At 41.6% G+C, this 120,844-nt stretch overlaps 4 protein-coding genes across 4 annotated transcripts; 1 reads left to right on the top strand and 3 right to left on the bottom strand.

Moving 5' to 3' along the window:
- Nucleotides 1–2,805: 2,805 nt before the first annotated feature.
- LOC124290561 (RNA-binding protein 28-like) lies at nt 2,806–79,028 on the bottom strand. Its single transcript, XM_046727308.1, has 23 exons — nt 78,891–79,028; nt 78,041–78,086; nt 77,270–77,436; nt 76,806–76,938; nt 74,068–74,198; nt 73,724–73,824; nt 72,506–72,581; nt 71,709–71,801; nt 69,964–70,020; nt 68,937–69,089; nt 68,031–68,102; nt 66,959–67,020; nt 64,886–64,947; nt 64,545–64,654; nt 64,309–64,382; nt 63,453–63,594; nt 60,439–60,503; nt 59,090–59,245; nt 56,556–56,696; nt 56,002–56,076; nt 49,046–49,360; nt 4,657–4,824; nt 2,806–4,593 (listed from the first exon to the last, which is right to left on the bottom strand). Exons 1-22 carry the CDS (start codon nt 79,021–79,023, stop codon nt 4,684–4,686), a joined length of 2,505 nt encoding a protein of 834 aa, XP_046583264.1. The 5' UTR covers nt 79,024–79,028; the 3' UTR covers nt 2,806–4,593; nt 4,657–4,683.
- Nucleotides 79,029–84,574: 5,546 nt separating this feature from the next.
- LOC124290558 (trafficking protein particle complex subunit 3-like) lies at nt 84,575–89,821 on the bottom strand. The gene is made up of 5 exons (XM_046727305.1): nt 89,687–89,821; nt 88,949–89,046; nt 88,231–88,330; nt 86,396–86,578; nt 84,575–85,510 (listed from the first exon to the last, which is right to left on the bottom strand). The coding sequence occupies exons 1-5, from the start codon at nt 89,726–89,728 to the stop codon at nt 85,391–85,393; spliced, it is 543 nt and encodes a 180-aa protein (XP_046583261.1). The 5' UTR covers nt 89,729–89,821; the 3' UTR covers nt 84,575–85,390.
- Nucleotides 89,822–89,911: 90 nt separating this feature from the next.
- On the top strand, nt 89,912–98,506 carry LOC124290556 (RWD domain-containing protein 1-like). The gene is made up of 7 exons (XM_046727304.1): nt 89,912–90,067; nt 92,082–92,150; nt 93,464–93,600; nt 94,591–94,734; nt 95,866–95,992; nt 97,434–97,496; nt 98,364–98,506. Exons 1-7 carry the CDS (start codon nt 89,995–89,997, stop codon nt 98,441–98,443), a joined length of 693 nt encoding a protein of 230 aa, XP_046583260.1. The 5' UTR covers nt 89,912–89,994; the 3' UTR covers nt 98,444–98,506.
- Nucleotides 98,507–116,566: 18,060 nt separating this feature from the next.
- On the bottom strand, nt 116,567–120,113 carry LOC124290560 (achaete-scute complex protein T4-like). Its single transcript, XM_046727307.1, has 2 exons — nt 119,586–120,113; nt 116,567–117,085 (listed from the first exon to the last, which is right to left on the bottom strand). The coding sequence occupies exons 1-2, from the start codon at nt 120,111–120,113 to the stop codon at nt 116,972–116,974; spliced, it is 642 nt and encodes a 213-aa protein (XP_046583263.1). The 3' UTR covers nt 116,567–116,971.
- Between the last annotated feature and the right edge of the window lie 731 nt (nt 120,114–120,844).

Raw genomic sequence — 120,844 nt, 5'->3', positions numbered from 1 at the left:
ACTGAGATACCATGCCGCAGTGAAGCATGAATACCCCACTCAGACACATTATACTGACTCCAAGCCGACCAGTCTTTGTCGTACCAATTGATGCGGTCGTGTATGACGCGGTCGGGGATCGAACCCACGACCATCCACTCTCCGGGCGGACGCTCTAACCACTACACCACGGAGGCGGTAGCTTACAGAGAGGACAGGGACTTGTGGTGAATGTTGTTTTGGAAATTTTCTTTGCTGAAACAAAAATCAAGAAATGTGACCAGAAGAGGTACTTTGGGAAAATTTTAAATGTCCATTTTATTACTTTTTTTATCAGTTAGCGTGAGTGAGTGAGTATGGTTTTACGCTGCTTTTAGCAATATTCCAGCAATATCACGGCGGGGAAACCAGAAATGGGTTATCAGAGTAAAAGTGTGAAATAATGAAAAATATTGAGAAAAGACCTTTCTTCACCTGCAGAAGCCTCAAACATACGAAGTTCGGAAACTATTTTGAGAAGTCCTTCCTGCAAATATCTGACAAGATCTTCAGAACTAAAATGGACTTTGAAAGTAGTTGACTGCTTAACACCTCTGTTTACCCTACTGACTGCCAAATGTTACAAATAGTTTGGAAAAATGCTTTACAAAAATAAAGTTTTTGTTCACACATGGACAACCAACACTGTTCATCGGGAATCATAATCTGAAAATCAAGCTGTTAAATCTAAGAGGCTGAAGTTGTTTCCTGAATCAAAAGTGAGCACCTGTACGTCACTGTATGATGGGCCGGAATGCTTCTTCCAGACAAGCTGTAACTCTGACACTATGACTACAGCATCACCCGGGCCGTTCCACAAGGCGATCTCAGAGCTACGACTAGACTTGCAAAAGTCTCTAAGATAAGGTAATAATTAATAGTTTAAATGAAAATTTTTAAAAAAATATAAATAACAGACAAGCGTCCTTAGACTTTCAAAAAGTCTCTAAGATAAGGTAATAATTAATAGTTTAAATGAAATTTTTATAAATATATAAACAACAGACAAACGTCCTGTCCGCTTATCTAGACTTGCCTCTTTAAAGGATAGAATCACTACAAATCCACAGCATTCAGTACAGCCTTGGAGCAAGGCTATTCTACGACTATCTTTAGCCGATGTCACAGTATTGGTGTTACCTTTGCTCTGAGATCACTTAAAGAGCTGAATCCTGGTCAGCTGGAACACAGGCACAGGGATTAGTTCAGTAGTGTAACCAGTCCTGACTGCATTCAGAAACTACATTCTTACAAACTAGGATCCAGATAACTGTCAGCCATTGTAGGTAGTTTTGGGAGGTTGGGACGCGTGGGTTCAATATAGTTTACTTTACTCAGTATTAACATCGACGAGAAGACATATCTATAGAGAATCAATCTGCGCAGTTGGGATACGACTGGTGTCAACCAAGCCAGTGAGCCTGAGAACCCCGATCCCGTTAGTCGTCTCTTATGACAAGCATGGACTACTCGGATCTTCACGGGTGTTTTCTGACACGAAGTTACACATGCTAAACTTGTATCTGTTCGTGTGCAGCCTCAACAGTGATGTGCATGTCTAATGTACAAAAAGCGAGATGAATAAACGTTGCATTTGAGTTCACGTAAGTGTGATGTCTACCATGGATTGGTAAAGTTCTGTTTGAAAAGACCCGCGAAGATCCGGGTTAAAATTGGTCTTCAGTAGCCCATGCATGTCGAAAGAGGCGACTATTGCCATCCCAATTGCGTAGATCGATGCTCATGCTGTTGATCACTGGATTGTCTGCTCCAGACTCGATTATTTACAGACCGCCGCCATATAGCTGGAATATTGCTGAGTGCGGCATAAAACTAAACTCACTCACTCACTGTTTAAAGAAATACATGTACACAAGGTGAAAATACCACACTGCACAATTACGACTTTGTTATACTAGTGTTCAGTATGAAGAATTCAAACGTATTTCTTCGCTTGTTGCAATTTAATTTGTGATGGTGATTTATTTTGGGTATTTATGCAAAATTGCTGCTTATCATAAGCCTTGTACAAAGCTTTACGGTCATTTCTAAGCTTTCACATTACCAGCCACCCATTAAATGAGTTTAGTTTAAACATACATTTCTTCAGACTATGACCCCAGGAATGACTGACTGAGTATGGCTTTACACCGGTTTTAGCAATATTCCAGCAACATCACGGCGGGGACACCAGAAATGGGCTTCACACATTGTACCCATGTGGGGATTCGAACCAGGGTCTTCAGCGTGGCGAGCCAAAGCTTTAACCACTAGGCTACCCCACAGCCCCTGACCCCAGGAATGACCTGGACATATCAATGTGTCCAACATGTATACATCAGTATAAGATTATGAGACATACATCAAATGATGTATTAATTTATTATCCATGGTTTGACGTAAAGGACAAATTAAGTTATAAAAGAATATGCAGGGACCAAGCTTTCCTTCAAGACAGCGTTTGATATGTCAGTGTTTGACAGTGTATGTCAGGACATGGAAGGATAACCAAAGTGATGCTGGTCTCCGATGTTTACTACCTTCTCAAACTCAAGTGAAGGATAAGCTCCAGACAAACCCCACAACATACCAATCCAGGCAAACCAGGATTTGAACCATGATCACAGTTCTAGCATGTCCAAGGGACACAACTCTGCACAGTACAACTCGAGGATGTCATGACCCCCCACACAATTGAAACAGTCAGGAGCTATGTTGCCTTGGGACTAATTTATGATGCCAGTTTTTCCATCACCATCTGTTGAAGAACAAAGAAACACCCACAATAAGGCATATGCTTTATTCAAGACCACAGAATGTCTACCATACCTGACAAGCACCTGTTTTATTCAACAAGAATGTAGAGCAATTACATTTGTATGAGACAACTCACCTCTAATGTAACGACCTTCCAGCTCAGTACATACAGGACTCTTCCTCCCGGAATAGCTGTCATCCTTTTTCTACTGTCAGTTTAATGTATTTCTCATAGGATAGGCACCATCTATTGTGTAAACACTCACAAAAACACCAGCAGACCTATTTCTTGATATTTCTTTAACAACCTACTTCTGTATGGAGCTCTACGTCGGCCTTGTGCCATTCCACACATACCTGGAACCTCTCCACGGAGTGCTGTTCCAAGTGATCACAGGATACAACTGTCATAAAACCCATTCTTTTCATAGACTTGCTTCAGCCCTAAACCTTTGTTTTAACATCTAAATACCATAGTTTTACATCCTGTACATCAAACTGACTTTTGGCTTCCTAATGAATGCTATGTGGTATTTAACAAACAAGGTCTCACTGCCTCAGTGGTCTAGTGGGGAGAGGTTCGATCTCTGGAAGCATTATACCAAAGAAACTGTTTCTTGTCATCCTGTTTGGTGATTGACACTGAGGAGTTAAACAAGTGAGTGAGTGAGTGAATTAAGTTTTAAGTCACTTTAACAGTATTCCAGCAATATCACGGCAGGGGACACCAGAAATGGGCTTCATACTTGTACCCATGTTGGGAATCGAACCCTGGTGTTTCCGACTGAGGAGCAAATGCTTTAACCACTTGACGACCACACTGCCCCTTGAGTTAAACAATGGAGGGTTGGCTCAGAGTCGGTATACAGTGTTTGAGAGGCGGTGCTTTGTCAGACTATGCCATGGTTTCTGAATGGGCTAGCACTTTAGCACAAACATTTATCCTGTTACGCACACACACACACACACACACACACACACATGCAAGTCACTATTTAACTTCAATAATCTTGAAGCCACATTAAACCCATTTCACATAGTACTGACATGAACTTTGAAATTATCATATTTACCTAAAGTCCTTAACATCAACCCGATGATATCAAATCAAGATTTTCATTATCTTGCTTCCTCCCATTTCAGTTTATGACGTTCAATAGCTCATATAGTGTCATATCAATTTACAATAGTAATAAATCTGCTACTGTCATATCAACTTACGATGGTCAATTACCTCCAATACTGCAACTACATTTATGAGAGTCATTAAATGAAATATTCTAATCATGGGGAGTTATGTTCTTCTCTTCGTCTAGTTTTCAACAATAGCTAGGGGTGGTGGGGTAAACCTAATGCTTAAAGGGTTCGCTGGTCATGTCAAAGACCCGGGTTTGATTCCCCACATGGGTACAATGTATGAAGCCCATTTCGCAACACATCATTATCATGATATCTGATGACACTGTCTGCCATGATCAGATAAACCAGGGTCAGCCGATATCAGGCTAAACAGAGTCAGCTGAGACCAGCCGAAACAGGGTCAGCCAAGATCAGATAAACCAGAGTCAGCCGATATCAGCCTGAACAGGGTCAGCTGAGATCAGTGAAGATCAGCCAAAACAGGATCAGCTGATATCCAGCCTGAGATCAGGGTCAGCTGAGATCAGATGAAACAGGGTCAGCCAAGATCAGATGAAACAGGGTCAGCCAAGATTAGATGAAACAGGGTCAGCCAAGTTCAGCCCAAACAGATGATCAGCTGAACCAGGGTCAGCTGAGATCAGCTGAACCAGGGTCAGCCAAGATCAGCCAAAACAGGATCAGCTGAACCAGGGTCAGCTGAGATCAGATGAAACAGGATCAGCTGAACCAGGGTCAGCTGACATCATGAAGCAGGATCAGCCGAGATCAGCTGAACCACTTCTGTCTGACTTGCGGCCCTGCCGCAGTCATCTTGCTCTTGTAGGACTGGACGAGCCGGTCAAAGTTGTCACTGCTGGGCCCTTTAGGTCCTTTCCTTGACTTCTTTTTCTTCTTCTTTGCTGGCTCCTGGGGAAAAAATTGTCATGACTGTAGGTTAAATTGTATCTTGATGAAGGCGTACTAAAGAGCATCATCAAATGCTTGAACATTGCTTTGAATCAAAATACAATCAAATAATAGCCTGCTTACGTAGGTTTGATCTAACTAATTTTTCAAACATAGTTTCTATTAAAACACAAGACACAAGAGGGGTAAGCTCCTGTTAAACAAGAACTTATGCTCAACCTGATTACCTGCTGAGACAAAATGTAGCCTCTGGTAGTATGAAAAGAATGAGTGAGTGAGTAAGTGGTTTTAAGCCGCATTTAGCAATATTCCAGCAATATCATGGCAGGGGACACCAGAAATGGGCTTCACACATATTACCCATGAAGGGAATCGAACCCAGGTCTTCAGCGTGATGAGAAGATGCTTTACCCATTAGGCTACCCAACCCCTGAAAAGAGTGAAGGTAGCTTGTGGTGACTTGTGAGGACACAATTTATGACATAAAATAGATAATAGTTATTGTGATTCATTCCATTATACACTTTGGTAACCTTTACAGGGACGGGTTAGAATTTAGCATCAGCACCTGATGCGCATCATCAGAGGCAACCAGCCTGATCTGATGGTCAGGGGACTTGGTCCGTGGTTGTCATGATATCCCAATTGCATTAGATAGATGCTCATGATGTCATGGATTGTCTGGTCCAGACTTGGTTATTAAGAAGCATCAAATAAAACAACACCCTCACACCCATTTTCTTTGTGAGGGTAATAAACTACAGAAGGTTTTTATATTTGGGAATGTGACCATTCCTGCATATCATATACCAGTACTCTACTGCAATGTTTGTTTGGTCCAGACTCGATTATTTACAGACCGCTGCCAAATAGCTGGAATATTGCTGAGTGCGGCGTAAAACTAAACTCACTCACTCACTACTGCAATGTACAGCTTGTTCAGCTTGACCTGATCAAGTGAATACAAATGAACTGCGTGACCGTGTCACAACTGGTTGGGTCTATTATTGTGAAGGGGTGCACCTTTGTCAGATGATTGGTGTAACCGACTGGACTGATTGCTGTGCCCATGTTAAAAATTTGGAAAGTGACAACTGGGACAGAAATATTGCAGTTGAACATGAAATAGAAAAAGTGATAATTGAACTGGGTGAAGAGAGTGATATCGAGAGTGAATCGGATTGAGAAAGTAACTGACGTCTGTACGTTGTAAAGTTAGTAAACCCAACTAGATAGCATATGACTGTATAAACAATGACATGATTGTTTTTTCAGAAGTGTTGTTTTCGGGGACAAGTTCTGTAACGAATCTATGTATGCATGCTTCGCACGAACGCAACATTAATAACATTCTCTGCTCCCCTATTTAATGAAGATAACCCGATCTGCCGTTTGTGCCGGGTCATGCATATGTAGAGTAGCTTAGGCAAGCTCTAGGTACAATTCCTGCAATAGATTTGGAACCAAATGCCTCTCTAACTGACATGACAGACCGAACACATCCACCAGCACTCAACAACATGGTGATAATGTCTCTTTGGACCATTTATGAGTGAGAGAGTTTACTTTAGTTTTATGCTACTTTTAGAAATATTCCAACAATATCATGAGCAGATGCTTTAACCACTAGACTACCGCACCGCCCTGGACCATTTACAAATCAGAACCTAATCCGGCTCTTCAAGTTCTACTGTTTGGTAAAAATAAATGATTCATGTTCTGGGTGAAGCAAACCAGGTGTAGATATCCTGAGCAATACTCCATGCCATCAAATTCTACACAATCAGGCCTCTCTGTAATCACCATATCCCCGGGTACTACTCAATAGTATTAGCAGTTCAATAGTATCCTGACGGTGAACCCGACAGGGAATGGCTGGAACCAGCTCCCCTGGTACCATGTTTTTAATCCAAGAGAACTGAACCATGCAGTCTATGAAAGCAGCCGATCCCCAGCAGTTCACGCTTGACTTCCATCTATGTGCGGCGTGCCTTTTCATGACCACCGGAACACCTTTGCAACAAGGTCCAGGTGGGGAAAACTTCACACATCCTGGCCAAACGTAGGAGGAGGATGGGGAAGGGGATGGGGGAGAAGAGTATGATAAGGAAGGGGGAGTTAGTTCCAGCAAGTGATGGCGCTGCTGCTGCTGCTGCTGCTATTTGCTATCTTATCGGCCTGACATTCGTGGTGCCATAACCTTGAACTACATATGGATTATTGCTCTGGTACTGAAAACACATTTCAAGTGCAGCAACTTGTTGAAGCAAATATAGGTCACAGACGTGAGACTCATCTGTTTCGAAATGCTTGCATGATAACAGAGCTTGGGAAACATCCAGAAGTATCTCTGATAACAAACTAGAACCACTGTCCATTATATTGTAGCAACAAAAGCCAGAGTATTAAGTCAACTCTGAAATACGTGCTAGTATCTGATAACAAGATGAACCACAAACACAAACCACTAGCTAGTACAAAGCAGTAGCAACAACAACAACAACAACAACAACAACAACAACAACAAACAGTAGCCAAGATATAGTACTGCCATAAACCAATAGTAAAGATGCTTACAGAAACCAGTAGCCAGGATATAAGAACACAAACCAGTAGCCAGAAAATAACAGAGAACCAGTAGCCAGGATATAACAACAGAAACCAGTAACCAGGATATAACAACAGAAACCAGTAGCCAGGAAATAACAACAGAAACCAGTAGCCAGGATATAACAACAGAAACCAGTAGCCAGGATATAACAACAGAAACCTGTAGCCAGGATATAACAACAGAAACCAGTAGCCAGGATATAACAACAGAAACCAGTAGCCAGGATATAACAACAGAAACCTGTAGCCAGGAAATAACAACAGAAACCTGTAGCCAGGATATAACAACAGAAACCAGTAGCCAGGATATAACAACAGAAACCAGTAGCCAGGAAATAACAACAGAAACCAGTAGCCAGGATATAACAGAAACCAGTAGCCAGGATATAACAACACAAAACCTGTAGCCAGGATATAACAACAGAAACCACAGGAACCCAGTAGCCAGGATATAACAACAGAAACCAGTAGCCAGGATATAACAACAGAAACCAGTAGCCAGGATATAACAACAGAAACCAGTAGCCAGGATATAACAACAGAAACCATTAGCCAGGATATAACAACAGAAACCAGTAGCCAGGATATAACAACAGAAACCAGTAGCCAGGATATAACAACAGAAACCATTAGCCAGGATATAACAACAGAAACCAGTAGCCAGGATATAACAACAGAAACCAGTAGCCAGGATATAACAACAGAAACCAGTAGCCAGGATATAACAGAAACCAGTAGCCAGGAACCAAACCAGTAGCCAGGATATAACAACAGAAACCAGTAGCCAGGATATAACAACAGAAACCAGTAGCCAGGATATAACAACAGAAACCAGTAGCCAGGATATAACAACAGAAACCTGTAGCCAGGATATAACAACAGAAACCTGTAGCCAGGATATAACAACAGAAACCAGTAGCCAGGATATAACAACAGAAACCAGTAGCCAGGATATAACAACAGAAACCAGTAGCCAGGATATAACAACAGAAACCAGTAGCCAGGATATAACAACAGAAACCAGTAGCCAGGATATAACAACAGAAACCAGTAGCCAGGATATAACAACAGAAACCAGTAGCCAGGATATAACAACAGAAACCAGTAGCCAGGATATAACAACAGAAACCAGTAGCCAGGATATAACAACAGAAACCAGTAGCCAGGATATAACAGAAACCAGTAGCCAGGATATAACAACAGAAACCAGTAGCCAGGATATAATAACAGAAACCAGTAGCCAGGATATAACAACAGAAACCAGTAGCCAGGATATAACAACAGAAACCAGTAGCCAGGAAATAACAACAGAAACCAGTAGCCAGGATATAACAACAGAAACCAGTAGCCAGGATATAACAACAGAAACCAGTAGCCAGGATATAACAACAGAAACCAGTAGCCAGGAAATAACAACAGAAACCAGTAGCCAGGAAATAACAACAGAAACCAGTAGCCAGGATATAACAGAAACCTGTAGCCAGGAATAACAACAGAAACCAGTAGCCAGGATATAACAACAGAAACCAGTAGCCAGGATATAACAACAGAAACCAGTAGCCAGGATATAACAACAGAAACCAGTAGCCAGGATATAACAACAGAAACCAGTAGCCAGGATATAACAACAGAAACCAGTAGCCAGGATATAACAACAGAAACCAGTAGCCAGGATATATAACAAGAAACCAGTAGCCAGGATATAACAACAGAAACCAGTAGCCAGGATATAACAACAGAAACCAGTAGCCAGGATATAACAACAGAAACCAGTAGCCAGGATATAACAACAGAAACCTGTAGCCAGGATATAACAACAGAAACCTGTAGCCAGGATATAACAACAGAAACCAGTAGCCAGGAAATAACAACAGAAACCAGTAGCCAGGATATAACAACAGAAACCAGTAGCCAGGATATAACAACAGAAACCAGTAGCCAGGAAATAACAACAGAAACCAGTAGCCAGGAAATAACAACAGAAACCAGTAGCCAGGATATAACAACAGAAACCAGTAGCCAGGATATAACAACAGAAACCAGTAGCCAGGATATAACAACAGAAACCAGTAGCCAGGATATAACAACAGAAACCAGTAGCCAGGATATAACAACAGAAACCAGTAGCCAGGATATAACAACAGAAACCAGTAGCCACCAGAAACCTGTAGCAGGAAATAACAACAGAAACCAGTAGCCAGGATATAACAACAGAAACCAGTAGCCAGGATATAACAACAGAAACCAGTAGCCAGGATATAACAACAGAAACCAGTAGCCAGGATATAACAACAGAAACCAGTAGCCAGGATATAACAACAGAAACCAGTAGCCAGGATATAACAACAGAAACCAGTAGCCAGGATAACAACAGAAACCAGTAGCCAGGATATAACAACAGAAACCAGTAGCCAGGATATAACAACAGAAACCAGTAGCCAGGATATAACAACAGAAACCAGTAGCCAGGATATAACAACAGAAACCAGTAGCCAGGATATAACAACAGAAACCAGTAGCCAGGATATAACAACAGAAACCTGTAGCCAGGATACAGCAACAGAAAGCAGTAGCCAGGATATAACAGAAACCAGTAGCCTGTGTAAAAACAACATAAACCAGTAGCCTGTGTAACAACATACAGAAACCAGTAGCCAGCCTGTAACAACATAAACCAGTAGCCTGTGTAACAACATAAACCAGTAGCCTGTGTAAAACAACATAAACCAGTAGCCTGTAACAACAACATAAACCAGTAGCCTGTGTAACAACATAAAACCAGTAGCCTGTGTAACAACATAAACCAGTAGCCTGTGTGTAAAAAACAACATAAACCAGTAGCCTGTGTAACAACATAAACCAGTAGCCTGTGTAACAACAGAAACCAGTAGCCTGTGTAAAAACAACATAAACCAGTAGCCTGTGTAACAACATAAACCAGTAGCCTGTGTAAACACAACATAAACCAGTAGCCTGTAAACACAACATAAAACCAGTAGCCTGTGTAACAACATAAACCAGTAGCCTGTGTAACAACAGAAACCAGTAGCCAGGAAATAACAACAGAAACCAGTAGCCAGGAAATAACAGAAACCTGTAGCCAGGAAATAACAACAGAAACATGTAGCCAGGACATAATAACAGAAACCTGTAGCCAGGAAATAACAACAGAAACCAGTAGCCAAGAAATAACAACAGAAACCAGTAGCCAGGAAATAACAACACAAACCTGTAGCCAGGAAATAACAACAGAAACCAGTATCCAGGATATAACAGAAACCTGTAGCCAGGAAATAACAACAGAAACCAGTATCCAGATATAATAACAGAAACCAGTAGCCAGGGAAATAACAACAGAAACCTGTAGCCAGGAAATAACAACAGAAACCAGTAGCCAGGAAATAACAACAGAAACCTGTAGCCAGGATATAACAACAGAAACCTGTAGCCAGGAAATAACAACAGAAACCAGTAGCCAGGAAATAACAACAGAAACCTGTAGCCAGGAAATAACATAATAACAGAAACCAGTAGCCAGGAAATAACAACAGAAACCAGTAGCCAGGAAATAACAACAGAAACCAGTAGCCAGGAAATAACAACAGAAACCTGTAGCCAGGATATAACAACAGAAACCAGTATCCAGGATATAACAGAAACCTGTAGCCAGGAAATAACAACAGAAACCTGTAGCCAGGATATAACAACAGAAACCTGTAGCCAGGAAATAACAACAGAAACCAGTAGCCAGGATATAACAACAGAAACCTGTAGCCAGGAAATAACAACAGAAACCAGTAGCCAGGAAATAACAACAGAAACCAGTATAACAACAGAAACCTGTAGCCAGGATATAAGGAAATAACAGAAACCTGTAGCCAGGAAATAACAACAGAAACCAGTAGCCAGGAAATAACAACAGAAACCTGTAGCCAGGAAATAACAACAGAAACCAGTAACAGCCAGGATATAATAAACAGAAACCTGTAGCCAGGAAATAACAACAGAAACCTGTAGCCAGGATATAACAACAGAAACCTGTAGCCAGGAAATAACAAACAGAAACAGTAACCAGGATATAATAACAGAAACCTGTAGCCAGGAAATAACAACAGAAACCAGTAGCCAAAATAACAACAGAAACCTGTAGCCAGGATATAATAACCTGTAGGGAAATAACAACAGAAACCAGTAGCCAGGAAATAACAACAGAAACCTGTAGCCAGGAAATAACAAACAGAAACCAGTATCCAGGATATAACAGAAACCTGTAGCCAGGAAATAACAACAGAAACATGTAGCCAGGACATAACAACAGAAACCAGTAGCCAGGAAATAACAACAGAAACCAGTAGCCAGGAAATAACAACAGAAACCTGTAGCCAGGAAATAACAACAGAAACCAGTATCCAGGATATAACAGAAACCTGTAGCCAGGAAATAACAACAGAAACCTGTAGCCAGGATAAAATAACAGAAACCTGTAGCCAGGAAATAACAACAGAAACCAGTATCCAGGATATAATAACAGAAACCTGTAGCCAGGATATAATAACAGAAACCTGTAGCCAGGAAATAACAACAGAAACCAGTAGCCAGGAAATAACAACAGAAACCTGTAGCCAGGATATAATATCAGAAACCTGTAGCCAGGAAATAACAACAGAAACCTGTAGCCAGGATACAGCAACAGAAACCAGTAGCCAGGATATAATAACAGAAACCAGTAGCCAGGAAATAACAACAGAAACCAGTAGCCAGGAAATAACAGAAACCTGTAGCCAGGAAATAACAACAGAAACATGTAGCCAGGACATAATAACAGAAACCTGTAGCCAGGGAAATAACAACATAAACCAGTAGCCAGGAAATAACAATAGAAACCTGTAGCCAGGAAATAACAACAGAAACCAGTAGCCAGGATATAACAACAGAAACCAGTAGCCAGGAAATAACAACAGAAACCAGTAGCCAGGATATAACAACAGAAACCTGTAGCCAGGAAATAACAACAGAAACCTGTAGCCAGGATACAGCAATAGAAATCAGTAGCCAGGATATAACATAAACCAGTAGCCTGTGTAAAAACAACATAAACCAGTAGCCTGTGTAACAACATAAACCAGTAGCCTGTGTAAAAACAACATAAACCAGTAGCCTGTGTAACAACATAAACCAGTAGCCTGTGTAAAAACAACATAAACCAGTAGCCTGTGTAACAACATAAACCAGTAGCCTGTGTAACAACATAAACCAGTAGCCTGTGTAACAACATAAACCAGTAGCCTGTGTAAAAACAACATAAACCAGTAGCCTGTGTAACAACATAAACCAGTAGCCTGTGTAACAACATAAACCAGTAGCCTGTGTAAAAACAACATAAACCAGTAGCCTGTGTAACAACATAAACCAGTAGCCTGTGTAAACACAACATAAACCAGTAGCCTGTGTAAACACAACATAAACCAGTAGCCTGTGTAACAACATAAACCAGTAGCCTGTGTAACAACATAAACCAGTAGCCTGTGTAACAACATAAACCAGTAGCCTGTGTAAAAACAACATAAACCAGTAGCCTGTGTAAACACAACATAAACCAGTAGCCTGTGTAACAACATAAACCAGTAGCCTGTGTAACAACATAAACCAGTAGCCTGTGTAACAACATAAACCAGTAGCCTGTGTAAAAACAACATAAACCAGTAGTCAGCAAACAGTAGCAACTTAAAACAGAAGGCAGATTTAGTAGCGACTTAAAAATGAATGGACCTAGTCTACTGATGTAGGTCTCAATGAGTCAGCAAATGTTATTTAACTCTGGTGTTGGTAATATTACACTTTCACCAGGAAGATTTTGTGAACTTGGTCACAGAAATGATGACACATCATTGAAATCAGATCTCAGTGCTCACTATCGCTACACAAACATCTGAGGACATCCCATTACAAATCAGATCAGAACTAGGGCTTCCACGGGTACTTTCGAAAGTACTCGAGGACGAGTCGAGGTTTAGCTGGACTCGAGAGTCCATTTTCAAGGACTCGAGGACTCGAAAAAGGGCGATAACTCGATTATTGACGTTGACGGACTGTCTGCCGTGGTGCTAAGCATGAACGGCCGTTAACGTCTAATATTAAGAAAAGATATAACTTTATTATCCCGAGGAAATTCTCATACAACTTAAAACTGTCTTAAAATGAATATATACACAGTTCACAAAATATACACAATAATTACATGCTTCAAAACGAATGCTATTTACAAATAAAACTGACATGATATAATTCAATTAACCATATAGGTAAAGAGGCTGAATAATTCTTGTTCTAATCACATGATAATGATTCAAAATATTTGTTGCATTCACGAATACTTGATGGTATGAAAGACTGTCGAGCTCTGTTTTGAGGGAAGGTAATCGACAGCGTCGATCAGAAGGAAGTAGTTCAAAATGGTGAGATGAAATATGTCAACTATCAAATCTAATTTTAGCTGCCTTTTTGACTATATTCAAATACACTCAGAAATTTTGCGAGCAGTATTAACAATTTTAAAAGTCTGTTTTGTTGCGATGAGACAGATCTCCATACCAACATAGAAAAATTGTAGGTCAACACACTTTGAATAAAGATTTGATAAAAACTGTCATTACGGTTTTGTCAATGCCTTGACGATAATAATGTTCAGAATCAGAAACTAGGCCAGTAACAGTGGCGTCATCTGCAAATTTCACAGTAAACAAGTCATATATTGACAAGTAACAGTCACTGGTATACAAAACGAAGCGCACGGATGAAGGAACACAGCCATGTGGATCTCCAGTAGAGGTTGAGAGAAAGGAAGATTGATAGCCATTTACACTGACATACTGAGTTCTATGTACCCCTGAATTCTTTTAACCCATCTGATAATGTTTGTATTAACACCTAGATTAAATAGTTTACTCCTCACACGGTGTGGCTGTATGGTATTAGTTGTTACAAGTCTGCAGATGAGAGTAAATATTATACATCGATTGAGATTTCACTTCTTAAAATGATTAGGTAACTATCTTGACAATTGATCGTTGCTTGAAAGGTATGAATTTCGAGTACTCGGGTCCGAGTCGAGTCTCATCCCTCGAGTACTCGAGTCCCAAATATGGACTCGTTGAAGCCCTAATCAGAACAACGTTTCCTGAAATTTGCTGAACAATGAAATCACAAACAGGAAGTTGACCTCAAATAGTCACCGAGCAGTTTCTCAAATTTACAGCACAAGTTACAAACAGTGAGTTCCATTCCAGATTACAATATGAAATATCCTTGTCAAGATTCTGTATTCAAACATGAAAAACTGAACAAACTCAAATTTTGCACTGTCTAATAGAAATGAAGCTTAGCTAACACAAGCTAAGAGATATGTATTAGTTCAAACCATCCAGGTTTGAAACAAAAAGCCAGGATCTATTTATGAAGTCCTACATGTTAGTTACAGTAAACCAGGAGCTATTCAGCAAGCCCTCCAGGTTAGCTACAGTAAGCCCAGAGATATCTATCAAGCCCTCCAGGTTAGCTACAGTAATAGTAATAGTGGAACAACATGGGTCACCTATAGTGGGGGTACCCAAACCAGCATAACCACATTTTCTCTTTTGGTAAAATTTAAAGCCCTGTTATAAATGATTCAGAAAATCCATGATGACATTCTGTGAAATGATGTCATTCTGAAAAAAATGAGGGTCTTTCACCTCTGCCCTCTAGATACTTATTGATCCCAATGTCTGTGGTTTAGATGAGCATATCAGTTGGGTACATTTCTCTACATCAGTTACTGGGTTTACTCCTGACAAGGCAGTGGAAGATAAAATTATCAGTTCATATACAGATCAGAAAGCAATAAATATATTTTTACTGGACCAAAATAGCAAATAAACTGTGTTTCCCGTCAGTGACAACCTGTCTGGAAGATTACCTCATGTACTTTGATTTCTGGTCTATTTCTGGTCTAAGCACCAACTATTGTGTGTTTTGTCCTTGTATTAGGACACAGGTCTACATTAGTGCAGAAAAACGCTAAGCACCATAAACAACTTTCAAACAGCAGCTACTGCAGACCGCAACATAAAAACGAAGAGCCCGCAATTTCGATTTGTCCTTGTATCCAGTTTCTTCCTGTATTTCTGTTAGAGATACTTGTGTGAACTTGTTTAGTTTATGTTTCAGTCAACCTCCATGCTTACACCATCTGTGAAATTTGGAAAGATAAAGATTTGACATCCACTGCTAAAAATGTTGCAGTTTCATGGTGACACTGTTTCAGTAGCGAGGTAACATTTTTATGTTGCTCCGCCAGTAATGCTCTGGAACCTGTTCTATCAAACACTGTACACCATCTGTAGTAAAGATTTGACATCCTGTGACAAACATGCCTTCCGCCAGTAGTAGCTTGACCCTTATCAAACACTCACTAGTAGTACTGTGAAAGAGGCCTTTGTTTGACCCTTAGTAGGAAACATTTCAAGTTATGAAGAGCCACATCTGCTTTCACATGGTAGAGATGGCCTTGGTCTTCACCCATCTTTGAATGGGACTGACCTTTGATGCTGTCATCCATATAATTATCAAGGACACTGTGTATCTGCTGGACATCATCCACTAGAAGTGTGGTGCAGTTGTAAACTGCATGTCCCAAAACACTTTACCATGTCTCTGGAAGATATCCAGTCTGTGTTGATAGATAGGTGTACACATCATCCAGGTTAGCTACAGCAAGCCAAAAGCTATCTATCAAGCCCTCCAGGTTAGCTACAGCAAGCCAAGAGCTATCTATCAAGCCCTCCAGGTTAGCTACAGCAAGCCAAGAGCTATCTATCAAGCCCTCCAGGTTAGCTACAGCTAGCCAAGAGCTATCTATCAAGCCCTCCAGGTTAGCTACAGCAAGCCAAGAGCTATCTATCAAGCCCTCCAGGTTAGCTACAGCAAGCCAAGAGCTATCTATCAAGCCTTCCAGGTTAGCTACAGCAAGCCAAGAGCTATTTATCAAGCCCTCCAGGTTAGCTACAGCAAGCCAAGAGCTATCTATCAAGCCCTCCAGGTTAGCTACAGCTAGCCAAGAGCTATTTATCAAGCCCTCCAGGTTAGCTACAGCTAGCCAAGAGCTATCTATCAAGCCCTCCAGGTTAGCTACAGCAAGCCAAGAGCTATCTATCAAGCCCTCCAGGTTAGCTACAGCAAGCCAAGAGCTATTTATCAAGCCCTCCAGGTTAGCTACAGCAAGCCAAGAGCTATCTATCAAGCCCTCCAGGTTAGCTACAGCAAGCCAAGAGCTATCTATCAAGGCCTCCAGGTTAGCTACAGCTAGCCAAGAGCTATTATCAAGCCCTCCAGGTTAGCTACAGCAAGCCAAGAGCTATCTATCAAGCCTTCCAGGTAAGCTACAGCAAGCCAAGAGCTATTTATCAAGCCCTCCAGGTTAGCTACAACAAGCCAAGAGCTATCTATCAAGCCTTCTAGGTTAGCTACAGCATGCCAAGAGCTATCTATCAAGCACTCCAGGTTAGCTACAGTAAGCCAGAGCTATGTGTAAGTAGGGCCAGCGAGCTCCAGCAGAGATGAGTCACACCAAAGTGTTTATCAACACTGGACACATGTAGCATTCAGTCACACCTCAGTGCGATGATGGCTGTCATCCTCAACATGTGCCAAGTGATAAAACATCACAATTACCTTCTTCACTCCAGCATCTCTCTGATACAACTCCATCACACACAAAACACATCCAACTGTCCCCAGGAAAATAGCTCATTATCACCTAGTTCCCAGCAGCCCAGTCCATTATCCAACTGCCACTGTGATAAACACCCTATCTAGGTTAATCATGCTGAAATCTACTGCTGAGATTACCTCTGTATCACAAGACTGTCGCTGAACATCAAAGATTGTTGGTAAAACCTATCAGTAGCAGCACCACCCACCTCTCACACACACCGGGAGTTTTCACATTTTTTTTCCATATTAAAATATCACTTGCATAACTTGCATAATGGTAAACATCTTACTGTGTCACTTTGAATTTAATCAGACTTTGATGAGTTTCCAGGTTTTAATTACCTAAGCTGACAGATTACATAACTCAAACACTTTGCCACGGGCAAATCATGTCAAAGCAGCCCTATCATAAATGTCCTTTTATGAACCTGTGCAACATATACTCTACAAAAAACAAATTGCAAGAGCATTAAAATTGGAAACATAAGACAGAGTTTTGCTGAAATTTATACCAAATTGAATACCAAATATGAATTTCTTATGTCTGCATGCATCAATAGCAATTTGTATGGGTGGCATAAAGTAGAGCTAAGAAATACCTAAAAAAGGCAACGATTTACGAGCATGACAGCCAAACATGAATTGTTGGGCTACGAAAATGATGGTTTTTATTTGTCTGTCATCACAAATGTACAACAGGTTAAAAACGGAAACTTGCCATGACTAACAGAAGTTTAACACAACACCGCTATTGGCCAAATGCAGACAGGCCACTTGGTTTCGGGAACAGGCAGGTTTTCCATGTATTACCGAGTACCATTACAAGACTATGGAACTGTTATCAGACGAAGGGGTCAACATGTGACCTACCAGTTGTACCACAACTGCGGTGCAGGACAAGGTCACGCGGTTTTATCATTAGCCCGTTAGAATTATCATAGCCACCTCTACAACAACAGCAATACCAGGAGTGTGTAGGACTTCAGCCCAGACAGTGAGGAACTGTCTACGTGATGTCGATATTCACACGAGACGACCAGTGTCGAGGCGTCAATCTGACTGTGACATCTAGGGTGTTAACGACACAGAGTATGGCCACAACAGCGAAGGAGATTGGTTTCATTTGGTTTCATAACAAGTCACTGTGTTTGCTTTTCCATACAGGCAGAAGACATGTTTACAGATGTTGTGGGGAACGTTATGTGTGAAACTGCATGCAGGAAGTGTCGAGTAATGATGTGGGCCGCCATCTCCCATAATGATAGAACAGACTTAGTGCACACCCAGGGCCCTGTTCCACAAAACGATCGTAGCGCTAAGGTGATCGTAACTCCAATACTTTAACATTGACTTACGACTGTCGTAGCGCTACGATCGCTTTGAGGAACGGGGCCCAGGGAATTTTAACAGCACAACGTTACACGGCCACACATCCTTCCCATCATGCAATGCTTAACCTTGCACAGCAAGACTGACAAGGGTGTATTTGAGGAACAACGTGGAACCACAACATCAAAGTGTTGCCATGGTGATCAAGGTCTCCAGATCAAACATTTATGGGATGCCCTTGTTAAACGTCTGCAATCACGTCAGCATAAGCTACAGAACCTCCAAATGTTGGCACAAGCATTGTCTTGAACAAGTCTCTAAGGTAAAAATAAATAGTTTAAATGATAATTCTAAAAAAAAAATAATAAATAACAGACTGGGGTCTCTTAGACTTGCCTCTTCGAAGGATAAAATTATTATACATCCATGGGCTCAGCATTCAGTACAGCCTTGGAGCATCCTGGCACAAGCACTGCAGGAGGAGTGGCCAGTAACAATTGCCAGGCCACAAATCGTAATCTGATGTTTTTGTTTGGGGCAATGGTGCCAGGTAGTTTGATTGTTTCACGCGTGCCATGATGAACCTGGGTCAGTAACAATGACCAAATTGTATGAATTTATTATGATCTGTTGATTATTTACATTATACATATAATATACATATAAAAACACTTTTGCGTTTTTTTTTGACATAGTATTTTATTATCAAATCTTTGAACATTCAACTTGTTGAACAAAAACCCATATAATTATCTGTTCCTGATACTTGGTTGTTGGTGGTGTAACACCTGTGTCACATATTTACAGCACAACAAAATTCAAGAGGTATGGCCAAGAAGTCAGTGATCCTCAGACATATAAGTTTCAAAAATATAAAGTAATTGAAATGGCAGAAGGATTTACAGGCATACTAAATGTTTTCTGAAATATTCACAAAGGCTATTTAAAAGACACAATAAACTGTACACCACACTCATAACACTCAACACACTCACAACGCAATGCTACACACCATACTCACAACGCAAGCTTACACACACCACACTCACAACACACAACGCAATGCTACACACCACACTCACAACACACAACGCAATGCTACACACCACACTCACAACACACAACGCAATGCTACACACCACACTCACACTCACAATGCTACACACCACACTTACAACGCACAATGCTACACACACCATACTCACAACGCACACTACACACCACACTTCACAACACACAACGCAATGCTACACACACCACACTACAACACTCACAATGCTACACACCACACTTCACAAACGCACATGCTACACACCACACTGCCACACAATGCACGCTACACACCACACTCACAACACAATGCTACAACGCTGATAACACTACACACTGCTACACAACACACTGCACTCACACAACGCAATGCTACACACCACACTGCACACACAACACAACACACTGATGCACAACGCAATGCTACACACCACACTGCTACAACACACAACACAATGCTACACCACCACATACACAACACACACAATGCTACACACCACACTTTACAACAACACACAATGCTACACACCACACTGCTACAACGCAATGCTACACACCACACTACAACAACACACAACGCTCATAATGCTACACACCACACACACTCACAACACACACACACAACGCCAATGCTACACACCACACTCACAACGCAATGCTACACACCACACTCACAACACACAACGCAATGCTACACACCATACACACAACACACAACGCAATGCTACACACCACACACAACACACAACACAATGCTACACACCACACTCACAACGCACAACGCTACACACCACACTCACACTGTTACACACACGCAATGCTACACACCAACACACACAACACACAACGCAATGCTACACAACCACACTCACAACACACAACGCACAATGCACACACACAACACACAACACTTCACAATGCTACACACCACACTCAGCAACACACAACGCAATGCTACACACTACACTCACAACACACAACACAATGCTACACACCACACTCACAACTCACAACACAATGCTACACACCATGCTACAACACCACACACCATACACACAATGCTAATGCTACCACATTTACACACACACACAAACACAATGCTACACACCACACAACGCATGCAATGCTACACACACACTGCTACACAACACACTCACAACAACACACACAACGCAATGCTACACACCACACTTCACAACACACAACGCAATGCTACACACCACACTCACAACACACAACGCAATGCTACACACACACACACTTACAACGCACTACACACACCACACTGCTAACACAACACATGCACACACCATACTACACAACGCAATGCTACACTGCAATGCTACAACACCACACCAACACAACAACACACACTACACTAATACACAACACAATGCTACACACCACACTTCAACAATAACACACAATGCTACACACCATACGTCATAACACACACGCACGCTACATTCACACACTAAGCAAACTGCTACACAACACAACGCAATGCTACACACCACACTCACACAACTACACAACGCAATGCTACACACCACACTCACAACACACAACACAATGCTACACACACCACACTCACAACAACACACAATGTTACATGCTACACAACACACATACTACACACCACACTAACACACAACGCAATGCTACACAACCACACTGCTCACAACACACACAAACGCAATGCTACACACCACACTCACAACACACAACGCAATGCTACACACCACACTCACAACACACAACGCAATGCTACACACCACACTCACAACTACACAACGCAATGCTACACACCACACTCACAACACACAACGCAATGCTACACCACACAGTCACAACACACAACGCAATGCTACACACCACAGTCACAACACAACGCAATGCTACACACCACAGTCACAACACACAATGCAATGCTACACACCACACTCACACCACACAACGCAATGCTACACACCACTTTACAACACACAACACAATGCTACACACCACACTGCTACAACGCAATGCTACACACCACACACAACACACGCTATGCTACAAATCACACTTCACAAAACGCAATGCTACACACACACACTCTACACAACACAACACATGCAATGCTACACACTATACAATACAACGCAATGCTACACAACACACTCACAACACAACGCTAATGCTACACACACACTTCACAACACACAACGCAATGCTACACACCATACTCACAACACAAAACACAATGCTACACACCACACTCACAACACACAACGCAATGCTACACACCACACTCCCACAACAACACACACCATAATGCTACACACACACACTTCACACACACAACGCAATGCTACACACCACACTCTACAACACAACGCACACACACAACAACACACAACGCAATGCTACACACTACACTCACAACACACAACACAATGCTACACACCACACTTACACAACACAACGCAATGCTACACACTACACTCACAACACACAACACAATGCTACACACCACACTCACAACACAATGCTACACACCACACTCCACAACACAATGCTACACACACACTACACTACACAACACAATGCTACACACCACACTCACACACACACAATGCTACACACCACACTCTACAATACAACACAATGCTACACACCACACTCACAACACACAACACAATGCTACACACACTCACACACGTCACACCACACAACACAATGCTACACACCACACTCACAACGCAATGCTACACACCACACTCACAACACAATGCTACACACCACACTCACAACACAGAATGCAATGCTACACACACACACTGCATACACAACAACACACACACACACACTGCTACACACCACACTCACAACACAACGCCACGCTACACACACACACTGCTACACAACACACACGCATGCTACACAACACACTGCTACACAACACACTGCTACACACACACTGCTACACAACACGGCTACACACACTGCTACACAACACACACACTGCTACACAACACACTGCTACACACACACTGCTACACAACAACACTGCTACACACCACACTCACACAACACAACACACTGCTACACAACACACTGCTACACACACTGCTACACAACAACACACTGTTACACAACACACTGCTACACAACACACTGCTACACAACAACACACTGTTACACAACACACTGCTACACAACACACTGCTACACAACAACACACTGTTACACAACACACTGCTACACAACACACTGCTACACAACAACACACTGTTACACACCACACTCATTACAACGCACTGCTACACACCACACTGCACACAAACACAATGCTACACACCACACTCACAACACAATGCTACACACCACACTCACAACGCTACACAACAACACATGTACACACACACACCCTGTTACTGCTACACAACACACACACTGTTACACAACACACTGCTACACAACACACTGCTACACAACCACACTCACAACACTACACAGCACACTGCTACACAACAACACACACACACACAGCACACTGCTACACAACAACACACTACACGAACACACTGCTACACACACTCACAAACACACTGCTACTGTTACACAACACACTGCACACAACACACTGCACAACACACTGCTACACAACACACTGCTACACAACACACTGCTACACAACACACTGCTACACAACACACTGCTACACAACAACACACTGTTACACAACACACTGCTACACAACACACTGCTACACAACACACACTGCTACACAACACACTGCTACACAACACACTGCTACACAACACACTGCTACACAACACACTGCTACACAACACACTGCTACACAACACACTGCTACACAACACACTACACAACAACACACTGCTACACAACACACACAACACACTGCTACACAACACACACACTGCTACACAACTACACAACACACTGCTACACAACACACTGCTACACAACACACTGCTACACAACACACTGCACAACACACAACACACTACACAACACACGGCTACACAACACACTGCTACACAACACACACTGTGCTACACAACACACAACATTACACAACACACGGCTACTAACACACTGCTACACACACAACACACTGCTACACAACACACACACACACTGCTACACAACACACTACTACACAACACACTGCTACACAACACACTGCTACACAACACACACACACAACACACTGCTACACAACACACTGCTACACAACACTGTTACACAACACGGCTACACAACACACTGCTACACAACACACTGCTACACAACACACTGCTACACAACACACTGCTACACAACACACTGCTACACAACACACTGCTACACAACACACTGCTACACAACACACTGCTACACAACACACTCACTACATACAACACACAACTTCAAGCTTTATTTGGTGGAGAAGACCACAAGCACAACAATGCCAAATCTGGAAACATAATCAGGGGAAGTCTTGGATTCAAAGCCACCTTGGCTGTTTCTGTCCCACCCCAACTGTGAACCCCAGGTCTTTAGATAAAGGACATTTTCACGAATCATTACCTGTGAGAGAGCCAGTTTACATCCCAGGGTAGCCTTGCTCCAAGGCTGTACTAAATGCTAAGCCCATGTATGTATAGTAATTCTACCCTTTAAAGAGGCAAGTCTAGATAAGGGAAGTCCGCCAGTCTGTTAGAGGTATATTATATATTATTTTAGAAATTATCATTTAAACTATTAATTATTACCTTAGAGACTTGTGCAAGCCTAATCCCAGGGATGTGGTACAACGTGCAGAGGAAGGCCAGACATTTATCTTGTTTTTGTCACCAAATAATCAGTTAACTGTATAAATGTTACAATTTAATTACTATTTTGATGAAAGATACTGGATATAGGCTTACCTCCTTATTTGTCCACCTTCTACAAACTAACAGAACATTCCATACTTTCAGCAGGTGAAACATTCTATTTTGTTTTTCACCTTTCCGTTGAGATGACAGGTAAATAACACTTTGGTCCCAACAATGCCTGCATTCAGTTCTTGATTAACCACCCAAATTGTCTACATTCAATTCTTTTCTGACCACCCAGATTGCCAGCATTTAATTCAACACACATTCAACACACTGTATGGAACCCACAGACTCTACCTTGCAGTCCTTCCACAAGGAATCAACCTGTTTTATCTTCACTTGTTCATTAGCTGTCGACCACCATGAAACTATTTTGAATAGATCTTAAGAATATATTAATATCTATCTTCCTGTGCACAGCCGGCCACTTATTAAGGTTTAGTCTGGTACCCAAAGAACAGTCTGCTTGATCCCATACCTTCACACACTACACTCTCTCGCAACCTTCAGAGCTTCTGAAGCAGGTCATATCACAGCGGGAACCAACAATTCATCTTCACTCTATGATGTTATATGTAATTTGAATATCTGCAACCAATTTGAGAATCTGATTTTAGAATTCTCAGTGTTTTTTCGCATTGTGTGATGGCAAGCAGTGACTCAAGGTGCATATCAAAGGTGAAGGTCAGAATGACCCAGAATTGTTCCATGCTCACAGATACTTGTAACACAAGATGCTGATGCACTGGTTTGATGTGATAAGTCAAGGAGGCAAAGGATTCAACTCTCGGCATATTGGCTTTCCACTCCGGGGGCTTATAAACCTGGTGAATCTTCTTGGGGATAGGTTATCAAATAAATATTGCCAGTTTACGGGAATACTGCCAAAAATCAACAGGAGTTGAGATAATTATAATGTAAATAACGCTGAAAGTGCATCAGAAATTGATTTTACCATGTTTATTGAAGAAAACATTTTTGATGGTTTATGTTTGCTTGTTGCTGACCACCATACACAGCAATATTCCAGCTGTATGACAGATGCCTGTAAGTAACAAAATCTACACTCCATTATTAGTATTAGGAGTGAGTTAGTGAGTGAATGGGTTTAATTTTACACTGCTTTTGGCAATATTCCAGCAATATAATGGCAAGGGGCACCAGAAATGGACTCACACATTGTACCCATGCGGGGGATTGAACCCGGGTCTTTGGCGTGATTAGTGAACGCTTTAACCACTAGGCTACCCCACTGCCCCTCAATATTACGAGCAAGTATCACTGGCTATTGGTGCTGATGTCGGGGTGCCTGACCACCCCATGTACATGTATTTGTTCACCTCCAGCACATTCCAAACAAAGGCGCCAGTTCTTCTTGTCATGTGCGGTCAGTTATCTGATACACGTTAATAACATGTTCCTTTCTTTTGATACTCAGTAAAGTTCAAACTGGTTCTTGAGCCTTCGGCTGGTTCATGTGTATTAACGGTACCCTCACAATTACCTGGCTACGGGCCTGTTTGAACATTTGTTAACAGATGATAGTAAATAGTGTAAGAGTCTTGTGTAACACTGCTGTAAACTAAACTCTTTCAACTACATCATGGCGGGTCTGGTTAAAGTGGGAGCAAAGCCTGAAGTGATGCTGGTTTCACACATTTGCCACTTAGAGAAACATATGGTGAAGAGGACGGACTGACAAATCAAGGATTGAACCCAGGATGATGGGTTTGTGGTGCTCCACTGGGAGACAAGCCTGTGCAGAGAATTATAGTGCCAACATAGTCTGTCCTACAGACCCTGAAGCAAATATATCCAAGAAAGCCCATGCAAGTCTAGAAAATGTGGGAAGTTTAGATTTTCATAGCTTTTCAAGGCTCCTTTGCATTATATATTTTTTTTTTTGCGATGAACTTTTTTCTTTAAAATATGTTCATTTCAGAGACTAGTTGTTAGTCTAGTGCCAAGACAGCTGAGCCACTGATGTCTCCTATTTAAGTGAGCGCTCATGAGAAGCTTGAGATACAAGGGACCCATCCTGATACAGAATCCCCAGGGGAGAAGGTGACAGATGACATTCCATAATTCTTGAGCCTGTCTGTCATAAATGGAGATAAGTATAAAACCAGATCTGTTTACATCAGCACCACAAGATATTCCAACATCATCGTATTTCTGTCTGGACTTTCTGACCTTTCCTAGAATGATAGCTGACATTGACAGCTGTGACACTGAAGCAGCCATTTTCTAGATAAAACCTTGATGATTATTTTGTGGCCTTTTTGCCGCCTGAGTAAATGTATTTCATCATCATCAAAATTCATAAAGAGGGTACAATTCTTCCCAATATTTCAGATTTATTATGGAAGGTCAACAATGAGTGAGTGAGTTTAGTTTTACGCCGCACTCAGCAATATTCCAGCTGTATGAACTCCTTCTACGTCTTCAGAGTACCTCGGATCAATTGTGTTGCCAAGTTTTAACGGTTCCAGTACTTTGATGAATTTAAAATGTATCCATATTTACCTGGTATCATATTTCTCTTTTATTGACTTATATATGTGTATTAACATGATATTCACATAGTACCTGTACATCACCTATCTGTCAGTACATCACTTTTGTACATCTTGTAATGTTGGGAACCACTAAAAAAATTAAAAAAACAAAACAAAAAGTTTAAACGGTTAGATAATTTAAGAAGCGAAAGTGAGTTGTGATTGGTTCTCTCAACTTCCCAGCGTAGACACCTGATTGGATAAAAAGCCAGCCAAGGGAGGTAATAAAATCATTGGGTCAAGCCGTGGATGCATCCAGGGAATAGTGGAGAGTGATCGTAACGTATACCTTGGAGATTATCGAGGATGCAGTGAGATGGGAGATTCAGAAACTGTGGAAATCTAGACTTGCTTCAATTATAGCTTTATCATTGCAGGGAGGGCTGGGCAGTAGGGAAAATAATGCGGTTGAGGGACTGTGAGACTGGCTAGTCCTGTCACCATTGACACAACAGTGTTTGACTGACCACTGTAAAACAACCTTTCCCTTTTCATTATTAACATAATGACCTTGACCTTTGCGTAGTTTCTAGAAAACAAACTACTAATTTTGTGCCACTGCCAACAAAATATTAATTTGGGGCAACATTTCAGAACAACCTATTCCTTTAACAAAATCCCTATCCCCACAAAACTTAAATGGATGCTCCCAAAGTGCTATCAGACATTCTCAAAGTGTCTTTTTCCATGTTCTGAATAAAGTCCACAGTGTTATCTGCAGTTTCCAATGCCTGATACACCCAGTAAGCATTACCCAAGTCAAGGTTACTTCACAGGTCAGATAAAACTGAACATATTAGAGATCTGCCTTTGCAAAGGGATTGTGATTAACCGCAGCTGCTGTTTATGACTTTCCAATGCACTCTCTCCAAACAGCACCAGTACTGAGTAGAGCAGCTAATTAGGCAAGAAATTTTCTTTCCATTGGTTCATTGGTAAAGAAACGTTGGACCTTTCATACATTCAGATAATTCTCTGAAGAACAACTTTGTTTTTATATATTTTCCCAATACTGAGTTTCACACCAAATTCTCTAAACATGCTCATTCTGCGATTGCACACTTAATACATTAAAAAAACTGTCTGAAGAACAATGTTCTTATTTTATTTTTTCACGAATACTGAATTTCACACCAAAGTCTCTAAACAGGCTCATTCTAGGGTTGCACACTTAATACATTCAGAAAAAATGTCCGAAGAACAACTTTCTTATTTGATTTTTCCCTAATACTGAATTTCACACCAAATTCTCTAAACACGCTCATTCTGCGGTTGCACACTTAATACATTAAAAACAAATGTCTGAAGAACAACTTTCTTATTTGATTTTTTCCTGAATACTGATTGTCATACAAACATCTCTAAACCAACTCAGAGTTGGGAAGGAGGGCTATATAGAAGCTCATGATGCTCTTGTTCTTAATACCACTGTTTTTATGATAAACTATCTTGTTTTGTTCATTACAGCCAAACTAATGGGGAAAACTAAATTCATGACTATATTCAACTTATTAATGCTTCTTCATTTCACTGAAAGCTAACTTCCATCAATTACTTCAATGTGTGCCCTGAATCTTGTGATCGTGGTTTGAGCCATGATTTTGGTTTGTAAACACAAAACATCCTGCGTTCATGGGTTTCAACCAAAATTGTAAACATCGAAAACATGAAGCTGAAATTAACTGAAATATCATTCAAAGCAGTGTTAACTCATTCACCCACTCTTTCCAGAAAATGTCAAGTCCCTTGATAGCATAAATCTGTATAATTAAACCTTGCACATCTCCTTTACAGATATCCGACTGTGTTATGTAAGAAAATGTAAAGTGACTATCCTAATATAAATAGTTGGATCTTGCAAGTTCAGGGAGGTGAATGTTCACGATGTTATTGTCTGTTAACATAGTTAAGTACAGGAAACGCAGGTATATCTGACACTGCAGCATGCTCACAATCAGTTAGTGAGCGTACCTGTCCAAGCGAATAACAAGCTCTGTTGTGACTATCTTCCGGAACAGCACGACATATACCCCGTTGTAGATACAATTATTATAAGTACACAGCACATAAGTGCAAGCACTTTCTGTTTTATACCTGACAAGCCTGTTTAAGATAATTATCTGCAAGAAAGGAGAGGGAGAGTGGGTGGGAGAGTGAGAGGCATTGGGGCAGATTAGATAGCGAGTGAGAGAGAAAGAGAGATAGAGAGGGAAAGATAGAGAGAAGATGGACAGAGAGAGAAAGAAAGACTGACTAACTGAGTTTGGTTTTATGCCGCTTTTAGCAATATTCCAGCAACATCACGGCGGGGGACACCAGAAATGGGCTTCACACATTGCACCCATGTGGGGATTCGAACCCGACACTTTAACCACTACCCCACCGCCCCGAGAAAGAAAGAGAGTGAATGAGCGAGTGAGTATGGTTTTCACTGCTTTTAGCAACATTCCAGCAATATCACCAGAAATGGACTTCACACGTACCCATGTGGGGAAATCGAACCCAGTCTTTGGTGGGACAAGTGAACGGTTTAACCATTAGGCTAACCCACTGCTTCAGAGAGAGAGAGGTGGACAGAGATATTAACAGAAAGAGAAACAAAACTGTAAATATTGTCTATATTCATAATGATGCATCAACTGAGTGATTGAAGTGCACAGACTTGTTTAACTTTGAAACTCACATTTTGTTTTTACTAATGTCAATATTTATAATTATGTGGACATCCGGAGGAACACATAGTTAAATGAACTCTTTCAATAGTATTGAAGAAGTAGGTGAGGTGAGGTGAAATTGGCTTTAACCCCGTGCTTGAGAATATTTCACTCATATGACGACGTACATGCGTGTGTATGTGGATGTGCGGCTGCTTGTACTAGCCCAGACTAAAGCTGGTTTTATAGTGCCAACCCACTGAGATACCATGCCGCAGTGAAGCATGAATACCCCACTCAGACACATTATACTGACTCCGAACCGACCAGTCCTTGTTGTACCCATTAATGCCGAGCGCCAGGCAAGGGACCAACAAGTACCATATTTTAACGTCTTTTGTTATGACGCGGTCGGGGATCGAACCCGCAACGTTCCTCTCTCTGGGCGGACGCTCTAACCACTACACCACGGAGGCGGTCGGGATCGAACCCGCGACCTTCCTCTCTTCCGGCGGACGCTTAACCACTACACCACGGAGGGCGGTCAGGATCGAACCCGACCTTCCTCTCCGGCCAATGGAGGCGTCAGGATCGAACCCGCGACCTTCCTCTCTCCGGGCGGACGCTCTAACCACTACACCACGGAGGCGGTCAGGGATCGAACCCGAGACCTTCCTCTCTCCGGGCGGACGCTCTAACCACTACACCACGGAGGCGGTCGGGGATCGAACCTGCGACCTTCCTCTCCCGGCGACGCCTACCACTACACCACGGACGGCGGCGGTCGGGATCGAACCTGCGACCTTCCTCTCTCCGGGCGGACGCTCTAACCACTACACCACGGAGGCGGTCGGGGATCGAACCCGCGACCTTCCTCTCTCCGGGCGGACGCTCTAACCACTACACCACGGAGGCGGTCAGGGATCAACCCGCGACCTTCCTCTCCCGGCGGACGCTCTAACCACTACACCACGGAGGCGGTCAGGGATCGAACCCGCGACCTTCCTCTCTCCGGGCGGACGCTCTAACCACTACACCACGGAGGCGGTCGGGGATCGAACCTGCGACTTTCCTCTCTCCGGGCGGACGCTCTAACCACTACACCACGGAGGTGGTCGGGGATCGAACCTGTGACCTTCCTCTCTCCGGGCGGACGCTCTAACCACTACACCACGGAGGCGGTCAGTGAGTGAGTGAGTGAGTGAGGTCTATTAAAGAAGTAAGACTATACTCCAAAACATCTTATTCCTCATAATATAGAAGTTGACAATTAATAAATTTGCATATTTCATTAGTTAAATGGTTGTTGGAAATACAAAATGGCCTTCCAGTAGCCATATTGGAAACAAGACTAACACCATGAACAAACTAAGGAATCTAAAGGTAATTTACAAAATAAGGACAGGCTTATTTTCAGATGTGAAAGAAACATTGGCAGGACAAACGTTTTGAGAACGTCTGGCATTTTGTCTTCTAGTCGGAGTCCATGTTACATCATATTCCAAGATCTCAGTGTTTGTGGAAATTGCCCCAAGGGAAATATCTGGAGGAAACTAAGAAGAGCAAATGGTATTTATCAGTCATGAGAACGTGTAACAAGACCCTCCCTTTAAAGGTCAATGACCTCTAACAGAGGGCAGTTACTGAAAACTATGGATGTTAGCTGCAGTCAAAATATTTCTGCCAGTTTGAGAGGTGATGAGAGACATAATCAGCCACATGTATGTCTGACGGAACACACACCTCTTGTTTGGACAGTGAGAGATAGCAGCAGACAAGGATATGGAACATTGGTGCTGTGTCTGCGGGAAGTAGGACCCTGGAGGAGAGTGCAGCTGTACCCAACGGGTGGGGGGTGGGGGTGGGGGTGGGGAGAGTGAGTGACTGGTGCTGTGTCTGCTGGACAGTAGGACCCTGGAGGAGAGTGAGTGACTGGCTCTGTGTCTGCTGGACCCTAGTGTGTGGACAAGGGTGAGGGGAGCGGTGGGGCAGAGGAGTGACTGGCTGTGTCTGCTGGACCGCAGTGTGGGACAAGGGGGAGGGGTGGGGGGAGGGGGGCGAGAGTGAGAGTGACTGGCGCTAGTGTCTGCTGGACCCTAGTGTGTGTGGACAAGGGGGGGGGTCGGGGTGGGGGGAAAAAGAGTGAGTGACTGGCGCTGTGTCTGCTGGACCCCAGTGTGTGGACAAGGGGGAGGGGTCGGGGTGGGGAAAAAGAGTGAGTGACTGGCGCTGTGTCTGCTGGACCCCAGTGTGTGGACAAGGGGGGGGGGGTGGGGAGAGTGAGTGACTGGCGCTGTGTCTGCTGGACCCCAGTGTGTGGGACAAGGGGGAGGGGTGGGGAGAGTGAGTGAGTGACTGGCGCTGTGTCTGCTGGACCCCAGTGTGTGGACAAGGGGGAGGGGTGGGGAGAGTGAGTGACTGGCTGTGCCAGTGTCTGCTGGACCCCAGTGTGTGGGACAAGGGGGAGGGGGTGGGGAGAGTGAGTGACTGGCTGTGTCTGCTGGACCCCAGTGTGTGGACAAGGGGGGGGGTGGGGAGAGAGTGAGTGACTGGCACTGTGTCTGCTGGACCCCAGTGTGTGGACAAGGGGGAGGGGTGGGGAGAGAGAGTGACTGGCGCTGTGTCTGCTGGACCCAGTGTGTGTGACAAGGGGGAGGGGTGGGGAGAGTGAGTGACTGGCGCTGTGTCTGCTGGACCGCAGTGTGTGGACAAGGGGGAGGGGGTGGGAGAGAGTGAGTGACTGGCCTGTGTCTGCTGGACCGCAGTGTGTAGACATGGGGGAGGGGTGGGGGAGAGTGAGTGACTGGCAGCTGTGTCAGGTCTGCTGGACCCGCAGTGTGTAGACATGGGGAGGGGGTGGGGAGAGTGAGTGACTGGCGCTGTGGTCTGCTGGACCGCAGTGTGTGGACAAGGGGGAGGGGGTGGGGAGAGTGAGTGACTGGCGCTGTGTCTGCTGGACCCCAGTGTGTAGACAAGGGGGAGGGGGTGGGAGAGTGAGTGACTGGCGCCAGTGTCTGCTGGACCCCAGTGTGTGGACAAGGGGGTGGGGTGGGGAGAGAGTGAGTGACTGGCGCCAGTGTCTGCTGGACCCCAGTGTGTGGACATGGGGGGGGGGGGTGGGGAGAGGAGTGATCATGCTGGTGTCTGCTGGACCCCAGTGTGTAGACAAGGGGGGGGGGGTGGGGAGAGTGAGTGACTGGCGCTGTGTGTTCAAGCTGGACCCCAGTGTGTGGACATGGGGAGGGGTGGGGAAGTGAGGACTGGAGTGTTCAGCTGGACCCAGTGTGTGTGGGACAAGGGGGAGGGGTGGGAGAGTGAGTGACTGGCTGCCAGTCTGCTGGACCAGTGTGTGTGGACAAGGGGGAGGGGTGGGGAGAGGAGGACTGGCTGTGTCTGCTGGACCCCAGTGTGTGGAAGGGGGGAGGGGTGGGGGTGGGGAGAGTGAGCGACTGGCGCCAGGTCTGCTGGACCCCAGTGTGTGGACAAGGGGGGAGGGGGTGGGGAGAGTGAGTGACTGGCGCCAGTGTCTGCTGGACCCCAGTGTGTGGACAAGGGGAGGGGGGGGGATGGGAGAGTGAGTGACTGGCCAAGGTCTGCTGGACCCCAGTGTGTGGACAAGGGGAAGGTGGTGGGGAGAGAGTGAGTGACTGGCGCTGTCTGCTGGACCCCAGTGTGTGGACAAGGGGGAGGGGGTGGGGAGAGTGAGTGACTGGCGCTGTGTCTGCTGGACCCCAGTGTGTGGACAAGGGGAGGGGGTGGGGATGGGGAGAGTGAGTGACTGGCGCCCGTGTTCTGCTGGACCCCAGTGTGTGGACAAGGGGGAGGGGGGGGGAGGGGAGTGAGTGGACTGGCCGCAGGTCTGCTGGACCCCAGTGTGTGGACAAGGGGGAGGGGGTGGGGGTGGGGAGAGTGAGTGACTGGCGCCGTGTCTGCTGGACCATAGTGTGTGGACAAGGGGAAGGTAGGAAGTGTCTGGAAGTAGCACTGTAGAGCCTACGTTTAGTAATATTCCAGTACCTGGTAGCAGAACCCATCCCAGACCTACCAATGTCTTAGACGATGAGCAACACCATATAATATCATGTACCAAATATAGCAAAGAAAGGGAATCACTTCTACACACAATGCTTTATTAAGACCAAGAATTTGCTACACTCTCTAAAAAAGAACAATTCCTAATAATTTTCACAAACAGAAGTCCTGACACAATTTCAAAAATATGTCACCATCTTTACAACTTTAAATGAATTCTGTATATTACCATAGTCTCCACATATATTATTTCCATGTCATTATACCACATGATTTGTAAAAGTTGTTATAATGTACATCATTTATGTGTGAAATATATCTGTATTTCTTGTACCTGCTTTATATTTGTAGTTTATAGAATATTGCCACTGTTTCTTCATGGAATGCTTTGCAATAAATATCTGATGTTATCCTATATAAATACTCCCTGCTGCCACCCTTCATCTGTTCCACTAATATCATATCAGGGAACAATGGCAGCAAAACTAGGAAATCAAGGAATGGAGTGGCAGGGTGAGGTTATGGGGAGAACAGATTATGTAGAGTGGAGGGTCAAACTAAGGTTTAGGGAAGAAGGATAGCTTCAATGCTATATTGAAAAGTATTGCACTGTAGTGAGTGAGTGAGTGAGTGAGTGACAGAGAGAGAAAAGAGAGAGAGAGTGAGTGAGTGAGTGAGGTGAGGTGAAATTGGGTTTAACGTCGTGCTTGAGAATATTTCGCTCATATGACGATGTGCATGCGTGTTTATGTGCATGCGTGTTTATGTGTATGTGCGTCTGCTTGTACTAGCCCAGACTGAAGCTGGTTTTATAGTGCTAGCCCACTGAGATACCACGCCGCAGTGCAGCATGAATACCCCACTCAGACACATTATACTGACTCGAGACCCGACCAGTCATTGTTGTACCCATTAATGCCGAGCACCAGGCAGGGAGTGATTGAGTGAGCGAGTATGATTTTATGCCACTTTTAGCAATATTCCAGCAATATCACTGCGGGGTACACCAGATATGGGCTTCACACATTGTACCCATGGTGGGAATCAAACCCGGGTCTTCAGTGTGACAAGCCATGCATTAACCACTAGGCCACCCCACCGCCCCTGCACTGTAGGTTAACTGGAGGATAAGAGACAGCTACATGTATGGTGCCAATCAACCAAATACAGCTATCATGTCTGTCAGGTCTCAGATTCGAACCCACGGTCAGTAGATCACTAACTAAGCACTAGACTGACAGGTGAAGCTCTTGGCCTACCCTCCACTTCCCCTCAGCACCAACACACCTGTGAACCTCCTGCCAACAAGTGTTTCCTTTGGCACAGAAACAATTAGGACACAGAAATTTGGAGAATCAAGATGAGGCAGCTGATACGAGTGACTTCAATTTCCTTTCACAACAAACCTTCGGGCCCTGCCTGCTACAGCATCTGCCGATGTTATACCTGTTCCTCATCCTTCCTCCCCAACATACACGCTCATCCCGTAACAACGATAGCATCAAAACACAACTTGATAGTGGACTAAATTTTACGTTCTCCCAAAATAAAATAAGTGAACAAGTCATACAGCTGGTTAAATAGTCAAAAGAAAAAAGTACACAAAATATTTTTGATCTACTGTTCAAATATTTTTACAATCCAAAAAATACAGATCTCCTACCACTGAAGTTTACTGACAAGTCTCCAAACAATGCAGTTAGAAGGTTTACTTGGGGTAGAATGTCAAAATGGGTGAACATTTTGTACAGCTGGTTCAATAGTTAACAGGAAGAAAAGAGCACTTTGTTTTCATTTTCTGTTAAAATATTGCAACAAGAATCCTGATATATACAAATAGCCCACAGTAGTTAACTGACAAGTTTCCAAACTGTGCAGTGTGAAGAAGGGTCACCTGTTATTATGATTAAATAGTCTTACGCCGCTTTTAGCAATCTTCCAGCAATATCACGGCGGGGGACGCCAGAAATGGGCTTCACAAATGTACCCATGTGGGGTATCGAACCTGGGTCTTCGGCGTGACGAGCAAACACTTTAGCCACTAGACTGCATGTCTCATTTACCACAGTTTCTGACAATGAAGAACGTCTCCTTCTTACTGTATTTTATCAACATAATTTACAAACTGTTTTTTTCTGTAAAATATGTTGTGATTTCAGAGACTAATTGTGAATCTAATGCAAGTCCTGTTTGACATGAACCAACAGGAAAGTCAGTTGTCATACAAATGTACACTGACATTTCACTTGCCAAAATTTTATGACTTCTAAGGTTTTTGATCCCTCTAAACATATATTACAAGACATATTTCTATAAATGCAGTCAACCACCACAATCACTGGAACACTCGATCAGGTTCCAGTGATGATGTAACTGTTCAATATCAATGTAGTGGAAACCCCACGGAGACCACAAGACTAGGATACTGATTCAGGCCTACCAAAGAAAACTTTGCTACTGTGAAAAAAAAGCAGAAAAGCCCACATTAATCGTGGAAATAGCAACATAAACATAATACCTTGCTACTGAAACAGTAAAAATGACAACTTTAAATTGCTAAAACTGCATAAAAAAATGAAGAGCCTGCAACTTTGATTTTGTGCAAACGCACATGGAAAAGGAAGTCCCGACCGCATGTTGACATTTTTCAGGTTGGACAAAAGTTACATTCCCTTTTTAAGTATTTGTTGTGTTATTTGACATTTATCATCATGATACTTGTGTTCACACTTGTTTAGGTTACTTTCCATTCATATGAAATGATTGGCAACTATTATTTCAACATATTTGATACTTTTTCTACGCGAGGCAATACACGTTTGCTCGGAAAATGGAAAGAAGTGCGGATCGTAATGCACATGCGCAGTAGAGGTCAAAGATCGCTGATATAAAACTGTTGCCGTTTCATAGTCTTTTGTTGCCGTTTTTACTAATTCGGTAGCAAGGTATTATGTTTATGTTGCTATTTCCACGATTAATGTGGGCATTCCTGCATTTTTCAGCACAGTGGGGAAAGTTTTCTTTGTAAGGCCTGTGATTTATCCCCGGCAACCCATGGGACGACTACATAGACTAGGTGACCAGACTCATTGACCTGTTTTTCAAAGCGGTCACTGCTCTACGGAAGTCATAAGTCCATGTTAAAGTATGGTGTTACGACAACTGTATCACAGTGGTGGCTTCGTGAAATGAGCTCTAAATGAAGCAAGTCTAGACTTCCTCAGGTTCTTTGTTATCATACCGTAATGACAGCATATTGCTCATAATATCCAACATTAAACTGTTTAATCCAGGCTGGATTCTCTACAAGCTGCTATCTGAATAATAAACACCTCAAGCACATTTGGTACACCTGTGAATGGATCCCGCAGTGTTTTATTACATGAGCTTCATTGTATATGACAGCACTAATATAGATATTCCATGTAGAACGTTTGAATAACTAACCAGCTGCTAGCACATTATTCGTTATCCGAAAGACGAATAACGAAACACGAACCCTCTGCAAATACGTATGACAGAATTGTTGATAGAATGGATGGGCATACATTGAATAATGAACCCAGTGCTGGTTAGTATTTTGTTTTTCAGAGGTTCTGTATAATAAAACATCTCATGCTCATTTGGTACACCTGTGAATGGATCCCACAATCTTTTATTTCATGAGTTTATGTGTGTATGACAGCACTATTATAGATATTCTGTGTAGAGCGTTTGAATAACGAACCCGCCGCTAGCACGTTAATCGTTATTCGAAAGACGAATAACGAAACACGAACCCGCTGCAAACTTCAGGCTGCTAACAAAATACTGCCTATGTCAAAAGCACTACAGGAAGGTTTTCTAGTGTTGACTAATGGTTCTGTCTTGTACCCAAATAAAACTGTCTGAGTATGAGTGATGGCCCCTCTCCTCTCACCTGTGCCTCGATCAGAGCAGTGGTGTAACGTTACACGCGGACCAGCTGTAACCGATCACACAGTTGACTCCACATTGTTACAGCACACACACACAAATACCCCCTGACCTTCAGCACAGTGCCGCAAACAATCTCACTGCATGCAACTCAGGAACTTGAAGGCAGATGCTGGATGCATTAAGCTAAGGGGTCGCATGTTTCCAAAAGCTGAGTTAAATCAACAATCCTATCGACATCCGCCAGAAACTTAAGAACACTGACATGGTTAGAACTGCACTGGAATGACGTTAACTGTTGTAGCTAGTTCTTGCTGTCAGAAACGGTTTCTAAATATCTTCATAGTTTCAGGAATTTAGGTACTTGAAGGGTTTTACACAACCCAAAATGTGGGTCGAGTACTCATAAATGTAATAAACGGACACCGAAAAAAATGTCTTGCATCCCAAAGGATGCACCTGAATATTGATTGGACAAATAATACAGAGTGGATCTGTAATATATATGTCCAGTAATTAAAGTAATTCTCCAATGGTACAGTACAGTGAACCATTTCTATACTTATACATCATGTTAGACTAACAACTAGTCTCTGAAATGAACATATTTTACTGAAAAAAGTTCATAGTAAACAAACAAAAAATATAATGAAAAGGAGCCCTGAGAGGAAATCTAGACTTGCCACATTTTCTAGACTTGCGTGGGCTTTCTTGGATATATTTGCTTCAGGGTCTGTACGACAGACTAACATCATGTAAGCATTGTAAGGATTCTTGAAATAATAATTAGGGTACCTTGTCGGTCATACAGATTCTGCAACAAATATATCTTATGTCGTCCATACAAGTCTAAAATACACTAAACTGTAGTAAACAACCTCCAGGGTCCACTGATTTTAGTTCCTTATGACTGTATCTCATTATACACATTTGGAATAGAACATACAGCAAGTGGCTGTACCACTTGGTTATCTGTACCACTTTGTTATCTGTATCACTTTGTTATCTGTACCACTTTGTTATCTGTACCACTTGGTTATCTGTATCACTTTGTTATCTGTACCACTTTGTTATCTGTACCACTTGGTTATCTGTACCACTTTGTTATCTGTATCACTTTGTTATCTGTATCACTCGGTTATCTGTATCACTTTGTTATCTGTACCACACTTTGGTTATCTGTACCCACTTTGTTATCTGTACCACTTGGTTATCTGTACCACTTTGTTATCTGTACCACTTTGTTATCTGTATCACTTTGTTATCTGTACCACTTTGTTATCTGTACCACTTTGTTATCTGTATCACTTTGTTATCTGTACCACTTGGTTATCTGTACCACTTGGTTATCTGTATCACTTTGTTATCTGTATCACTTTGTTATCTGTATCACTTTGTTATCTGTACCACTTTGTTATCTGTACCACTTTGTTATCTGTACCACTTTGTTATCTGTAATCACTTTGTTATCTGTATCACTATCTGTATCACTTATCTGTACCACTTGGTTATCTGTACCACTTTGTTATCTGTACCACTTTGTTATCTGTACCACTTGGTTATCTGTACCACTTGGTTATCTGTACCACTTTGTTATCTGTATCACTTTGTTATCTGTACCACTTTGTTATCTGTATCACTTGGTTATCTGTATCACTTTGTTATCTGTACCACTTTGTTATCTGTATCACTTGGTTATCTGTATCACTTGGTTATCTGTATCACTTTGTTATCTGTATCACTTTGTTATCTGTATCACTTGGTTATCTGTATCACTTTGTTATCTGTACCACTTGGTTATCTGTATCACTTTGTTATCTGTATCACTTTGTTATCTGTATCACTTTGTTATCTGTACCACTTTGTTATCTGTATCACTTTGTTATCTGTACCACTTTGTTATCTGTATCACTTTGTTATCTGTATCACTTTGTTATCTGTATCACTTGGTTATCTGTACCACTTTGTTATCTGTACCACTTTGTTATCTGTACCACTTTGTTATCTGTACCACTTTGTTATCTGTATCACTTGGTTATCTGTACCACTTGGTTATCTGTATCACTTTGTTATCTGTATCACTTTGTTATCTGTACCACTTTGTTATCTGTATCACTTGGTTATCTGTATCACTTTTGTTATCTGTATCACTTTTTGTTATCTGTATCACTTTGTTATCTGTACCACTTTGTTATCTGTATCACTTGGTTATCTGTACCACTTTGTTATCTGTATCACTTTGTTATCTGTATCACTTTGGTTATCTGTACCACTTTGTTATCTGTATCACTTTGTTATCTGTATCACTTGGTTATCTGTATCACTTTGTTATCTGTATCACTTTGTTATCTGTATCACTTTGTTATCTGTATCACTTGGTTATCTGTACCACTTTGTTATCTGTATCACTTGGTTATCTGTATCACTTTGTTATCTGTACCACTTTGTTATCTGTATCACTTTGTTCTCTGTACCACTTTGTTATCTGTATCCTGAACATAGTTTATTGTATCTGGTAAGTCCAGATTACTGCAGTTTCAGAAATTGATTTAAGTCTCTGGACTCCTTGGCCTAGATTTTCAAGCTCTCTTAACGCTAAGATAGTCGTAAGTTAATATTAATGTATGGCACTTACGACAATCTTAGCGCTAAGAGAATTTCGAAAATCTAGGCCCTGATTTCTATATCATATATATGTTCATTTCAACATTTAACCACTACTTGGGCAGGCACGTCGTCATATGAGCGAAATATTCTCAAGCACGACTTTAAACCCAATTTCACCTCACCTCACTTGGGCAGGTTGAGGTAATACGCTGACGAGCATCTTATGTCTTAGGTTAACAAGAAGACAAAGTCATCAATATCCCCCGCAATGGCAAAATACTCTTCATGATTATGTCTATGAGTTATGATTATGTCAAATATTTAGGTGTGTACATAGAAAAGTGGAAGGAGAGTATTGAGAGGGTTTAAAAGTTCTGCTCCTGAAAGGAGCACTATCACCAATTTCAGTGTAAGTCAAACTTGTTGCCAAGGAAATGCCAAAAATATTTTATTCAGAATTCCAAAACTACCAAAAGGCACCAGTACACCACCAGATCTATCTATGTGCCATGTTTGGTGACGACATATTGAACGGTTTTAGAGTTCTGCTCCAGAAAAGAGCACTACCACCAATTTCAGTCTAAGTCGAACTTGTGCCATGGAAACGCCAAAAATATTTGATTCAGAATTCCAAAACTACCAAAAGGCACCAGTACACCACCAGATCAATCTATGTGCCATGTTTGGCGTCGACATATTGAACGGTTTTACAGTTCTGCTCCGGAAAAGAGCACTACCACCAATTTCAGGCTAAGTCGAACTTGTTGCCATGGAAACGCCAAAAATATTTTAATTCAGAATTCCAAAACTACCAAAAGGCACCACTACACCACCAGATCTATCTATGTGCCAAGTTTGGTGAAGACATATTGAACGGTTTTAGAGTTCTGCTCCGGAAAAGACAAATGTGCACGGACGGACGGACGGACGGACGGACAGACGGACGGACGGACGGAAGGAGTCCATTTTAATACCCCCCGCAAAACGCGTTGCGGGGGATAAAAAGGAATCATTGTGTAGATCAGCATATTTTCAGATTACCTGACACCCCCCATGAACAGTGTATAGTCTTGTATGTAATCATGATAATGGAGACTTGAATACAAAGCACATCCCATCTTCGTGTCCAAGATTCAGTTCAACAGGCAACAATGGTACTGCACGAATAATTCAACTGTTTATAATGTCCATTAACTCTGCATGGTCAAACAAATCCAACAGTCTCATTTCACCAACTGTTATGATCTTTTTGAAAATTATTTATTATTTTGTTCACATTTGCACAATAAATGTACTGAAATGGTTTATAATTTACCATTGAGCTGTTTGAATGGAAAAAACAACAACACTTAAACAGTCATACTTTACATACTGGTTACAGATTGGTTATCATCATTAGATTACTGAGAGCACCAGTATAACACATGGTAGAGCCGTATAACACAAGGTAGAGCCGTGTATAACACAAGGTAGAGCACCTGTATAACACAAGGTAGAGCCGTATAACACAAGGTAGAGCACCTGTATAACACAAGGTAGAGCCACCTGTATAACACAAGGTAGAGCACCTGTATATAACACAAGGTAGAGCACCCACAAAGGTAGAGCCATAACACCTGTATAACACAAGGTAGACCCAGATAACACAAGGTAGAGCACCTGTATAACACAAGGTAGACCTGTATAACACAAGGAGCACCTGTAGAACACAAGGTAGAACATAACACAAGGGTGGGGGCAGAAACACAAGGGTGAGCACCTATATATAACACAAGGTAGAGCACCCTGTATAACACAAGGTAGAGCCACCTGTATAACACATAACACAAGGTAGAACACCTGTATAACACAAGGTAGAGCACCCTGTATAACACAAGGTAGAACACCTGTATAACACAAGGTAGACACGATAACACAAGGTAGAACACCTGTATAACACAAGGTAGAGCACCCTGTATAACACAAGGTAGAGCATAACCTGTATAACACAAGGTAGAGGTAGAGGCACCTGTATAACACAAGGTAGATCAGCCTGTATAACACAAGGTAGAGCACCCTGTATAACACAAGGTAGAGCACCCTGTATAACACAAGGTAGAGCACCCTGTATAACACAAGGTAGAGCACCTGTATAACACAAGGTAGAGCACCTGTATAACACAAGGTGCTACAGCAATCCTGAAGCTAACCTGACATCATGGGACATTGTTCTTGCAGGTATCACCTGTACCGGAATTTCACCCAATGTAGTGGTATATGGAGAATGTGGCCGATATACTTTATATATGAATGCAGCCTGTAGCTGTATAAAACACTGACTTAAACCTATTGGTAGCCTAGTGGTTAAACGTTCGCTCGTCACGCCACGCCTAAGACCTGGGTTAGAGTCCCCACATGGATACGATGTGTGAAGCCATTTCTGGTGTCCCCCGCCGTGATATTGCTGGAATATTGCTAAAAACGATGTAAAACCAAACTCACTCACTCACTATTGAAATGCACAGTGATAGAATCCCAAAGAAAGCCTATGATATGCTTATGTACTATGATAACTGTGGATACAAAACCTATGCATCTGTTGTATGCATTTTATTGTTCTCCCAAGGATCTGGAATTGTACAGATCCCACAGTGTGTTGGCGATAAAACTGTTTAAACAAGTTGCAATTGATATGTATCATCTATCTTGGAACTGTACTACATAGCTTGAGATGCAACATATATAGATAGTTTAAAAGCCTAATTGAAGCTGAGATGTACATGTATCTCATCCTCCTAACAGTGAGTGAGTGAGTTTAGTTTTACGCCGCACTCAGCAATATTCCAGCTATATGGCGGCGGTCTGTAATTATCGAGTCTGGACCAGACAATCCAGTGATCAACAGCATGAGCATCAATCTGCGCAATTGGAAACCGATGACATGCGTCAACCAAGTCAGCGAGCCTGACCACCTGATCTCGTTAGTCGCCTCTACTTCTAACAGTGAAAACAGCACAACATGTTAAGACTGAGAACAGGGTTATTAAGGTTGAAAATCAACGAAAGAAGATGGCTGAGGTTAGATTTAAGTTTATGTTTATGTCCCATTTGTAATTTGAGGATTGAAGGTGAATATCATTTTATTCAAATATGTATTTCCTATAAGAACAAAAGACGCCTCTGTCTCCCAAATCTGTACTGTCACAATCCGAGGATGTATAAATTTAGAATGCTTCTCTCTTCGACGGATGCGAGGTCAGTGAGAAAACAATGTAAATATATATTTCAAAGTTATGAAACAGGCACAGTTTTATTAACACTGGAAAAAAGTCCTGTAAATTAAGTGCTAAGTTATGTACCACTCTAATATGCACATATATATTGGGTTCTGTATATGGGTCAGTGATCTTCATGCTAATACAAGATTTCCCATAGTCATTGTCACTAATTACATGATAGTGTATTCTGTAGACTAATGCTTAGTTCCTGAATATATATAATTTTGATGGTAACAAATAAACCAAATAAATTGAAAAGGAGCCCCCGTGAGACCAGAGATTCAGAACCTAAGGAAATCTAGACTTGCTTCATTTAGGGCTTTAGCATTGCAGGCAGGGCTAGGCAGGAGGGAAAATAATTTGGTTCAGGGGCTGCGAGACAGACTAGGTATTCTGCAATGCTTGTGTTGAATACTGAAGGCAGGTGAATTATTGAAATCAGTTGATAAATATTTAACAATTCAAACATCTTCCAAGCTAACGGACAGATGAAACACATAAAATGTCTTATGTTAGATAATAGTAAAAACAACTACTCCTAGATTTTCACCAATCTCTGACAGACAAGTGGTTGTATGTTTCCCTGAAATGTCAGGATTCCTTTGCTGTTAAAAGTATATATTTGTGCCAAAAATACATGTCCAAAATATTGGTTACTTTGTACCTCAATCGTTTGCAATCACCTACCATGCATGAATAATTCAGAAGTGTGGTAGAAGTTCTACAGGCTAAATGTGGACACTACTTAGGTCTCTGGCAGCATTAAACCACCTCAGGAAGACTTGTTTAGTTCTGAAAGTATGTCAGTCCAACATGAGGTTGATGTGTGTTACGAGATATTGAATTCATGTTTATTAAAAATATTCAAACTAACAAGCAACAGATGTTGCTGTTTTCAAGGCTCATGTGATTCAACACTACTTCAATTCTGCTCCAGCAAGACAAATTATTGCAGAATCGAAAACCCCCAAAAGCTATCTCTTCAAAACTAGTTACAAGGTAGTATTCATTCAACACATTTTGTGTAGAGCGGAGTGGGTGAGAGGTCAAAGGCGCCAGACCAGCAAGCACCAGGTGCTGAGATTGTATCCTGCCAGAGACTGGGCTGTTAGTCAGCCTATGGATCAACAGTGTGTACAGGCCTTCGTCACTCTTCCTAGTGTACAGTACATTCACAATATCCACTCAAAACAATGCTCTCATCAACTGTACAGGGACGGATTGTTGAAACATGAATACATAGATACCCCTGAAATACTAGAGTCACCCTTTGGATACATGTGCCTGTGTTCCCACAGCAGGGAAAATGGTGTCTGATATGTGAGATGGATGTAAACACCCTTTTGAGTCTGTTGGCAGCATAGGTCGTATACTCCCCATGGAGTTGAGAATGTTAACTGGAATGCTTACAGATCCACTGATCAGGGAATTTATAGACCACATTTAGTGAGTGAGTGAGTGAGTGAGTTTAGTTTACTCCGCATTCAGCAATATTCGAGCTATATGGCGGCGGTCTGTAAATAATCAAATCTGGACCAGACAATCCAGTGATCAACCGCATGAGTATCGATCTGCACAATTGGGAACCGATGATGTGTCAACCAAGTCAGCGAGCCTGACCACCTGATCCCGTTAGTCGTCTCTTAAGACAAGCATGAGTTACTGAAGATCAATATTCTAACCCGGACCTTCACGGGTAAGACCACATTTAGATGAGTGTGGCTGCCAGGTAAGCACTTGCACACACATGATCACAAATATATTAGAAAAAATATTTCAACAAAATGATTACAAAAGAGCACATATAACAAAACACCCTCAACAATATGACAAACCCAGACATTCCATTTAAGACTGTTGCACCTTTTAATCAAATCAAATGAGGACCTGCAAAGCTGATGGAATTACATTATCATCTATTTTTTATTTGATGATAGTTACTCTGACAGGACATATAACCTATAGTCATATGTAACAATAAGGTGTTTTTTTTACTTCTCAGGTAGTACATAACACAGCAGCCTGTAGATAATCAAATCTGGATCAGATAAACCAGTGACAGCTATTGTCAGCAATCTCCCCATCGTCAAGGTGGGATGATACACAATTAACCATGACATCCATTTAGTCTCCTGTACCAGGCTCTAAGCAGAGGTTACCAGAGAGCTACCTATTTTAACCTAAAATCCAAACAAGCCTCTATACATCTAGTAATATGAAGTTCAACTTTAAACACATAGATACACAAAAATACACAGATGCAGTGAAAGATTACATAACAACTCGTAACCAATTGGATTATTTATAGGAATTACTGCCAATCTATTCATACTGCTTTGCTTATTTTGTTCAAGAGAAACTGATAAGGCAGCAGTAGTTATGTTGATCCCTAACTATGGCTCATGATAAGCAGTGAATAGAAAACTCATAATAAACCTTGCCGGAACAAGGTAGCATTGAATTAAACACATAATCAGTGTCTGAAGTGTGCTCTGCAATGTGATCTGTCTGATGTGTGACCTGAGTCTGCAATGTGACCTGTGTCTGCAATGTGACCTGTGTCTGAAGTGTGACCTGTGTCTGAATTGTGACCTGTGTCTGAAGTGTGACCTGTGTCCTGAAGTGTGACCTGTGTCTGAAGTGTGACCTGTGTCTGCAATATGACCTTTCTGAAGTGTGACCTGTCTGAAGTGTGACCTGTGTCTGAAGTGTGACCTGTGTCTGCAATGTGACCTTTCTGAAGTGTGACCTGTGTCTGAAGTGTGACCTGTGTCTGAAGTGTGACCTGTGTCTGAAGTGTGACCTGTGTCTGAAGTGTGACCTGTGTCTGAAGTGTGACCTGTGTCTGCAATATGACCTTTCTGAAGTGTGACCTGTGTCTGAAGTGTGACCTGTGTCTGAAGTGTGACCTGTGTCTGCAATGTGACCTGTGTCTGAAGTGTGACCTGTGACCTGTCTGAAGTGTGACCTGTGTCTGAAGTGTGACCTGTGTCTGAAGTGTGACCTGTGTCTGAAGTGTGACCTGTGTCCGAAGTGTGACCTGTGTCTGAAGTGTGACCTGTGTCTGCAATGTGACCTGTGTCTGAAGTGTGACCTGTCTGAAGTGTGACCTGTGTCTGAAGTGTGACCTGTGTCTGCACATGACCTTGTCTGAAGTGTGACCTGTGTCTGTGTCTGAAGTGTGACCTGTGTCTGAAGTGTGACCTGTGTCTGTGTCTGCAAGTGTGACCTATGTCCGAAGTGTGACCTGTGTCCGAAGTGTGACCTGTGTCTGAAGTGTGACCTGTGTCTGAAGTGTGACCTGTGTCTGAAGTGTGCTCTGCAATATGACCTTTCTGAAGTGTGACCTGTCTGAAGTGTGACCTGTCTGAAGTGTGACCTGTGTCCGAAGTGTGACCTGTGTCTGAAGTGTGACCTGTGTCTGAAGTGTGACCTGTGTCTGAAGTGTGACCTGTGTCCGAACTGTGACCTGTGTCTGAAGTGTGACCTGTGTCTGAAGTGTGACCTGTGTCTGAAGTGTGACCTGTCTGAAGTGTGACCTGTGTCTGAAGTGTGACCTGTGTCTGAAGTGTGACCTGTGTCTGAAGTGTGACCTGTGTCTGAAGTGTGACCTGTGTCTGAATGTGACCTGTGTCTGAAGTGTGACCTGTGTCTGCAATATGACCTTTCTGAAGTGTGACCTGTGTCTGAAGTGAGTGAGTGAGTGAGTGTAATTTTACGCCGCTTTTAGCAATATCCTAGCAATATCACGGCAGGGGACACCAGAAATGGGTTTCACACATTGTACCCATGTTGGGATCGAACCCAGATCTTCGGCGTGACGAGCGCACGCTTTAACCACTAGGCTGCACCCCACCATTTAAAGTGTGACTAGTCTGTAATGTGATCCTTTGTCTGAAGCTTGACCTGTGTCTGTAATGTGACCTGTGTGTGAAGCTTGACCTGTGTCTGTAATGTGACCTGTGTCTAAAGCTTGACCTGTGTCTGTAATGTGACCTGTGTGTGAAGCTTGACCTCTGTCTGTAATGTGATCTGTCTGAGGTGTGACTTCTGTCTGAAGTCTGACCTATTTTTGAAATATGATCTTTGGCTGAATTATCAGTTGTGTCTGAGCAGTGACCTGTGGCTAAAATATAAGCAATCTAAAGTGTGACCTGTGTCTGATGTGTAAGTAGAATCTGAAGTATAAGCCTTGTCTGCCTGAGCAATTGTCAACAAATAACTAGTGCTGGAATTGGTTGAAATCTCACAATTGATGATTGCTTCATTACCAACGAACAATCACTGAAAAAAATTGGTTAGCGTCATTTTTCAGATTTTCCTATCCAGGTTGTTATTGCAGATATGTATAACATGATGCAACTCGCTTCTTAAAGTGATGGCTAATATATCATGAACATAAACTTCCTGGAGTCATATTCAGTCATGACTTTTCAGTTAGTGAAGTGAGTTTTCTAAGAATTAAAGAAGTTTTCAGGTCCTGACTTCGAAGATATGTTCCATCGTCAAGTGTTTCAAAGACTAAAACAGCAGTTCCAAAATTGTATGTGTTTGATTATGAGAAAATGTGATCAATTGCTTGGTCGTTTGGTCACTTCAATCAATCTTCGATTATTTCAATTAATCGGAACACCACTACAAATAACTGTCACTGAAACCAGATAAAAAACATCTCTGTCTGCCAAATGTTAATGCCATGGCCCAAGTCCCATGCATCCAGCCACAATGTCCCCCAATAAACCAAGTCGCCACACCTGGCCACCTGATCCATTTAAGACTGACTGACTGACTGAGTTCGGTTTTACGCCGCTTTTAGCAATATTCCAGCAACATCACGGCAGGGGACACCAGAAATGGGCTTCACAAATTGTACCCATGTGGGGAATCGAACCCCCGGGCCTTCGACGTGATGAGCGAACGCTTTAACCACTAGACTACCCCACCGTCCCGATCCATCTAAGAGGCATCTTACAAATCAAAGTTACGTTGGATCAGCTAGATCCTGGATTTTCAAAGTGGTTCTACAATAACTTACAAACTAGCAATCTTCAACACTTCAGAGGCAATGGTCATGATTTTGTACTATACTGAATATGGTAATCAGGTTGAGAAGCATCGAGGAAAGAGACCTCCTTCACTCTTGTATGACTGATGAAAGTATATCATATCAAACTCCATGGAGTGTGTGAGGGTGTTGAGTTTAACCCAACTGTTGACAGTATTCTAATTATATGACCCAGTGTCAGCTTATAGCTGTAAGAACAGATGCATGCTTTAGGTGTTCATCACATGAGCATGGGTCAGGTACTGACAACCTGGAAACAATCAGGGAAAACCTGGATTTGAACCCATGACAACATGTTTCTGGCATGCTCAAGGGAAGCAACTCTGCACTGATAAAAGCAATTCCTAAGACTGCTGAGCCCCCAGTGCCCCACATCTGTATTATGGTTTCTTCCCTTGTCTGTTTCACTATGTTTGGTCAACAATACCAGAGCTTCCCCTGTGGGCCACTGCTTAGTGAGATCCAAACTAACCCTAATGGTGCTTTATTGATTTTAAACAACGTTTAGAAATAATATGATTACCTTTTCAGAAGCATTTGATGCTGGCCTCTTCTGACCTTTGACGATGTGATCCTTCTTCTCTTTCTTTCCCTGACCTTGACCTTGACCCTGACCCTGCCTGGGCTTGTGCCTGACTTTAGCCCCTGAATGAGTTGGCATTCCTTTTGGCCCTGTCCACAGTTTCCTAGCAACCTGATCCTGCTCACTCTTCCTCCTGGCGCTGGCCTTCACCTGACCCAGTTTCACTGACACAGACTTCGCAGACTTCTCGGCGTTGCTCTCCACTTTTGGTTTTTCTTCTGAGGTATCCTTCTTCATCACAGCAGCTTTACGAGCCTAGGAACGAAACACAGGAGAATATGAAAAAATGTAATTTTTTGAGTAAAATTGATATTTTATACTTATCCTGACTCATGCTCTTTTGCTTGTCTCCTTCCTCTTGCGGTGAACATAGTGGAACACTTGTATCTCCCTAATTGAAGTTCCCTTCAATGTAAAATCACTAATTAGTACACCACGAGTTACCTCCCTTCCACAAGCGCGGGAACGAGGGCGCCACCTCTACCCATGTGCCTCACTCTCTCCTCATATACTGAGCCCAACATTTGAATTTACAGGAAATCCAAAGTGTTATTTGGGGAGGATGGGAGGGCTGACCTCATGAGTCAGGATAAGTATAAAATATCAATTTTACTCAAAAATTACATATTTGTCCTTATCCTGACTCATGCTCTTTTGTTTGTAGAATCCTACTGGATTGAGGTGGGAATATATAATACTTTGGATTTTAATAATTAGTGATTTGAACTGTGATGATTGTAATAACCCTATGGGAACTTCATAAAGGCACTGAACTGATGAATTCCTGCTGCTAACTTATCAGCTGCCATATAAAGGTTATTACAATGTACTTATTATGATAAAGTATATATAACATTAATACAATGCTTAAGACTAATAGACTTAAGCTTGTTAATATGCTAGTATAAACTCCTTAGAGTTTGTTAGCTAAATTACTTTAAAATATAAACATAGTACTAAGCTTAAGATATGATTAAACTTAAGCTAATTATATAATAGCAAAACTCTTTTAGAGTTTGTTAGTTCATGTACTTATATGATATAGACATAGTGCTGAGCTTAAGATATGAATAAGCTTTAGCTACCTATATAATAGCAAAACTCTGTAGAGTTTGTTAGCTAATATATTTTTACAATATGAGTATAGTACTGTGCTTAAGATATAATTAACTTAAGCTACATATATAATAGCCAAAACTCTGTAGAATTTATTAGCTTATATATTAATAATGTAACCATAGTACTAAGCTTAAGGTAAGATTAGACTTAAGCTAAATGTATATAGCAAAAAAAAACTCCTTAGAGTTTATTAACTAATATACTTTTATGTTATAACCATAGTACTGAGCTTAAGATATAATTAAACTTAAGCTATATATATAATAGCAAAAAACCCTTTAGAGTTTGTTAGCTAAAATACTTATATGATATAAACCTAGTATTGAGTTTATGAAGGAAACCTTAAGCTACATATATAATAGCAAAAACTCAGTCGAGTTTGTTAGCTAATATACTTATATGATATAAACATAGCATTGAGCTTTGAAGGAAACCTTAAGCTACATATATAATAGCAAAACTCCGTAGAGTTTGTTAGCTAATATACTTATATGATATAAACATAGTATTGAGCTTAAGATTTGAAGGAAAACTTAAGCTACATATATAATAGCAAAAACCTCCGTGAGTTTGTTAGCTAATACAAGTTATAATGTAACCATAAAGCTTAAATTATGATGAAACTTAAGCCAAATATATAATACAGCAAAAACTCTTTTAGAGTTTTGATAGCTAATATACCTATATGATATAAACATAGTACTGCTTAAGATATGAATAAGCTTAAGTTACATATATAATAGCAAAAACCCGTGAGAGTTTGTTAGCTAATACATGTTATAATGTAACCATATTGCTTAAGATATGATGAGACTTAAGCCAAATAGCAAAAACTCTTTAGAGTTTGTTAGCTAATATACTTATATGATATAAACATAGTACTGAGCTTAAGATATGAATAAGCTTTAAGCTACCTATATAATAGCCCAAACTCTGTAGAGTTTGTTAGCTTATATATATTTTTACAATCTGAGTATAGTACTATGCTTAAGATATAATTAAGTTAAGGTAAATATATAATAACCAACTCTGTAGAGTTGTTAACTTACATATTGTATGATGTAATAATCATAGTACTGTGATGATTAAAAGAACTTAAGCAAATTATATATAGCATGTAGCTATTTAGTACTGTTATAAGATAAGTAGAAATCTGTAAGATTGACTTATCTTCTCCGAGGAACTGTCAACTGTTGTGCGAGGACCATGGGATCAATTGGTGGATACCTGAGACGCCCTCGGTGATGATATCTCTCAGATAATGGTTGGCAACCACCATATCGGATCTCCAGAAAATAAACCCTCCATTATTTCAAATAACATTGTGTAGATCAATTGTAGAAGTTAGCTTCTAATATCATGAGTATTAAAAGCTCATGGAGGGTCGGATTGGGTCCATCCGCCTTGTATGCACGTAGTATGACAGTTCTGATCCAAACGGAGATATAGTACGCGAGAGATTTCATTCCTGCGAAGTTGATGATAGAGGAAATAATCTGTTGCATTATTCCTTCTGTTTGGTTCGGTGGAGATAAATTTACAGTGCTCTTGCTGGCCATCGTGATAGAATCATCGTATCATGAAGTCCAAGTATGTCATCCAGGCGTGTTCATAAACCTCACTTGTGAGGTGTTGGAGCACTATATTCAGATCCCCGAAGTTGGAGGGTGAAACTTCCGCTTTAATTCTCCAATCAGAAAGTTTAAGTAGGTTTACTAACCATCTAGTTGTGTTAGTAGCTTGATTATGAAATTCAGCTGTAGTCTGAGACGCTGTGGATTTAGATCCACTTGTATCCCGCCGTCTAGGTTATTCGCTGTAAGTCCTTGACGATGTAGGTGCACAACCAGGTGTGTCTGTCCTCGCTGAACTTTATGTAAAATTGCCTGACTGCCGCCCCTCGCCCTAACTTGACAGGGAGGTCTCTAACCTGAAGAAAGCAGCCCAATCATGAAGGTTCAGATTAACTGGACTGTAAGGAGGCTTGCTCGCTCACTGATATATAGTTGTCACTTGTAACGTAAGTCTTGAACTGTGAACTAAGATCGACCTCGCGTGAGTCGATTGTCCAACGCCGTCCAATCAGAACAAGGCATTTTGATTCTGTAGAATACCCGCCAGTGATGTCACCGGGTGTAGCAGGAAAAACTTTGTATAAAATCTTGCTGCCGCTGATATTAGCATAATCGCCGGTCTTCACTGTAGCTTCCCGGGTTACCCGAGTGACCACGTGTTTCGCGAGGTTAAAAGGTAAACGCTTAAACCTCCGCGCCAAATACCCTCAGCTTCTGTAATATTAATGCTGGGTAGGTTATTTTCCTGGCTGTCGGAAAAGTAACTTCAGTTTTGAATATAATCCACTTCCTTATATAAAGGTACAATAAACTTGCAAGTTGTCAGCTGTATACATGAATGTATCGCCATAATTGTAGAATTAAAGCTGAACTTGTTGTACATATTTCTTCTCAGAAACTTTGGACGATTATGAGTTATACTCACTGTAACAAGGCTGCTGTTCAATTTCGATATTGAATTGTCTGCAGATTCATGCGAATGGTCACGCATGTAGATAATCGTGATCGTAGTCCGGGATTGCATATTCTAGCAATCTATACACGAAAGGTTGATTTCTGTGAAGATCTATGAAACGCCGCTGACTAATTAATATAGCGACGCTCTGTGTTGTAAATAGCCTGTGCAATTGTTCGCCAGTAGGCTTATAGGACGGCATATGGCATACAGTTGATAGACAACTTATGCGATGTCTTGAACGGACTGACGAAGTAGCTATATATGACGAAAGTGGCTAATATATGGAGATTCCTTGAGGAGATTTCTCGGTGGACGCCGGAGACTTCAGCGAAGCTCTCGGCATCCATTCTAGATTTTCTGTGTGAGGTAGACTTGAGCCACTTAGCCTTCATGACCTTCAAGGAAGGTATCGAGTCAGAGCCCCGATCAGTATATATATATAATATATGAGCGCTTGCTTCATGTAATCCACCTCTGTGTTCAACAGGAGGAGTGAGTGAGTGTTTTGTTTTACGCCCGCGACTCAGCAATATGTGGGTCAGAAGCGCCACTCCTCGACGCCCCTTGTAACTGGTGAGGCTCTAGCTCCTTCGCAGAGGTGGCCTGGGACTTCCTTAGCCGAAGCGTCTAGAATCCGATCAATATATGAGCGCTAGCTTCATACAGGTGTGGTTCTTGCTGGTTCTGCATAAGTAGAGCCGAGTAGATCATCCTATCATCTTCAGAAGTCGTGGTCACGAAATCTGGTCATAAGAATCTCATTGATCGCTCTAGATCTATTAAGGCCAAGAACATAATGCCTCTGGCGCTTGAACTGTTATGGCTTTATGGTAGGCTGTGTCCACATACTGTGGCACCGCGAGCAATCGAAGTCGATCGGAGGTAAGGCGCCTGCCTCGCCTTCCTTTATCAGGTATGTCTGCGCCGAAAGTTGCCACTCTTGGAAGGTGAAGAGAGATCTAGGTTGTTTACCATCCAATATCGTGATCTCAGCCGCCTGAGAAAATGATGCCTCCATCATTTTCTATCCCAGCATCGCTGATGAGAGGTTGATGCTCTTCTGATGGTGGACTGTGTATTTCTATCTCTATGTCGGGTGACGCCGGTGAGACCTGACTGTAGACTTGTGTGCAGACTTGTGTGGTGACCTGTGAGACGATCGACGTGGGTGATGTACGAGGAGATCGGCACGGTGAACGGGCGCGGAGATCGTGTTGGTGATCTGGCGCCTATCGGTTGACCTTCTCGGAGACCTGTGAGGAGAATGTTGATAGCTTCAAGCTCTTGTGTAGTCAGGTGTCCTTCGCTGCGGCTTCCTCTGGCGTCCGTCCTGGGGACGGCGATTTGACCTTCGAAGGCTTCCGTGAGGTCTGATGGTCTGAGTCCGCGATCTAAGGATGAAGCCAAGGAAGGTGATGATCTATCCCGCCGCTGAAGGCCTTCGGCTGTACATCTGGGTCCTTCGAGGTGGTCTGCGACTTCCTTCGAAGGTGGCTTCGCCGTGGTTGCTACGCTGATGGGGGTGCCTCTGGGGTGTCGCCTGCGTTGGAACCTTCGCGTGAAGGCTCAGGCCTTGGGCTGGCTGCTTCACCAGTCTGTAGTGGCCCTCCATCATGATCATGATTTGCCGCAACAGTTCATCTGGGATGGTCTGCGACGGGTAGTCGGTGCCCTCTCTGCGATGTTAGCGGCGGGTTCCCTCAGGACGCCGCCTGACGCCAGTGTAGAGACCTCGCCTGCATGGCGATCTCTGCTGTTGTCACTGTAGCTGTCTCCGGCAGCTTCTTGTGGCACGACGCCGGGGATGATGATCGCTGATCATCGTAGAGGCCCAGTTCAGCTGCTGGAACAATCTCGCTTGAGAAAGTCCTAGTAGACTTCGCTGATTTCCCCTCAGAGGTCGACGCCGCCCTGGGGTGCTAAGTCTGCGCTGGAGTGTTGGTAGCGACGGGACCCTCAGGAAGATCATAGAATATCAGCGCTTGTACATCAGGCTGCATGTTGATCTCGCGCTGACATCACTGTTGTCGACATCGGTCATTCTTTTGATGTAATATCAGGTATGATGATCGGCTGATCATCATACAGGCCCAAATCTGGCGACGGGAACAATCTCGGCGGAGAAAGTTCAAGTAGACTTCGCTGATTCCCCTCAGAGGTCGCTAAGTTGAGATGCAGTAGACACCCTCTAGTCTTCGGGCTGCTTAATGATGGGATGTCTGGGGAAGCAGGACGCTTCTTGAGGCGGCGGACTACGCCCCACGCTTCTCCACCACTCTAGCGGAACACCAGACGGAGGGGGTCGACCAACAGCAGTAGACTGGCTTAGGGTTCAGGTGTATCAGTCATGGCTAGACTCTGCATACGCCGACCTATCTGCTCGCGCTGCCTCAAACGCAAAGTAATATTTATTAAAGGCAGAATTGATAAATTAGTACCGCAACTGCAATGTGAATAACATGAAACATGGCGCAGTACAGCTAGGGCATATTAAATGCGATCAGCAGCAGAATAAAAACGTAATGTGCAACAGTACAGAATTTTATCAACGTAATCCACTGAAACAACACGGCGTCCCCGTGAATAAACAGTAGAAACACTCCACTAAATATCAATATATAATTGTTGAAGATACTAGCTAAACCTCTATAGATGTCTATATACGAGGTAACTAACTAAATATAATCAAAGGATATAGTGTGTCGGGAGACACAGGCGCTCTCACGTCCAGCTCACTGGGCGAAGAAGGAGAGAGTGAGGCACATGGGTAGAGGTGGCGCCCTCGTTCCCGCGCAGCTCTTGTGGAAGGGAGATAACTCGTGGTGTACTAATTAGTGATTTTACATTGAAGGGAACTTCAATTAGGGAGATACAAGTGTTCCACTATGTTCGCAAGAGGAAGGAGACAAGCAAAAGAGCATGAGTCAGGATAAGGAAAAATTTGTTTGTTTTTCTTCCAACTAAATATGCAATACATCAGCTACAGGCTACAGGCTACAGCTACCATGTCTGTAGAGTCAACTGTCAGAAATGAAATCCACAGGACACAAAGAGTGAGTGAGTGAGTGAGTGCGTGCGTATTATTGGCAGTATCGTTAAGGTCCAGTCATGCACCCAGAATGCTGAAACCTGGTGTGATGAATCACAAGGAAGATTCAGATACAAGGAATAATTACGCCTTAAAACATTGGGGTTTAACTCTACTGTATGCTACTGGAAGAAGCCACATGAAGAAACCAACATACCTTCATCTTCTCCAGCTTCTTCTGGCGGATCAGCAGCATCCTCTGGTCCTCCAGGGAGAAGTGGATGATCAGCCTCTGGAGCATCACAAACAGGACATAATCATGTCTGGCAACAAGTTGAGAGGACATTTGATTATTTCTATAAACACTGCTCTTCTATTATACTTCCTCTGAATTTGTATTGAATTGATACCTTCGTACTGAACTTGAATTGATTTGTGAACTTAATTTTAGAATACATTTGTTAATGACAGAATATTTTTGCTGTGTGTTGGTTCACACCTAGTTCTCTTACAGACTGATTCCCAGTTAACTTGTTAGTTTCAACTTTGGAATGAAAACTTAACATAGCAAATAAGACATATATAATAAATGTTGTCTTTAAATTGAACATCAGAATGACAAGAGTAAACACAAATAAAGGCAGTGACAGGAGAGAAGACCTAACTGATTGCTAGTCTACCTGACTTTCTTGGACAGGCAGCCATTTTAAACAGGTTTGTAAAGTGGTTTCACTGGTACAATAGACATGATAATTGAGAGTCCTGTCTAACCTTGCCACCATGAACAGCATTGTTCAATGACTTCAGGGTTTCCAGAGCATGTTTGTGTTCCGAGAATTCCACAAATGCATATCCCCGAGACTTGCCCTTGCTCTTGTTGGTCACCCTGGTGACATCTCGCATGATCCGACACTACACAAACAAGAAGACAAAGTCATCAATATCCCCCGCAATGGCAAAATACTCTTCATGATTATGTCTACGAGTTATGATTATGTAAAATATTTAGGTGTATATATAGAAAAGTGGAATGGAGTATTGAAAGGTTTTTAAAGTTCTGCTCCAGAAGGGAGCACTATTACCAATTTCAGTCTAAGTCAAACTTGTTGCCATGGAAACGCCAAAAATATTTTATTCAGAATTCCAAAACTACCAAAAGGCACAAGTACACCACCAGATCTATGTATGTGCCAAGTTTGGTGAAGAAACACTGAACGGTTTTAGAGTTCTGCTCCAGAAAAGAGCACAACCACTAATTTCAGTCAAAGTCAAACTTGTTGCCATGGAAACGCAAAAATATTTTATTCAGAATTCCAAAACTACCAAAAGGCACAAGTACACCACCAAATCTATCTATGTGCCAAGTTTGGTGAAGAAATAGTGAACAGTTTTAGAGTTCAGCTCCGGAAAAGAGCACAACCACCAATTTCAGGCTAAGTAAAACTTGTTGCCATGGAAATGCCAAAATATTTTATTCAGAATTGCAAAACTACCAAAAGGCACCAGTACACCACCAGATCCATGTATGTGCCAAGTTTGGTGAAGAAATATTGAACGGACAGGCGGACGCATTGACGGACGCAACCACGCATTTCGGAGTCCATTTTTATTCAGAATTGCAATACCCCACCAAAATGTATGTGCCATGGGGAAATATTGAACGGACAGACGGAACAATACCCCCATAAAATGCGTTGGGGGGTAACAATACAGATCAATTAGCATAACAGAATATTCATAGGTATCAAAACAAGAAGATGAGTAAATGAACCCAAACGAACACGTCAAGACTATGAAGGAAAGCTACACTGTCAAAAGGACAGCTATGTCCTCACAAGGCTGCCTACAGATGCACAAGAACAGCTACAGATTCTACAGGAGAGCTACAGACTATTGCACAATTCAAGATTCAAAAGAATAGCTAAAGTCTCAAAGGAACAACTATTGATTCAAAAGAACAGCTACAGACTCCAAATGACAGCTCATCTGAACAACTGAAGGTTCAAAGGAACAGTAACAGACTTAGAAGGACAACTGTAAACACAGAAAGGACAGCTACAAAACATGCTGTAGATCCATTTATTGTTTCAAACAACAGAGGACACAGAGCCAGTGGATGTAACTCAATCCCTGTTTTTGTTGCTCCAGTAAATGAGCTTGCAGCTTCCAGGTACATGTGTAATTTCTTTGTTTTGTATTGAGTCATATAGCACTCAGAAATATTCCTGCTATGTGGCAGAAGCCTGTAATTAATCAAGTTTGGACCAGGGAATCCCATGATCCACCTCATGATCTGAACATCCAATATGGCTGCTTCCTACGACCAGCATTGTTTGCTGGAATCTATTCTAAACCAGAGTCACCAGTCATTGTGATATCACAACGTTGTAACCTCCAAAAGACAAAGGTTCTGATGAACAGAGATATATCAACAATGGTCACAAGGAACCCAAAGTCCTGACTGCTGATACCTTAGAATCATTTACAACCAATATGGCCATGATTTGAATACCAGAAGGAATCCAAAATGAGACATGTTTTCATATGTAACAAACCATGGTTTAACAAATGTTGGAGATCAACCAAGTTTTACTTAACTACAACCTTGTGCTTAGGGATGATGACAGCCATATTATCGTATCCAGTCACTCTCAAAACATCAGATACTATCTTCCTATGAATCCCATGACATCATGATACTACTCATTCTCTTCCCACAGAGGTTACTCCTGTCATATCTTCCTACGTAACCTCTGTTCTAATACGGCGTCCCTTTCATGGTGTGAGCGTTCAAGACTCGTGATTGGAGACAATCAGATTTAGTTGTGCAATCAGCGACGTTGTTTCAAAAGTGACCATTCGCATGGCCTCAGTAATTTCCGTATACTTCGAGAAAACTAAACCTCTTCCTCTGCGCGATGCGCAAACGTTTCTTCTAGACAGAACTCAGTCATGTTATGGCGGATCAGTGGCGTCTCCATCGCCCTCGTTGACAACGGACAAGCTAGCCATTAAACGTCTTGTGTGTAACATCAACACAAGTCCCCGGCAGATGGGGGATATTTGTGGCCTCACATTTGCTTGTGTTAGTCAAGTTGAATCTAAGTCGATGTAACACGTGTTCTGATTGGATAGAAAGAAGGGAGATAATTCGTGTTGCGATCGTTTGCCGCTAGGGGATTTTACGAGAAACGGGAAATATGGCCGTATTAGAACAGAGGTTAGGCAGGAATATATGACAGGAGTAACCTCTGTGGGAAGAGAATGGATACTACTGCCCTTCCACTACTGTGCACTAGACTTGCCTCTGTTATATGTTTAGTTTTAACTTCTGTTGCCGCCAGTATTTTCTGTTTGAGCACTCCATCCTCCATGGAGACAGGCAGGTTCTGGATGCAGAGGCGGGTGGAGGAGACAAAGATGTTTGCATTCTTCAGCTTCTGACGCATCTGGGATTCGATCTATGGAACATAAAGGGTATAGTATGTGTTAGTGTGTTGTTTGATGCTGCTCCCAACAATATTGTTTGGGGGGACTTCTAACCCTGGATCCCTATGTGTTAACATATTCACACATCATTTGTTTATTCCTACCAGTCAATCAAAGAAATAATTCAGATTATAGAACAATGTCGACGTTGTGACATTATAGTCAACCAGTGTGGACTGCTACTCATGTTCCCAAACACTAGTTTGTCAGCCCCAGTCACTAACAGACAGTCATGGTATTATTATACGATATTTATATAGCGCACATATCCAGGCAGCTAGTGCCTGCTCAAGGCGCTGGTATTTTTTCCCTCGATCATTGGATGTCAATCTCAACGGCACATCGTGTTATCAATCTCAACTCCCAGGGGTGGGTATAACCCATTGCCTGACGTCTGAGTCCAGTGTTTTTTTCTGTCGGGCAAGCAAATTTGTATATCACGCTGTACTGGTGTCCAGTTGACTTTCCAATGTTAATAATGTTGTTTATTTAAAAAATCAACAAGAAAACGGCTGGTACAGTGGAAAAATGATCAGGGCAAGTGATTTTACATGTGCCACTGTACCAGAGTACACTAGCAATTTTAAAGTTATTTCCACCCCTGACTCCCTGGATAGTATACAACTCTTGCAGCCACTAGGCCCACCAAGTTATTGTGGCTTTCTCATCCTAATGAGGTACCCATTCACAGTTGGGTGAACTGGGACAAATAGTCACAGTACTTTGTCTAAGTTCAATGCACGTTGCTGTACCCGCAACTTGGTGTTTGCACGTATTCATGTGGCCACCATCTGGTCATATACCAACGGATTCGTGGGTTCTTTTAAGTGCACAGGGTTGTGTACTGTACACTAGGGGTTGTGACAACACTGAAAGAATCTGCTCACAGAGTTGACTCCAAGGTTTCTACACCCAGTCACAGGTGGGCTCGATCCCGACATCTCAACCTCGCTGGATCACTAGCCTGGTGCCTTAGCCAGCTCGTCCAACGTATCATTGTTATGATCCTGTCACAATGAGAGCTCGAAATTTAAATCAAAGTGTAGTGCTCTCAGGAACAGTGCAATCATAATAGTTCAGTTTACTTCATAGGGGCTATCTTATTACTTGACCAGACTTGTAGGACCTGTTAGTGAAGTCACGCATGAACACTAGAGTTATCTACCTTGGCTCGTTTGTCAAGATCTGCCTTGGAGAGACCTTCAGCTGCCTGAGTTCCAGGCCGGATCACTGCAACATACAGTCAAACAGTCAGTAAACAATGACAGCTGCAACATACAGTCAAACAGTCAGTAAACAATGACAGCTGCAACATGCAGTCAAACAGTCAGTAAACAATGACAGCTGTAACAGCTGCAACATACAGTCAAACAGTCAGTAAACAATGACAGCTGCAACATAGTCAAACAGTCAGTAAACAATGACAGCTGCAACATGCAGTCAAACAGTCAGTAAACAATGACAGCTGCAACATGCAGTCAAACAGTCAGTAAACAATGACAGCTGCAACATGCAGTCAAACAGTCAGTAAACAATGACAGCTGCAACATGCAGTCAAACAGTCAGTAAACAATGACAGCTGCAACATGCAGTCAAACAGTCAGTAAACAATGACAGCTGCAACATACAAACAAACAGTCAGTAAACAATGACAGCTGTAACATACAGTCAAACAGTCAGTAAACAATGACAGCTGCAACATGCAGTCAAACAGTCAGTAAACAATGACAGCTGCAACATGCAGTCAAACAGTCAGTAAACATGACAGCTGCAACATGCAGTCAAACAGTCAGTAAACATGACAGCTGCAACATGCAGTCAAACAGTCAGTAAACAATGACAGCTGTAACATGCAGTCAAACAGTCAGTAAACAGTGACAGCTGCAACATGCAGTCAAACGGTCAGCAAACAGTGACAGCTGCAACATGCAGTCAAACAGTCAGTAAACAATGACAGCTGCAACATGCAGTCAAACAGTCAGTAAACAATGACAGCTGCAACATGCAGTCAAACAGTCAGTAAACAATGACAGCTGCAACATGCAGTCAAACAGTCAGTAAACAATGACAGCTGCAACATGCAGTCAAACAGTCAGTAAACAGTGACAGCTGCAACATGCAGTCAAACAGTCAGTAAACAATGACAGCTGCAACATGCAGTCAAACAGTCAGTAAACAATGACAGCTGCAACATGCAGTCAAACAGTCAGTAAACAATGACAGCTGCAACATGCAGTCAAACAGTCAGTAAACATGACAGCTGCAACATGCAGTCAAACAGTCAGTAAACATGACAGCTGCAACATGCAGTCAAACAGTCAGTAAACAATGACAGCTGCAACATGCAGTCAAACAGTCAGTAAACAATGACAGCTGTAACATGCGGTCAAACGGTGCAGTCAAACAGTCAGTAAACATGCAGTCAAACGTCACAAACAGCAGACAGCTGCAACATGCAGTCAAACAGTCAGTAAACAATGACAGCTGCAACATGCAGTCAAACAGTCAGTAAACAATGACAGCTGCAACATGCAGTCAAACAGTCAGTAAACAATGACAGCTGCAACATGCAGTCAAACAGTCAGTAAACAATGACAGCTGCAACATGCAGTCAAACAGTCAGTAAACAATGACAGCTGCAACATGCAGTCAAACAGTCAGTAAACAATGACAGCTGCAACATGCAGTCAAACAGTCAGTAAACAATGACAGCTGCAACATGCAGTCAAACAGTCAGTAAACAATGACAGCTGCAACATGCAGTCAAACAGTCAGTAAACATGACAGCTGCAACATGCAGTCAAACAGTCAGTAAACAATGACAGCTGCAACATGCAGTCAAACAGTCAGTAAACAGTGACAGCTGCAACATGCAGTCAAACGGTCAGTAAACAGTGACAGCTGCAACATGCAGTCAAACAGTCAGTAAACAATGACAGCTGCAACATGCAGTCAAACAGTCAGTAAACAATGACAGCTGCAACATGCAGTCAAACAGTCAGTAAACATGACAGCTGCAACATGCAGTCAAACAGTCAGTAAACATGACAGCTGCAACATGCAGTCAAACAGTCAGTAAACATGACAGCTGCAACATGCAGTCAAACAGTCAGTAAACAATGACAGCTGTAACATGCAGTCAAACAGTCAGTAAACAGTGACAGCTGCAACATGCAGTCAAACGGTCAGTAAACAGTGACAGCTGCAACATGCAGTCAAACAGTCAGTAAACAATGACAGCTGCAACATGCAGTCAAACAGTCAGTAAACAATGACAGCTGCAACATGCTGTCAAACAGTCAGTAAACAATGACAGCTGCAACATGCAGTCAAAGTCAGTAAACAATGACAGCTGCAACATGCAGTCAAACAGTCAGTAAACAATGACAGCTGCAACATGCTGTCAAACAGTCAGTAAACAATGACAGGTGCAACATGCTGTCAAACAGTCAGTAAACAATGACAGCTGCAACATGCTGTCAAACAGTCAGTAAACAATGACAGCTGCAACATGCTGTCAAACAGTCAGTAAACAATGACAGCTGCAACATGCAGTCAAACAGTCAGTAAACAATGACAGCTGCAACATGCAGTCAAACAGTCAGTAAACAATGACAGCTGCAACATGCAGTCAAACTGTCAGTAAACAATGACAGCTGCAACATGCAGTCAAACAGTCAAAAAACAATGACAGCTGCAACACTGCACCTTTTGGTTAGCTGTTTAAGACAAAGGTGTCTTTGATATGTAAGTGACATGTTTTACAACTGTTCACGCAATAATCAAGAAAACAGATGTTATTAAGCTTCACAAACACACTTATGTATACTCTTGTTTAGATGAATGTCCTGATAAAAAAGTATCAAATCAATACTACCATTAAATTACAAAATACATAGAAGAAAAAGTCATTCATGTCAGGCTTGATCAGCCAGGGTGTTATCAGGATCGTGTCTCGATTCTATGAATACATCTCTGTAGCCCATTTGTCATTACATCTTGTTTTTGAGTCTGATTCAAAGACATGACACAGAGTTTAGGCATCCATCCAAGCATAATGAATTTCAAACCAAACAACAGTTCAGTAGGCAGAGCGTATTGATCATAACTAAATGGATGTGTGTTCATCCCAGAGATTCCAGGTTGATCTCAGTGTCCGTGGGGAGAGATGTCACTTACAGCCCTCTCTCACAAGGAAGAGATTCCTCTTGTCCACCTTGTTCTCCTTCTTCTTCTCCTTGTCCATCAAATCATCAGCGTCCTTCCGACTGACAGCATGTGAGATGACCAGCGGCCGGTCCATTATGGTGATGCCTCCATCCTGAAACCCACCAATACTGTCTCGTGTTCTATGTCATCTTGATTCTGTGGCTGGGAGAACTGTCCTGGTACCTCACAGGTGAGGTGAGGTGAAATTGGGTTTGACGTCGTGCTTGAGAATATTTCGCTCATATGACGATGTGCATGCGTGTGCATGTGTGTATGTGTATGTGCGCCTGCTTGTACTAGCCCAGACTTAGGCTGGTTTTATAGTGCTAGCCCACTGAGATACCATGCTGCAGTGAAGCATGAATACCCCACTCAGACACATTATACTCACTCCGAGCCGACTAGTCCTTGTTGTACCCATTAATGCTGAGCCCAATGGCAGGAACCAACAAGTACCATATTTTAACGTCTTTTGGTATGACGCGGTCGGGGATCGCTCTAACCAGGGCAGACGCTCTAACCACTACACCACGGAGGCGATACTGTACCTCACAGCGTGGACTCAAATTGCAGTCTGCTTGTGATGGTCAGTTTAAAGAGCAAAACTGACAACCAAACTTCACAGATTTGAAGATGGAGAGATGGAGGAGAATGTGCCACGCCAGATGATTTTTATTGAGTTATGGGTAATCAAAATTTGTGCAGATTGGTTATGCTAGGTTTCACCAATACTGGTATATCTAGAACTTTTACATCTAAATCAGCAAGTTCCATATACTTGTGAGAAACCGTCATATGCTACAATACACAATGGTGTGCCACTCACCCTGCTGGTGTCCTTGGATTTAGCCAAACACTTGTCTGCTTCCTCCACCGTGTCAAACTTGACAAACGCTGTGCCTGTAAACATACAGCCAGCAGTTAGCACTGAGAGAATGATAGATCTAACCTTTAGGTGAACATATAGCAGAAAGTCTCGTCTAACCATGCCACTGTTGAGTGGTGGATCTTAGACGGTTGAATATTGTCCTACCATTAGCATGTTGAGTATAGGATTCTAACCTTTAGCATGTTGAGTATAGGGGTCCATCACAAGTTTACAGTAGACAATGTTGCCGAAGTCTGAGAGAACGTCTTGCAAGTCCTCTTCCTCACACCTGAAGGGAACATTTCTGGAGACAAAAATAACAAAAGCTTCTTGTATGAGTGGTCAGAGAAAATTTAAAAACAAATTCAATATCAAACTGAGGAGTATTTTGATTAAATCACTTCAGCTACTTAGAAACATAGTTATTTCAAGGTGTTACTATGGTAACAATACTGTTTATTTGGATGTAGACCATAAGAATATATGTAGCCTTCAATGAGGAATGTCATACATCACATCCGGTCGCCATAGTTACCTGATAAAGAGAGTTTTCCCCCTCACTGATGTCACTCTTTGCTTCAGGTTTCCTTTTCTTTTCTGTAATAATATGAATGGTTACCATGGTTATAGCAGGCGACGACAGGAAACCAACGCCGGGATTATACGACCTTTGCTGAGGACCTCAACACTTTCTACAGCCGCTTTGATTGTCACGACTTTACCTATGAGAGAGCTCAAGTTAGTGAAGCCGTACAGGATAGTGAAAATCGTATCCATATATCAGAAGCTGACGTCATTCAAAGCTTCTCCAGAATTAACATCAGAAAAGAAAAAAAGGACCTGACAACCTTGACGGCATTGTGCTGAAGGAGTGCAGACTTCAACTGTGTACAGTTTTCACTACATTGTTTCAATTCTCAGTGAATACACACGTTATTCCTTCGGTCTGGAAAACATCAGAAATTGTACTAGTTCCTAAAAAGACACAGCCTAAAGAACTCAATGACTACAGGCCAGTTGCTCTCACATCTATAGCAATGACGTCGCTGGAACGCATCTTGTTGAGACATCTCCGATAGGAAGTTGCCGACATACTGGACCCGCTTCAGTTCGCCTACAGGTCAAGGAGAGGAGTTGTTGATGCCACACTGTCACTCCTTAATAATGTCTATATACATCTAAAAACACCTAAGTCAAACATCAGGATCCTCTTCGTTGACTTTTCATCTGCATTCAACACCATCCAGGCACATATCATGATACAGAAACTGTTAGACATGGGCGTTAACTCATACTTCATCAAGTGGATCGAAAACTTTCTTGTGGACAGACAGCAGTACGTGAAAGTTAACGGGGCTGTATCGAGAAAACGGACCACCAACACTGGTGCACCAAAAGGCTGTGTAATATCTCCTGTTCTTTTCACCCTCTACACTAATGATTGTGCAAGCTCGAATTCAACCTGTTCAACTGTAAAGTTCGCAGATGATGCAGCAATTGTCGGCAAACTGAACGACACTGATTCTGAAGAACTGTATATAGAGGACATTAATCATTTTACAACTTGGTGTGCAGAAAATCACTTACTCTTAAATGTCACAAAAACAAAGGAACTGATAATCGACTTTCGGAGTAAACCAACAGAAATGCTTCCAGTGATAATCAACGGTGACTGTGTTGAGACAGTGTCGGAGTATAAGTATCTGGGAACCTTCATTGACTCTAAGCTGAACTGAAACTCTAACACTGAAGCCCTATACAGTAGGTGTCAACAACGTCTTCATCTCATGCGTAAACTGAGATCTTTTCATGTTAACCCATCTGTGATGTCATCTTTTAATGTAGCATTTATTCAGAGTATTTTAACATTTTCCTTCCATTGTTGGTACGGGTCTCTCTCAGTTCATCTCAAATCTAAATTAGACAAAATTGTTAACACTGTAAGTAAAATCGCTGGAGTCAGATTTGAATGTTTGTCATCAATATATGAGCGGCAAATCGTGAATCAAGCTATCAAAATCATATCTTAACATACTCACTACTTAAATTCGGAATACAACCTCCTCCCTTCAGGCCGCCGCTACAAAGTTCCAATTGTGAAAACTAAGAGAGCCCGTACATCCTTTATTCCAAGTACAATATCTCTCTTAAACAAATGTGAAGACTGACTGACTGAGTTTGGTTTTACGCCGCTTTTAGCAATATTCCAGCAATATCACGGCAGGGGACACCAGAAATGGGCTTCACACATTGTACCCATGTGGGGATTCAAACCTGGGTCTCCGGCGTGACGAGCCAACGTTTTAACCACTAGGCTACCCCACCGCCCCCAAATGTGAAGATACTTAAATCAAAGAATTTATGTAAATATGTTTGGTATCTCTCTAATGTGTCAGTAGCTCTGCTGATGTAACACAAATTCCTGAAAAGGCATTAAAGTATTATTCTATTCTATTCTATACAATGTAACATGCCATCCAGCTGGGATGAGTGAGTGACATGACCTGGCTGTGAGTACAAATAAGGTGCATGTCACACTATGTACCAATGTGTGGAATCAGTTTATGCCCATTCCTTGTGCTGAACTGGGGTTAACCAATGCGATTACATCACTGTGCATGTGCATGCCCAAGTTTGTACTCATCCTACTAGTGCCATAGCCATGAAGATCTGGGTTAGAATTGGTCTTCAGTACTGACTGACTGAGTTTAGTTTTACGCCGCTTTTAGCAATATTCCAGCAGTATCACGGCGGGAGACACCAGAAATGGGCTTCAAACATTGTGCCCATGTGGGGAATCGAACCCCGGTCTTCAGCGTGATGAGCGAACGCTTTAGCCACTAGGCTACCCCACCGTCCCTGGTCTTCAGTACCCCATGCTTGTCGTAAGAGGCAACTAACGGAATCGGATGGCCAGGCTCGCTGACTTGGTTGACACATGTCATCGTATCCCAATTGCGTAGGTCGTTGCTCATGATAATGATCACAGAATTGTCTGGTCCAGACTTGCTTATTTAAAGACCACTGCCACATAGTTGGAATATTGCCGAGCATGGCATTAAGCAACAAACCAAAGACCCAACCCTACTAGTGCCGGTTTTATAGTACCTGTACAGCGATGTACTTAGATCCAACCTGACATTAATGACAAGCACCAGGCAGGGTAACAACAAGTATTATCTTACCTCACACATAAATGAGGTTTTCTGATTGGCTGAGCGCTCTTCCATTATTTTCAATGTATCCCGCTTACAAGCGAGTAACATTTTCTATGTACCCCAGCTGGGAATGCTGAACTCATTTGGTACTTCGTAGTAGTAATTCTTTATCTCGAATAACATTGAATGACGTATGATGTACGGAAATTACCGATGTTTTGTGAATGCAAATCGATGGAAGGGAGATAACTCTAAATTTGTTTTTCTTGTCTTCTGGTACTCCATACTATGATCCGATACCCGTGCTTCAAACAGTTAAAACTTACCATTGAGGTGTTCGGTAAGATAAATACGTAGTTCACTTGTCCCTCGGGCCCCATGGGTTGATGTACCCTCGATGTTTGTCCCCCCTGTGACCAGTGCACAACTTATATTGTACCACCTTTTAACATCTTGCATGACATGGCTCAGGTGAGACACTCTACCCACCACCTGATGGAGGCACAGGGGCCACTAACTTACTTGATTTCTTTCTCTCATCTTCCGACTCGTCACTGTATCCCTCATCGCTGGAGTCGGAGATGTCCGAGTCCTCTGTAAAAAATACAGAGTATCAGGAAATACAGGGATATGTAAATTTCACATAGCACCTACATCTGTAAATGCTATTTTTGTTATTGTTGATATGATTACGATATGTGCATAACATGTATCATATAAAGTTCATGTTTCCCGCTTTCATAAACAGATACCAGTAGCATTAGTAAAGTAAGTGAGTGAGTTGAGTTTTATGCCACACTCCAGCAATGGGGCTATATGGTGGCGGTTTTGTAAATAATCGAGTCTGGATCAGACAATCCAGTGGTCAACATCATGAGCATCAATCTGTACGCAATTGGGATTCAATGACATGTGTGAAGCAAGTCAGTAAGTCTGACTACCCGATTCCGTTACTCACCTCTTGCGACAAGCATGGGTTACTGAAGATCAAAAACCCAGAGGCCTATTAGCAGGCAAACCAATGATTGATATCATGAGCAACTATACATACCATCAGGATACAATGACACACATACACTGTCTCCACTTGACTCACAGACCAACATCAAAACAATTCTATGATTATAAGTTAATCTCTAATCAATAACATTACTTCAGTGTCCACAAGTCACAAGAAGTAAATGCAACAGAATGTACCAGCTGGCTTTCACTGCCTACAATAGGACTGAACTGTCCAGCACCCACTTACACAAGAAGACCATTACCATAAGTCTAACATGGTAACAACCTTAAACAGCAGGAGCACTAAGTGAACTTTGTACAAGTGCAATGATAAAATCTATGACGGTATACAAAACTTTTGAAATCAGCAGCCATAACCATGGTAACTTGATGTCTGTACTTCACAATCATCTCATTTACACGAACCTTCAGATTCTTCATCTGAGTCTTCCTGCTCTTCCTCTTCCTCCTCTGATGACGTGGAATCATCGTCACTCTCTGAACTCATCGCACTCTCTTCGTCACTCTCTGCACTGAATGACCCCTCATCCATTTTTGGGGTTGCTGCTGTCTCTTTGTCTGTAGACAGGATGGAATTGTGTATCAAACAGAGTGTCAAACAATTTATATCACACATTGTATCGAACAATTTATATCACACATTGTATATCGCACAGTATATCACATATTGTATATCGCACACAGTATATCAAACACTTTATACCACACACTGTACATAGGCGGATCCAGAGGGGGGTGCAGGGGTGACACACGCGCGCACGCACGCGCGCACGCAGAGAGGTGGAACCATGCCCACTGGAGAACGACCTTAGCGCGCACACACACGCTCACACACACGCACGCACACACACACACACCTTGTGCTGAATGTTTGTTAAATGACCATTGAAACGCGGGTGAAAATGAAGTGTGCATCCCTCCTTTTCTCAATAGTGTGCACCCTCCTTTCTCAAAAAGCTGTATCCACCCCTGCTGTATATCACTTAAATTATATCACACACTGTATATCATATACCTTATACTACAATATACTACACACACTGTCTGTGGATCACTCTGTATAACTGACACTGTATATCACACACAGTATATCACACATGATATATTTCACATGGTGATATTGCACACTGTATATCATACACAGTATGTCTCACATGGTATATCACCCATGGCTTTCTGGACATGTTATATCACACACTGTATATCACACATGATATATTTCACATGGTGATATTGCACACTGTATATCATACACAGTATGTCTCACATGGTATATCACCCATGGCTTTCTGCACATGTTATATCACACACTGTATGTTACACACTGTATACCACAAACTGTGTAATCCACATGGTATATATCACACTGTGTGTCTGTACATGACATGTATACACAACACACCAAGGGACAAAAGAAGGGCCAGTAACTGACCTTTCAGTGCTTCATATGTGTGCTTGCTCAATGCCCAGTCGACTGCTATAGGCCGACCTACAACGGAGAGGACATACATTCATCATCATCTGCAACTGACTTGGGATCAAACATAAAAAAATTCCACAGTCCAAAAATAGTGTTTCACCTTTCCTATGCTTGGATACCAAAATGTGCCTTGATTTGTCTATCTGTATACCGACTCTCTCCATGGAGCTATTCCATGTACCTGATGTCTCCATGGAATAGTTATTCCAAATCAACAGCTACACCTTGTGCAAATTATCCTCGTGTACCACCTCTCTCATGTACCACCTGTCTCAATGTACCACCTATCTCATTGTATCACATATCTCTATGTACAATCTATTTCTGTGTACTACCCATATCAGTGTACCATCTATCGCCATGTACCATCTATCTCATTGTATCACATATCTCTATGTACCATCTATTTCCATGTACCATCGGGGCGGTGGGGTAGCCTAGTGGTTAAAGCGTTGGCTCGTCACGCCGAAGACCCGGGTTCGATTCCCCACATGGGCACAATGTGTTAAGCCCATTTCTGGTGTCCCCCGCCGAGATATTGCTGGAATATTGCTAAAAGCGGAGTAAAACTAAACTCAGTCAGTCAGTCCATGTACCATCTATCTCATTGTACCATGCATTTCCATGTACCATCTATCTCATTATATCACATATCTCTATGTACCATCTATTTCCATGTACCATCTATCTCATTGTACCATGCATTCCAATGTTCCACCTATCTCATTGTATCATGCACTTCCATCTATCTCATTGTACCACCTATCTCCATGTACCATCTATCTCACTGTACCACCTATCTCGTACCATCTATCTCCATGTTCCACCTATCTCATTGTACCACCTATCTCAATGTACCACCTATCTCCATGTTCCACCTATCTCCATGTACCATCTATCTCATTTTACCACCTATCTCGTACCACCTATCTCATTGTACCACCCATTTCCATGTTCCACCTGTCTCATTGTACCACCTATCTCCATGTACCACCTATCTCCATGTACCACCTATCTCCATGTACCATCTATCTCATTTTACCACCTATCTCATTGTACCACCCATTTCCATGTTCCACCTGTCTCATTGTACCACCCATTTCCATGTGTACCACATATCTCCACCATCTCCATGTACCACCTATCTCCATGTTCCATCTATCTCCATGTACCATCCTATCTCATTGTACCACCTATCTCATTGTACCATCCTATCTCATTGTACCATTTCCATGTTCCACCACCCATCTCATTGTACCACCTATGTCCATGTACCACCTATCTCAATGTTCCACCTATCTCCATGTACCATCTATCTCATTTTACCACCTATCTCGTACCACCTATCTCATTGTACCACCCATTTCCATGTTCCACCTGTCTCATTGTACCACCCACTTCCATGTACCACCTATCTCCATGTACCACCTATCTCCATGTACCACCTATCTCATTGTACCACCTATCTCCATGTACCATCTCCAAAGCATTCACACCTCAAAATGTATTCTCTTACATCAGCATCACTCTATTGTGCATGGTACACATGTATCAGTAAGATTATTTCAATATAATATTTTCACTTAAATTGATGATCAACTAACTCTTGATACAGATCCTATGATCAGTGCTGATAGTGTGTGCTGTATGTCAGTACATGAATGTGACTGTTTCTCAAAGCGTTATATACAGCTGACCTTTCAGTTTGACACTGTTCATCGCAGATATTGCAGCCTCAGCATCCTTCATGTTGGTGTACTGAACAAACCCAAACCCCATCTTCTTGCCATCTGAAACACGCGTTCATGAAAGCGTGAAACAGATAAATGTACCTTCAATGATACAATCATTAAAACAACAACACAGGAATACAATACACACATGTGCATGCAAAGGGATAGTGAGTTAATTCTTCATCTTCTCATGATAACAACGTATTCAATTGAGTACTTATGTCTGAAATGTAAGATGGTGCTTAAGATACTTCAAGAACTTGGCAATATTGAATATTAACTGAACTACAACCTAAACAGTCACCATCACAACTCATCCTGACACACAATATTCGTATCCAAGATTTGAGTGAGTATAGAAATATTCCTAACTATCTGGAACTGGTACCAACATTTCCTGACATTTTGTTTGTACAAGAATATTTGTTTGTTAATGCCACACTCAGTAATATTACAGCTATATGACAGCTGCCTGTAAATAATCAAATCTGATCCAGACAATCTAGTGACTGATACTGTGAATGAACCACGATGTCGATGTCACATGATCAACCAAGTCACCTACCACAAAACCCTGTCTTGTTGCACCTTATGGCGAACATCAGCTGCTAGGGATCTAACCCAGAATCCCAGCAGGGTTTTAGAAATATGGTGTGAAACATCCAGCTGGAGACACCCTAGTTGATCAACTAGTTGATTCCAGGTTCTTTATCATAGATAATATATTAAAACTGATGAACATAAGCGCACATTTGACTCACCTGGTTTAGTGGGTATTGTAACGTCGGTCAGTTCCCCAAATCCTTCAAAATGTGAGCGCAGTTCTTCATCTCCTAACTGGGGACAACAGATTGCAGACATCCCATGAATAGAATAACATATTCACAATCTACAGTTTGTTCTTCCACACCACCCAAAGCAATTTTACAGCCATATAATGGTGATCTGTAAATAATCAACTCCGGACCAGACAATCCAGTGATTGTCATCACGAATATTTATGGATGTAGTTGGGATATGACATGGAAAGTAAGCCAGTCCAGCCTCCCAAATCCTGTGAGTTGCCTCTTAATGATGGGTTGCTGAAGACCAATTAGAACCTGGTCCCTTATTCTTGAAACATTCGTAGCCCTAAGAATTCTTAACTTTGATCGTACCCAATGTGTTAAGAATGGGCTTAAGACGTTTGTAGGGCTACGAACGCTCGAGAATAGCTAGCCTGGATCTTAACTGGTTACTACAGGACATTTAAGGGATGACAGGGACAGGAATGATACCTATCAAAAATGTAAGTTATAAATGAATAATGATTCTTATGAATGATTATTCCAAAGACAAAGGCATTGACCCCAAATTAAGGTAGAAATGAGTATCTGTGATAAGGTGGCTATAAAAGTTTGTATTTTCAAAACAAATTAGCAATCACCACAAAACTGACAGATTGGATGGGAGGTAACTCTGTATAGTACAAGTACAAATCACAACAGTGTGTGTCTGTGACGGAATCTGATTTTCAACGCTGGATTTTTCAAACCCCTTGCCTTGACACACTTCTACACAATTAAGTTTATGAGAAGAAGGAAGCAGAATTAATTAGTACATATGGAAAATGATAACAAGATCTCACCCATGGTTGGGCAGTTGGGTAGCCTAGAGGTTAAAGCATTTGATTCCCCACATGAGCACAACATGTGAAACACATTTCTGGTGTTCCCTAGCCTAGTGGTTAAAGCATTCGATCTTCAATCTGCAGACCCAGGTTTAATTCCCCACATGGGTACAATTTGTGAAGCCCATTTCTGGTATCCCCTGATGTGATATTACTGGAATATTGCTAAAATTGTCACTTACTCAGTCACTATTCACTCTGTAACGCTACCCATGGCAAAAGTCAGTCTGAATTACAGTGAGTACAGTCAGTTTTTTGCTAGTATTAAAACAAACAATAGGATATGTTTCTATGGCAACCACAAACTTACCTGGAAGGAGAGGTTTCGTATTATGAGCCTGCACCTCTTCAGCATCTTCTGGGGCATCTCAGCAAACTCCTTTGACAGATGCACTGCCGAGAGTTTACAACCTGGAACATGGGACCAGAAATACACATGAAAAACAGTAATGTCTACTTCATTGTCACAAACTTCATTCTAATTACATTTACGAGATATACATAAAGAATTTTCTAATGTGCTGGGGGTACTGAGAATTTGAAGGTCAGCATTAAATAAGCCAAGACCAGCCAGTCAGTATGATTTACAGGATTTGAATCAAATTTCACAAAGACTTTTCCCTTACAAAAGCATATCAGTTTATAATTCTTTACCTTTGATAGTTTTGTCATGCACTTTCCTGATGGCCAGTTTTGCGTCTCGGACACACTTGAACTTCAGGAAAGCTGTAGGTACAGTCCTGTCTTCTACAGGGAAGACAATCTTGTTCACCTTCTTCACATGGCTGAACAAACAAGAAGATTTGGAGCACTTTTAGAATACAGCACCACAACTTCTCGTGAGGACAATCTCTTCTGTAGGTCACGTGTCATTAAGACAAGCAACCAGTTTGTGAGAACCCGTCGGACGCGAACCCGCGACCTTTTGGATTGTTAGCTCGACAGCTAACCGACTGAGCTACGTCCACACTGTTGCACAATGTGCAAATTTATCAAGTCATTCCTGTGACGTCATGGAAATGAACGGAAAGAGTCGAATAGGTCACAGACAATTACGAAGGTTACGGGTAGACTTGGTGTCTCGTGATTGTAATCTACGGACAATTGCCGAATGGACCCGATGCCATTTGGCACACTCGTCCCATTCCGTAATCTACAAGATAACGTGTGGCGTGGAATGAGCCGATATGCCTCAAACTGGAAAGGGTTGCTGACGTCAGGCGTCAGACGTAGATTTCACGGTGCATGCATGAATGACACGCTTTTATATAAATCGGTGATTTTGTGACAGAAAAGTGATGTAGGGAACACTGTGAGGATAACGTGGATTGCACTAAGGAACGAGGGAGACATGAGCATATGTAGTGACGGCACAAGGGTGAGTTAGCCTTTGAATCATTACTGAACAAATGTTGCGTGTGAAAGAGGCTTGAGTGCAAATTCCAGGTCAATTTCCATTAGCTCAAAATTTCTATACTAAACCATTTCATAGTGTACTTTTCACGATTTTGGTTTCCTGTTTTTGAGTGTAAACAAGTATTAAAATGCAAAGCAAAAATGGTAAAAACGGACATGTACAAATTGGTTACTCCTAACCCTAACCCCTCAGCCCTAACCCTTGAAATAATCCTAATAAATAGAATGCATTGACCGAACCGGGATTATTAAAATGCAAAAGGAAAAACAGCAAACGGTACTCACGTATTACACCGGAGATGTACCTACTATATTTGATTAGGTCCCTAACCCTAAACCCTCAGTCATAAGCCCTAACCCTAAACCCTTGAAATAATCATAATAAATAGAATGCATTGACCAAACCGGCACAAACATGACTGACGTGTCCAGTGTAATGAATTATTACCGCTTCGAAAAATAAAATACTAATAAAAAACTTTTCTGTGTAATGGTGCAAATTACTAAATGAAAAAAAATATATGTATGTCAGTTCACATTGGTAAATCATTTAGACTTAATAGTTACTTAGAAACCGAAATATAAAATATATTTACATAATTTAAATAATTACATTGACCAAAATTGCGAATAATCAAATATATATAATATAGACCGGTGTAACACATTCTTGCTAAATTTATAAAATACAAAATACAATAATACACAAAACATAACACCTCAGCACCCCGTAATACAAATAAATATGAGCGTATTAGTGGAAAAAAAATATTTCAAACTGGTGCTTGCAAAGAATTGCACATCCGCCGGTATACAACTACTGGAAACTCTCAACATTGTTGGGCTTATGCAATGACATAGCTAGTAGAGATGAAACACCAGTGAGCAGAGCTTATACGCACTCGCTGAGCTTGACAACCATGTTACCATGCAGGCGTCATAGGGCATTGTTTCGAGAACGTGCTTTCAAACAAAATCACATTACATTACGTAAAAGGGTATTATGACGTATTTTTAAAGTTCGTGGTGCTGTATTCTACAGGTAAACAGTCTAGACAGTTGATGTAAATACATTTCTAAGTAATGGGGGCGTGGTGGGCGAGCTGGTTAAGGTGCCAGGATCCAGCGAGCATGAGGTGCCGGGATCGAGCCCACCTGTGACTGGGTGTAAAATCCTTGGAGTCAACTTTGTGTGCAGGCTCTTTCAGTGTTGTCACAACCCCTAGTGTACAGTACACAACCCTGTGCACTAAAATGAACCCACGAATCCGTTGGTATATGACCAGATGGTTGCCACATGAATACGTGCAAACACCTAGTTGCGGGTACAGCAATGTGCAGTAAACTTGGACAAAGTACTGTGACTATGTGTCCCAGTGCACCCAGCTGTGAATTGGGTACCTTGTAAGGATGGGAAAGCCGCAAAAAACTTGGCGTGCCTTGTGGCAGCAAGAGTTGTATGCTTCCCAGGGAGTTGAGATTGATAATAAGATGTGCCGTTGAGATTGACATCCAATGATCGAGGGAAAAAATACCAGCGCCTTGAGCATGCACTAGTGCGTGGATATGTGCGCTATATAAATATCCAATAATAACAATAATAATTCTTCAGAACTTTGTTCTGATCAACATTACCAATTCAAGGTAGTTGCACTACAACCTAGGAGCAACCCAGGAGCGACCTAGTTGACTCAAAGCTTTTGTCAGGCAGTATGAATGAAGTTGCCTTGATTTCAGAAACACATTACATGTTTTGAAATCAAATCGTTTAGGTGTATTACTCGGCTGTGATGAACCATCCATGCTCAGGGTGCATAAAATATCCACAGCATAATGGTATGGTGTTTACTATTTATACTCAGAATTAGCCATTGTAGTTCTGTCAAATCTCCATGCAGAAACACATCCAGCATTAAACATCTGCCAATGTGAAGAAAAATCAGAATGTGATAGAAAATCACAGCAACAGGTCTCACCTCACAAGATCTGTCACCCCACCTAGGTCAAGGTCAGGACCAAATCCTGTCAGCACCACAATTTTGGCCTTTAAGTATTTTGAGTCGTGGTTCGGACCAGATTCAGCATTCCCCTTCTTAACAGTTCCTCCATCTTGAACAAACAAACAACAGGAAATGAAAACATGTAACCATGGTAACACTGACATCATTAATGAAACAAATGCATTTTGATTACTTTGTGTCCAACTGACTGACTGATTTTGGTTTTACGCCGCTTTTAGCAATATTCCAGCAACATCACGGCGGGGGACACCAGAAATGGGCTTCACACATTGTGCCCATGTGGGGATTCGAACCCGGGTCTTCAGCGTGACGAGCCAACGCTTTAACCATTAGGCTACCCCACCGCCCCCTTTGTGTCCAAAGAATCCATGAAGAATAGTCAAGTGAAACACATTTCTCCGAGGGATATGAATTCTTACCGTGTGTTTCTTTTGCCTCCTCCTGATCCTTGTCTTCATCCTCCTCGCTATCATCGTCTTTCTTGGAGAACTTCCTTGGTTTCTTTCGTTTATGATCAGCAAAGCTCACAATTAACTTCCTTCCCTCTAACTTTGTAATTGTGTCTTTGGCTTTGATGGCATCCTCACTATAAGCAGGTGAACACAATTCAACATTAAGCTTTTGTTTCCATGGTTACTTAGGGACCGTTCATACTACTGGTATGGTGCTGAGAAACTGAGATTCAGGTCAAACTGCGTACGAGTTTCCAAGGGACAAAACTTTGCAGAGAGATTTGTCACAGCTCAAACAACGAGGAAACCCACTGTCCTATGTAATATGAAGTACAGAAGTTCTTTAAAGACATTCATGGGGTGCATTTAGAGACTAGTACCTTAAGGTCAAATCCATGTCTGAATGTATTACCTGTTTACAAAATATGATAAACAAGCTAAAACATATTCAAATATTGCGCTGATAACATTCAAAATAAGTAGCCCTTAAATCAGACACATTATGTTTAGGCCAATAAACTGTGGAAGATTATCATTCATTTATTTTCACACCATTGCTTGTCGTTCTTGTAACTGTCACTTGTCACTGTCTGCTGTAACCATGTTCGTACTGTATGCTACATCATACCTGAGAGACACAATCTCTGAGACTCTTAAAGAATTCACAATATTCACATTATCAGACACAATTACCATCAGTATTAAAATGGACAAAACAGAGAATTAGACACAACTTACATGAGAGAAAATTTGACATAACCAAACCCACGGCAAAGGTCAGAATCTGAAAGGAGATATAGTTCATGTAAAGACATTTTCTGATGGGTAAACTTGGTAAAATACATCAGTTTGGAAAGGAAAATCCTATACATATTTGGAGCAATCTGTGCGTAGTGGGTACACAAAGTGAGTGAGTGAGTTTAGTTTTACACCGCTTTTAGCAATATTCCAGCTATGAAAGCAATGTCATGGTCAACAACATGAGCATCGATCTGCCAGAAATGGGCTTCACATATTGTGCCTATGCAAGCCTGGGGATCCCGTTCGTCGCCTCTTACAACATCAATATTTCTCTTCGGCGTGATGAGCGAGCAATATTCTTTAACCAGAAATGGCTACTCCACCGCTGCCCGGTGTGACGAGCAACGCTTTAAACATACCACCACCCCACCCATCAAATTAAACATGTCATGCTCAACAGAATGAAATCTGGAGTCAGTTGCAAACTGCAATAGATAATATAATGTACATGTGACATACTTGTCACGACCCTAAAACCAAGGAATATATGTCCAGGCGAGACGCAGTCTTGACTGTCGGACCCCATAGTGGGGGTATACTGCGGCTCTTGGACAGTACTTGAAATATTCCCCACTACAATCACATGTATCCTTCAGCCTCGCATGATCACGTAATTTGGTCAATGTGCAAATGTATTCCGCTCCATATTCTTGTTTTACAAAATGATGAAATCAGTCTCGAATGGGTGTGTTTACTTGTCTTATCCCACAGCGTGTAGGCCACGTGTTTACAATAAAAATGTAAACAAACGAAGATAAAAGGTCGAAAGACATAATGATGGCATTACCTTTTTTCTTAACAACAAAACATTGTTTGATTGGGCCAATATCTTCAAACAATGTCGTCAGCTTTTCATTAGTAGTTACAAATGGGAGGTTTCTAATGAACAGGGTTTTGCTCTTGTAGTTTTCGGCTTCCATGCTGTTTTTGCTGCGGAATTAACATTTGTAGTCACGATGTCGGCTTCCGTTTACAATACAAGTGCATTATTTATTCGTTGTAGACTACTAAGCTTTAATATAATAATTATCAGTATCACGGTAAATACAAATCATCCACTATATTGTGTTTTGCAATTTAGTTGTCGAAAACCAATTGCGAAGCGCTCATAAAATCCACAAACAGCAAATGTTGTATTCTGAAACTTTTAGCTTGACTTTCCCCAATAGATAAACTTACCTCTCTTGCTTTTTCATATAGCAATCACAACATACACTTCCATGACAAATGAAATTTTAAAACAACTTAATATTTTAAAAATTTATTGTAAGTAGAGGTCAAGTGAGACTATTGAAATGGGTTTTGTTAGAAATTAAGAAATAGTGAAGTGAAACAGGGTTCGATGTTGCGGGCCAGATTATTTCACTTATATAGAGACTTGTGTGCATATGAGTCTTTATGTTGTGTTTGTGGGCATGCACACATATCTGTGTTGGAGGCTCAACCTGTTGTATCATATAAATCAAATAAAGACAAATGTGAACCTAAATATTATTCATATGGAATAAAGAAGTTATATGTTTTGCTAACAATATTAGATATATGACGAGTGCACTTAATTACGATTTATTTAGAATAAATATTTAAAATATGACGCTTCATGTGAATGTGGCCATGGATGTGAGAAAGCTTTTCATTACTTCCTTGAATGTCCATTGTATACTACTCAAAGACAAAAACTGTTACAATTTTTAGAAAGTATTGTTAAAATTAGAACACTGATTGGTATTAATCGTATCTTAAATGGCAATGCAGGTGTCTCATTTACTGCAAATAAGAATGTTTTCAAATATGTACATATCTATATCTCTCCAACAAAACGTTTTCTCAGTTAACTTCTGTTGTACATATGCTCTTATTGTGAGGGGTCTTTTCTATCAATAAACACAATCAAACCTCTCAGTGACAAACCTGTTTTTATATTCGATAGTAATTGATAGTAAAATCAATTTTGAGAAGAGAAATCATTTATCATTTAATCACAACAAAGTTCTATTTGCCCACAATCAAACATCTCAGTAACGAACCTGTTTCAGGCTCACTCTGCTCTACTCACTAGATAGTGGACTATTCCATTATATCCGTAGGTGTTACCCTAATTAACCTTCTAGTTCAGTGTCTCTCAATTGGGTGTCTGTCAATTGGGAGACAACCGGCTCAACAATAGTGAGTCCACTATCTGATAGATAAACCCATCCTGATGCAGTACTTTTACTTCGTAAGTTATCTTCTCTCCCTTCCTACAGGTCATCACCCTGAATCATTTGGTTTCAAATTTTAGAAAGTAAGATGAGATATTGTACATGTTGTAGGGGAGAAACATATAAGCTTGGGGGCACTGTGCTGATTCTGTTGTTTATAATCAGTCAGGAAATACTACAAATCTGCATAAATCTGTTCTTGAACAATTTCTGTTATTATTCACGCTTTTCATATTGGTGAAACTTGTAATGAAATGAATTGTATGTATTGTGATATTAGAGTTGTAAATTGATATATTGTATCGTGAGCCTTGTATTGCTATATCATTACACTGCCAGTGTTAGTGTTAGTGAAAAACCTTGGCGTTCTTTTGGACTCAAACCTCAGCATGGACAAGCAAATAAATCATCTAGTAAAGACCTGCCACTACCATCTGAAGAACATCGGCAGCATCCGCAAAGTCCTAACAAAAGAAGCCACTGCCACCCTTGTGCGGACACTGATTTTATCCCGCGTGGATTACTGCAACAGTTTACTGTTTGGCATCTCTTCCTCTCAACTCCATCGTCTTCAGAAAATCCAGAACAAAGCTGCACGCATCAACACTCTCACCAGTCCTCGCTGTCACATCTCTCCCATCCTAAACTCTCTACACTGGCTCGTGTTCATTGAAAGGATTGATTTCAAGATTCTCTGCCTCACCTACCAGTCTTTCTACAACTCAGGACCGTCCTACCTTCAAGACCTTCTGACACATTACTCTCCAGAAAGAACCCTGGCCATCACAACAACTGTTACTTGCTGTCCCGAAGCTACAATCTCAAATCATTTGGCTCAAGGACCTTTTCATATGCAGCAGCTTCTCTGTGGAACTCTCTCCCTATCGAGTTAAAATCATCTCCTTCCCTAAGTACATTCAAAACACGACTAAAGACTCATCTATTTCTTCGCTACAAGTGACTTCCAATCATCCGTACCTGCCAACTGTATATAGTTTTAACTTGAGCTCAGGAAGCGCTTTGAGCATATCCCTGTGACGTGGAAAGGCGCTATATAAATGGCCTATTACTATTTTAGTGTGTGCATGCGCGGGCTACTAGTCTGGACTTGAGCCAGTTCTTTAGTACTAGCTCAAGGGTAGCTGACCAATATTTCATTTGTCCCCTCACTACTGAACAAGAGGCAGGGAAACAAGATCCATGTTTTAACATCTCCAGGTCTGACATGGCAGGGACTGAACCACTGGACATCAGCTCTGTGAACTGGACACAACAACCTCCACTGCCCCCCAGAGACAGTTCATTGACTCCTGATAAACTAGAGACAGCAACCAATCATGTAAGACTTCTGCCTCTTGTTACTGGTCCAGTAAACAAGTCCCAGCACACCTGTGGAACGAACCAAGCACTTCTCACAAGCATGTAACGAAGATGTATCCACAGCATCTAGGATTATTTATTTATTATTGGATATTTATATAGCGCACATATCCAGGCACTAGTGCATGCTCAAGGCGCTGGTATTTGTTCCCTCGATCATTGGATGTCAATCTCAACTCCCTGGTGAGCATACAACTCTTGCTGCCACAAGGCGCACCGAGTTATTGCGGCTTTCCCATCCTTACGAGGTGCCCATTCACAGCTGGGTGAACCGGGACACATAGTCACAGTACTTTGTCCAAGTTCAATGCACGTTGCTGTACCCTCAACTAGGTGTTTGCACGTATTCATGTGGCCACCATCTGGTCATATACCAACGGATTCATGGGTTCTTTTAAGTGCACAGGTTTGTGTACTGTACACTAGGGGTTGTGACAACACTGAAAGAATCTGCACACAAAGTTGACTCCTAGGTTTTTTACACCCGGTCACAGGTGGGCTTGATCCCGGCACCTCATGCTCACTGGATGACTAGCCAGGCGCCCTAGCCAGCTCGCCCACCACGCCCCGATTAAGTCGCTTGATACCTATGTTTTGGTTGGTTTGGTTTGTTGTTTAAAACTGCACTCAGCAATATTCCAGCTATCTGGGGGTGGTCTGTAAATAATCAAGTCTGAACCAGACAATCCAGTGATCAACAGCATGACTCCCCATGCAATTGGGAGTCTGACCACCCGATCCCGTTAGTGAACTCTTACAGACAAGCATGGACAGTTTAATAAAGAGGACCTCACAACCAAACCTTTATTGAATGACAGACCTTCTATCTCATGATATTCTGAACCATAAGCCCTCAGAATAACAAGACTTAGTGACAAATGTTACTGTCTATACAAAGTTTGACAGCTATGAGTGAGTTGGGTTTTACGCTGCTCTTAGCAATATTCCAGCAATATCATGGCGGTAGACACCAGAAATGGGCTTTACACATTGTACTCACATTGGGAATCGAACCCGGGTCTTCGGCGTGACAAGTGAACACTTTAACCACTAGCCTACCCCACCGCCCCTTGACAGCTATGGGTAATACATCTTAAAGAACTTGATTAACAGTCATAAATGCTGTTGCATAATTTGTTTAAAGTTTTGAGTCAAGCAACAGAAATTCTTCCTAGATTCAACCCCTTTATCTATTCAACCCCAAGATTCATGACATTCTTCTGATTGTACATAAACTTTCCTGCCAACCTCCCTGTCTTCATAAACAAAACAACAGCACAAGTTTGCAAAATTTATTCTCAAATTATTTCTTACAATTAACATTCACATTCACACATTATTCTCATGCAGAGCAACATACATCTCGTTAAGATCACAAACAAAACATCTTCTTTCTAAAACTGCATCTATCTCTTGATCTAATATGTTTACATAAAAACAGCAGAGTAATTCTTCCAAATAACAGATGGAATATTCTGTCCTCCATTTTGAACTGCAAATCTGGAATGTGTACAATTGCAACAACAACAACAACAGAATGTTGTGTATGCTAATTATGTAATGTCATTCGAATTTATCGATGTATTCGAGACATAGGTATGTCTATGAGGGTAGTTGCAGTGTTCAAAATTAATCGCGATTCATCAGTATAATTCTGTATAATTGAATCGGGTGCAAAGTGACTGAAACTATCAACAAAATGATATCATGAGAACTCTCCACTTGCATGATTAAGTTTGAACACTGTAATGCCATATTATGAACACTTACTTGTTTACTTTCATACTACACAACAAACAACTGTTTTCACAACACCAGTTCATGGATTTAAAGCAACAACAATACACAGGTTCCTGTATAAAACATGTCTTGTGCTGTTAGTACGAGTGAAACTCCACCAATTTTTGTTTGTTTGTTGTTTAATGCCGCCCACAGCAATAGTCCAGCTATATGGCGGCAGTGAGTATAATGGAATATGGACCAGACAATCCACTCCCACCATGTAGTAATTTCCGATGTCAATTTGTCACAACCATACATGACATACAGGTCATGAGTAGTGAGAGATGGTAGTGCACCTGGCTTCACAAGGAATAACTTGAACTGAAGTTAAGTGTGTGTGAGCTGGGATTGTCACAAAGGCAAATAGTGTGTGTGTCTGTGTGTGTGTGTGTGTGTCTGTGTGTGTGTGTCTGTGAGAGAGACCCGAGTTTGGGAGGAGGGAAGAAAGAGTTAGAGAGCCCCAAATTTAACATGAGTGACAGCTTACTGGGAGGACAATGTTTCATTTAAACAACTAGAATCTTGGGATCAATTACAGAATTACTGTACCTTTTACAGATGCCTGTCATTCTGTCCATGCAAACAAACACACAAATATACAGTACATGAACTGTCAATAAATATACCTATATACATGTGAAGAAGGAACAGCTTGGCATGTACAACACTGTAATAGAACAAAATGAAGAGAAACAAGGTGATGATGCATTCACTGCATTAGACATCTTTTGGCATTACCAAAGTAAAACTTATTTCACTGGTCCTTTGAGTTTGAAGGTAGTCTTCCTTTAGAAAGCAGGGCTCCAGATAATTTTTCAACATCAGGAGTACGTACTCCTTATTTGTTCAATATAGGAGTACTGAAAAAAAACTAAGTGTACATTTAGAGTACTGAATGGAAGTTAATGGACTATCAGTAATCTTGTGTTTCGTTTCATATATGGACCACAACATTGCTACTCTTGTGTAAACAGGTCAATAAACAATAGAACAAAACTTTTTTCAGATAAATACACCTGTAAATGATTCTAAGACCGTACACCACTGCTGTGGTGCGTATCTGCTACGTTTTCTAAATTATTTCCTACCGTATCGTGCATATTTTTTATCCGTACATACGCCCCTTATCTGGAGCCCTAAGAAAGATTATACTGCTTAGCATGTCTAGATTTTCTGCCAGTCTTATTTGGTTCCAACTTGAAGCAAAGTTGAAGGATTGAAAGCTGGTTCAGAATTTTTAAAATGTATAGCCCTCAAATGCAGTCAATAAGGACCGCCATCATTGTGTTTTCACTTGTCCTCAGTGCAGGTTTTGGACTCTAGACTGGCAGACTAGGGTGAATTTCACAGGCTGCATTCAGGTCCAAATGTAGCAAAGTATAAGCTGGGACAAATATCCACAACTGTTGAATGTCATAAGATATCATTACCTATGTATAATGTCATCACGGAGTCTACAAGTGCTACAGCCTTGTTTTCACAAGGGTTTACCACTCATATGTCGGGATTTGAACAGCCATACTCCCTAGCATGTCTGTCTTCAACTGGCCAAATAGCCTGAAGAAATGTTAAAGAAGAAAATAAAACTGGGCTTCAGAGCCTTGGCTAGGAGTGACGAAGACACTTTACCCAGCAGGATGCTCCTTCACCATTATTACACTTGCAATGCTAATATGACTAGCGGAATAGTTAAACGTATTTACACTACTTCATACACTAAAGTTTAATTCCACAAGTAGCTATGAATATGTTCCAGAGTGGATGATCTGTGTGAAACCGCATTCAAAACCATGGAGGCATTATTCACAACTTGAATACTTGTCTCCAGCGAGCAAAACTTGCCATCACATACTGACACAGTGGCAATAACCCTTTGCTCTCTGCCAGGAGACATATCTGTGAGTCATGACAAAGGTGTATATTCCTAGTCTTCACCAGCAGGTATCGCATCTTCTAGTCGCTTAATGAACTTGAGTCGGATTTCAGTGATGTTATCTCCCTTTAGCTGATCCTGGACAAACCGGACATCAACGTCCATCTGTACCTGCAAATACAACAGAGACAGGCTACTATCTGTATAACTAACAAGAAGTGATAGAAACCCCATTTATTTCCTAGAGCTGTAGTCAATCTGTTGTGACTATAGTTGAAGTGTCATGATTTTTTCATATGGAATCTTGATTTGATCACAGTCATATAAAAAAGTAGGGTGTCCTTCAACTTTTGAAGAGTTTTAAAATTTACTTTATCATGTCATTTATTTAGTATTTTATGACACTGGTTCATAAAAATCAATATGAAACATATGTCATATGATGATTTCACTACATGAATGATGACATAATGACCATGATGATATCGAGGATGAAATCAATGACATTTTGGCATCTTGATGTTAGTTCCATTAGTGTTTCATGTAACTCCACAATCTCAGACATTCGATATTAAGCTTACGTCAAGGATCCCGTGATTCCATATTCTTGGCTAAATCTTGAGAAAAGATTGCATTTCCATAACTTCATTCTTATACCTACCATTTTATTTGTATTTGTTTTATTTGTTTGTTGTTTAACATTGCACTCAATAATATTCCATCAACATGATGGGGGTCTGTAAATAATTGAGTCTGGATCGGATAATCTTGTGACTGATATCATCAGCATAAATCTACTCATATGGAAAACAACGACATTAAGCAACCATGTCAATGAGCTTGACCACACAATAATGTCGCCTCTTACTACAAGCATGGGTTGCTGAAGGCCAATTCTAACCTGGATCTTCTTGAGCCACCTACTATTTTGAGGAAGGATACCTACCATTTCAAGGAAGGATACCTACCATTTCGAGGAAGGATACCTACCATTTCGAGGAAGGATACCTACCATTTCGAGGAAGGATACCTACCATTTCAAGGAAGGATACCTACCATTTCGAGGGATCCTTTGAGAACCCCAGAGAGTAGGTTGGAGTAGTGGAGAGCATTGTGTCCATCTGGTAGTTCCACGAAATCCGTCAAGGGATTGTTCTCAATGAGCAGAGAGAATTCATCTCCTGCTGCACTCCAGTTGCTGACAACTGGCTGGATGCCCAGGTACATCTTGAAAGCTACCTGGTTGACGAACAGGTACACAAACCTTAATTAGGTATGCCTAATATTTTCACTTGTTATGAGGCAGTGTTATACTTTGTGCAACAGTATTTCAACTGTTATAGTTGTACCTGTAGATTCAATATGTGGCAGCGGTGTGCCATATTTAGACAGAGTTCTAATGGCTTCCACCATGTTCTCACTAGGGATGGGATGGGTAGGAAAACATAGAATCGAGTACCCGCATGTACTTACCCAAATCGGAATCGAGTACTCGGAAATGTAAGGAATACAGCTCTTCTGTCAACTTTCTGAATATTCAATCACTAGTTGACAGAGATTATTATAGAAAACTTGAAAGGATGGCAATAAGACACTGAAACTGATCTTAGACTATTTAATTTACGTCTGTTTAACTAATATAAAGAGTAACACCATTACTCACATTCCTGCTTAAAACACATAACTTTTCGTTCCTGCTGTTACTGTTACTTGACTACTCACTGCTCATGCACAGATAAATTACAGTCGTTAATAATAATCCCCATTAATCGGACAATACCAATGATGGAAATTGTGTATTACGTCAATAATGAAAAAGACAAGTTATTATCTGCCCTTGTCATTACATATTCTCTCCCTTTCCGGGTACTCGAATCCTAGAAATAGGACTCGATTCCAGCTGTACCAGACCCAGATTCGAGTACCCAAGTACCCGTCCCAGCCCTAGTTCTCACCATAGAATACTAAAGAAAGATCTATCTCAGCATAGAATTTTCTTGTATCTCATTCTTTTGTATATAAGCATAATAAGGGGAGCTAGCTATTGCCTCTCTTCTCACAGTACATCATGATAATCAGGGCTCCAGATAACTTTTGGGGTGTGGAGTGTACTTACACATCATATTGCAAGTGTAGGTGTACTGAGAATTTTGAAGGAGTACTGACATGTTTTTGTGTGAGCGAGTTGGTGATGTGGTTTGTCTGGACGATTCATCGACACTATTTCCAACCATGTATTTGTATTTGAAGTCGCATGAGAAATAACTGAGCGACCGTGTGATGCGCAAAATGTCAGGTCCGACTGGATATAAATAGCAACAGTGTAGTTTTTAGCCAATCGAAAAATAGTGACGCATATCGTTGCATGGCAACGCAAGTGATTCCTACTGTCAGGGTTTCCTCATGTGTCAAATCGTCAGAAACTTGACAAGTATTTATCCGAAATATATTTTCATTTGCACGATCGCATCGAAATTAAATGTTAGGCGCACAAAGGTATTTTTATGCGCATTTTACAATCACAGCTTGAAATCTTATATTATGTCGTGCTTAATTGATTTTGAGGCGTACATTACGCCTATACGCCCTCTCATCTGTTACATCATGATTATGCCACACAATTACTTGGCCTCATAATCACTAGGACGTTCCCTGTTCGGGTGATATGTAAATACAGAATTGATTTTATCCTACTTTCAAACATTTAGTTCACCAAATATGCAAACTGACATTTGATTGTCACATTTTCATGCTCATCCATTGTGACACTTAAATATACACATTGACAGCTAATTGTCACATTTACTTATTATGTGAATAGAACAGTTCACCATCACACCAGGCTATTGTCACATTTACCCATTGTCACATTTACCCACTGTCAAACTTACCCTTGCTACTATGTCAGCTGTTTCCCGGAAGTCACTGCATCTTCCAATGTTGGCTCGAGCCAGGAAATCTTCGATGAGACGAACACCGATGTTGTAACCCCTGAAAGATAAATGCAATAAAAAGTTTGATGAATTAAACTGATCACAAAAGGAAAATTGGAAAGTGAAAGACCTCATTCAAAATCCCTTGAAAACTGTAGGATTCGCTTTGTAAAAACTTTATTTCAAATATGTGTACTTAATTTTAGCAATTGTGCAACTTCTATGTACACACGAGGTTAGAATCATCAAGAGGGTACACATTTTTGGCCTTCTTTGTAGAGCTCAGCTGGGGCTAAAAAGTCATTACTTGTCTGATTTCTTGCCTGATAAAATACACTCAGAGGCAGGTGTGAACTTGTTTTGAGTTATTTTGCATAGTCTAGGTAATCGGAGTGCTGTCACCACTAGTCAATACTTGTAATAAAATCATTAACTGACAGTGACACCAAATAAGTGTAGGACTTATAAACATGTTATACTATAAAACATGGATGACATTTAGAAGGGAGTAGCAATTATTGTGTCGTATGCAGTTTGCTGGAAAAAGTAAGAATTGTTGAAGTTTTGAGTACATTAAGAGAACTTCACTGTTGCAAAAACGTTATCGGGTAAAATTTGTTTGGAAGCTGAAAATATCATATAACTTCCCTAAAATAATCAAACTTATTATACTCACATCTTTTCCAGCTGCTTGTTGACTTCATCATCATTTTCATAATCTTTCATCAGCTGAGCAACAAGTGCTCCATATGTTAGTGTAAATAACTCTCCATTCTGAAAAACAATAGGCCCCATTAATAACATAACAATACATATCAATCCTGAATCACGTATGACTACATGATAAACATAGATTGTATTGGAAAATATTTATTAATAACCCATGCCTACTGCATGTAATGATGTTTCATATATCCTATCCCTCTGTGTTACCTTTTTCGTTGTAATTCTTGATGAAGTTTATCAAATGGCGATATGAACATGATCATGAAGCCATTATATAATTGAATCTGATCCAGTTCATCCTCAGCGAGTTAACCTGATCAGCCAACAGCCTACCATGAGAACTACGCTACCTCAAACCCACCCAAAGAATCGTGAAGGCGCTTGACCAGAAAATAACTAATCCTTGATCTTAAAGGGTTGTTTGATCGGAAAGAGGTAACTTAGAGTTGGGTGTTATAACCCTTACAAAATTATCAAAGATACAGACGCGCCAGAGTACAGTGCATTAAGCTGTGCCATGTAAATTGCACTCTTGCCATTTCCTGTGGCAACCAAAGCAGTGGAGTTGCTATTTATAAGAGGTTCTGGAAATCATACCCTGATTTCTTCAGAAATCCAGTAAGTTGACAAGTACCTTGGCACCATAAAATACTTGCACGCGTGCATATAACCATGAATAATGCCATACCACTTTTCTAGGATCACCTCCTCTTGATGCCTGACGTGACATTTCCCAAATATACGACTGAAAACGATAGCAATCTTTACAAAATACGTCCTCTGTGTCAACTTGTAAAATTTTCCTCCCACAACCGGAAGTATTCTGAAAACCGGAAGTAAAACCAAATGGAGAAAAGACAAAGTTTGTCATTGGATAGAATATTACCTATGACCAATCGAAAGGTTTGTAACAAAATCTTGCCGTACCATGTTTGTCAGTGCATGGTCTCCTGGAATAAATGTGGCGAAGCAGACACACGTTGATATTTGACGAGAATGACGGATTATAAAGAAGAACAGAAGAATGAAATCGAAGCATTAGAAGCAATCTATCCAGAGGAACTTACAAGTGTGTGAAAGATCGTTATTTGTTCTGACGTAGTTCACCTGTAGTAGATGGATCTGTTGATGCTACCGGCGTAGTGCCACCTGTATCTTATAGTAGTCTCTCCTTCTGACGGTTTATCTTGGCGATACACATTCAGTCTATTAACTTGTGTTAGCATCATATGCCATGATCAGCAGTGTTTTCTTGTCATGACATTAAATTGTGTGAGTGGCGTCATAAATTAATGCAATGACAACTTCTGAACTTGTGAAGAACCAGGCTAGACTTCAGGGAACCTGTTGCAAAGCCAAAGGGCTAATAATGGCATCGGGTGGTCATGCTCGCTGTTATGGTTTTCGCTTGTCATTGTAGTTCAGTTGCATAGCTCGATGCTAAGGTGTCAATCACATCTAACCATGATAGCATATTAGCAAAACCCATAAAATGGAAACACATACTCATCCAAATGAATTACTTTTTGGGCGCTTACCATGACTACATAAATATTAGTGATGTAACAGTTGCTGAAGGCATGTTCATAGATGTTACATACTGTCAGGCTGCGTTAGTCCGGACCCGATAATCCGATTCCCGCGATATCCGAACGGTATCTGGCTGTAACCAATCTTGTTTACTATGTAAACTCATTAACTGTTGATTCATTAATCCGGTGCTTCACTCTCCGGATCCGTATGTTAATTGGCAGTAACGGATTAGCTAATTACACTTGGTTTTGCTTCATTAATCCGGCGGTACATCAAAGGTTCGGATAATCCCTTACCTCGTGAGAATCATTGATTAGCGCTGATCTTCATCAGTAAACTTCAATGGTAATTGATAAGTGAGGTGGCACTTCAGAGTTGAACATGTCATTAGTTTGTGATTTTAATTAATTAATAGGTCTGACTTGTCCAAACACAACTGGCACCATAAAAATTTGTCATCGCCAAATCCAGACGTAGAAGTAACTCTACTGTTGTGGTGTACACAATGGTTTGTTTCAGTAGTCCGTACGTTTCACTATCTGAATGTTTTTGATGAAAAACGGAAGTGTTCGGATTAACGCGTGAACTGACTGTATCAAGAAACAGGATCAAGAAACATACCTATACCACTGACATAACTTTCTTAGGCATCATAAGGAGTGTTTACACTTTATAAGCAATACAGTACTAGGTAGATGAAATAGTTGTAAACAAAACTATCAGAACTAAATTGCACAATATGGTATAATGGGGTTAATCAGGTAAATATGTTGAGTAATGGTAGTGCAAAACCCAATTACTCCTTCAACCCTGTACAGGAGGTACAGGAAAAACATCTCCACTACACATGCTATAGTATCATATGACCTGAGGAATTAGTTCTGTTGTGAACAGGAGACATGGGTTGGCCTAGTGGTTGACGTGTTAACTTGGCACACTGAAGAATGCTTTGATTCCTAAATGAGTAACCTTTGTGAATCCTACTTCTGGCATGCCCTGACATTGTTGGAATGTTGCTAAAAGTGGAGTGAAACCATGTTCCCTCACTCTGGTTATGACTAGTGTTGGGAATTGGTTAAAATCTCATAATTGATGATTGGTTCATTACAACCGATCAATCATCGAAAATAATTGGTTTGCGTCATTTATCAAATGTTCCTGTTATCTTTGTTAATGCACACACACCAAAAAAGGAAAAAACATGTAGTAATTTGGGTCTTTTGCAAATTGCACAAAATCCATTGGCAAATTTCGCATATTTAAAGGATGATTAGTATGTTAGGAACACAGATTTCCTGGATTCTTTAAGATAAATTCAATCATGACTTGGAACAAGCTTGTAGTGCTTATGAAATGTAAATTTAATGACACAGACAAAACCAACCTTGTGTAAAATATTGTTGATGCAAACAAGTGTTCCAAAATTGGTTGTGTTCGATTATGAGAAAACACACTTGATTGCTTGGTCGTTTAGGCACTGCGACCAATCTTCGATTATTTCAATTAATCGGACCACCACTAGTTATGACAAAGTGACTTTCTTCTTTCAGTTGAGAGTACAGACCCCTATGTATTCAGCCTGGCAGTAGCGTCACAAGACACCAATGACACAGATGAAGGTATTATTGATGTATTAATCATTCTTTCACGTAGATGGGGTATGAGTAGAACTGTTGCAAATATTTCCTTACAATGCTTTCCAGACAATATGGTCTTTAGTCAGTTGTCAGAATTAAGTTATGTAAGGTGTAGTTAGATGTCACTGAATGTCAGCGAATAGAGCCTGCTCATTACTAACAGATCCACAACTAATACTTACGGAGAGTATTTATTGCTTGACACTTGCTTGACAACAACATGAGAATCTATGTCAAAATATCACCTATGCAGAATAAAGAAGTTGTATATCCATAAAAATAGTCCTCATTCTTCCAGAGAGTGTTTGTGGTGTGATATAATGTGGTGGTGGTGGTCGGGAGGGTGTTGGACTGGTGTGGAGGTAAGGTTGACGGTGATGTGGGTGGGTGTTGGTTTGGTGTGGAGGTAAAGTTGACGGTGATGTGGTCGGGGGTGATGTGGTCGGTGGGTGGGTGTTGGGGTTTGGGTGTGGAGGTAAAGTTGACAGTGATGTGGTCGGAGGGTGTTGGTCTGGGTGGAGGTGTTGGTTTGGTGTGGAGGTAAGGTTGACGGTGATGTGGTCGGGTGGGTGGTGGTCTGGTGTGGAGGTAAAGTTGACAGTGATGTGGCGGGTGGGTGGGTGTTGGTTTGGTGTGGAGGTAAAGTTGACAGTGATGTGGTCGGGAGGGTGGGTGTTGGTTTGGTGTGGAGGTAAAGTTGACAGTGATGTGGTCGGGTGGGTGGGTGTTGGTCTGGTGTGGAGGTAAAGTTGACGGTGATGTGGTCGGGTGGGTGGGTGTTGGTCTGGTGTGGCAGTAAAGTTGACAGTGATGTGGCCGGGTTGGTGGGTGTTGGTCTGGTGTGGAGGTAAAGTTGACGGTGATGTGGTCAGGTGGGTGGGTGTTGGTTTGGTGTGGAGGTAAAGTTGACGGTGATGTGGTCGGGTGGGTGGGTGTTGGTTTGGTGTGGAGGTAAAGTGTATGGTGGGGTGACGTGGTGTGGTTGGTGGTCTTGTACATGTTTTGTTTCATATTTCTGTTTGCTGCAGAGACTAAGGTGTATTGATTGTCATCCATTAACATATATTTTGTAAACACATTTGTTTTCATGTATATTTCATTATATTGATATCCTTTGTACAGGGTCCACCACTATATTCTATTGTGTAGCTGCATCACCTTGTATTATAGGGCATCTAGCCCATTCACACAGGCCCGAATCTACACAACTTACATTGTATGTATGGTGTACAGACACAATTTAATTTCTAGTATTCCCATGCCAAACACGCCAAATAGTATTTGTATACTTTCAGCCTTTGCATGCGCCTGTCTTGTTCAGTTCACATACGTGGAGAATTACCCTGATGAACCCCCACTGATGGAGATCATTGACCCAGAAAACCTTGATGATGCAGATGTGGAAAGTCTAACACAGTACCTCAATGAACAGGTTAGTCTTTGGTGTGTCTGCTGTGTGTATCCTGGGCCCAGCTAAACTGGCAGTATCTATGCTTGTCTTAAGATAAGATAAGATCATATAAACTTTATTGTCCCTCAAGGGAAATTTGTCTTGCATTCAAACAGCCAATACAAGCATATAACAACAAATAATTTAAAGTATATATATATATACGCAATATCAAGCTAATCACAACATAATGATGAATCATAATCAAAGTAATAATAATAATCACTTATGCCACATCATTGATTTCACTTTGACAATTTTGGAGGAAGATTTAGAAGTTTTACGTTATACTTTTAAAAAGTTAAGAAAGTAACTTGTCCTGACTAATTTTCCACTTGCCCTGATTTTATGACATAATTATGATGATGTAATTATGAAAGAAGAAATCAACATGGTATTTGATGTTAATGTTTACTGGACTATTTATTGAAAAGTGATAAATAGCAAAGAAAGATAACTCTACTTTATCATCATTGCGAAATTTAATAGCTACATTTGGAGCAGATATGAAATTAAATCCAAGTTTATTTGCAGTTTGAAACCATAAGTGGAAAGTAGCCCACGGACAAGTAAGATAGTAAGATACCATTATTTGATTGCCCGAAATGAAAACTGACTTGTCCTGTGCGTCGGGCGATGGGATTTTTGAACCCCTGTTTTGATGCTTAATTCTCAACATAAGACCCTCAACAAATATATTGGCAATAAGGTGTATGAAGGGAAAGAAATAGGCAACAGATTCCAAGATCTCTAAAAGTTCAAAAGTGAAAGACATTTCAAATTGTGTAGAGTAGTGATCTTCGTGGATCGTAACTCCCATACTTTAACAGACTTACGGCAGTCATTTGCTTACAGGTTGTGAGCAATGAATGGATCTCCTTTTAATGATGGAAGGTTACCCATCACCTTGTCCAGGATGTAGCTGTGACATGTGTAGCAGGGCACTGGGTTTATTTATTCTGTGTTTCCCAGGCTCAGGAGAACATCGGGATGGCAATGGTGTTTACACTGGTGTCGGCACTGCAGGAACGACTCACGACGAATGTGGAGGACGCCCAGCGTAAAGTTGTCGAGGATAAGGAGAGAGAACAAAGAGTATTAGAAGAAATAGAACGGGTAATTATTGCCGGGATTATTGGTTTGAATGATTCCACAGGGATGCACCTTACATGCAAGAAAATCTTTAAAGAGAATGTGTCTACCCTATGTGGTAGGGCATTATCCAATAAGAAGCACAGATTCAGACCCTTGTCCCTGATGCTTGTCCTTGCTTGTGTTGTCTTGTGTACCTGATTTGTGTCATGTGTACCTTATGCTTGTCCGTCCATGAGGTTATGAGGTTGAGATACCTCTGTGCACGAAGTTCTGGGAATTGTATCTGATGAACATTCCAGTCAGCCAGTTGAGATAGCAGTTATCTCCCTTTGACCATGTTTACTTGGATATGACAAGTGAATATTGAGTGAGATACCATTCATTCATACTTGATTCATTGTATGTCTCAAGTGTTTGTGTCAGTGTGTTTTCTACAGTGTCACTTGAAGTGTGATCAGATTGGATGAAGCTCAGTAATTTATTTTTGCCTCCTGTGAGTCAGATATTAAGTCCCAAGTCAAGAGTTATTACAATTCCTCACCATATGTCATTATTGTGTTTATGTTAACTTATTCTCAGTGGAGGTGGCCTATTTCACTGTTAACAAGACCAATAATAAGGGAGAGATTTTTATTCATTGTCTCTTTAATCCCAGTTTCACTGCCAAAGACAGTCAGGTTAGAATGGCAGATAAATCCTTGGTCCCTGACAGAGCCCTAAGATTGTCAAAGTTCATGTTTATACACAGGCTAACATAGTTCCCAGGAATTTAGTATTACCCAGTCAGTTAACACTGAAGTCATCCTTCATTATTACACTAGAGTTAAAGAGCATGAGCTTGTGTTACAACAATCTGTATGCAACCTGGGTGGTTGAGTTGCCTAAGGTACTCTACCCTTCTGTGCAGAGTTACGTCCCTTGGGCACACCAGAAACCTAAGATCATCAAATCCCGGTTTGCCACGATTATGTTGCTAGGTTTCAGCACCATACCCATACTTGCAGGCTTCACCCAAGTGGTAAACATCCTTGACCTGCATCATGTCATGTCAGGCTTTTCCACATTGTGACAACATACTGATACAGGGTGAATATTTGTCAAAACGGCCTTAAACCTGACTCACGCTCTTTGACAAATTATTTTGTGTTTCAGAAACGCTTTGAAGGAACACGTGTTACAGTAGAATCATTTATGTCATGGAAGCAGAAGTTTGATGCTGAAATGGCAGAACTGAAGAAAAGTAAAACAGATGTTGAAGTCACAAGCAAGAAATTAACTGGTAAGTTCTGAGAGTGAGAGATCTTTCTCTCTGAATATTCTACAGTTATTTCAAGTGTACACTAGGTGCTCTGAAGAATGCTCTTCCAGGACTGACAGAAACATGTAAAACAGACAGGTGGTGATGTTGAGCGCCTCATGGTTTGGGATGCAGGTTCATTAGTGAGCCATGAATACATCCAGCCTTGAGGTGCAGTGTAATGAATCCAGGCTCCATGGAGAGGGAAAACGAAGGAATATTGCTAAAAGCTGCATAAAACTAAACTCACTCACTCACTCATTCTGCTCTGTGGAGATTCTAGGTCAGAATTGGTCCCCAGTACCTCATGTTTGGTGCTGAAATGCCTTGCCTTGTGTAGTTGATGCTCATGCTTTCTGTCCCTGGTTGACAGGGTCCAGATTAACAGGGTCAGGGTTGCCACAGGTCAGGGAAAAGTCAGGGAAGAAATTATTTTTTCAAGATCAGGGAAAAGTCGGGGAATTTTGTTACCAGTCAGTGAAAATTGAAGTTTTGGAAAAAAGTCAGGGAAAATTGCCTTTGGTCAGGGAAAACTAGTTCTTTTCAGACTTCACAGAGGCAACAATTGTATGATTTTGAGTTCCATGTCTGTATTAAATGTGTTTTGTATAGAGATTGGTATTATGAACTTTAGTTTACTTGTTTTGGCAGTGTCCATTTGTAGACATGTTTTGGAATAATTTCCATGGATGGTTGACACAGAAATTTGACCACATATTCAATATCAAGCTCTCTGCTGAACTTTTTATATTTGGGTGTGAAAATATATTATAATTGAAAAGCAGACACAGAGAAAAGCTAGCAGTTTATTTGAACCTCACAACAGTATTAGTATGAATGTGAGTGTGGATGAGTTTTTGGGTTTTTTAGAAAATGTCAGAATTTCTACCAGTAAGATTTCATACTGTACAGATGAGAGTCACCCTTTTCCTGGAGGTGATCCTCAGTCTTGTAACAGTGACTTTCTGACAATAAAAACATTGAAATTAAAATTTTAAAAAAATAAAAACTCTCAGTGTTTACCAGAGGTAATATTTCTGTGTCATATACTTCATCTTGATGTTAGATGGATCTCTGTATTTGTTTGATTACATTTGATTACTTTGTCTTAAGATTTCACTTTGTCTTTAGTAAAATGGGCGGAAAGGTCGGCTGTAGGGGAGGTTGGAGGCTCGAAATTTTATTTGTTTTCTTCTAATTTTGATCAGTGAAAAATCAAATTGGTCAGGGATAAGTCAGGGAAAAGTCAGGGAATTTGAATTTTCGTCATCTGTGGCAACCCTGAGGGTGTTAGGATATAGCTGGAATATTGTTGACTGCTCCATGTAATTCACTCTTTGAATGATCTAGGGACATTTTCAGAGTTCTAGAATCCCCAACACAGATTGTTTGGTTGTTCTTGACCATTGTTCCCATGTTTCAGGTTATGAACTGTTTATGAGGGATTCTTCCATGAATGACTCAGATGTCCAGTTTCTGCAGTCAGGTAAGTCCACGGTGGTTGTCTCCCTTTGACCATGAACTGTGGGGATGCTGGTACCTGTAACAGCATCCTTGTATGAGCAGACAGATCTGAGGTCCGGATGTAACAGTGTATTTGACCTTTTATACCATGTCATTGTATCCCTTCAGAGTAGATCATTGCTCATGATATTGACACATGTCTGGATGGTCTAGAATAGATGTTCGCTCTGTCTGCCTTGATATAGATGGAATATTGCTCTCAACCCCTACATATCCATCCATTTTGTTCATATTGAAACAGGGTCGGTGAGGTAGCCTTGTGGTTAAAGCGTTCGCTCATCACGCCGATGATGCGGGTTCGATTCCACACATGGGTACAATGTGTGTTCCCAGCCGTGATATAGCTGGAATATTGCTAAAAGCGACATAAAACTAAACTCACTCACTCATAATGAAACAGATTTAGGCTATCAGTTACAATTAAATTAACAGATCAGTCGCCATATGTTTGTCATGTTAGTGAACACTGATGGTGGAGAGTGAAAGAATCCAGACATCTAGTTTTACAGATGTTGAATGACCCTGAAGATCCGGATTAGAATTGATCTTCAGCAACCCATGCGTGTCGTAAGAGGCGACTAACGAGACTGGGTGGTCAGGGTCGCTGACTTGGTTGACACGTGTCATCGTATGCCATTTGCATAGGTCGATGCTCATGCTGTTGATCACTTAATTGTCTGGTCCTGACTCGATTATTTACACACCTGCTATATATCTGGAATATTGCAGTGTGAGGCGTTAAACAATCCATCAATCAACAGATATTGAATGAAACTGGTGTTTCATTGGAATCTGCAACCCAAAATATCCTTTCACCTCTCTGTTGCAGCTGATGCTGATACTGTCGAAGTAGACGAATCTCTCTTCCAGGATATGGATGACCTTGACCTTGATGAAGATGTGGGTTGATGTATTGTTATGTAGACATGTTAGAGGAATGAATTGTAAATAAATTTATCATTATTTACCTAACCAGCTGTTTTGTTGTGAAGTATACCTCTACAGGTTATTCCAGTTCCTGTTGAAAGAAATACACCTTCAGATTGAGCAGGCTGAGTGGTTCAGCACACACTGACTGTTTATTTGAGAATTAACTTCACCATTTTTTTTGCGTTTATGGTGGTCAGCATCCTCGATAATCTCCAGGGTATACGTTACGATCACTCTCGACTATACCCTGGATGCATCCACGGCTTGGGGGGCGATGATTTTATTACCTCCCTTTGCTGGTCGAGGATGGGTGGTCAGATACTTGGAAAAATGTGCCCACTCGTAGTAAATGGAATCTGTGCATTGGTTTTTACGTTTCTAGCTTGATCATTGCAAAAACACTTTGACGTTAATCCTTACAAATACATTCACCAACAATTATTTAATCACAGACTGTTAATTGATTATTTATTCACAGACTGTTTAATGATCATTAACACACAGACCATTGTACAAGCTCATCGTTCAGTGCTGTATTGTGACACAAGTCCTGACAGATCTGTCATCAACCTTCAGCAACATGTTTCCTGTTTGGGTTATCCAACTACATGTATGTTGTAAGCCATATTGCATCAGTGTATTTATGTTGACAGTTCTGAGCAAACAGGAATGATATATTTTGTCACATGGAGGAATCTGGAATCAGGACAAAAGCAGGTCTCTAATCAGTTGCCAGTCATCATGACATTACAGTCGTGACATGTAGGGAGCAGACTGAAACCTCACTTCAAGATTTTCACATAAACAGCCTTTCTTGTGTCTGTAATAACCATAAGGGACCGTTCATAATTTATGGGGGATGGTGTGTGTGTGTGTGTGTGTGATGATGATGATTTTTATGGAGAAGCATGTACAATGTGAATAACACCCCCCTTAAAATTTATGTACAAAGTCAATGACCCCCTTCCCCTTTCCATATTTTAAAGCATATTTTTAAAATATTTTTATGTGCAAAATTGCTGACCCCCACCAAGAAACTTGTGTACAAAATTGCTCTCACTCGTAACAAATAGTGAACTGTGTCAAAATTGTAATGACAGTTTGTTTAACAACTTTCTTTAATTTGTGGATATAAATTCTGCAAAAAAATCACAGAGTTGGTCTGATGTTTTGATTATGATCAGTGTTTCATTGAGTATTATATGTCTAGTAGTTTTCGAGTTAGATTGCAATTCATCGGTCCGATTGTGAGCCAAACGGACTATAGGAGAAATGATTTCCTCTCCTTGATCATAGTTGTTCTCCAGGATTTCAATAGGCCAGCGCGTAACAGTCAGAGTTATTGCTCTTAGACCATTCCCTCATTGTTGCCCTCGCCAGAGCAAGACCGTGCAAGGAATATATATTGGGATGTGTGGTGTGAACATCTTACCGTATATCCAGTATGACAACATATAGCATGTAATTGTCTGTACAGTATTTGTTTAAATGAAGAAGAGGAGGCTGAGGTCCGTTAGTTTTAGATAAACAAATGACACTCCAGATAACCTGAGAGGATCCCATAGTCAGATAACCTGAAGATCCCACAGTAAGAAGGATGGAGCAGGACAGTGAACTCTCCAGATAACCTGAGAGGATCCCACAGTAAGAAGACTGTATGGAGCAGGACAGTGAACACTCCAGATAACCTGAGAGGATCCCACAGTAAGAAGACTGTATGGAGCAGGACAGTGAACACTCCAGATAACCTGAGAGGATCCCACAGTAAGAAGACTGTATGGAGCAGGACAGTGAACACTCCAGATAACCTGAGAGGATCCCACAGTAAGAAGACTGTATGGAGCAGGACAGTGAACACTCCAGATAACCTGAGAGGGATCCCACAGTAAGAAGACTGTATGGAGCAGGACAGTGAACACTCCAGATAACCTGAGAGGATCCCACAGTAAGAAGACTGTATGGAGCAGGACAGTGAACACTCCAGATAACCTGAGAGGATCCCACAGTAAGAAGACTGTATGGAGCAGGACAGTGAACACTCCAGATAACCTGAGAGGATCCCACAGTAAGAAGACTGTATGGAGCAGGACAGTGAACTCTCCAGATAACCTGAGAGGATCCCACAGTAAGAAGACTGTATGGAGCAGGACAGTGAACTCTCCAGATAACCTGAGAGGATCCCACAGTAAGAAGACTGTATGGAGCAGGACAGTGAACTCTCCAGATAACCTGAGAGGATCCCACAGTAAGAAGACTGTATGGAGCAGGACAGTGAACTCTCCAGATAACCTGAGAGGATCCCACAGTAAGAAGACTGTATGGAGCAGGACAGTGAACACTCCAGATAACCTGAGAGGATCCCACAGTAAGAAGACTGTATGGAGGGACCCAGTGGACACTCCAGATAACCTGAGAGGATCCCACAGTAAGAAGACTGTATGGAGCAGGACAGTGAACACTCCAGATAACCTGAGAGGATCCCACAGTAAGAAGACTGTATGGAGCAGGACACAGACACTCCAGATAACCTGTAGAGAGGATCCCACAGTAAGACTGTATGGAGCAGACAGTGAACTCTCCAGATAACCTGAGAGGATCCCACAGCAAGAAGACTGTATGGAGCAGGACAGTGAACTCCAGATAACCTGAGGAGGAGTCCCACAGTAAGAAGACTGTATGGAGCAGGACAGTGAACTCTCCAGATAACCTGAGAGGATCCCACAGTAAGAAGACTGTAGAGCAGGACAGTGACACTCCAGATAACCTGAGAGGATCCCACAGTAAGAAGGTACTGTATGGAGCAGGACAGTGAACCTCCAGATAACCTGAGAGGATCCCACAGTAAGAAGACTGTATGGAGCAGGACAGTGAACTCTCCCAGATAACCTGAGGAGGGATCCTCCACAGTAAGAAGACTGTATGGAGCAGTGACAGTGAACTCTCCAGATAACCTGAGAGGATCCCACAGTAAGAAGACTGTATGGAGCAGGACAGTGAACTCTCCAGATAACCTGAGAGGATCCCACAGTAAGAAGACTGTATGGAGCAGGACAGTGAACTCTCCAGATAACCAGAGAGGATCCCACAGTAAGAAGACTGTATGGAGCAGGACAGTGAACTCTCCAGATAGCCTGAGAGGATCCCATAGTAAGAAGACTGTATGGAGAGCAGGACAGTGAACTCTCCAGATAACCAGGGCGTATGGAAAGAACGGTTTGCATTTTGAAGCCAGGAAATGTTCCAGGAACAGCATTGTACTGTCTGTATCGACTGTGGGAAGTAAGGACCACCCTAAACGTATATTTTTCTCTCTTTCAAAACGTGTGAGTAAGCCAGACAGCACTTGGCTAAACAATATCACTCAGACAGCTTCACACAGGATGATGTAGATTTGTATGAGTCAGTATCAGCTTCTGACCATCCGATTCCCATTAGGAATGTTATATGGACAGATTGGTGTGATCCAGTGATCCAACAAGGGGTAACGAAAGTCATGCTTATGTCCTGATGCTCGTATTTCATGGATCTGTAACAGAACGGAGGCCCAGTGGTCCTCGTTAGCTGTGCATAGAACTATGCTTCCCTTTGGTTCGTAAGAAACCTATGACAATTCGAATCGAGGTTCGTCCCAAGTATGTTCTTGGTCTGCCAGTACCATGACCGTGCTGGCTGGTTGGTAATTATCTTAGCGGCCACTACAGGCTGACCTCCACGCCGTGGTACAACTGGAATACTGTTCAAAGCTGCGTTAGACCTCACTCACTAACTCATACCGAACGAATATTAAGAAAACATTATGTATACCAGCGGAAAAGGTAACTGTGGTTGAAATAAAGGGATGTAAATGTTATATTATTGAAACTAACAATATGTCAGATCTTCTGATCAATGTCAGTGACGAATTCGAAGGTCATACGTGGCAACAGAAGACAGAAGGCTCTAAAAGAGGGGTTTTGTAGCAAGGCGACAACATCGTCTGTGTCCAACACAGCGATATGGTGAAGACACCAGCTGAATGAAAACAACCTGGGATGTTGTTACAACTGTCCACCAAGACTGGTTCAACCGAGCTACCATGTCATCCCAGATATGTTCCAGGTGCGAGAGGTTTGGAGAAACAGAAGACCATGGCATTTCATCAATGTTTTCTGGCTCAAAATGTCCGCTACAACAAGTGCAAGATGTCTGTGTGCATTGCCCTGTGTTGATTTCCCCCACCGCAACATGACGCTGTTGCTGTGGTTCCACAACAGGATAGAACATGCTCTTGAACGATAGCGCCCCGGTAACGAATTCTGTCCAAGTTGCCATTAGCAGCCTTGAGATGTAATCTCCCATGAGTTGTGATATATTACACTTCAACGCAAACTGAGGACGTCGATCAACGCATGCCTCTCTGAAACATTCTCTCTCTCGAAAGTATCCTAAGTCTGAAAATTGCCCTTAGCGCGAAATTTGTCTTAAGTTTTGTTTTTCTTAGCCATCTTTACTACTACAAATTGTGTCTTAAGGGGCCGCTCATAATTTATGGCTAAGGGGTGGGTGGAGGCGTGTGGGGCGTGATGATGATTTTAAGGGGGTCACCCATTGTGTTCTGAGGAGGTAGGGGTCATCAATTTTGTACACGTTTCTAGGGGTTATCAATTTTGTACATAAAAATATTTTACAGTTATGCTTAAAAATTTGGGGGGGGAGGGTTGTCATGATTCTGTACATGACATGCAGTGAGTGTCACTTACTTTGTACATAAATATTAGGGGCATTCACGTTGTACATGCTTCTCCATAAAAATCATCATCACCCCCCTGGCCATAAATTATGAACGGTCCCTAAGTCTACTCAGGGGCAGTCTTAGGACTTACGATCAAATTTGGTCTTAGACTTCAGATTGTTTCAAAGATCGAGCTTCATGATCCTCGATTTGAGACACAATTAAGTCTTAAGTCTATATTTTAAGAATTAAGACAACATATGGAAGTAACTCACTTTCATAGTCCCGGGGGCAGGGCTACCCAGATGAAATCTGAACTCATGTTGTATGCTGTCACATCGTTATCTTCTACACTTCAGGACCGCTCACCTCTACACTTCAGTTTCCGTTTACAACCACGCTGAGTGGGTCGCGTACCGATCCTTCGAATTTCTGATTTCAAAGTAGTAAAATGCATTCGACGGATGAGCACTGCCATCTTAGCTATTAATTAGTTATCAAAACATTGGATCATACCAAGAAAAAGACGCAAGGGGTGTTGGATGGTTTGACTCTCTTTATTGTTGTACTTTTGTACTTATCTTTGCCTACTCATATGATACAATGAGAAATTGATGCATTAAATATATGTTTGGACTCTCTTTATGTTTGTACTTTTGTACAAAATTGAAATTGATGCATTAACCCTTGTCTTATCGAGCGGGGTCCAAATGGACCCCAAGGCTATAAATATTGTGATAGAATCGCTCAGTGGTAAACTATCTTCATGGGACGTCGGGTAATCTTCATTGACCATTTCTTCTTTTTAAAAATCAGGTTTAAGATTTAGAAAGAATTTCCATTATAGTTGTAATATTGCACATAACCTACTGGGGACTGATGGGGTCCATACAGACCCCACTGACAAATCTTTGACCAGCATTTAGAATTGTTCAAGGCAATCAGATTCATTTCACCTTTTTTTGTCGGTCTTCTGTGACTTGTGTGCCTAGAGCACATTCTAAATGGATTAACAAAACTTATTTGAACTTACGCAACGGGAGCTTGGTGGTGATCACTCTGATGAAGTGATGGTGGATCTGATGAAGATTATCAACCATCTGAAGGATCTGAAAGCACAGATTCCGACTGTGACCTGAGGATGACGCTACTTCCGACCCCTTAATTAATGTACTTAGACTCTCCCAGTGTGTTAACACGGTCTGAAATTCGACCGATTAGCACAGAACGGATCGGCACTGCTGACTGTTCAAAATTCGACGGATTAGGCCGTAATCGCTGAGCGTACCTGAAGGCGGCGTGGAAGCCAAATTGGGCCTTTTGCTGGACTTCGGGCCCGGATGTTGTTCCCCCTTACCTGTGTACGGCTCCACCCTTAATTGGCCTCAACCCAGGAATTGTCCGGGCAGTTAAAATGCCATTTTTGTACTGATTCCACCAACCGGAACTGATTGTCTTACCTGACGTCATACGTGAACGACCGGACATTAGCAGACTATATGAGTGTTGCGCTAACGTAGATAATGTCTTCATTAGAATGATATTGTGTTTCGACAAAAAATAAATATGTGTGGTGACTTCGCTTTGTGCCATTTCTATTTGTTACATACAAACGGCTATAGCAAACTATAGGAGATAGGTCTACAGGTGGTATAGCAAGATGTATTTGGTACCACTGGAAAGCTTAGAATCTCTAGTTTTCCAAAACAAATGTTGTCAGAGTGGAATTCGTGGCGTTTTCATAGTAACCATGTTATTTTTCAGAGAACATGACTGCTATATACACTTCCTTTCAAAAGTTTAGACTCACTAGTGTAAATATAGCCACTTACTTTACTTAACAGTTCCTAACTAAATTTTGCAAAATATTCCATACTGTTTAAAGGTACTGTTTAAACATGAACTGATGCATTGTAAAACAAATTCGTAACGTTGAAAAGATTATTGTCATGAGTTCAATAAATGATAAAAATCGGTGCAAATTGGCGAATTCTTAATAAAACCTTACATCAAAACGCACTCACTCATTCACTTAAATGCTGAGTATGGTAGACGTACAGCACCACGTATTTGGTATCACAAGACACCTCACAGATTCAGTTTTCTGACAAAATACATTTCAAAACAGTAATTGTTAGGACACATGGAATTCAAGGGCGTTTCCATGGTTACAATGCATTTTTAAGTGTATCACAGAATGCATTATATCATGCCTTTATGTAACTAGAAAAATGTATTATTGCTTTTCAACAGTGTTTACAGGTGTCCATGGTAATCCTGCTCCATGTGATAAATACATGTGTATAAACACCTTCAAGAATGTCATTATATACAGTCGTACAAAACATACTAAAGTATAAGATTTTGGCCTTTTTGATAAATTGATAACATATGTCCCATTATAAAACAAACAAAATGGTCAGTCAGAACCAGAAGCTCTACTAATAAATCCAAATAGAAGATTGGTCAAATCTTTGAAGGGCATTTAGAAGTGGAATGTATAAGAAAAGCAAGATGTATGGCTGTCAACTTCTTGATTGTGAATAGCACGACGTTTCGGAGTGTATGCTAGCTCCTCCATGACCTGATGAAGTAGTGAGTGACCATACATTCCGATACGTCGTGTTATTCACAGCAAGAAGTTAGCATCCTTAAATCTTGCTTTTCTTAAAAGATTGGTCCATTTGAGGCCACTTAATTCATCCAAAACGTCACATTTGAAACCATTCAAACCCACAAAACTTAAAGCATTTGGTAGAATATTGGGAACCCTTGGAACCACTTATAAAGACACTTCCACTTGTAAATAGTCATGAAACCAACAGAAATTTAAGAACATATATATTTGGCACCTTTAGAGCACATTTAGTTGCTATGGAAATCAAGGGCAGATTATTCAAAGGGAGCTAAGTCTGAATGACCCAATATATTGCAGAATCTGAACCATATCGCGATAATCGTATCGCGAGATACTGTACCGGTATATACCGGTTTACCGGTAATATTGCTCAGCCCTTGTATGTCAACACAAATAAGACCACACTGGTTCAGAGCTCAGTCCTTGTGGTTTGATAGACTGTCAGTTGTACCTGAAGTAATGGTGTGCAACAGCTGCCTCGCCATCGCCGAAATTTTGGACACAGCCAATGTGGACATTGTTGAGGCGTTGCTACACCGCCCCTCTTTCAGAGCCTTTCTGCTGTTACCTTTGTCACTGAGTTTCATCAGGCGATGCGCATTTTAACACGTAACACCACAAGTAGAACAAATCTGTTAACACATTATACTAGATCCTGGGAACAGCATTTTAACCTATCACAATCTGCAAAGCCTCTCCATCTTGTACTTCAGAGACATGTTTTATATAACCAACTGTTGCCCAAATAAAACGTGGCAAAACCGTGGCATCAAGAACTGTCAATGACATTCTATATTTGAATAGATCAAAGATAACATTAGCAGTTTGCTTTATGCATATATTTAGTGATGGCTTGTGTAACATACAGCTGTTTACAATCAGAGACATGTAACTTGTTTAAAGGTCAAGGTCCAGTTAAAGATCACATGAACATGCCTGATAATACAACAATACATCAGATGTTTTGCATAATATTTCCATATGAAGTATAACGTACTTACACAATGTACTTTCATGAGTGAGTGAGTTTAGTTTTATGCCAGCAACATCACACGGGTGTGTGTGTGTGTGTGTGTGTGTGTGTCTCTCTGTGTGTGTGTGTGTGTGTGTGTCTCTCTCTCTGTGTGTGTGTGTCTGTCTGTGTGTGTGTGTGTGTGTGTGTGTGTGTGTGTGTGTGTGTTAGAACACCAGAAATGGGCTTCACACGTTGTACCCATGTGGAGAATCGAACCCGGGTCTTCGGCGTGACGAGCGAGTGCTTTAACCACAAGGCTACCGCCCCTTGCTTCTGTGAAATATTCCACCGGTTATGTCAATGCCTTTCAGCTGAATGTTGCGATGCTGTCAGTGAAACTTCGTATCAACCACTTATGTAACTCCGCTATGGTACTGGTGACTGACAGTGGAGCGAATGCTGGATTCGAACCCAGGGAAAACATGCCTTGATCAAATATACGCAGCTCTTCACAGAGAGTTGCAGGACGTAGCCTCACTATCCCCCGTTTTCCCGGTATAGAAAGTATTCCAACGCGTTTGGCTTTCTTCAACATACAAAGTACGGCGTCTTCGGCATAAAGCATGATAGATCGCTGACAAACAGACAAACACACACACACGAATTCTGTATAAAGGACCTTTTTTCCGTTTACCTTCAGATTATTTTGGATATTCTTGTTTGGGACCTTTTTCCCGTTGCAGATATTACCCTGTAGCTTCCAGCCAATTTCTAGATTTAATCAAATTGTACATCATTCTAATTCTTATTTGCCGATCGTAAAATGGCATGCTGTTGTTCGCAGGACACCCCTCGGCGCATGTTTCAACATCAGCTTGATTTTAGCGGGTAGATATTACCCTGTAGCTTCCAACGAAAAAATATTATTCACCAGACATTCCTTCGTGCAAATAGTACAACATTCTTTCCCTCCGCTCCACTTCTTATGCGTGAATAGTGAAACAATATTCCTGGGTATTCTCCCCAACGAATACTGCAACATAATGTCCCCTGAGGGTGCTTTCCAAATTATTGTTCATAGGACACCTTTTCCGCATATTGTACAGCATTGTTCCCTCTGACCGCTCCCTTTCCATAGTGTTGGCCACAACATTGTTTCCCTGACCCCTCCCTTCCGCTGCATAGTGCAACATTGTTCCCCTGACCGCTCCTTTCCTTAATTATTGTACAACATTGTTACCTGACCGCTCCCTTTCCACAGTGTTGTGCAGCATTGTTTCCTGACCCCTCCCTTCCAAGTGTTGTGCAACATTGTTTTCCCTGACCTGCTCCCTTCCAAGTGTTGTGCAACATTGTTTTCCCTGACCGCTCCCTTCCAAGTGTTGTGCAACATTGTTTTCCTGACCGCTCCCTTCCCAGTGTTGTGCAACATTGTTCCTGACCGCTCCTTTTCCTTGAATAGTGCAACATTGTTCCCCGACCAGCTACTTTCCAAGTATTGTCCAACATTGTTTATTCTAACGCGTTTGGCTTTCTTCAACATACAAAGTACGGCGTCTTCGGCATAAAGCATGATAGATCGCTGACAAACAGACAAACACACACACACACGAATTCTGTAAAAAGATATTTTGGATATAAAGGACCCTTTTTCCCGTTTACCCTTCAGCCAATTTCTAGATTTAATCAAATTGCATTAATTCTTATTTGCCGATCGTAAAATGGCAGTCGGCGCATGTTTCAACATCAGCTTGATTTTAGCGGGTAGATATTACCCTGTAGCTTCCAACGAAAAAATATTATTCACCAGACATTCCTTCGTGCAAATAGTACAACATCATTCTCCTCGGTTATTCTTATGCGTGAATAGTGAAACAATATTCTCTGGGTATTCTCCCCAACGAATACTGCAACATAATGTCCAGGGTGCTGTTGTTCGCAGGACACCCCTACCCCGTGCATAGTGAAACATTGTTCCCTCACAGTTCCCTTTCCGAGTATTGTACAACATTGTTTCCCTGACCGCTCCCTTCCAAGTGTTGTGCAACACTGTTTCCCTGACCGCTCCCTTCCCTTGCATAGTGCAACATTGTTCCCTGACCGCCTCCTTTCCGCGTATTGTACAACATTGTTCCCTGACCGCTCCCTTCCACGTGTTGTGCAACATTGTTCCCTGACCGCTCCCTTCCCTTGCATAGTGCAACATTGTTACCTGACCGATCCTTTCCACGTGTTGTGCAACACTGTTACCTGACCACTCCCTTCCAAGTGTTGTGCAACATTGTTTTCCTGACAGCTCCCTTCCAAGTGTTGTGCAACATTGTTCCCTGACCGCTCCTTTCACTTGAATAGTGCAACATTGTTCCCTGTACACAGTTTCCATGCTGCTGTAATGTTACATAGCCTACTCCGGGTTGATGCCCAGCGCGTGGTACATGTACTGATGTCAGTCACATCACATACAGCTTTAATCAACAACCATGATTCCATTGTAAGACTGAGGTATTGGATCTATCATGCAGCATCTCGATACCGTTTGATTGACTGCAATCATTCCTCAATCATGATGGCGGCACCAAGAGGAACGCTTGTACAAAGCTCCTTTGTTTAATCGGATTCAAATTGGACAAAGAAAACCGTTATCAACAAAGTACATTATAAGCCACGCAAACTACACGTCCCATCAAAGGGCACATGACCTTGAAAGATGAAGAATATGATACATACCACTTTATGAATGTTGGGGTGATATTTTTTAACGAGGTCAACCCTAATCTACACTAGTCCAACAAAGATCAAATAAAACGCCGAAAATCCCTCCCCTGAGAATGTACCGTGTGTTGATGTGATTCTCATATCGAATGTCCGGCGTTGTAAAAAGGGGAGAGGGGGTGGGACACAAGAAGCCCGACTGTGGGAACGCTACATGCGTCTTCCCCTTGAAGACGCCGGCCTCACTTCCAGCACAGGTGAAAAGCCCCAGAGATCTACAAGTCGTCAGTATTTCAATAAACATATCTTCAACAATACCTCATCACTTAATGTGTTGGAAACAAACCCGAAATCCTAACATATGCTAATCCCCAGTCTAAGCCAGGTCACCTGATCTGCGTATCCATCTCACAGAAGGTCGTTACCGGCAACGGGGGTCACAGGTCACGCTGTGCTCCACAGGGGAGCTGGAAATTAGAGGAGTTTAGACCTCTTTTGTAGCAATTAAACCCGAGAACAGACGAGTTTTTCTTTCGCCTCACAGAGGACGATTCATCAACACCAGAGTTGCTTGTTGCCAGGCCTTGATTTGCAGCTAACACGATCATGGAGATTAGAACTAATCTTGATGAACTTTCCCAAGTAAAGAATGAAAGGGTGAGCTCTCGTCACCACCGACAGGTACATATGACGGGATTAGAGATGTTTACTCGTGAAGGGGAGGAGGGGGAGGGATGATGCTTCTTGAGCTGGATGAAGTATTGTACGTGATAATTGCATTCTCTTAACTGGTTAAGTGGAAGCGTGAGATTGGTTAAAGCCGCTTTCAACAGTTTGTTTCTGTTCTTTAGTTTCTTATTCATTTCATATAATTAACAAAAGACAGCATGTTCTTCTGTTACGTCCACACGCAACACTAATATGAAAGTGTGAGTGAGTATGATTTTACGCCGCTTTTGGCAATATTCCACTAATATTACGGCGTGGGACACATATGCTTCACATATTTTTCTACCCACTAAGCTACCCAACCATTCTGTCCCCTGATAGGAGTCCCCAGTAAAAGTTAAACCCATTGCCTATGTTTACAGAGAATGAAACAAGCAGTGAGTCAGTTGGTTTTAGCAAAATGGGCTTGTACCCAAGTCGGGAATCGAACCCGGGCTTTCGGCTTGTCGATCGGTCCATTTTAAGAACAAAGTCATTACTAAGTGGTAACACTGGTGGCCTCGTGGTCTAAGTTGTATATCTTAGCTGGAGGATACGTACGCATTGAAATACTTTCATTTTGGTAAAACAGAGTTAATTTTAGTAATGGAAACCAGGCGCGTAGCAAACCAATTTTTTCGTTTAAGCCTGATAGGTTGCAAAACTTTATATTTAGCTAGTATTGAGGGCTTGCCCAACCTTTTTAGCAACAATCATGTGTAAGCCCGGGCCTTTTTTTAAAATGGTAGCTACGACCCTGAAAACACATTGTTTCAATAACTAAATCCAGTAAGTTTGGTCATAAAATCTATTTTGTATTGATTTAATAGAAACTAAATTAGTAAAATGAATTATTTACTAGTTAAGAATGAAATACTTAGATACGATGAAATCCCAAAGCTTTTACATATTCAAATTGTAAACATTCAGGTCTCCATGCAATCTTGTCTTCTTCACAATTGTTCTGTAGCATCCCTTCAGAAACATTTATAAGTGATAATCTAGGATGGTAACAATTACTCCATACACACTTTATATACGACGACATTGATGATAAATTGGGCGAAGCGGAGCACTATGGTTAAAGTGTTTACTCTCCACGTGAGGTGGCCCTCGTTTGATTCTTGACAAGAGTACAATTTTGAAACAATTTCTCGCGCTTCCGACAGTCATGCTTCGGCAACATTGCTTGGAATGGGTTGGGAGTGAGGCGGGATATTTCTTTTTTTTTCTATCAGTCTGAAGCATAATTACATGCATATTTTCATGCATATTCTAGTATAGTTCATATTTTTTCGCTACCGCCACGTTTATGAAAGTTGGGTCGCTTCCTCAGTCAGTAGCATGGTCTGCTCTAAACTGGGTTTTACAACCCACTGCCCTCATATAATCCGCCCGCCTTTTACCTGTGAAATATTGCACAATCGTCGTTATAAACATTATGTGTTTTTGTTATTTTCGCAGTGTCTTAACGTATACCTGCTAATGTAATACATCTCCATGTAGCTTATACAAGCTGTACTAAACGATGCTTAAAGAGGCATGTATCCCTTACCAGACAGGGAAATGTGCGAAGCAGCTCCGCTTAAAGTGAGACATTCCGTGAAACCGAGCACTGCATCGCAATAAACTGGTCACCCGTCTTTGAATGCTACAATGGCGTTACGTCGCTGAGGCACTTTGGGTGGATTCAGGACAGACTGCCTTTGTAGACATTGTGACAACGCCATCTCCATATTGGTCACAAATCTCAGTCCAACGTGACATGCTGCTGTAGACCGACTAGTATTTATGTGACAGATCTCACGTATCTCCTTGGCTTGGCTGAGCGTTGACTGAGCTTTTTGCCGAAAATAAGGTACCTCAAAAGTTTCATGAAATAATTGTATCCAGCCGGGAGCAAGAAATCAACAACATTGCATTTGTCATATACATAATATACTCAACAAAATTAGAAACCTGAAATCCAAGTTATAGGTAGTGATGGTAATGTGGGCTATTTGAACATGGTCTTGGGGACTCACGTGAAACATTTGGTCATGAAACACAAGACCGCCTCCGTGGTGAGAGCGGAAGATCGCGGGTTCGATCCCCGACCGCGTCATACCAAAAGACGTTAAAATATGGTACTTGTTGGTCCCTGCCTGGCGCTCGGCATTAATGGGTACAACAAGGACTGGTCGGCTTGGAGTCAGTATAATGTGTCTGAGTGGGGTATTCATGCTTCACTGCAGCATGGTATCTCAGTGAGCTAGCACTATAAAACCAGCTTAAGTCTGGGCTAGTACAAGCAGCCGCACATACACATACACACGCATGCACGTCGTCATATGAGCGAAATATTCTCCAGCGCGACGTTAAACCCAATTTCACCTCACCTCACCTCACCTCATGAAACACAACAATCACGTCACGTGATCACCTTAGGGATAGCACATGCGCTGGGATGCAGACACACATACATAACTAAACAGGAAAACTCGTGAAACCTGCTAAGATCAAATTAAAAAACCCAAGTGAACCGCGACCCACAAACCAGCAACGTGAGCGAGTGTAGGCTTTATACGGGACTAGTGCTGGTATTGGCATACAACCTGCGATACGATACATCACGATGCTAAAATTTTAGTCACGACGATATATTGCCAAAGTATCGTGCACTGAAGCTGCGATACGATACGAATCCCGATATAAGGGTGACGATACGATACGTATCACGATACTAAAATATTTAATTCTAACACCAACTATAAAACACCTGAATATCAAAACAAAACCATTTTAAAGTATTTCGTCAAATTCCGCCAGCGTTTTTCAATGTTCATTCGGAAACGAGATAATTAAGTTTATACACGGACTTTGTGAATGATAATAACATGTGAGCGCTATGTCTGACACAGTTCTTGACGCAAGAATTTCCGAGAAAACGTTTACTTATAAAGGGAAAATAAGTAAGCAAATATTTTAATCATCAAACAAAAGTGAGTCTTTTTCTTGACAGATATCGCGATTCGGCAATATTCAAAGTTAAACATCGATGTATCGTTGCCCATTTGAAGTATCGTATCGGGATATACGACAATGTAAAACTTTGTATCGATTCACTGTATCGGCGGCCCATGGATCGATGTATCGATGCGTATCGATAAATCGTCACATCACTATACGGGACAATCCGTTGGCGCAGTTGCACGAGCAGTCGACATGGGCACGTTCAGCACGTTCGTGCATCTCAATGACGTGCATGGGACACGTGGATGCTTAATTGTCATGAGTCTGTTGGGATGGACCGTTGGGGAGGTGACTGCATATTTCCATGGCCACGGAAACACCATTTCAGTATTTCAGACGTTATCAGAACCATAACGAGGTTGCTGATCGCCACGTGGAGGACGTCCACGCGTCACGACACCAAGACATGATAGATGGATACGGGTCCCCAACACCGCCAGGAAACGTTAACGGCATACATACACGTCGTCCCGTCATACCATCTATCCTGACGCAACGTCATGGAGAAACCCTTCATGTCTGTCAACCTCGCTTGTGGTGGAAGTCTGTTGTATTTGTAGATGTGTCCAGATATCAAGATCCCGTTTAATTTCCAGTGACTAACGTCGAACCCGTAAAGATCCGGGTTAGAATTTATGTTCAACAATGCATACAAGAGGCGGCTAACGGGATCGGGTGGTCAGGCTCGTTGACTGTTTTGATGCATGTCATCGGAGATCGATGCCCATGTCAATCATTGGATTGTTTGGCCCAGGCCGGATTTTTGACAGACCGTTGTCACATAGATGTTGTTTCATTTTCAAATTTAGAAAGAATTTTAACAATACACATTTTTGTATGTGGCTGGTATACACAGATACGTTTCCCCGTTTTTCTAAGCTAGAAACTTCACTGCTTATTAGTTTCAGTCGAGGGATGTGTTTCCACTGAATATATATAGTTCATCCAACCTGACTAGATTTAAGGATTCCCTCTAGTGTGAAACGTCAAGAAGACTTTTTTCGTGAGGAGCTTGCACCGATACCAGTGTTCTCATATACCAAATGCAGTGGAAAACATGTACCGTAAAGACCACTTGGTTGTAACTACAGTGACCTGCGTATACCGAACATCGATCCTTACAACGAACCGAAGAATATAACGAAGACTTTTTAACCTGCCCACTTGCTGTATATTTAGTGCAAATGCGTGTGTAACGAACTACGATTATAACGAACTTCGATCTAGTTCGTTATATAATCGTAGTTTACTGTATGTGATCTGGTCCTGTAATCTGCATAGACGCGCCGGTTTAAGACTAATTGTTGTAGGGTATATGAATTATTTTAATGTTGTGTACGGTCCATGTCACATTGACATGTGTCAGAATAAACTATTTATCTTTTTAGCCTGGAGTGAATTTTAAATATTTAGGAAAATATACACACTGATGAAGGTTTTGGCACTCATAATCATCCCTGTACTGGACCATGAATTTTTAAAATAGAAGAATGTGAATGTAAAACACAATGACTATTAAACTGGCGACCAGATTTAATCACATTAAACATTAACGCATTGTTCCAACATACAAACATCTTCAGGCACTGCTAGATGAAACTTCTCCTAGCCGCACAAGGAAAATGTTATAAATAGCGAACACGTATGTTACAAATAGCGAACACCTAAGTTATAAACAAAGAACACCTATGTTATAAACAGCGAACACTGATGTAATTCACAGCGAACGCTATGTATACACCACGAACACCGATATCTTACACAGCGAAGAAGACGTCGACGAACAATGTTTTATTTTTACCACTATCACGTTGAATATCATCCTCGGTTATCAAGGGTATAATATCTCAATATTGATATCATCCATATCCCGGACACATTCACCATTGGACCCGACCCGAAAATAGCCGACCAATCAAACCAACCATTAAGTCGTGACAATGTTCGTGTGAGATCACTGATCCGAGGTTCGGAGGTATAGCCATTGCCACGTCATTTCTGAAACGGTTCTATGCCATCGAATAGATCAGGGTATTTATCATAAGTGAATGAGAATATAATACACTTGTGCTGTGAAAGTCGCTGCTGTTTTATATGCTGTAGATGAAATAATTAATACACATAAATACTTTAGACACTGTCAAATGAATGTTTTAAACCACAGTCAGAGCGATTCCACGAGGCCCGTAAACACAGTTACTTGGCCAGGCGAGTGGCTGAAGAAATTCTTCGCAAATGTGATATATTGTTTAGTCCTTTTTGGATCGGAGGGCTGAGGATTATTTTTTTTAGAAAACTAAGAATATGACATTATTCCATCACTTTCTTCAGCCGAACGCCATACACAAAATAGATCATTTGTTTGTTTCAGATTCGTAGACTAAGCTTAACGTCGTTTATGAGTCACCTGACAGAATGTAATACTATCATCAATGCAAATGTAACTATACTGACGTACAAAAGTAAGTATACACCTGGTATTTTGGGGCTATTCCCTCCCAAAATATAAATATTTTTCAAGCAATGTTGTAATTGGGTACGATATCTGTGGGGTTTCGGAAACACTTGCATAATGTTTGTGACAAGGCAGAATCAAAACATTTTTTAAATATTAATTCTGTTTTAAAGAAAATATTTTACCAAAGAATCAGGTGTGTACTTTCTTTTGAACGTCAGTTTAGTCCACCGAACAAACAATGACGTTTACATGGTGAAGTGGATATTCACCGAGAAAGCACAATGTGTCATCAGCGTTAATCCAGTTTCAATAAATAGCCTGTATCACTTATCCTAGCTGCAGATAACTCGCGCCACCAGTGCATCACTACCTGTCGGATCTGCACAAAACCTCCGCATCAGTGGAAGAAGGATAAGGTAGAATACTCCATCTGTGCCTCAAATAAAGCTTGCTGTACACTGACTCAGTCATCCGTCCCTCTCACATACAGTGATTATGCCTATGCTGTATCCTCACTACAATACACTGTGTTTATTTGCTGGGTCTGTCGTGGAATAGTGGCTAATCCCCAACTGCGGCAGGTATTCCTCCACTGTCTTTTCCACTCGCATGGTGAATTGGATATTGTCTGTGGAAAGTTCGATTTTCTTGAGTTCATGATCAATATTTGGTTCGTTTACTATGGCGGCAACAGAACAGGCATCAGGTACAGAAAGCGAAGTAATCAGCGGTACGACGTTGGCATCGTCATCAGCACCGTCATCCTGAATTTCAGCACGTCAACAGACTAAACCCCCACCGTGTCTGACATGCAGTTTGTGTGTGTGTGTGTGTGTGTGTGTGTGTGTGTGTGTGTTGTGTGTGTTGTTGTTGTTGTTTGCTGTTGTTGTTTAACACTGTGGTCAACAATATTCAGCTATATGACGGCAGCTGTATATAACAGAAGATGATCCAGACAATCCGGTGAATGATATTATGAACATCGCTCCAGTTAATCATGTCCTCTAGCCTGGCCGTCCGACCCATTAAAAACGTCAAACATTAGTTGTTCAGGATGAGTTCTGTCCCGAAATCTCCACGTACGGCCAGTCTTATAGAACAACACCTAGATCATGCCACACAACACAGGGTTCCACTTCAGTTTCTTCAACCTCGTGGTCCATCGGGATCTGGTGACAATTTTGTCCTTCACACGACTCCATCCAGCGCACATTCGACCAGAAATGTTTTGAAATAAGTCGAGGTGACTGGATATATCTTCGCACGATGAACAGGTCCATTGCCAATGTCTCTGACAGGTCAGTTGCGTCACATCAGTGACCCCCGCAGAGATCGAGATAGCCATTGGAGTGGACATTCACTTGTGCGCATGACGAGGGAAAGTGCACGAGGCGACCACATCTTCTTGGTTGTCCTGGCTGCACTTCCTGGAACAGGACATGTCAGTTGAAAAGATGGGGAACTTGACTTATTCAACAGTGAAGAGATGGGAACTTGATTTATCAGCAGCGAATAGATGGGAATTTGACTTATTCAACAGTGAAGAGATGGGGAGCTTGACCTCATTCAACAGTGAATAGATTGGGAACTTGACTTATTCAACAGTGAATAGATGGGGAACTTGACTTATTCAACAGTGAATAGATGGGAACTTGACTGTGAAGAGATGGGAACTTGATTTATTCAACAGTGAATAGATTGGGAACTTGACTTATTCAACAGTGAATAGATGGGGAACTTGACTTATTCAACAGTGAATGGATGGGGAACTTGACTTATTCAACAGTGAAGAGATGGGAACTTGATTTATCAGGAGCGAATAGATGGGAATTTGACTTATTCAACAGTGAAGAGATGGGGAGCTTGACTTATTCAACAGTGAATAGATTGGGAACTTGACTTATTCAACAGTGAATAGATGGGGAACTTGACCTATTCAACAGTGAATAGATGGGAATTTGACTTATGTAACAGTGAATAGATGGGAACTTGACTTATTCAACAGTGAATAGATGGGAACTTGACTTATTCAACAGTGAATAGGTGGGAACTTGACTTATTCAACAGTGAATAGATGGGAAATTGACTTATTCAACAGTGAATAGATGGGAACTTGACTTATTCAACAGTGAATAGATGGGGAACTCGACTAATTCAAACATGAATAGATGGGGAAATTGACGTATGTAAAAGTGAATAGATGGGGAACTAGATTTATGCACCGATGAATAGATGGGGAACCTCACATATGCCTCAATGAATAGATGGGGAACTATATGTTAGATTCGGTTGAATAAATAAACTCACACAGATCTTTGGCAACACTTGTTATATTTGGGATTACACTCAAAAAGAACGTTTTTCGGCGGAGTCCCATCAGGGATTGGAACCCACACTGTTAGAGTGAGGTACCGAATCGCCAGCACACAAAGTCAGCTCTTTAACCTACTCAGCCAGCAAACAATAGTTACATAAAACAAATAAAATTATTTATATTTTCACAGTACGTTTAATTTTTTTTCTGAAGTATTTTACTTGTTTAGAAAAAAAGGTACCCCTTATTTGTTCTAATCTAATCTGGGGTAGCCTTGTGTAAAAACGTTTGCTGAAGGCTCGAGTTCGATTCCCCAAATGGGTACAATGTGGGAAGCCCATTTCTAGTGTCCCCCGCCGTGATATTGCTGGAATATTGCTAACAGCGACGTAAAACCTAACTCACTCACTCCAATCTAATCCCCAACTCCTCTCCACAGACCCTATTCCTCGTCCCTTAACCTCACCCTATTCTCGCCATAGGAAATCTCTCACTCCATATCCTTACAATCCCTATCTTCGTATATCTATATCCGATATCTATACACACACCCACAATCTCCATCCCCATCCCTGACAAATACATGATTCCACCCCTTCATCTAGCCAAAGATTTCCCCTGTTTTCCCTCGGTCTCTCCCCAATAATTCCTACCTGGCAACCCTCTCACTCTTCAGCCTCACCTATAACAACCCCCACCCCCCTTCTCCCTCAGCTGAATAACAATTTATATCCAAGTGTTTCATAAGTAGACAACACGGAGAATGTTTTTTCTAATTACAGCACAACCTGATATTTTATCCTGACATGTAATTTATAGGACTAGACAACATACACAGAGTTTAATAGCGACTAGATATCCGGGTATTGTTGACAGCCATAGCAGAAATTTAGTACTGTGCTGGTATTAATTTTCATAACGGTAATAAACATGAGATATTATAAAAAAACTAGAGAATCCGGAAAGCGTATATAGACGAGTCAACGAGGTTCTTTAACACTCAGCAGTTGACCTTACATCCATAACGACTAGATCATTTCTAACTACTATATAACCTGGAAGTTGTTTTCGTAACAACCAGACAAACGTAAGTTGTTTCACATCGACTAGACAACGTGGAACATGTTTTATAACAAATAGACAACCTGGAACTGGTTTCATAACTTTTCAACCTGTTAGTTGTTTTACAACGACGAGGCAACCTGTTAGTGGTTTTATAACGACTATTCAACCTGGAGTTTTATAACGACTAGTCAACCTTGAGTTATATAACGACTAGTCAACCTGGAGTTTTATAACTAGTCAACCTGGAGTTTTATAACGACTAGTCATCATTTAAGTTGTTTTATATCGACTTGACAATCTGGAATGTGTATTACAACTACGAAATACACTGGAAATTGTTTTCTAACGATTAGACATTCTGATAGCGGTTTTACAACGACTAGTCAACCAGGAAGTGGTTTTACCACGCCTAGACAACCCGGAAGTGGTTTAACAACGACCAGACAAACCCAAACATGTTTTGTAATGAATAGACAACTCGGAAGTTGCTTTAAAACGACCTGGAATGTTCTTGTAAGTGTTGGACAACCAGGTGTTTTTACACTTACCGGTTGGCCTTGCATCCAGTTCCGGCCGCCGTCGACGATGTTATGAATGTCAGAGTTGACGTAAACCTGATGTCCTCCACAATCCCTCCTAGCGTCACGTGCGCGTCTGTCATGGTCCGTGATCATGTCTTCCAGCTGTCTTATGTAGTCTATAGCCACCCGGAGAGTCTTCACCTTGGACAACCGCTTGTGTTTCGGCTCATACGGAACGTGTTTGCGGAGTCGGGAAAAGGCACCGTTGACGGCCTGAACACGACGACGTTCTCGTGCGTTGCGTCGCTGCACGAGATGTGGGGGTTTCTGGCTGTGGGGAACATGACGATATGGTGCCCCTTTCTTGTTAACAGATCTGACTGGATGGTCAAGTCTGGCTCTTGGCCTGTCCTTACCCTGGCGGAAGGCGGCGCCCGGCGGTGTTTCCCTGGGTGGGGATGTCGTCGTCCCTGCCGACAGACGCGAACATGCGGCCATGCTCCTCCTATGAAGGTCGCACGTACTTATCTCAATCATCTGATTCCCTGGTCGCATGATCGGATCCCTCCGGATATTAAATCATTGAATATTAATGCGAACAGATAAAGCTGGAGCAGTTTAAGATTGCAATTACTGGTAGTTTCTTAGATAACGCCCCGAGGTAGATCGTTCCATCAACACCGACATCGCCATCACCGACATCGACAACACTAAACTTCATGATGCCAAATCTAAATGGATTTCATTTGAAGCATTAGCTATAGTACCACTGTCGCTACGTCATCAGCGCAAAATAGCAGACGCACCACCTTTGTGACGAGGACACCGTCTGAGCCGACGGGCTAACGCAGGGTATATAGGCTGTATACACCGACACCCAGACAGTAATATAGGAGGTGTTTAATGATTGTAACCTGCCGGTGAGGAGGATTCGTGTCTACACAAAGCCAGATATGGGTCTTAGTTCAGTTTCCCTGCCCCTAGATCGAGCGAAACATGACACAGAAGAACGGGTCCCCAAACCCACACTCAAGCCAAGGAAGAAATTTAAACACGCGAGGTGGTGAGCGAAATATGGGGACATATGTCACAAGTGGTTGCACATAATATAGGTACGCCACACCCCACCGACCATAATAATCGTCAGGCTGACTTTCAGTATCATTTTGTGGTTGAAACAAATGAATAATTGCATTTACTGGCACTCGTCTGTATAGCATTACGTGCCTTAACCTTAAACACGTATCCAATAAGGTGTTTATGGGGTATATTTGAAACGGCCTACG

Source organism: Haliotis rubra, unplaced genomic scaffold (assembly GCF_003918875.1).
Source record: "Haliotis rubra isolate DU_JTF1 unplaced genomic scaffold, ASM391887v1 Scf47, whole genome shotgun sequence".
In the NCBI taxonomy this organism is placed as follows: Eukaryota; Metazoa; Mollusca; class Gastropoda; order Lepetellida; family Haliotidae; genus Haliotis; species Haliotis rubra.
This window is presented reverse-complemented; position numbering and strand designations above follow the sequence as displayed.

Bases quoted from the DNA above. Each gene is read 5' to 3' on its own strand.
- LOC124290561 (XM_046727308.1), bottom strand. From the start codon at position 79,023: ATGGAAGCCGAAAACTACAAGAGCAAAACCCTGTTCATTAGAAACCTC. The intron at 73,825-74,067 runs GTAAAGAATTAT...CCCATGTTCCAG, and splicing joins GCATGACAAAACTATCAAAG to GTTGTAAACTCTCGGCAGTG. The intron at 60,504-63,452 runs GTAAGTGACATC...TGTATGTTGCAG, and splicing joins CTTCCTTGTGAGAGAGGGCT to TGATCCGGCCTGGAACTCAG.
- LOC124290558 (XM_046727305.1), bottom strand. From the start codon at position 89,728: ATGTCACGTCAGGCATCAAGAGGAGGTGATCCTAGAAAAGTG. The intron at 89,047-89,686 runs GTATGGCATTAT...ATTGTTTTTCAG, and splicing joins GAGGTGATCCTAGAAAAGTG to AATGGAGAGTTATTTACACT. The intron at 85,511-86,395 runs GTAGGTATCCTT...TTGTATTTGCAG, and splicing joins TCAAAGGATCCCTCGAAATG to GTACAGATGGACGTTGATGT.
- LOC124290556 (XM_046727304.1), top strand. From the start codon at position 89,995: ATGACGGATTATAAAGAAGAACAGAAGAATGAAATCGAAGCATTAGAA. The intron at 92,151-93,463 runs GTATTATTGATG...GTATACTTTCAG, and splicing joins CACCAATGACACAGATGAAG to CCTTTGCATGCGCCTGTCTT. The intron at 93,601-94,590 runs GTTAGTCTTTGG...TGTGTTTCCCAG, and splicing joins CACAGTACCTCAATGAACAG to GCTCAGGAGAACATCGGGAT.
- LOC124290560 (XM_046727307.1), bottom strand. From the start codon at position 120,113: ATGCGACCAGGGAATCAGATGATTGAGATAAGTACGTGCGACCTTCAT. The intron at 117,086-119,585 runs GTAAGTGTAAAA...GTCCTGTTCCAG, and splicing joins ACTGGATGCAAGGCCAACCG to GAAGTGCAGCCAGGACAACC.